The 131,144-nt window shown below is 42.2% G+C and overlaps 10 protein-coding genes, 1 long non-coding RNA gene and 1 other non-coding gene across 16 annotated transcripts in view; 9 read left to right on the top strand and 3 right to left on the bottom strand.

Moving 5' to 3' along the window:
* The window catches only part of LOC135597119 (crocetin glucosyltransferase 2-like), a 1,734-nt gene extending 442 nt beyond the window's left edge, over positions 1-1,292 (top strand). Inside the window, exons 1-2 of the mRNA XM_065089652.1 lie at positions 1-270; positions 422-1,292. The exon at positions 1-270 is cut by the window's left edge and continues 442 nt beyond it. Coding sequence (XP_064945724.1) covers positions 1-270; positions 422-1,147 — 996 coding nt within the window. The 3' untranslated portion in view covers positions 1,148-1,292. The remainder of the gene's footprint in view (positions 271-421) is intronic.
* Positions 1,293-1,435: 143 nt separating this feature from the next.
* On the top strand, positions 1,436-4,044 carry LOC103970746 (rhodanese-like domain-containing protein 4, chloroplastic). Its single transcript, XM_009384657.3, has 4 exons — positions 1,436-2,348; positions 3,068-3,170; positions 3,316-3,546; positions 3,834-4,044. Exons 1-4 carry the CDS (start codon positions 1,516-1,518, stop codon positions 3,885-3,887), a joined length of 1,221 nt encoding a protein of 406 aa, XP_009382932.2. The 5' UTR covers positions 1,436-1,515; the 3' UTR covers positions 3,888-4,044.
* Positions 4,045-6,393: 2,349 nt separating this feature from the next.
* LOC135597120 (uncharacterized) lies at positions 6,394-14,835 on the top strand. The gene is made up of 3 exons (XM_065089653.1): positions 6,394-6,551; positions 13,582-13,686; positions 14,596-14,835. Exons 1-3 carry the CDS (start codon positions 6,483-6,485, stop codon positions 14,635-14,637), a joined length of 216 nt encoding a protein of 71 aa, XP_064945725.1. The 5' UTR covers positions 6,394-6,482; the 3' UTR covers positions 14,638-14,835.
* A 4,429-nt stretch (positions 14,836-19,264) lies between these two features.
* On the bottom strand, positions 19,265-20,865 carry LOC135596581 (NAC domain-containing protein 35-like). The gene is made up of 3 exons (XM_065088632.1): positions 20,477-20,865; positions 20,131-20,399; positions 19,265-19,843 (listed from the first exon to the last, which is right to left on the bottom strand). Exons 1-3 carry the CDS (start codon positions 20,679-20,681, stop codon positions 19,418-19,420), a joined length of 900 nt encoding a protein of 299 aa, XP_064944704.1. The 5' UTR covers positions 20,682-20,865; the 3' UTR covers positions 19,265-19,417.
* Positions 20,866-35,384: 14,519 nt separating this feature from the next.
* Positions 35,385-37,163, top strand: LOC135596582 (probable methyltransferase At1g29790). The gene has a single exon (XM_065088633.1). The coding sequence runs from the start codon at positions 35,690-35,692 to the stop codon at positions 37,001-37,003; it is 1,314 nt and encodes a 437-aa protein (XP_064944705.1). The 5' UTR covers positions 35,385-35,689; the 3' UTR covers positions 37,004-37,163.
* A 364-nt stretch (positions 37,164-37,527) lies between these two features.
* Positions 37,528-38,198, top strand: LOC103970750 (uncharacterized). Its single transcript, XR_670658.3, has 2 exons — positions 37,528-37,812; positions 37,933-38,198. It is a non-coding gene; the product is annotated as an uncharacterized LOC103970750 (long non-coding RNA).
* Positions 38,199-47,366: 9,168 nt separating this feature from the next.
* On the bottom strand, positions 47,367-47,440 carry TRNAT-AGU (transfer RNA threonine (anticodon AGU)). Its single transcript has one exon. It is a non-coding gene; the product is annotated as a tRNA-Thr (tRNA).
* A 328-nt stretch (positions 47,441-47,768) lies between these two features.
* LOC135586600 (NAC domain-containing protein 82-like) lies at positions 47,769-58,256 on the top strand. 2 transcript variants are annotated; one of them, XM_065089655.1, is made up of 6 exons: positions 47,769-47,929; positions 48,798-49,303; positions 49,549-49,826; positions 56,714-57,049; positions 57,140-57,556; positions 57,664-58,256. In XM_065089655.1, exons 2-6 carry the CDS (start codon positions 49,147-49,149, stop codon positions 57,790-57,792), a joined length of 1,317 nt encoding a protein of 438 aa, XP_064945727.1. In that variant the 5' UTR covers positions 47,769-47,929; positions 48,798-49,146; the 3' UTR covers positions 57,793-58,256. The 2 variants fall into 2 exon arrangements, with proteins under 2 accessions (XP_064945727.1, XP_064945729.1); XM_065089657.1 differs by having other exon boundaries at positions 47,776-47,915.
* Positions 58,257-58,331: 75 nt separating this feature from the next.
* Positions 58,332-60,997, top strand: LOC103970752 (putative clathrin assembly protein At1g03050). Of its 2 annotated transcripts, none has more exons than XM_065089654.1 (3): positions 58,332-58,781; positions 58,867-59,557; positions 59,658-60,997. In XM_065089654.1, exons 2-3 carry the CDS (start codon positions 58,906-58,908, stop codon positions 60,755-60,757), a joined length of 1,752 nt encoding a protein of 583 aa, XP_064945726.1. In that variant the 5' UTR covers positions 58,332-58,781; positions 58,867-58,905; the 3' UTR covers positions 60,758-60,997. The 2 variants fall into 2 exon arrangements, with proteins under 2 accessions (XP_064945726.1, XP_009382940.2); XM_009384665.3 differs by having other exon boundaries at positions 58,335-58,781; positions 58,860-59,557; positions 59,658-60,996.
* A 24,510-nt stretch (positions 60,998-85,507) lies between these two features.
* On the top strand, positions 85,508-87,597 carry LOC103970753 (bidirectional sugar transporter SWEET1a-like). Of its 3 annotated transcripts, none has more exons than XM_018820415.2 (6): positions 85,509-85,643; positions 85,727-85,763; positions 85,920-86,015; positions 86,100-86,379; positions 86,489-86,593; positions 87,134-87,544. In XM_018820415.2, the coding sequence occupies exons 1-6, from the start codon at positions 85,610-85,612 to the stop codon at positions 87,314-87,316; spliced, it is 735 nt and encodes a 244-aa protein (XP_018675960.1). In that variant the 5' UTR covers positions 85,509-85,609; the 3' UTR covers positions 87,317-87,544. The 3 variants fall into 3 exon arrangements, with proteins under 3 accessions (XP_064945730.1, XP_018675960.1, XP_009382942.1); XM_009384667.3 differs by having other exon boundaries at positions 85,513-85,643; positions 86,474-86,593; positions 87,134-87,597; XM_065089658.1 differs by having other exon boundaries at positions 85,508-85,643; positions 86,100-86,593; positions 87,134-87,597.
* A 6,779-nt stretch (positions 87,598-94,376) lies between these two features.
* On the top strand, positions 94,377-95,668 carry LOC103970755 (uncharacterized). Its single transcript, XM_009384668.3, has one exon. It carries the CDS (start codon positions 94,495-94,497, stop codon positions 95,497-95,499), a length of 1,005 nt encoding a protein of 334 aa, XP_009382943.2. The 5' UTR covers positions 94,377-94,494; the 3' UTR covers positions 95,500-95,668.
* Positions 95,669-127,441: 31,773 nt separating this feature from the next.
* On the bottom strand, positions 127,442-129,844 carry LOC135597122 (protein DETOXIFICATION 54-like). The gene is made up of 2 exons (XM_065089659.1): positions 128,831-129,844; positions 127,442-128,450 (listed from the first exon to the last, which is right to left on the bottom strand). The coding sequence occupies exons 1-2, from the start codon at positions 129,785-129,787 to the stop codon at positions 127,899-127,901; spliced, it is 1,509 nt and encodes a 502-aa protein (XP_064945731.1). The 5' UTR covers positions 129,788-129,844; the 3' UTR covers positions 127,442-127,898.
* Positions 129,845-131,144: the final 1,300 nt, after the last annotated feature.

Here is a 131,144-nt window from a genome sequence, read left to right on the forward strand (position 1 = left end):
CTGGGAGCCCCGACGGCGGCGTTCTTCACGCAGTCGTCTGCGGTCGACGCACTCTTCTACCACGTGTGGGAGAGACGGCTGTGTCCGCCGGTGCAGGCGGCGGTGGAGCTCCCGGGGTTGCCCCGCCTCGAGCCGAGGGACCTACCGTCCTACCTAGTGGAGTTGGTCACCGCCTATCCGGCGTACATGGACATGGTGATGAACCAGTTCAAGTGCTTGGAGAACGCGGATGAGATCCTCATCAACTCCTTCTATGAACTCGAACCTGAGGTACCTTCACATATGGTTCTTTTCATATCAACTACATTTTATCTTTGGTCAGACGTCAACGGGGGGAGAGAGACTCGTTGACTTGGAGAACCATGTCGTCTTTTATTCTTTGTAGCTTTTGTTGCCATGATTGGAACTAATTTGAGACCAGGAAACGGACTTCCTGAGGGTGGCATGCGGAGCGAAGACCGTCGGGCCGACGGTGCCGTCCAAGTACTTGGACGACAGGATCCCCTTCGACTCCCAATACGGCCTCAATCTCTTTACGCCGGCCGCCGCTCCATGCATGCGCTGGCTGGGCTCCAAGCGGCCCGCCTCGGTCGTGTATGTCTCCTTCGGCAGCATGGCTGTGCTCGGCCCAGAGCAGACGGCAGAGCTAGCCTTCGGCATCTCGGACAGCGGCAAGGACTTCCTGTGGGTGGTGCGGTCCTCGGAAACCGGCAAGCTGCCCCGGAACTTCGCTGAGGGGTTCGCGGAAAGAGGCCTGGTGGTGTCCTGGAGCCCGCAGACGGAGGTCCTTGCTCACCCGGCGGTCGGCTGCTTCCTGACGCACTGCGGGTGGAACTCGACCGCCGAAGGGCTGAGCCTGGGGGTGCCGATGGTGGCGATGCCTCAGTGGACGGACCAGCTGACGAACGCCAAGTACGTGGAGGACGTGTGGGGCGTCGGGGTGAGGGTGAGGGAGGACGAGAAGGGATTGGTGAGGCGGGAGGAGGTGGAGAGGTGCGTGAGGGAGGTGATGGAGGGCAGGAGGAGGGAGGAGATGAGGATGAACGCCGCCAAGTGGAGGGAGCGGGCAAAAGCGGCGGTGGGGAAGGATGGGAGCTCTGACAAGAACATAGTGGCGCTCATTGCCAAGTACTGCACGAACACGTAGCTCATGCCAAAACAATCTCGCATTGGATCCGTGGAATTAGATTCTTGCAAACAATGATTGACTTCTGGATGCTTTATCATCTCAGTTGACTATTTGTATGGACTCAAATATCATACAAACTGAAGGAAATCTTTGACCCAGTCAATGCTATATTAAGATATATATAATATTTCTGAAATTTACGTGAATGCATTCGACGATTAACTAAGCGAATCTGAGATCAGCACGACTTGGAAAGCAGCGATGGAGGGCTGCTGATGGAGAGATATCGGATGTGGATCGCACTCTCAATTACGCCACGCCTGTCAACGCAATCCATCGTCTCCTTGTTGTGAGTGCCCTGTCTCTTCTCCGAGTTGCGACTCCCGATGGCCGCTCTGCAAGACCACCGCTTCTTGCCGAAACCCCTCGTTCCTCTCTGCTTCCCTGCTTCTCATCTGCGCAGCTCTGTGCCCCTCTGCATCTCGATCCATAAGGCCAAGTCTTTGGCCCAGATTCCACCTCCTGATGCGGCAAATCCCCTCCGGAATCTGTTCTCCGCCCGAAAGATCCCAACTTTCTCCGGAAACCCTGAAGAGCAGACTCTTAGGATCCAGGTTTCATCGGAAAAGGCTTCACCTTTGTCGAGAAGTCTACGTTCCCTCATCCGTTTTCGCAAAACCGCCCATCGCCCCGTTTCCCTGTTTGATCTCTTATCTTCTATTGATCTCCAGGTCTCAACCCAAAAGATTGCTTCTTGCTCGAGAATTCCATCTTTCCGTCACAGTTTTGCATTGCTACTTTCTGCTTTTTCTTCTCCTTTCCCTGCCAACGCAGCCGACTCGGAGCAGGTCTCGCAGAAGATCAACATAGAACATATTCTTGTATCAATCGATGATTTCTTCAACCGTAATCCATTCTTCGTAGCGGGGGTTACCGTCATCTGGCTTGTCCTGATACCGCTGACACAAGAGTACCTCAAGAAATACAAGTTCATCAGCGCAATCGATGCCTTTCGGAAACTTAGGGACATGCCCAATGCCCAACTACTGGATGTGAGGAAGAGGCAGAGTGTCAAGTTCATGGATTCGCCAAATTTGAGGATTTTGAACAAGAATGTGGTTCAGGTGGAGTATTCTGATGGAAACGAAGAGGGTTTCATCAAGGAGGTTCTGCGGAATTTTGAAGATCCAGGAAAGACTGTCATCTGTGTTCTTGACAAGTGAGCTCTCAGACTATATCTATAAATTACATTTTCTAGTTTGGAAATGTTGATATCATTATTGGTTGGAAAATATAAATTTTCTACATAGAGCAGATTTCAGAACATGGAAAACAGACAAATGTCGAAGGTGTCAGCTAGTTTAGCTGACAATTGATCACCGCAAGGTCCTGGGCTCGAATCCTGCTGTCGCAGCTTATCCTTTACAAAAACGTTAAAAATGTAGATTTTGTTCATCTTATTTTGCATTTAGGAGAAATATGTAGATTTTGTTCATCTTTAGGAGAAAATATTGGACAGTTCTTGTAGATTCCAACTCCATTTTATTGCTGTCTTTATGGCCATTCGCTGAAGTGTCAATTCCCGTATTATGACTTTTACAGTTTACATGACTACATCTTTAGGAGGAATATGTAGATTTTGTTCATCTTAATTTGCATCTCCATGGAAACATTGGACAGTTCTTGTTGATTCCAACTCATTACATGTCTTTCTGCCAATTCACTGAAGTGCTAAACCCTCTATTACAAGTTTTCTTTTCTGAAAATTAAAATATATTAAGAAGCAAAATATCAGTTACAGTAATTGACAGATGCTGATTTTTCTGTGATGAAGTATCATTCGTTTTGATTTCTATATATGCTCTATATTTCTACCAAGAAAGAGTGATAACATAATTGGGATGTTCTGCTGGGTGCTTATTTTTTTGTGTAAGGTAGCTTTGATGGTGATTCTCTTAAATTGGCTGAACTGCTTTACAAGAATGGTTTCAAGGAGGCATATGCAATTAAAGGTGGACTCAGAGGGAAGGATGGATGGCAGGTTTAATTCTAATGTCTATTTGAGATGGTCCATTTTGCAAGTTGTGTTAGATACTGATGTGTTAAGAGATTCAATGGCTGAACAAAATGTGATTTTTTTAGTAGTTTTATTCATTGTATTAACAGTATAATTTCTTTTCGTGCAGGCAATTCAGGAAACCTTTCTTCCACCCTCTGTGCATGTTCATCCAAGGAAAAAGAACATGGAATCAGCAGAAACAGAGGCGAACAACCAAATGATGAATGACCAGATTGTGGCTTCTTCCAGCAATCACCATGACAAGAACTTGAACACGGACAATGGTTTTGTAGAGCCTACAGAAACTATCTCAACCGCAAAGCTTAATCCAGAAAGACCGCTGTCGCCCTATCCAAATGTAAGAATAGAAGATTTAGCTTTCCATTATTTTGATTGCACGAGCATCTGCTAACAATCGTAATTGCTTTTATAAACTCAAATCAAATTTTCAATTCAATATGATCTGCTGGTACAGATCATTCTTTGGTAATTGCTATTTTAATGATCTGTTGGTACAGATCATGATCTGTTGGTCCAGATCATTCATATCATGAAATATTGCTATTTCAATTCAATTTTAAGTCCTATTTTAATTCAATGTTGCTTTTATAACATTCATAATTGCTTTCTGATTTGTTGGTGCAGTATCCCGAGCTCAAACCGCTTTCTTCTCCGTCTCCATCAAAGCCTCAAAGTTGAAGCTGTGATGTTGCTTGCAACTCGGTACACATTCTTTGCCTTCAGTAGGCTTTTTTCTGGGTGGTTTAAAAGGATGTCTTTTTGCTGATGTGAGTAGAAGCATATTCATGAATTAGACTACTTTGTTCAATTTAATTGCCCCTTTGTACTTGTTTAATGTGATATGTGAAGTGTTTTTTTTCCTTCAGACAACATGGTAATTGTTGGACAGTACCATTAGAAAATGGATATATTCCTGCCCATCATCCGAATTAGTGATCATTAACAGAGACATTAAACCGTGCAACACATATCGGATGATCCCAAAAGCCATTCAAGTCCACTTAAGCTTCATGTAGGATGAGGATTCTCTCCCATTTACTGTGATGGGAGAGTTCTCCCAGCAAACAAAAACATACTCTCATTCACAGACATAAAGGGTAAGTGGGTAACTGATAACTAAATCAAACTAAAAATGGGTATCAGTGATGGATTATTTTTGGCAGTACATACAAAATCACCTACTACACTGGCAAACATAGTTTTGTGAACAAAATTAACATGTAATGTTAGCAGCACATTCAAGATCATGCACATAGTTTTGTGAACAAAATTAACATGTAATGTTAGCAGCACATACAAGATCATGCACACTGGCAACTGTAGTTGCGCGAAAAAAATGAACATGTAATGGTCATTGCTCCCCACTGAGTCAAAAGAACATGAGCTGCTTAGTAATTGCCTGGAGCACCGCTGTGCTTGATACGTATGACTTGGCATCGATGTGCACCGGTTGTCTCAGCTTGTAACACTGTAATCGATTTGTTTGCTTGGTGTACTGCAGTGTATTGCTTGCTACACTATGTTTTTCCTTGGGGTTTACATGTTCTTCAACATCTTTAAATGATGCATATGACTTGGCATTGTATGCAAAGTGCAGTTAGATCAAACATAATCTGCTAGTGAGACACTCTGTGTGCTTCATTCCACTTACACTTTAGCAAGTTATGATTCACCTGTGGAACAAGTCAAAATCTGAGATAGTATCAAAACACTATTAGATATGGTCAATTTTTTCTTTGAACAGAACACACAGGTATTACCTGAGCTCCAAATAATTGATTAGACAGAATCATCATAAATGCTGTTAGATATTTACGTGGCAAAATTTGACTAGGAATCCAGAGAGAGAGAGAGAGTAATCAAATGTTCTTTTAACAGAAACAGAAAACTTTTAGTTTGACATTCCAAATATATATTAACTAGAATCATCATAAATGCTGTTAGATACTTATGAAAGCTAGATGGGCACATACATTGGCCAGGTCAATGCAAAGGTTCATGAGATTATGGTTCTTCTGTAGTTCTCTTTTGCAGATTAGGCACTGGTACTTGTCATTCTCAGCACTTCTGTTGATGTAAATACAATGAATCAAATAAGCAAGCAAGCACAAGGTGGTGAAAATTGGAAGAACTTTGAAGCTACTATTTTTCCTTTTAAAGGAAGCAAATATGTCAAGGAGAAATAGATGAAGACACATTAACACTTGTCCGGAGGAGATCAAACACCTTTCACTCATCGATTGCTCCAAAATCAGTTATATTTGCTCACTCATTTACGGGAAAGCAAAGAATTTGTCTGATCACTTCAGCAACGAGGCGTTGGTGGAAATCTTGACGGTTAGCCCAATGGTAAAAAAGAAGTGATCATCCTTTGAATGGAGCTCAAGTCATGGAATTTGACTCCTGTTTGGTCCAAATCGCAGAAACTTAGAATGTGATCGAGCAACATCGACAGAAGCAGCGTGCTCAGGTTTTAAGAAAAGGTCGCGACGCCACTACTAGCCCCCCTTCCGGACAACGAAAAGCTTGGACATACATCATCGAATTCAGAAACCATTTCTCCCGGAAAACAGATCTTACTGCGATACAGCCTAACCATAAGATCGAAGCAAACCAGAATGGCGCATGATTAATCCGCAATAGAACATTATCCGAAGGATCACGAGAGCTCAAAGAGGAGATCATGAAGAAATGCGAGCAAAGAGATGGATCGAAAAATAGATCAGGGAAGGGCGTTAGCCAATGTACCTTCTCTTTCCAATTGGAGTTCAAGAACGCTCTTCTTCGCCGATCTCCGCCGCTGGATGGCGATTCCTCCGCTACTTGTAGCAATCTAACGCAGTCTTGAAATCCAAGTTCGCGAGGGGGATTAAGATCAAAGATCGGCCCCGATATCAGACCACCAGAACGGGGGTTACGAAACCGACCTAAGCTAGTATATGAACACCGTTATCAGCTTACCGTTTCGGAACTCGGCAACCCTTTTTTTCTTTTCTTTTCCTTTAGAATTTAATATTTAGTGGGAAATTTGTCGGCTCTCTATCATATTTATTTTCACTTATATTTTCTTCGACGCAATTTCTATATCTCTGTAATATAATTATTGCGAAAAATAAAAATAATTTGAAGAAAAAGAATCACAATCCACTTTAAAAGTTGAAATATCCTAAGGCGGTGACCGCACCCGTGCCTGGACTGTGCTGCCCAGATATGTAGCATGATCGGGCTTCTCTCTCTCTCTCTCTCTCTCTCTCGACAAGGAGCAAAGAGGAGATGGCCAAGTCGTGTAAAGGCCTGGCGATGGAGCTCGTCAAATGCCTCAGCGAATCCGATTGCGTGAAGGTATGTGTAATTCGAACCGAATCCTATCGTGTTTCCAGTTAGATTTAGTTTTATTTTCGTCATAGAAATGATATCTCGTTAAGAAAGATGCGATTTTGCACCTGTTTGTGGAAGGTCACGTCAAACAACAAAAAAGAGAGGTCTTTGCATGCTCTCTGCGTTTGGAATCATAGATCTTTTATCATCTTTGATGGGGATATAAACAGGAATAACCTTTGTATAGGAACAAATACTAGAAGACCAAAATACGCAGCGGAATAAAATGGAAACACAATCAAACAGAACACCAAGATATACGTGGAAAACCCCTTCAATATGAAGGGTAAAAACCACGGGGCAAACTAGAGATAATCCACTATGAGAATAATGAATATACAAATCTCAATCTCTTGCCCAAAACCCAAGCAACAACCACAAGAGAATAACTGGGATACAAGGATCACGTTACTGCCCACAATATCTAAAACCTCCCAAGTAATCACAGCAAGAGCATACTGTAGATTTGATCTAACCTGAGATGAGAACACTGCTAGATGATTGTGAACAGTCTCTCTGCGTTGTCCTTGTCTTCTTCCCTTTCTTTCTCTTCCTCTTCTACCTTGTTCTCCTTCTTCTCTTTGGAATCTCGTCGCTTCAAAGATCTGCCTCGTTGCTGCCTTTTTATAGCTTTAATCTGCCTCTAAAACGCAGCCACCACACCCCCCTAATCTTAATTAGGGTTAGGTTAAGAGGGGGTGTGAGCTGTGGGCTGATAAAGCCCACATGGGCTGAATATGGGCCATCAGCCCAACAACCTCCCCCTTCAGCCCATAAGGGAGGCTGTCCCATGACTCCTCAATGTGAAGCCATACCGACCAACTGTCGGCATATCTCCTGTCTTTCTTTTGTTAAGGTCTTCGTCAACATGTCTGCTCCGTTGTCATCTGTATGAATTTTCTGAAGCTGCAACTACTTCTCTTCAAATACATTTCGAATCCAGTGGTATCTGACATCTATATATGCTTTGACTTGGAATGAAACATTGGGTTCTTACACAAATGGATGGCACTCTGGCTGTCACAATGCATCACATAATTTTTCTGTTTCAGCCCCAATTCTTGTAAGAATTCTTTCATCCATAACATTTCTTTGCATACCTCTGTAGCAGCAATATATTCTGCTTCTGTGGTGGAGAGAGCAATACACCTTTGTAACCTGGATTGCCATGACACAGCTCCCCCTGCAAAAATAAGTACATAACCTGAAGTAGACTTCCTCGTATCTATATCTCTTGCCATATCTGCATCTGTGTAACCTGTTAACGCAGGTGGTCCACCTCCAAAGCTTAAACAAACCTTAGAGCTCCCTCTGAGATATCTAAAAATCCACTTCACTACTGCCCAGTACTCTTTGCCTGGATTTGCAAGAAATCTGCTAGTAACACCCACTGCATATGCGATGTCCGGCATCGTACATACCATTGCATACATTAAACTTCCAACTGCTGAAGCATAAGGAACCTTTTGCATTTTCTCCTTCTCCTCATCACTTGACGGACTCTGTTCTGAGCACAACTTGAAGTGACCTGCAAGAGGAGAACCAACTGGCTTAGCATTGCTCATACTAAATCTTTCCAATACCTTCTCGATGTATTTCTCCTGTGACAACCAAATCTTCTTGTTTTTCCTGTCACGAGAAATCTGCATGCCTAGTATTTGCTTTGCTGGCCCCATGTCCTTCATTGCAAAAGACTCACTCAGTTCCTTCTTCAACCTGTCAATTTTAGACATATCTTTTCCAAGAATAAGTATGTCATCAACATAAAGTAAGAGAATAATAAAATTCTCACCAAACCATTTGATGTACACACAATGATCTGAAGCCGTTCTTTTGTATCCATTTTCTGTCATAAATGAATCAAACTTTCTGTACCACTGTCTTGGAGCTTGCTTTAGCCCATACAAGCTCTTCTTCAACTTGTAGACAAAATTATCTTTACCTTTGACTTTGAAGCCTTCTGGTTGCTCCATATAAATTTCCTCCTCCAAATCACCATGAAGGAAAGCTGTCTTCACATCTAACTGCTCAACCTCCAAGTCCTGGCTAGCAGCAATACCAAGAGCAACACGAATAGAAGACATTTTAACAACAGGAGAAAATATCTCTTCAAAGTCAATACCTTTCTTTTGACCAAAGCCTTTCACAACCAATCTAGCTTTGTACTTTGGTTGAGAACAATATTCTTGAGTCTTCAACCTAAAAACCCACTTGTTCTTCAAGGCCTTCATTCCATTTGGTAACAGCACCAAATCATAAGTGTGGTTCTTCTGAAGAGCATCCATCTCTTCCTGCATAGCAACTAACCACTTCTCTTTCTGCTCACTCTCAACTGCTTCCTGGTAACTCTCTGGTTCACCTGCATCAGTAAGCATCACATACTCATCTGTAGAGTATCTTCTGGAAGGTTGACGTTGTCTAGAAGATCTTCTCAATTGAGGTTCTGCGGGAACTTGCTCTCCTACTTCTTCTTGCTCAACATGTCCTGCAGGTAAATCAATATCAGGCTCTACACTATTTTCCTGCACATCTCCCCCATCACCCTGATATACTGGAGGAATAACTGGGTCACAATCTGCTAATCCTTCTACAGAAGTCTTGGCTGGTGCCTTCTTCTTCAAATCCTCAAAGGTTTGATCCTCAAAGAAGACCACATCTCTACTCCTGAACACCTTCTGCTTTTCTGGATCCCAAAGCCTGTAACCAAACTGATCATGTGAGTAACCAAGAAAAATACATTCTTTAGACTTACCATCTAGCTTGGACCTCTCATTATCTGGAACATGTGCAAATGCACGACAACCAAACACTCTCAAATGCCTGTAGGAAACATCTTTCCCTGACCATACATGCTCTGCAACATCACCATCTAGGGCTGTACATGGTGATAAGTTGATCACATCAACTGCAGTCCTCAAAGCCTCATCCCAAAACCTTTTGGGTAGCTTGGCCTGTGAAAGCATACATCTGATCTTTTCCATGATGGTGCGGTTCATCCTCTCTGCAATTGCATTATGCTGAGGTGTACCAGGAACTGTCATCTCATGTTGGATCCCATGCGACCTGCAATAGTCATTAAACAATCCCATATACTCACCACCATTATCTGATCTTATGCATTTCAATTTCCTTTCTGTCTCCCTTTCAACCCTGGCATGAAACTCTTTGAAGACATTAATAACCTGATCTTTGGTCTTCAAAGCATAAGCCCAAACTTTCCTGGAAAAATCATCTATAAAAGTGACAAAATAAAGTGCACCACTTATACCAAGAACATCAACAGATCCACCAGGAGTTTTTGTCCTCAAAGGACCACATACATCTTTATAAACACGGTCTAAGGCATGCATTTTTCTAGACAAAGCAGCACTAGCAAATGAAACTCTATGTTGTTTACCAGCCAAACAATCAATACAAGGGTTCAGATGTATACCTCTGAGATCTGGTAATACATCTCTCTTGGAAAGAGCTTGCAGCCCCTTCTCGCTCATGTGTCCCAATCGCCTATGCCACAACTCCATACTGAAGTCTTTCTCTGTAGCATTTAACTGCTCACCATAAGCTTTAGCCTGCAACCTGTACAAAGTATGACATTTCTTTCCATTAGCTATAACAAGAGAACCCTTACTGAGCTTCCATTGCCCTCTGTGAAATCTGCTTTCATACTCTTCATCATCTAGTCTTCCAACTGAAATTAAATTTAGCCTCAAGTCAACCACATGCCTCACATCCTTAAGTACCAACTTACAGCCAAGGTTGGTCTTTAAATGGATATCACCCATGCCAATGATGTCTGCTGTGCCATAGTTGCCCATCTTGACAACACCAAAGTTTCCAGACCTGTATGCAGCAAAAAACTCCCTCCGTGGTGTAGCATGATAAGAAGCACCTGTGTCAATCACCCACTCAAGATCCTGACACACACAAGAAAAAATATCATCAGAAGGAGACAAAATCAAATAATCACCACCCTGCACTGTAGCTGTAGTATTATCCTTTGACTCTGTAGACTCCACTTCTTTTCCCTTTTTCTTGTTCTTCTTAGGTTGCTTACATTGATTCTTGTAATGTCCTTTCTCACCACAGTTATAGCAAACAATATCTTTTCTTGATCTTGACGTGCTCCTACCCATACGTGAACTGCTTCTAGACTTTGACCTTCCTCTGTTCTCTGAGATAAGTGCCTGTGAATCATTCTGAGATGTTGCCGAACTCTTTCTTCTCAACTCCTCATTCAACAAACTGCTTGTTACTTGACTCATAGTGACAATACCATCTGGCGCAGAATTACTAAGGGAAACCACCAGTGTCTCCCAACTTTCTGGTAATGAACTGAGAAGTAACAATGCCTGCAACTCATCATCAAGAGACATTCTCATAGAGGATAACTGGTTAGTAATACTCTGCATTTCATTCAAATGCTCAACAATAGAAGCACCCTCTCTATATTTTAGGTTCACAAGTTTTCTGATCAAAAAAGCTTTGTTGCCAGCTGTTTTTCTTTCATAGAGACTTTCCAATTTTTTCCAAAGAGAATATGCAGAAATTTCAGTAGAAACATGGTGAAATACACTATCATCAAGCCACTGTCTAATAAATCCAATTGTTTTTCGATCTAACCTCTTCCACTCATCATCTATCATAGTTGTAGGTTTTGCACTATCCCCTTGCAAAGGTCCATACAAATCTTTGCAATACAAGAGATCTTCCATTCTTGGTTTCCATATCATCCAATTATTTCCATTCAAACTAATCATGCGAGAAATATTACTGGCCTCCATGTTCAAATACAAAAATTAAATCACCAAAACCCCGCTCTGATACCAGTTGATGGGGATATAAACAGGAATAACCTTTGTATAGGAACAAATACTAGAAGACCAAAATACGCAGCGGAATAAAATGGAAACACAATCAAACAGAACACCAAGATATACGTGGAAAACCCCTTCAATGTGAAGGGTAAAAACCACGGGGCAAACTAGAGATAATCCACTATGAGAATAATGAATATACAAATCTCAATCTATTGCCCAAAACCCAAGCAACAACCACAAGAGAATAACTGGGATACAAGGATCACGTTACTGCCCACAATATCTAAAACCTCCCAAGTAATCACAGCAAGAGCCTACTGTAGATTTGATCTAACCTGAGATGAGAACACTGCTAGATGATTGTGAACAGTCTCTCTGCGTTGTCCTTGTCTTCTTCCCTTTCTTTCTCTTCCTCTTCTGCCTTGTTCTCCTTCTTCTCTTTGGAATCTCGTCGCTTCAAAGATCTGCCTCGTTGCTGCCTTTTTATAGCTTTAATCTGCCTCTAAAACGCAGCCACCACACCCCCCTAATCTTAATTAGGGTTAGGTTAAGAGGGGGTGTGAGCTGTGGGCTGAGAAAGCCCACATGGGCTGAATATGGGCCATCAGCCCAACAATCTTTCACCATGCTGAGGGTTCTTTGAGTTCTTGAAGGTTTGATCTTGATGAGGGGAAAAGAAAAAGCACCGAGGTGTGGAGATCAATGTGCTTGAACCCTGAAGGAAGGTTTAAGTTCTTCATAATTGGTGAAGTTTGTTCAGAGTTTCTCATCTGTGTGTTGTGTTCGCAGTAGATTATTTCAGAGGTCTATAAACAATGGTTGCCATATTTACGGTGACCCAAATGAAATTATTGGCTAAGAGCCAGCAATTATTCTTTAGATTGGGAAGGATTCAGATAGGAAGCTGTTTTGGCGACGAAAGATGCAAATTTGCATGTTTGAGGTTTCCGGGTGAGTATTTGAAAATGAATTGACAATTTTCTTGGCAGAAATCTAGAAAAGTAGACTTTTGCTAAGGAGGACAAGAATTAGTCTTGGTGGAGCTGCCCCTGCTAATCTGTTTTGTGGATTTTATTGAGGCATTCAAGATCCAGATATGAGTTGTTAATTTCAGAATAACATGGTGATCCTGTTGGTATTGAGGGGAAATTGCAGTTTGTGGTAGATATATAGGATCTAAAAATCAAAATTAACTTTGCTGTTTGAGAGGGTGTGTTCAGGAACAAGATGATTTAGTCTGTAGATCATGAAGGAACTTTATATTTTCCAGATTGCTTCTAATGCTTAAATTTACACGTTCAATAATTTCCTTTTTCATGTTAGTAATTGTGCATGTATGTGCACACACGCATGCATGTGTGTGTGCCTGTGTGCGTATGGATGTGTTCATGCGACAACTTATGAGGACTCCTGTCCCTTGCACTTATGTGCACAAAATGAGATTATGCCCTGTGCATATTGGAGGACCAGAATGACATCTCTTACCAATTCATTTATGGGATGGACATCATCAGAAACTAGTGCTCCATGAGCTTTTCCATTATAATCGATTCCACCAACTGTCTTAATGACATCTCTTGCCAATTTATTTATGGGATGGACATCATCAGAAACTAGTGCTCCATGAGCTTTTCCATTGTGATTGATTCCTCGAAGTATCTTGGATACCTGATCGTGATGAAGTAGCCTGAGTACCTGATCTCATGATAAGCTCTCGTTTTTGAGAAAACTCATGACGAACTATCTTAGATACCTGATCTACCAACACCTTTTGCTTTATGCTTGGTTGTGTATCTCTTCTTTCCACATGCATGTTTTCAGGTGAGCATGCATTCTTTCAACACAGAAACAAGGCTCTATGGTAGCTCTAATCAAGTGTTTTCACTATTTGCTTTGGTGGTATTCCAATTTAGAACCAAATAGTAGGTGAGTATGGCTAAGATCAGAGGGATTAAAATTTCAACTGCTAAAGTGGGTCTCCTATGGTGGGAAAAGCATACTGAATTCTACAGGTCGAAGAAGCTTGAAAATTCTTGAAAGAGAATCATTTAGTAGACAATCATTATCTGTATTCAAGAACTTGATTCATATCTACTCTGTTGGTTTGTTAGCTCAACTGTTAATTCTGATATCAGATTGAGATGAATATTTGTTTGCATGTGGGTTGAATTATTCAGGTTGATAAGCGATCATACAGGGAATGTGCTGGAGAAAAGGTGCCTTCCATATCAAGTGAATGTGTAGGCCTTAGGGAGACATATTTCAACTGCAAGAGAGGCCAGGCATGATATATCAGAACCCTGATACTTCTTTATTAATTCCAAAAAAAAAAAGAAAGAGAAACCCGATAGTGTCATGCTTACCGGTTCATTTTCTTGCATTACTTGGAAGCCACCAATTAGCCTTAAACTGAATTCCTCCATAACAAATAGAAGTTTACCACATTACACCACCTCTTCTTTTTACCCCATGTATGTGTCTTCCTAGATGAAGGTCATTGAAGTTGAGCTCTTTGTTTATTTGCTAAATTGTCACCTTTTCTATCCAATCTGGCACTAGGTTTTGACTGTCAGTTGTTTTATGGCGTAAAGTTGCCTTATCCAGGGCTTTTGCTTCAGAGAATTGGTTTCAGATTGACCAATAGTACTGCACTACATGCCTTAACTTAAGTTGGACTTTGTATGTTAATAGAAAGCTTGTTCGATAAATGGTTTTTCTTTTCATTCTTTTAATATACATGTAGTGATTGAGAGAATTGGTTGTTTAACTTTTTTGGCTTCAAACTCTCTTCTTTCAGATTTTGACTGTATAACGTTCGAATGTAGCAATCATATTTGATGCAGAATCCATTGCTCTAGAGCAGAAATCCACTCATGGTGTTTTTTGCTATAAAATGAAGAAAAGCCACCCCACTGTGCCCGATGACCTAGTTCAACTGCGATCTAGTCTAATCTCATGTCCACCTAATCTGTTGATCTTGCTGAATGCGAACTATTAACAACCTAGGGTTGATGAATTCAACCTAAGATAGGAGTCTGGCGGACAGTTTGTCCCTTCTCATTTGTCTTTCATGATCACAAAAATATACCCTTGAGCTGAATGATTTGCTTTGTTTGACAGGGAAGTTAACTATATAATTCTTGCCCTTCATGCTTATGAATTCTAAATGACTTGTTTCATGGAAATTTCAGGTCGACATGAGAGCACGGATACGTGGGAACAAAGGCTACTAGATAAAGTTCATTTTTACCTGATACAAGCTTTCTGCCTGGTGTCTTGAAAGCTTTCTTTGTTAGGATGAGAAGGGTTGTTTTAAGCAGCTGGAACTCAAGTTAATAAAGTCGAACAATTTAGGACAGAGCTATCTGGTTTACATGCAATCTTTCTGTGCATGTCAACCTTTGTAATGGATTGTTTTAAGTAGGGCCATAAGTACTATCTTGCTATTGACTGTGATCTCGATATTGACTGTGATCTCGAGTAGTTTATGGGGACCATTTTATGCTAATGATTCCCATGTCTCTGGTTATGTGTTTGGTATAATAATATAATATGATCTTCAAATTTGTAGGACTGAAATGGTGAAGTGTGAACTCCATTCAAAACAATTCATCTTTCTGTGGTTTGTTCTATGTGATCTATTATATCTGCATCTTAATAATAATATGCTCTTTCGAAAAATAAATAAATAATAATTTGATCTTTTCAGATCAGAGTCTTTGTTCTTTTCATTTTCATTTTTCACTTTAGGTTCCCAGCACTCATCTCCAAATCCTATCTGAATCCAATTAATTACCCAAACTCTCCAATTTAAACTTGACTTAGATATCTATTCTCCTATATGAAATATTTGAACTTTGAGTCATAGATAGATAAAAAAGAAACAATTCTTATCCTGTGATCTATGATCATAAAGATGGTGAGTACAATCATGCTTCTTATTATGATTGACCATCAGCTCTCTCAGAGGCTGTGCCAAGAAAATATCAGACCAACTTTAATTGGTTCTCATGACACAAACATATCACAAGGTAAAAGTCAAAGGCCAGGAGGAAGTCACCTCTACAAACTGAAGCCAACCTCATCTCTCTAAAAGAGAAGCTAATAGTTATCATCATGATGTTCAAACCAAGGCCAAACTTGTAGACTTAAAAAGTATCAACTGCTCCTCTGTCGCGGCGGCCAAAAAAGAAGGTGGAGGATGAACTTGAAACTGCTTCCCTTTCTCATCCTTACACGACACAAAACCCAACACAGTCTCGAGAAGTAGCATCTAAGTGAGACAACCCATCCATTTCAGCATCAAAGATTCCTCTCAGAGATGTTTTCAAGACACCAAAGACCATGAAAGCACCGAGGTATGCTTTCTTTTATGTCGTCTGCTTTAATGTCCTGTAGTCTCATGGCTATTTCCAGCTTGCTGTAATTTTGCTGCAGAACTCAAGAGCAAGGAAGGCAACAAGGGGTTGTGAACTCTGTTTGAAATTTTGCAACGACAGCTGAGTCAAATTAATCATGATTAATATATATATATATATATATATATATATATATATATATATATATATATATATATATTATATTAGTTCAATTTAAAAACTTAAATAGCTAAGTTACGAGCGAGAGCTAATATATGTAACTCGACTCTTTTCATCATTAATAATATATAATTATATAAAATTATCTTTTTGATATCTCTCTTCGTCTTATATACTTGAATATTTTTAATATCTTTTTTTATTCATATGTGGATTAGAATCTTTTTCTTACTTTTAACGGTTCAAACTTCGAGTTCGTATCTTTTTTACACTACGAGCGATTTATTCATTTGTATCTAATCCATAGCGGTATGATTCATCTTCATTTAGTTAAATCATAACTTAATTGATTCAATATTTTTTTTATCTACTTAGTGTAAATACCATATCAAGCATTTTACAATGATGAGTTTGAGTTAAATTAATTAGGATTAACATATATCAGGTCAGACACTAATTGAATCCATAAGCTGAAACTGTTAGATTATGAACTAAACCTAATATATGTAACTTGACTCTTTCAATCATCTATCTACGATGTAAGATTATTCCATCAAAATATCTTTCTTCATTTCATACATATCAAGATTACCCTATTTGAATTATGTGGTAAGGTTAAGAGCTAAGAGTCACAAGTTAACAATTAGAAAAGGATTATTTTAAGTTATTTGAATGCAAAATTATATTTGATTATGCAAACTCCAATTAGCCAACATGAAAAGATCATTTTATCGATGAGCCAAACCCACATGATTGATACACCAGTTTCACATGATCGATTCATTAATCCCACATGGAGGACACATTAGCGGTCAATATGAAGCCATATGGTCAACCACTCATCACCATCTCAACGTTGCATAGACACAGAGTAAAGTTAATTAGTTATGCCCAATAAGGAGAAAAGTTACGTTGCCATGAAATATGTAATAAAGTCAGTTAGGTATGATCGAATTCCACACCCTATTACTGTATGAACTATGTAATAAACGAGCGTAACGATCCCAAGTGCCCACTACATATGTACATCTTAACAAACTGAACAAAATTCATTTTGTTTTACTTATTTGATTTGTTAACTGACTTTGATGAGGATAGTAATTATGATAAGACTCGGCTGACGTCAGTCGACGCCTCACGCCTCGATCGACGTGACTGTACTCGGTCAACCGAACCAGAACACTGACCGAGGCACATTAACGCCTACTCAGGTTTGGTTCTTCACGCCACGTCAACCCCCATGTCAGACGCTATCAGCCTGCCTCCTGCAGGCGGGCACGTCAAGTAACATCAAACTCCCCTATAAATACTTTTACATCATAAACGGAAGGGGGGGCGAGACACTAAAACACTTTTTCATCTGAAACCCCCTCCACATCTTCTAACTTGATCGTCAGAGGGGTTGGGTCGAGCTTCTCAACCCGACCTTTGTGTAGGTGCGAAGCCGAGGGTCCATGCAGGACGCGCGGACGAGGAGTTCCTGCCCGGAGGAAACGACGACCCCGTCCCGATCGGACCATCGCACCGAACCAACCCCACAGGCTTGAGGGATGCCCCGGAGAGATCCTCGTCGTCCGGACCCGAACCGAACCGCGTCGGCCTCGAGGCCACGGCTCCCAGGTTGCTCACCGCAACAGACTTAAACCTCAAAAAAAAATATTATTAAGAGCGCCACTAGTAAAAAAAATATCAGAGTGAATCTGACTCGACTTCTAGTAACTAATCATTGATATTGGATTTACATTAAAACAAAGAAAAAAAAACATCAACTTTCAACTATAATCAAAGGAGATCATCAACAATAATTATTAATTTACTCAAAAGACATATCAAAAGACATTATTAATTTATGCATTATGTAATACATAATATTTACATAAATCCATTTTCAAATTCGTCAACTATATTAGAATACAAGTATTTAGGTGATGTCACGTCATCAAATTCCATCTCCTTGTGGCGGTGGACGTGTGAATCAACTCTACTGATTTCAGGGGTGAATCAACTATATTTAGGTGATGTCACGTCATCAAATTCCATCTCCTTGTGGCGGTGGACGTGTGAATCAACTCTACTGATTTCAGGGGTGAATCAACTCTAATGATTTCACAACTCATCATCTAATATATTATACTTAAATATATTTTAGATCCTACAAATTTTATTCGGATTTTATTTTTTTAATAAGTTGGAGAAAAAAATTAATGTAGCCCAGCCCAATTCCCAAATGGGCTCTTGCGAAGGCCCAACCCACTTGAACTCTTATTTGGAGCAGAGAGAGAAAGAAGGCAATGCTTATCCCTGTCTGCAGCCCTGTGTTTAATTTTGCCATATGGAAAGCTAAATCTTCCTTTGCAAAAGAGATCACAATCCATTTTGTTTCACTCAACACCCATTTAAGCAAGACTCCCTGAGAGACAAGAAGAATGCATCTGGCTTATGCTGTACTTTTAGTATTGATTGATCCTTGCATGACCCTCATCCATTCTTACTGTTCTCTGTTCTTTCTAGTACAGGAGTTGTATTGGTGTGACCATGCCAGCCAACGTGAGGAAGAAACAAAGTATGTGCCAGTTAAGTGGATCCAGAAGATGACATCGATGAAAGGACATTGGACCATGCAGGTGATCAATCCATTGGATGACTGCTGCTGCAAGACAGTGGACACCGCAGGGAGAAGCTGGTCCACGGGACTCACTCAGAAGACTGGGAATCTTGGTGAGTCGGACGATGACACCTGGGAATGGAAGAAGACTATGTGTGACCTGGCACCACGTGCGACGTGGGACCTCCTACCTGGACCCACCCTGCTTTGGCAAGAACTTCCCATCCCTTACATTCTCCGACCTTTGTGTCATTCTACCTTCTCTTCCGTTGTGCACAAGTAGAGTTGGCTTCATGTCTTCGAGAACAAAACGATCTCAAGCCTTCGCTGATCATTGATGATCACCGAGATGTAAATTGTGTGGTAGCACTCATGTTCATACTTCATAAAACAGGCTAGTAATGTAGCAGCTTGACATAGAGATGCATGTCCGAAGTGGACCTTATAATGATGTGCGACATGACTTTTAGTTTTAACTACCCTATGGACACATGCAGGGCTCCAAAAGAATGGACCATATAGTCTTCGATTTGTCTCTTGGTTGATATCGTAATGTGGATTCTGTGAAGAGACATTGTTGTAAACTCTCAGACAGATTAGCTATTGAAGTGGATTTTGTGAAAGGATGTATCTGAAGAAAAGACAATGGCGCAGTCACATGCCTGCAGTGGTACTGAGATTCCATGCTCAGCTCCGAGGACAATTATTCTGCGAGTCTTGTAGCAATCATGGCATCATTATTTCATGGGCAGAAGTCAAACCATGGCGAGCTAGATCTGATCAAATGAAGAAGAGGAAGAAGAAGAAGAAGAAGAAGAAGAAGGAAATCCAACACACAGCGGCAGCTGATTCGAGTTACATGCCTAATAGTCACTTGAATCCAGTAGTGGATTCCCTGCCAGTCTCGTGAAGAGAGTTCCACTCCCATAGCTTGTCTGAGACAGCGGGGACTGAGATGGGCAAGGCGGTGAAGGGAAGCAGATGGGGGTTGTAGTTGACGTAGTTCTGGCTGAAACCTACCAACCTGTTGAGTTCATCGATCATCCGAGCTGAAGTGCCGTCTTCGTCGGTCGAGGTTGTAGAGCTCAGTGAATTAGCCGTCGATAGTGCGGCCGCTGACCAAGAAGAGTCTCCTCCTAATTGGAAATCCGGCCGCTGCTGATGCCAACAGCTGTTGTGCCTTCTATCCGTTCCAGTTCCTCGAGAAGACGACCAGGACGGCTTGGAAGCAAGTGGGAGACGGTGGCGGCCTTCAACTCCAGCTCTTTTGTAGACACGGCAAATTGAGATCTCAGCCTGAGAAGGAATAAGATCGGTCGATTCGGTGGCCAAAGAGAGAAATGATTAGGATCAACGATCCAAATACTAGTCTATGCAATCTAACGCTGTGCTGGGTTAGATAATGGAACAGTGCCATGAACAAAACCCTAGCTCGGTGGACTTGACTCATGTCACAAACATCAACTGAAGACTCCAAAGATTTCTTCTCCAACCCAAAATTGATCTCGGGAAATGTATTCGTATTCATGTTCATGTAGCAGGAAGCTCTCGTCCTTTATGGTGTTTGAGTGCCTCAGGATTACCTTCTTGTGCTGGTCGGTGTCGCTCCGCGGCAAGCGGTACTCGTTCATGATCCAACTGGTGCGGATGCCTTTGGGAGCTTTGCCGGAGTAGAACACCAGCGTCTTCTTCAGACCGATCGAACGATTACCCTCGTCTCGGATCAACCGGTCTGCTCCGGTGGCCTTCCAGTATCCCGACGCCGTCACCCGGTTGGGCCGGTCGCCGTTCTTGTACTTCCGATCTCTGGGGACATAGAAGAACCATTCTTTCTCTCCCATCGCGGCGAGTGCTGTCATTTCGTCGAACACCAGCGTAGATAAGCAAGATTCATCGGTACACCTGCACCTAACAAGGGAGATTCCAGACCTGGCAGCTCCCATGGGTCGTAGTTGTAGAGATCGAGGAACGTTATGAGTTCCACGTTGAAGCGTTTCCCCTCGACCTTCCGGCGGAGGTAGAACTCGATGAGCTCCTCCTCGGTTGGATGGAAGCGGAATCCAGGCATGACGACGTCGTGCTCGTGCCCGTCGCCCCCGCCGCCGTCTCCGCTCATGGCTGCTGCGACTGCCATGAAACCAGTCTTCCCGCAGTCGTCACCTGCACTTCATCCCTGTGCTCTATCCTATAAATACTTGGTCTCAAGTGAATCGTACCTTGGATTTCGTGCAAGTGGTAGGAAGACCAAAGTAGAAACCTGACCAAAGTTCGACGGCGGAAGGTGCTGTGAACCGTAAGAACCGATAGCAAGTTACTGTCACTGCTGTCGTTGCCTTCTGGCCTTCAAACCTCTACCGATCATCCACCTCTATCCCTTGAGGATATATATATATATATATATATATATATATATATAGATATATATATATATATATATATATATATAGATATATATATATATATATATATATATATATATCCTCAAGAGTTATGTAAAGAGAGAGAGAGAGAGAGATAAGTCTTTGGTCGAATGGAGCTATCAAATTTATTACGGAGGCCATGATAGAGCACAAATGGCTTGTGCTATACTAGCCGATATTGACAAGGTGGTCCTATGTGAAATTGCCATGATAGAGCACAAATGGCAAGAGCACAAATGGCTTGTGCTATACTAGAAACATTTATATGTGTAAAATAAAAAGAGATACTCACGCATCAAATTGAAAGAGATAGACTATATATACTAAATATCATAATAAAAAAACATAAATTTTTAGATTGAATGAGTGTCAAACATGATATATATTAATTCTATATAGCTCATTGACTCGTACACATTATTATTTAAATTTTAACGTGACTTGACTTGACAAGAGGACAAGATGTTACAAAAATCACTTTCAGTCCAACTAGGAAGTAATTATGGAAGTCTTCTACTTCATTTCCATAAGAGAATCAATGTAATAGTATTAGGCAACTTTTTATTTTAAAATGTATAATATATATATATATATATATATATATATATATATATATATATATATTGATGAGGATAGTAATTATGATAAGACCCGGCTGATGTCAGACGACGCCTCACGCCTCGATCGACGCGACAGCACCCGGTCAAACGGATCGGATCACAGCCGGAGGCGCATTAACGCCCACTCAGGCTCGGCTCTTCACGCCACGCTAAACTAATGTCAAACGCAACCAGCCTGCCCCCTGCAAGCGGGCACCTCAGGAAACAGTAAGCCTCCCTATAAATACCCTCGCACTTTGAATGAGTGGAAGGGGGAGGAGAGAACACACCAGGGAGACAATTGACCCACGCGTGGTACGACGTCTCAGGACTGCAGACGGGGCCCGTGCCCAGCTAAGGAGCCCCCTCCAGCGGAGACGGTTGACCCCATCCCGATCGGACCGCCGTAGCCGACTCCCTCGGTGAGCCCAAGGGCCGCACCGGGAAGATCCCGCCTTCCGCACCCGAACCGAGCCACGTCGGCCCCGAGGCCACAGCTCCCAAGTTGTTTACCACAATATTTTGGCACTAGAAGGAGCGCCTGGAATGTCATGTGATCACCCGAGCGGCTCAGACGAGCCCACGGCTGACAGGTCTCACCCGACTGAAGCCCTAGGGGAACATCCCCGCACGGAGGCCATCGTGACGAACACCCTGCCACGACCTCCGAACGATACTGGCGAATATTCAACGACCCGGGTTTGTCGCTGCCCGACGGCGCTCCCGCTGACTCGACGCCCGTATCACCTGAGGCCTTTCAGGACCTCACCCGTCAAGTCCGAGCTCTGATGGACGTGGTGCAAACCATCAACCCGCTCGTTCCTCATCCGGCGCACCCACCCGTAGTCCAACCACTGCGATAAGGCGAACCGCCCGTTCGGGCCCACACAACACTTCCGGAGCCCCCCACTTCACCTTGGGTCCGACCGACCCCACTCGGGGATCCAGTGATGGCAAACCCGAGCGGTCGCTCGGAACCCGAGACACTCTCTTTGGACTCCCTGCGGGCCCAGTTGCGCTTCGTCAGTCAGCGACTCGACGAGGTGCAGAAAGAGGTTCGTAGGTCCAAGGGAGAGCTCGAGGTGGACGCATACCAAGGGTCTCCCTTCACGCCTGAGATACGGGATCAGACAGTCCCCCCGGACTTCTAGCTCCCCTCTCTGGACGCTTACGATGGCTCCATCGACCCGGCAGACCATGTAGCTGCTTTTTGCGCCCAGATAGCGCTATGCGGAACCTCTGATGTCTTGATGTACAGAGCGTTCCCTACCACTCTGAGAGGGCCGACCCACGCGTGGTATGACGCCTTAAAGACCGGAACGATCGCTTCCTTCAACCAGCTCATCAAGGACTTCGAGCTCCACTTCATGGCCTATGCATGGCCAAAGCCTTCTGCAGCACTGCTCCTCGGACTCAAACAAAGGGAGGACGAGCCCCTCTCCCATTTTGTTGATCGTTTTACCACGCAAATCCGGGGCCTGCCGGACACTCACCCCTCTCTGTTAGTGCAGGCGTTTATGATAGGCCTGCGACCTTCCAAATTCCTCTGATCCCTTGCGGAGCAACCTCCCACCACGGTGCCAGAGATGCTCCAACGCGCTAACTGGTACATCGCCGCGGAGGCCTGGGCGACCGTGAGGAGAAGGAATGGCCCCCGACCGTGGGCTCCATAACAGAGGTCAAGCACCCGCGATGGCTACCCAATGTAGTCCTTATGAAAAGAAATCCAAGCCCCGCCTCAGTCTCTTTCGAGCCAAGGTTCAGTATCTACCTGACCCCCTCTCGGCTCGTGGTTAGCCCCGGCTTGAAGTCTTCTGAGTCGACATGGCTCGGCCATAGACTACCGAGCCCACCTCAGGGCGGCTTACCCACTTGAGTTGCATCTCGCGGCCATAGATTGTCGAGCCCACCTCAGCGCGGCTTGCCTGCCTGAGCCGTGTCCCTCGGCCGTAGCCCGCCTACGCCGAGCTCCTCGGCCATAGACTGCCGAGCCCACCTCAGCGCGGCCTTCTCGCTTGAGTCGCACCCCCTCAGCCATAGACTGTCGAGTCCACCTCAGCGCGGCCCGCCCGCCTGAGCCATAGACAGTTCAAGCTGTTGGGAAATCATGGGGGCGACATCACATGCGCAGCGGAAGAACAAGAAAATAAAATCCCCGATTCCCAAAAAGATGTTCGTCGTCGTGCGAAGATAGGTGCGCAAAAATCCGCAAAACACAAAACTGCGTATAGAGATTGTGTTACCTAGGGAGATCGTATATCCCTGTTTCCTTGCAGATCCTTAGGAGAGGGTGAAGGAGGTCAAGCGTCCTCCTCTCTAGCGGTGATCCACACAGCAGGGTTGCGACGACGCTCCTCAAAACTCCAGGCCTGCTCTAAGGTGGAGAGGGAGAGGAGAATAGGAAAGGCAAGCAAAGACTCTAGCCTATGAGGCTGTGAATCCCTCTTATTTATAGAGATCCCGTGTCAAACCCTAATGGGTCCTTCCCTAGTGGGTATTGGATCTGCATCCAATAAGACAAGGGCTCCGTCGGATATCTCATATCCGAACCTCTACTCATCGCAATGCCTACCATATGTGTGTGACCCTCTAGGCCCAATATCGAGCTGGCCGTGAGTCATACCTGTCAGAACTCCTTCTAACTCAGTGAATTATTATCTCTGTAATAATTCACTCGACTCATCGACTACGGACGTACTAGGCCACTACGCCGTAGTCCCCAGACGATACGGGGGAATCCAATCCATTGGACCTGTTTGTCCTCATTTACCATGTACCTATAGTCCCTCATCCATCTAATATCCCAGAGACCGTATATCGAGCATGGTGCTGTCAGACCCATACGGTTTCTACTCGAGTCTCGTTCTAATCGGATTATCCCGGAGAACTCTTTCTCTCTCAACCCGAATGACCCTGGCCAGGGATTTGTTTGAGCAAGAACACATAGGATATTCCTCTCATGACGCCGAGAGTGGATGATCCTCTATTGACACTCAATAGCCCTCGTAAGGTCGACTACCACTCCCAATGACCAGCTGTACTAGATCTGGGGACAACCAAACCTATAAGTCTGGTATCAAAGAGTGGAGCACTCATACAGGACATCGTTGGTGTCTCAAGTCTAAGGACCAGATACACCACTAGGACTACGGAATCACTGTCTGACAATAAGGCATCATCAACCATCCAGCATTCCGTAAGCGGATCAATTAGTGAACTCATTCTCCAATGAGCACCTGTACTGTATCCCTAGTGTCCCTACACGAGCAGCTATGAGACCAGCTGCATCCATTATATGGACGGGTATACAACACACTAGTCTATCCGGTTATCACGATGTCCCTCTCGAGTAACCTATGACCGGGATTATTTAGGATATGTGTTTAAAGGTGAATCGATCTCATTATCGTGATCTCATCACGATCCGATTCCCATTGCACAAATCCAAGGACATCACAATATATATATATATGCATTTATGCAATAGTTATAAAGTGATATACGCCAAAATATAATAAGCAAAAAGATTCTGTATCAAGTCACACGTGCTATCACTCACGTGATTGGCTTGCTGGGCACCTATGACTAGCAATCTCCCACTTGACCTAAAGCCAATCACCTATGTGTCTGATCCCCATCAGACTCCTGTGACGCTCAAAGACAATCTGAGACAACGGCTTTGTCAGTGGATCTGCAATGTTATCTTCGGATGAAACTCTTTCCACTACTACATCTCCTCGGGTTACGATCTCTCTTATAAGCTGGAACCTCCTCAGAACACTTCTGATGAGACCCGGGTTCCCTTATTTGAGTAATCACCCCATAGTTGTCGCAATATAAGGAAGTCGACTTGTCGCTATCTGTATCGACTCCCAAATCTGTGATGAACTTCTTCACCCAGACTCCCTCCTTTGCTGCATCTAATGCAGCAATGTACTCCGCCTCTGTGGTCGAGTTAGTAGTGGTATTTTGTTTGGAACTCTTCCAGCACACTGCTCCTCCATTCAAGGTGTACACATACCCTAAATTCGACTTGCTATCATCGACATCAGACTGAAAACTTGAGTCAGTGAAGCCTTCAACCTTAAGGCTATTACCTCCATATACTAGCAAAAGATCCTTAGTCCTTCTCAAGTACATAAGGATACACTTTACTGCTTTCCAGTGCTCCAAGCCTGGATCCGCCTGATACCTGCTCGTGACACTCAGAGCATGCGCTATATCAGGCCTAGTACATAGCATGGCATACATGATAGACCCTATTGCTGAGGCATAAGGTATCATATTTATGTTTGCCCTTTGGAATTTTCTATGCCAAACCTTTTGACAATGGTTTCTATGTACCTGGACTGGGACAAGCCAAGCATCCTCTTGGATCTATCTCTATAGATTCTAATCCCCAAGATATAGGATGCTTCCCCTAAGTCCTTTATGGAGAAGTGTCTAGATAACCAAGTCTTTACTGTGGATAGCATTCCTACGTCATTCCTAATGATGAGGATGTCATCCACATATAACACCAAAAAGGTGATAGCACTCCCACTTACCTTCCTGTACACACAAGGCTCATCTTCATTCTTAACGAAGTCATAAGATCTGATTGACTCATCAAATCTTATGTTCCAACTTCGGGAAGCTTGCTTTAGTCCATAAATGGATATAAGCAACCTACACACCTTATCTGGGCAGTTCTTGGACACGAACCCCTCAGGTTGCATCATATACACTTCCTCCTCGAGGTTCCCATTGAGGAATGCAGTTTTCACATCCATCTGCCAGATCTCATAATCATAGTGTGCTGCAATAGCCAATAGAATTCTGATGGATTTTAGCATTGCTACGGGTGAGAAGGTTTCGTCGTAATCAACACATTGCCTTTGACGATACCCTTTAGCCACTAGCCTTGCTTTATAGGTCTCTACCTTTCCATCTACTCCGATCTTTTTCTTAAAGATCCACTTGCAACCGATGGGTACAATACCTTCGGGCGCATCAACTAGGTTCCAAACCTTATTGGAGTACATAGAATCCATCTCAGAATTCATGGCTTCTTGCCACTTCCCGGAGTCTATACTCATAATAGCCTCCTCGTAGGTCTGAGGATCAATATCCTCAGCATCCTCTCCTCTAATATGTCCCACATATCTTTCAGGAGGATGAGATACTCTATCAGACCTGCGTAAAGTTGAAACTTGTGTATTAGATACCTGAACAGACTCGGGCTGTAGAGTGATGCTTGAGCTTGGTTCTCTAACTTCGCTCAACTCTATCATTCTCCCACTGTCTCCGCCAAGAATGTGTTCCTTCTTAAGGAACACTGCTCTCTTAGCTACAAAGACCTTTTTGTCCTCGGGATGATAGAAGTAATACCCACAAGTTTCCTTGGGGTATCCCACAAATATGCATCGCTCTATCCTTGATTCTAACTTATCGGGGTTGTGTCTTTTAACGTGGGCAGGGCAGCCCCAAATCTTAACAACCTTAAGATCAGGCTTCTTCCCTTTCCATATCTCATATGGTGTAGACACTACCGACTTAGTTGGAACTCTGATCAGAAGGTAAGCTGCGGTTTCTAGGGCATATCCCCAGAATGAGATGGGTAGGTCAGCGAAACTCATCATGGACCGTACTATATCTAATAAAGTATGATTTCTCCTTTCAGAGACACCATTGAGCTGAGGTGTGTAAGGAGGTGTCCATTGGGATAATATCCCATGGTCCTTGAGGAACTGAGTAAACTCTGTACTTAAGTACTCACCTCCTCGATCTGATCGAAGAGTTTTGATACTCTTTCCAGTCTGGTTCTCCACCTCATTCTTATACTCTCTGAATTTCTCAAAGGCCTCGGACTTGTACTTCATTAAGTACACATATCCATACCTTGAGAAATCATCAGTAAATGTAATGAAGTAGGAGTAACCTCCAATGGCATGAGTTGACATGGGTCCACATACATCACTATGTATGAGTTCCAACAACTCAATGGCTCTCTCTCCAGTTCCACTAAATGGAGAGTTGGCCAATTTTCCACGAATGCAAGGCTCACAAGTTGCATAAGACATATAGCCGAATGGATCTAGATATCCATCATTTAGTAACTTTTGAATCCTTCTTTCATGGATGTGACCTAGCCTACAATGCCACAGGTATGCACTATTCACTTCATCTCGTTTCCTTTTGGACTCATTTACATTCATGATATGTGGAGTGGTGTCTAACATAAATAAACCATTATGCAATGTTCCTTTCGTGATGATCTTATCATCTAATAATTTTGAACAACCATTGTTCTCAAAAACAAATTTATATCCACTAACTGTTAAACATGAAATGGAGATAATGTTTTTGATAATAGAAGGAACAAAATAACATGCATCTAATGCAATAAAAGCTCCACTAGGCAGATGTAAGGCGACCTCGCCAACAGCTACTACAGCAACTTTTGCTCCATTACCCATCTTGAGGTTCATCTCGTCTCTTTTTAGTCTCCTAGGCCTTGCCAGAACTTGCAACGAATTGCATATATGATAAGCACTACCGGTATCCAATACCCATGTGTTATCATAAGAGTCTGACAAATGGAGACTGATCATGAATGTACCTGAAGCTTCATCAAGCTTTTGTTTCGCCCTTTCTGCAAGGTACTCTTTGCAGTTTCTCTTCTACTGCCCATCTTTATCACAGTGGAAGCACTGGCCTTTGTCCTTTGTTGGGTCTTTCTTAGCAACCTTTGCTTTACCTTGTTTGCCCTTGCCCTTTCCCTTCTTAAGGGACCTTTCTGCTTTCCTTTTCTTTCTGGTCTCACCAGTGTAGAGAACTGGCTTCTCTTTCTTAATAGTACTCTCTGCCTCCCTCAACATATTGAGGAGCTCTGGGAGAGTCACCTCAAGCTTGTTCATATTAAAATTCATTATGAACTATGAAAAGGAATCTGGTAGGGACTGAAGCATAATGTCCACACACAAGTTATCCTCTAGGACCATTCCTAGACCTGTGAGTTTCTCTATCCACTCAATCATCTTTAGGACATGGTTCTGAACCGGTGTCCCCTCAGTCATCCTAGCGCGGAAAAGGCTCTTGGATGTCTCATATCGTTGAGTCCTTCCCTGTTCCTCAAACAATTTGCGGACATGTAGGAGAATGGATCTGGCATCCATCTTTTCATGTTGTCTCTGTAATTCTGGAGTCATAGAGCCCAACATATAGCACTGAGCAAGAGTGGAGTCATCAATGTACTTCACGTAGCGAGCGATCTCATCCTCACTTGCCCCTTCTTCGGGCGTAGGCATCACTATATCAAGGACGTACACGATTTTCTCCGCTGTGAGAACAATTCTCAAGTTACGGAGCCAATCCGTATAATTTGGACCAGTGAGGCGGTTGACATCAAGTATGCCACGTAAGGGATTTGAAAGCGACATTTTCTAAAAATAAAGATGTAGCAGAAATGAATAACATGCAGATTTTGCAAGAAATAAACTATCAAGATATGGACTTCTATCTTAATATGCTCCCACTATTTTACTATCGAGTCACGCGACACCCTCAGCACGTAAAACGGAAGTCTCCGGCAGACTTCTAGTGGGGATCAGGATCCAATCAGCGTCTTAGTGTAACCTCGAGGGACTCGACCAATCACACTAAGCCTAAAAGGTAGGCAACTCTTGCCGATCACAACTCCTTGTGATTCCCGTCCTGTTCGGCCTCCGAATCACCATGGCCTCGAGGGACTCGACCAACCATGATGCTCGGTTAAGTCAACACCTTCGTTACAAGATGAGTCTGATTTGATAATATACCCTCGAGGGACTCGACCAAGCATACCATGCCCTCAGGTCACCGGTGACATCTCTATGTCGTAAGCAAGATAGCGAATCACGATATAGGTGAGTCTCGAGGGACTCGACCAACTCAACCTACACCGAGAATCGGTTCCTACTCATAACGATGGAAGGCCACGTTGGTCAATCTAATTGCCTCACGTTTACCGACTTAATATTATCGAGAGATGTTTCTATAATTTGGTCTCCTAATATGACATGTCACACATATACATATTTAATATATATCTACATCGCATGCAAATATATATACATATCTAGTATGTGTATAAGCAATCACACCAGATGATCATGGACCACAACCTAATATGATTAGGCCCGAGCCAGTAGGCCTAATCACTCACATCAAGATCTATGTGTGCAACGGTGCATCTCCATGCCCTGTGATCGTCCATCTCGTCCTCGTCGGTTTCGTCGACATCTTGATGCATCTCCATGCATCACGATCGTCCGTCTCGTGGGTCCCGCTATCGCATCCACGCTCCCGCTGCGCCTCCTCATGTGATTACAACTTAATCATAGGCACGCAGGCCCGACAATAAATGAGAAATATAATGGAGGTTCGCAGACCTCAATAATAATAATCACAAGTACACACATCACACGGTCCATGATCATCCGTCCACACATCATACATTACATGTATAAATAATCATCATCATGTAGGACTACTAGATAATAATAAAAATAATAATCAACTAAACCTTTTAATTAATTAATATTTTCTGAAATCAGGGACATGTAGGGAATTTCTCAATTCCTAAGGGTATTTTCGTAATTTGGACAAAAGACAGAAACTGGAATTTCTCAAATTCCGAGGGGCAAAACTATCTTTTTTCAGAAAACCCTAATGCCCTCTTACTGCTGCCGCCGCCGCCACCCTGCTGGCGGCGGCCTGTGGGGCGGGGCGAGGGCGCTGCCCTCGCCTGCAAGCGGCACGCCCGCTGGCAGCACTGCCGCTGCAGGTGGGCTCCCCCTTCGGGCGTCGCTGCCTCCGCAGGCGGTGCTGTCCCGCCGGGAGGCCGCCCCTGTGGGGGGGTTTCGCCCGCGGGAGCAGCGGCGGCAAGCGCCGCTGCCCTGCGGCGCCTCTGCCCGTGGGCTGCCAGCCCCGCCAACAGCAAGCCTACTGCAAGCAGACCGCCGGCCGTTTGCTGCAGGCACAGCGCTTGCGCATGCGCCGGCGCTGTGCTACTTGGCTGCGGTTGCCGCTGCCACTGCAGGTGGCTACAGGCATGCAGATCGAGGGCAGCAACAGTTGCTGCCCTTCCTCACTTTTGCGTCAACGAAAAAATCCGCAAAACACAAAACTGCGTATAGAGATTGTGTTACCTAGGGAGATCGTATATCCCTGTTTCCTTGCAGATCCTTAGGAGAGGGTGAAGGAGGTCAAGCGTCCTCCTCTCTAGCGGTGATCCACACAGCAGGGTTGCGACGACGCTCCTCAAAACTCCAGGCCTGCTCTGAGGTGGAGAGGGAGAGGAGAATAGGAAAGGCAAGCAAAGACTCTAGCCTATGAGGCTGTGAATCCCTCATATTTATAGAGATCCCGTGTCAAACCCTAATGGGTCCTTCCCTAGTGGGTATTGGATCTGCATCCAATAAGACAAGGGCTCCGTCGGATATCTCATATCCGAACCTCTACTCATCGCAATGCCTACCATATGTGTGTGACCCTCTAGACCCAATATCGAGCTGGCCGTGAGTCATACCTGTCAGAACTCCTTCTAACTCAGTGAATTATTATCTCTGTAATAATTCACTCGACTCATTGACTACGGACATACTAGGCCACTACGCCGTAGTCCCCAGACGATACAGGGGAATCCAATCCATTGGACCTGTCTGTCCTCAGTTACCATGTACCTATAGTCCATCATCCATCTAATATCCCAGAGACCGTATATCGAGCATGGTGCTGTCAGACCCATACAGTTTCTACTCGAGTCTCGCTCTAATCGGATTATCCCGGAGAACTCTTTCTCTCTCAACCCGAATGACCCTGGCCAGGGATTTGTCTGAGCAAGAACACATAGGATATTCCTCTCATGACGCCGAGAGTGGATGATCCTCTATTGACACTCAATAGCCCTCGTAAGGTCGACTACCACTCCCAATGACCAGCTGTACTAGATCTGGGGACAGCCAAACCTATAAGTCTGGTATCAAAGAGTGGAGCACTCATACAGGACATCCTTGGCGTCTCAAGTCTAAGGACCAGATACACCACTAGGACTACGGAATCACTGTCTGACAATAAGGCATCATCAACCATCCAGCATTCCGTAAGCGGATCAATCAGTGAACTCATTCTCCAATGAGCACCGGTAATGTATCCCTAGTGTCCCTACACGAGCAGCTATGAGACCAGCTGAATCCATCATATGGACGGGTATACAGCACACCAGTCTATCCGGTTATCACGATGTCCCTCTCGAGTAACCTATGACCGGGATTATTTAGGATATGTGTTTAAAGGTGAATCGATCTCATTATCGTGATCTCATCACGATCCGATTCCCATTGCACAAATCCAAGGACATCACAATATATATATATATGCATTTATGCAATAGTTATAAAGTGATATACGCCAAAATATAATAAGCAAAAAAGATTCTGTATCAAGTCACACGTGCCATCACTCACGTGATTGGCTTGCTGGGCACCTATGACTAGCACCTGCGTCGTGCTACTCGGCCGCATGTTGCTCGAGACCACCCCTGCACGACCTGCCCGCCTGCGTCGTGCTACTCGGCCGCATGATGCCCCGAGACCACACCTGCGCGGCCTGGCCGCCTGTGTTGTGCTCCTCGAATCATGCCCCCGAGACACACTTGTGCGGCCAACCCACCTGCGTCGTGCTCCTCGGCTTCATGCTCCCGAGACACACCTGCGCGGCCAGCCCGCTTGCGTCGTGCTCCTCGGATCATGCCCCCGGCTTCATTCCCCCGAGACACACCTGCGTGGCTAGCCCGCCTGCGTCGTGCTCCTCGGATCATCTCCTCAGCTACACGCTCCTCGAGACACACCTGCGTTGCCAGCCCGCCTGCGTCGTGCTCCTCGGATCATGTCCTCGGCTACACGTCCCCCGAGACCGCGCCTGTGTGGCCAGCCCGTCTGAAAGCTGAAGCCATGCCTCGGACTCCCGTTACAATGACCGACGCATAGCTTCTTTCCGGGGGGGAATATGATGAGGATAGTAATTATGATAAGACCCGGCTGACATCAGACGACGTCTCACGCCTCGATCGGCGCGACAGCACCCGGTCAAACGGACCGGATCACAGCCCGAGACGCATTAACGCCCACTCAGGCTCGCCTCTTCACGCCACGCTAAACCAATGTCAGACGCAACCAACCTGCCCTCTGCAAGCGGGCACCTCAGGAAACAGTAAGCCTCCCTATAAATACCCTCGCACTCTGAACGAGTGGAATGGGGAGGAGAGAATACACCAGGGAGACACCTCAAACTCTTCTTCTTTCTACCCCCTCCATCTACCGACTTGATCGTCGGAGGGGTCAGGTCGAGCCTCCCGACCCGACCTGTGTGCAGGACTGCAAACGGGGCGCATGCCCAGCTAAGGAGCCCCCTCCGGCGGAGACGGTTGACCTCGTCCCGATCGGACCGCCGTAGTCGACTCCCTCGGTGAGCTCGAGGGTCGCATTGGGAAGATCCCGCCTTCTGAACCTGAACCGAGCCACGTCGTCCCGGAGGCCATGGCTCCCAGGTTGTTTACCACAACATATATATATATATATATATATATATATATATATATATATCAGTAATTAGATATATCCTAATATAACTTAATAGAGATGATTAATTATGGATCCAATGAGAAGCAATAATACCTGCAGAGTAGTACTTGGAACCGACAACACATGCGGCTTCATTATCCTAACACTCTATTCTTGGTCAGTGATGGACAACCGTTGACTTTAATATGATTTAGACTATTTGTATATAGTCAACTCTGTACAAGAAGTATGAGATCTGATCTAAACTATAGGAGTCAGATTTGGGATTCCAAATCACTTTGCTCATTTATCTAAACAAATTGCAGTTCAAACTACTGTTCTCTGAACAAACATAAAATAGTGATTATTGATCAAACTCATGGTTGTTAAACCATGAGTTTAGTAAAATTATAGGTTTAATAAATAATATTTCCTTCTCTTTCATTTTTACAATAAACAAAGGCTTACATACTCTCAAAATATTTAAATATATTTCATAGTAAAAAGTTCCAGAACTATTGTTCATTTAATTTGAACTGTGAGCAATTGTATAAAGGCATTTTAGTATTTTTAAGATTCTAAGTTCTATTATTCACGTTATTGTATTATATCATTGGCTTAGCTTAAACATTATAAATCTATTTTTTCATCGATCAAATCCAACGATGAATTCTCTTACTAAAAATTATATTTGATAGGAAATATACTATTAGTTAATCATCATTCGTTACATAATCATAACATGAAATCATCATTTATCCACTTATCCGTTTACGTGAACAAGAGTCCAAGATAAGCGATTCGAAATCTCCCCCAATTAAACATATGAATAATAGGTTAAGAGGAGACTTTTAGGGATAGTTAGAGGAAGCTTCCCCATATAATACTCTATGAAATATTTTATCTCTTTGTGTTCATGTATAAAAGTTCATTGTCACTATGTTGAGAATGAGCTTATTTCTTTTGACTATTTACATATACATTTATATATCTCGGATTATTAATTTGGACATTAAAGGAATTGAGTTGAAAAACCTCTTTCGACCTCGATCTTCATCCAGGAGGATATTGGAAGCTCGATATTTTCATTTCAAATACACCTTGAATAACCATGTGTATACAGGTTTGACCCATGTCGAATTGATCAAGATATCAACGATAATTTTTCTTTAAAAAAATTATTTTCATTTAGTTGGAGTCTTAAGGTGGGTTCTTCGTATCCTTTTATTATACTTCATTTTTAATTTCAATGTCTTCACCATTCCATGATGAATCTTCTCCGAGATGAGATGTTATGATGTCTATCTATTTTTGTTAAAGGCTTTCTTTCCCTAAAAGTATATATCATAAATGAGTTCCATTTACCTATTTGCAAGTGTAATCCTCCTTTGGTAAAGCATTCAAGTTTGTTTCCTGTGTTCAAGAATTTGTCCCAATATCATCTTAATACTTTTCCTTGCTAATTTTCTATTTCCCTTGTTTGATCATCTATCACTAATCCTCTTCCTGCTGTCTGTGATTTCTGTGAAACATCGATTCATCACCTACATTGGAGATGTGAAGGTGAGATTTCCATGGATAATACATCATACATCAAATTATTTTCTCTTGTGTAATAATTTCTGGATAGCAGTACTTGATTTGATTCAAACATCATTTTGATGCAACTATGATGTTTATGTTGTTGAGATGCTAATCTTTCGATAATCTATACTCGTATCGATGTTAAAGGTCAAAATTCACGTTGATGCATGTGGTTTGACCATTGAACAATGAACTTAAAATCCAAACTTGTTTTGTATACCTAAGCGTGATCTCGAAATTGGTATAGATTATTTATTTATTTATTCATTGCCAATCTAATCAAAGAATAATTTAATGAGATGTAAATGGACTCAATATATCTAAATACCTAAAAAAACATGTGCAATCGTAAGTATTTATTGTGCATTGACAAATAACACAGTATTTATTGCAATAATGCAACACTGACTAAGATCTATCTACGTCAAATCCATGGCGTCCTGCGTATCTTAGGATCCAGCGTCTCCAAAATGCAGCAAACAGGAAAAGGACGAATTCACGCGATCACACGAAGTCAAGTTGCCTGCTGCCAAATTGTGGGGCCTTGTTTTTGGAGCAAGTGCAAGACAGCATCCCTGTACTGTATCTTGGCTGACTTTATGTAACAATGAAGTGAGCGGTGCCTGCTGTCGCCGCTGCTGTTGCTCACCGATCCGCCTCGGGCGGCCCAACCGCCGGATTGCAGTGCTCGAGGGAGGTGGTAAAGGCGGTGAAAGGGATTCATGCGTCTCCTATACTTATTGAACTCGACGACGTAACCAGGTCCTCGAGGCAACGACTCCTCCCTTAAGATCTCCGTCTTCTCCCTCCTCGTCACCAGCTTTGCCAGCACTTTCTGTCGAACACTTTGCGGCCAGATGCAATAGAAAGTCTCACTCTTTTGAGAAGAATTGATTGTTTATTCCGCCATATAACGCTGTTTAGAGGAGATCATCTTCATTCTTACAGACTAACGAGATGGGCAGCAAAGAGGAGTACTTGCGAAAGCCAAGCCAGAGCCAGAGTCCGATGCGGTTGAAGCTAAAGATCCTCCTGCTATTGCTCTCAACCAATCTCCTCTCCATCTACATCTTCTATGGCTCCGCCGACCACCATAGGTGGCTACCGTCCTCCGTCCACCACTGGGACTTCGCTGGGCTCCTCCGCGAGTTGAACGCCACCCAGAGTAAGCTCTCAGCCAGCCAGGCCCAGGTGGTGCTGCTCAACCAGCGGCTCGCCAGCACCAAGTCCTTGCTCGAGAGGCTCCTCGCCGACGTCGGCCAAGCCCACCGCGACGAGGCGCCGGAGCAAGGCCTGGAAGGGTGGGCGCACCAGCTCGGCGGGGAGCTGAAGCTCGCCGTGGGGCCGCACAAGCTCCCCTTGGGCTACACTCCCAACCTCGGCTCCCACGAGATGTACCCGACGCTTGGCACGGCTTGCCGGCGCTTCCAGGAGGAGTTGGTCCAGTTCATGAGCTACGACGTCGGGGGCGAGTGCCCGTCCGACGAGGTGTTCGCGCAGCGGTTGATGCTCAAGGGTTGCGAGCCTCTTCCCCGGCGCCGGTGCCACCCCAAGTCTCCCGCCGGCTACGTCGAGCCCACGCCGTTCCCGGAGAGCCTCTGGTCGATCCCGCCCGACACCAGCATCGCCTGGGATGCGTACACCTGCAAGAACTACACATGTTTAGTCAACAGGAGCAAGCAGAAGGGGTCCTACGACTGCAAGGACTGCTTCAACCTGGGTGGCCGGGAGAAGAACCGGTGGGTCTACAACGACGGGGAGCTCAACTACGGGATCGACGAGGTCCTGAGCATCAAGCGCGGCGCCATCCGCATCGGGCTAGACATAGGCGGCGGCACCGGCTCGTTCGCGGCGAGGATGAGGGAGCGCAACGTGACCATCGTCACCAGCACCATGAACTTCAACGGACCCTTCAACAACTTCATCGCCTCCCGCGGCCTCGTCCCGCTGCACATCAGCGTCGCTCACCGGCTGCCCTTCTATGACAGCACGCTCGACATCGTCCACTCCATGCATGTGCTCAGCAACTGGATCCCTGACGTCATGCTCGAGTTCGCTCTCTTCGACATCTACCGGGTGCTGCGGCCCGGCGGCCTCTTCTGGCTAGATCACTTCTTCTGCCACGGCAAGCAGCTCAACTCCACGTACGTGCCCATGTTCCAGCGCATCGGGTTCAGGCGGCTCCGGTGGCACGCAGGCCGGAAGCTCGATCGAGGCTTCGAAAAGGACGAGTGGTACGTCTCTGCACTTCTGGGGAAGCCCTTGACATAGCCTAACACCAAAGCAGGTCCATCGAGGAGACATTGAAATTATCAGCCGTAGCATGTGGTGTTATGAGTGTAATTGTTTCGTCTATTGTGACACTACTGATAAAAGAGTGAAGAAAGATCAGCTTCGGACGAACTCTACAGGAATAAACTCAGCAATCTTTTCTGTCCGTAAACAACTTACGATATGTCAAAGAAATCCTCTCTTCGATGAACATAATGCATTTAAATCAAGTTATAAATGCACTTAAAAGATGTGTTGCAGATGCAGATTTAGTTTTGGATCCCACCGACAAAAAAGACGAAGAAATAGGATCGTACACTACGTAGTTCGGCGACCACTTCCCCAAAACGATACCTCTCTTGTTTTTGTGGACCCTCACGCTACTGTGGGGGGTGGGTCCCACGAACATTGGTTGGTTGAGGGGAGTTCATGTGTAGAAGCAGGACAGAGCCGTCATTTCATCAAATATGGAGGTCACGGGTGCAACCCGGTAAACACAACCGTCGTCACCCTGAAATCAAACACGGTGAACCAACCCATCTCATTTCATATAAACACCTCCTCCGCCCACTTTCTCCGTCGCATCGACCTTCCCTCCGCGCGCCTCTTCTTTTCCTCCGCTCCCCGTTGAACCCACTGAAAACCCTAATCTGCATCCGCCGTCGGGGAACTCGACCTGTGTCCCTTTCGTTTGATGCGGTGCGCGCGATGGATGTGGGTGGGGCGCGCATCCACTCGTCGCATAGTCAAGGAGGTTTTCCGAGACTTCAGAGGCAGAAGAGCCGGCTTGAGCATGGCGCTGACAACTGGTCCATCTTCCCTCTCTCTCTCTTCTATTCGATCTGATTTCTTGGAAGTTTCTGCTGGTCTTGGGTTTGTTTTCCTGCTTCCGGATCCCCTTTGTTATGTTCTTGCTGGTGGTGTTGCAGATTTCCAGAGGTTCGACCAGCAGTGCGTTACGGGCGAGTTGAGCCCTCCATTTCTTTGCCTGCTTCTCTTTCATTAGGGTTGCGCGTTTTTGTGCATACCTCTTCGTTTCTATCATGTTCCACATAACACGATACATTAAGATTTCAGGTCGGGTATAAATCTCAACGTGTGTCCTGTGGATAATAGGATTCTGGATTCGATCCTTTTGGATATACGCATGATATATGACAATCAGCTACAATAAGTTAATTCTGTTATGTTTTCATTATGGGCAAAGTATGAGATGATTTTATAGTTGAATGCAAGTCAACATTTCACTGAATAAGCCATGTAAAATTTGTTGGGCTTGCTCATCTCCTTTTAACTTAACCATAATTCATATTAAGAGAGGTATAGTGATTATGAAAATAAGCATAAAAAGGCAACAACGAGGGTAGCAGGTACATCTTGACAGCAACAAAAAAAAAAAGAGAAAAAGACATAAATCTAAGGAGAAAGAAAGAGAAAAAAACAAGGACAATACAGAGAAATTATTCTCAATCATCTAGCAATGTTCTCATCTCGGGTTAGATCAAATCTATAGTAGATTCTTACTGTGATTACTTGGAGAGACTTGGGGAGAATTTAGTGATGTGATCCTTGTATCCTAGTTATTTTCTTATGATTGTTGCTAGGGTTTTGGGCAAGAGATTAATATTTATATATTCATTATTCTTATAGTGGATTATCGTTAGTTTGCCCCGTGGTTTTTACCCTTCACATTAGAGGGGTTTTCCACGTATATCTTGGTGTTATATTTGATTATGATTTTATTTAATTCCGCTGTGTGTTATAACCTGCTAGTATTTGTTCATATGCAAAAGTTTATTTTACTTTATATCCCATAAATTGGTATTAGGGCAAGGTTGTGGTGATTTAATTTTTGTATTTGAACATGAAGGCCAGTAGTGTTTCTCGCATGATTAGTTTGAAGGGAAACAATTGGATGATATGAAAACCAAGAATGAAATATTTCTTGTATTACAAAGATTTATATGGACCTTTGCAAGGGGATAGTGCAAAACCTATAACTAGAGTAGAAGAGGTTAGATCGAAAAACAATTAGGTTTATTTGACAATAGCTTGATGATAGTGTCTTTCACCATGTTTCTATTGAAATTTCTGCATATTCGCTTTGAAAAAAGTTGGAAAGTCTCTATGAAAGAAAAACAGTAGGCAACAAAGCTTTTTTTATCAGAAAACTTGTGAACCTAAAATATAGAGAGGGTGCTTCTATTGCCGACATTTAAATGAAATGTAGAGTATCATTAGTCAATTATCCTCTATGAAAATGTCTCTTGATGTTGAGTTGCATGCATTGTTACTTCTCAGTTCATTACCAGAAAGTTGGGAGACACTAGTGATTTCCCTCAGTAATTTTGCACCAGATGGTGTTGTGACTATGAGTCAAGTAACAAGTAGTTTGTTGAATGAGAAGTTGAGAAGAAATAATTTAGCAACATCTCAGAATGATTTATAAGCATTTATATCAGAGAACAGAGGAAGGTCAAAGTCTAGAAGCATCCTTCTGATGATATTTTTTTTTTGTGTCAGGATCTTGAGTGGGTGATTGACACAGGTGCTTCTTATCATGCTACACTACGGAGGAAGTTTTTTGCTACCTATAGGTCTGAAAATTTTGGTGTTATCAAGATGGGCAACTATGGCATAGTAGATATCATTGGCATAAGTGATATCCATTTAAAGACCAACCTTGGCTGCAAGTTGGTGCTTATGGATGTGAGGCATGTGGTTGACTTGAGGCTAAATTTAATTTCAGTTGGAAGGCTAAATGATGAAGATTATGATAGCAGATTTCACAGTGAACAATGAAAGCTTAGTAATGTTTCTCTTATTGTGGCTAGTGGAAAGAAATATATACTTTATACAGATTGCAGGTCAAAGTTTGTGGTGAATAGTTAAATGCTACAGAGAAACACTTCAGTATTAAGTTGTGGCATAGGCGACTACGACACATGAGCGAGAAGGGGCTACAAGCTCTTTCCAAGAGAGAGGTATTGCCAGATCTCGGAGGTATATATCTAAACACTTGTATTGATTGTTTGACTGGTAAATAACACAGAGTTTCATTTGCTAGTCCTGCTTTGTCTAAAAAAATACATGCCTTAGACCGTGTTTATACAGATGTATGTGGTTTTTGAGGACAAAAACTCCTGGTGGATCTGTTGATGTTCCTGGTATTAGTGGTGTACTTTATTTTGTCACTTTTATAGATGATTTTTCCAAGAAAGTTTGGGCCTATGCTTTGAAGACCAAAGATCAAGTTATTAATATCTTCAAAAAGTTTCATACAAGAGTTAAAAGGGAGACAGAAAGATAATTGAAATGTATAAGATTAGATAATAGTGGTGAGTACACAGGATTATTTAATGATTATTGTAGGTCACATGAAATCCAATATGAGATGACAGTTTCTGGTACACCTCAGCATAATGCTATTGTAGAGAGGCTGAACTGCATCATTATGTAAAAGATCAGATGTATACTTTTACAGGCCAAGCTACCCAAAGAGTTTTGGGATGAGGTTTTGAGGATTGTAGTTGATGTGATCAACTTATCACCATGTTCAGCCTTATATGGTGATGTTGCAGAGCATATAAGATCAGGGAAAGATGTTTCCTACGAGCATTTGAGAGTGTTTGGTTGTTGTGCATTTACACATGTTCTAAACAATGAGAGTTCCAAGCTGGATGGTAAGACTAAAGAATATATTTTTCTTGGTTACTCACATGATCATTTTGGTTACAGGCTTTGGGATCCAGAAAAGCAGAAGGTGTTAAGAAGCAAAGATGTAGTCTTCTATGAGGATCAAACCTTTGTGGATTTAAAGAAGAAGACACAAACCAAGACTTCTGCAGAAGGATTAGCAGATTATGACCCAGTTACTCCTCCAGTATATCAGGGTGATAGGGGAGATGTATAGGAAAATGGTATAGAGCCTAATGTTAATCTACCTACAGGACATGTTGAGCAAGAAGAAGTTAGAGAGCAACTTCCCATAGAACCTCAATTAAGAAGATCTTCTAGATAACGTCAACCTTCCAAAAGATTCTCTATAGATGAGTATGTGATGCTTACCGATGCAAGTGAACCAGAGAGTTGCTAAGAGCAGAAAGAGAAGTTGTTAGTTACTATGCAGGAAGAGATGAATGCTCTTCAGAAGAACCACACTTATGATTTGGTACTGCTACCAAATGGAATGAAGGCATTGAAGAACAAGTAGGTTTTTAAGTTAAAGATTCAAGAATATTGTTCACAACCAAAGTACAAAGCTAGATTGGTTGTGAAAGGCTTTGGTAAAAAAAAGGTATTAACTTTGAAGAGATTTTTTCTCCTATTGTTAAAATGTCTTCTATTTGTATTGCTCTTAGTATTGCTGCTAGTTAGGATTGGAGGTTGAACAGTTAGATGTGAAGATAGCTTTCCTTCATGGTGATTTAGAGGAGGAAATTTATATGGAGCAACTAGAAGGCTTCAAAGTCAAAGGTAAAGATAATTTTGTTGGTAAGTTGAAGAAGAGCTTGTATGGGCTAAAGCAAGCTCCAAAACAATGATACAAAAAGTTTGATTCATTTATGACAAAAAATAGATACAAAAGAACGGTTTTAGATTATTGTGTGTACATTAAATGGTTTGGTGAGAATTTTATTATTCTCTTACTTTATGTTAATGACATGTTTATTCTTGGGAAAGATATGTCTATAATTGACAGGTTGAAGAAGGAAATGAGTGAGTTTTTTGCAATAAAGAACATGGGGCCAACAAAGCAAATACTGTGTATGCAGATTTCCCGTGACAAGAAAAATAAGAAGATTTGGTTGTCACAGGAGAAATACATCAAGAAGGTATTGGAAAGATTCAGTATGAGTAATGCAAAACCAGTTGGTTCTCCACTTGCAAGTCACTTCAAATTATGCTCAGAACAGAGTCCATCAAGTGATGAAGAGAAGGAGAAAATGCAAAAGGTTCCTTATGCTTCAGCAGTTGGAATTTTAATATATGCAATGATATGTATGATGTCGGACATCGCATATGCAATTGGTGTTACTAGCATATTTCTTGCAAATCCACTAGGCAGTAGTGAAGTGGATTTTTAGATATCTCAGAGGGAGCTCTAAAGTTTGTTTAAACTTTGGAGGTGGACCACATGTGTTGACAGGTTACACAGATGTAGATATGACAAGAGATATAGATACGAGGAAGTCCACTTCAGGTTATGTACTTACTTTTGCAGGGGGAGCTGTGTCATGACAATCCAAGTTGCAAAGGTATATTGCTCTCTCAACTACAGAAGCAGAATATATTGCTGTTACAGAGATATGCAAAGAAATATTATGGATGAAAGAATTCTTACAAGAATTAGGGCTGAAATAGGAAAATTATGTGGTGCATAGTGACATTCAGAGTGTCATCTATTTGTGTAAGAACCCAATGTTTCATTCCAAGTCAAAGCATATAGATGTCAGATACCACTATATTTGAAATGTATTTGAATAGAAGCAGTTGCAGCTTCAGAAAATTCACACAGATGACAAAGTGCAGATATGTTGACAAATACTTTACCAAAAGAAAGACATGAGATATGCCGACAGCTGGTCAACATAGCTTCACACTGAGGAGTCTTCGGACAGCCTCCCTTATAGGCTGAAAGGGAAGGTTGTTGGGTTGACAGCCCGCATTCAGTCCAAGGTGGGCTTTATCAACTCACAGCTCACCCCCTCTTAACCTAACCCTAATTCATATTAAGGGGGTGGGGTGGGGGGTGGTGGCTACAAAAATAAGTATAAAAGGGCAGCAACGAGGGCAACATGGTACATCTTGGTAGCAGCAAAAATGAGGAGAAAAAGACAGAAATCGAAGGAGAAAGAAAGGGAAGAAAACAAGGACAACGCAGAGAGACTATTCTCAATCATCTAGTAGTATTCTCATCTCAAGTTAGATCAAATCTACAGTAGATTCTTACTGTGATTACTTGGGGAGAATTAGAGAAAATTTAGAATTTTGTGCACAGTGACATGATCCTTGTATTCCAGTTATTCTCTTATGATTGTTGCTAGGGTTTTGGGCAAGGAAATTGATATTTGTATATTCATTATTCTTATAGTGAATTATTTCTAGTTTGTTATGTGGTTTTTACCCTTCACATTGGATGGAAAAGTTTTCCACGTATATCTTGGTGTTCTATTTGATTGTGATTTCATTTAATTCCACTACGTGTTAGTATATACAAAAGTTAATATTTATTCATATATAAAAGTTTATTTCACTTTATATCGCATCAAAATTAATATGCAATCTTGCATGTTAAACGTAAGCCAAATAATTTTCCAAATCGATATTCCACTCACTGTCGATTGCATATGGTGTATGGTGTACGGATTTGGATTCAGGTTTGGACCCTTGCGTATTTGTCGAACTTCAACTCTTAATCTAAAATTTCCTACTATGATGTGTCAAAACCTTTTCTGATTTGAAGTGTTTGTAATTAGTATAATTTTGTATGACGATGTGTTTTCCTTTCTGATTTTGAAAAATAAAAATTTCAAGATGTATATCTGTGCTTTTCATTTTGCATGTAAACTATTTCAAGCTTGACCAACAAATTTATGATCTCAAGAACTGGATCATGATGGATGTGTGACCTATGAGAGATTCAGGGTTCTCTTCCTTGGTGAATAATATGCCTTCTCTCATTATGAACACCAAGCTTTATTTTTGATGTAGAGAAAAAAAAAAGTTTGTTTTTCTTCTATTTAGGAACTAAAAAATACATGTATACCAAATTTCTACAGTGTTAGTGTGAAAATGAACTTAGACCTTGTATGTCATTTAACAAAATTCGCAGCTTACATTCATGGGATTTTTGTAGAATTGGCAAACATTGCATTTCCTCTACTACATGCAGTAGAGTTTTCTCAGAGGTCTTTGAGTTTTATCTTACCATGTTTATAAATATTAGCTTGTAATTCTTGTTTGCCACAGTTTCAAAAATTAAATGAAGGCTTATGCCTTCTAAATATATTGTCAGTCACTTACCATGGAGAGTCCTGAATATTATTCCTGAGAATAAGGTTGTTTTGCAAGAAACACATCTTATGTTTTTGTGGGCATCCGAATGGGACTTGGGAAGTTAAGCTTCCTGCTGAGGAAGTTTCCCGGTACCTCCCATACAACTTTTCCACGGATGCAATTGCAAAAGAGGACTGGCTTACACTTATTGCATCCCACTGTCATGCATGGTTGCTCTCAGTTTCCTTCTATTTTGCAGCATGCTATGGCTTTGATACGGAGACCAGGTAACATCTGTATGGTTGGATCTATTGATGCATGAAGGATGCACATATAGATGTGTGACATGATTGATGTTTTAGTTAGTTTTGATATATTGATGCATTCCTTTACTAAATATTCGAAAACTTGATTGTTAAGTTGGTGGCTATGGTTCTAAAATTTGTGTTAAAGATCAGCTCATCACATGAAATGTTTGTACTTTGTGTCAGTCCATGTGATGTGTGTGTTTTATGTTGCTGTCTGTGTCAGCATGCATCAGTGTGACCATATTTGTTTTTTTTTAGATTTCTTAAGGCTCGTGGATATAGGGGAATGTTAAAAGCTCTGTCTCCAATGCATAAGATGAACTTGCATAAATCAATGAAGTCTAATTTGTTTTTGATGCACTTTAAATGCAGAACTCAAAATTCAGCCTTTATTAAAATTTGTCAGGTTTCAAGTCTCAATGTTGTATTCTTTAGTCATGCAATATGAATTATCAGTAGTAGTTATAAGTTATAACCTTTTGTTCATGCACTTTCAAGCAGTGGTTTGTTATAGTTAAAACTATGTCTTTTTTTTTAAATACTATAAAGTCATTAAAATTATGTTTGTTATAGTTAAAATTATGTCTTTTTTAAATCCTATGAAGTCATTAAATATTTTATTCTCAACGAGGTAAATTGTATGTTACTGAAGACATAAACATACACAGTTATATACTAATATTTCAACTTTATTCTCAACGAGGTAAATTGTATGTCAAATGCGTTGTTTCACATGCTTGAGTATGTCAGAAGACTTGAGTCATGATTATTTTAATATTATTTGATGAACAATTTTTGTTTACGAATTATTTATCATTTCTGATAATTCTTTAGAAGAAATAGAAGGCTAAATAGTAAAGAGTTCTTAGGTTGAGCTTCTAGATAGACATTCTAACTCAATATATTACGGCGGTCTCCTGTTATTAGGCTTGGCTTTCTTTGTCAAGTCTATTTAGAGTATCTTTGATTGAGCCAATTTCCTCGTAAGCTAAAATAAAAGAGGAAGCACAGCGGTACCAACTTTGATGTCTTTAGCATTAATCATGCTCAATAATGAAAGGCAAATTAGTAATTGATCGGTTTTTCTTAGCAAAATTGATGGAATAAACTGAATTTAGGTGTAAACATAAATTCAGTCATAAATCTCCCAAGGATATATGGGGTATGTACCTCTGCTTTATGCCCATATCAAATGATTTGGCACAAAATGGGCAAATTTTTTATGCATGTGGCGGAGTAGAGAATTATTTTGTCAAGGAATAAGTTCTACATATTTCTGAGACTGCATGATAAGTTTGTCTACATATTTAATGTAATGAAAATATCTTTTGAAAAAAATAAATAAATTTGAGAAATGAGACCCATATCAAAGAAATGACAGCAACACACGCATCATTCAGGTCAGAGGCAGCCCCCTAAAAGAGGATGACAGTGAGCGGAAGAACGCCGGCGGAGGCGAGGACGAGGAAAGCACGTGTGGTGCATTTGGGAGGTCGTATTGCGAGTGCCTACAATACTTTCAATCACAAGAGAGTCAGTATGGCCTGAAACAACGTGGTCTGTCATGGGTCTTGTGTTAGATACCGGCCTCGCAAACACCAGAAAAAACAATGGCGCAAGCATCCGTCAGCAGCATCACGCTGTGTCCGATCTTTAGAGACTACGATTGGTTAGGTTCCTTTGTTCAGTACATTGTTGTCCGCGAACCAGGATCTCTTTCCTGTTAGTAGTAATCTCTTTCATTTCGATCGTGGTGTATCTGCTATTCTGAATCTTGTGCTGATGGCAACAATAGATCAGAAGCATAAGATGCTCAAGACTAGTGACCTACATGATACAACAAGTACATTGAAACGAGAGTATAATAACAGTGCAAGAAGGATGACACCACTAGAATTTAAAGAGCTTCTTCCATGCTCTTAGGAACTTCCCTTTCTTCTCCTTCTTGGAGCACTTCTGCTCCTCCTCGTTGAAGTCCTTATCACCACCGTCTTCATCAGCGGTGTCATGGATCCTCCAGTAGAGCTCTCTAACCGAGGAGGACTTCCTCATGGAGAACGTCCTCCTCATAGCTGCCCGAGGGGCGGCGGAGGAGCTATCGGCAGCCCGCAACCTGTGCGAAGCAGAGGAACGGGTCCTGCTGAGTGCCACCCTGGGCCCTTGCACACCCCCCTCCTGCTGACACGAGAAGTGGTCATGGAGCATGGCTTCGGTTTCTTTTTGTTGAGTCCCTTTTGCAGGACCCGAGGGCTCAGCGGCTGCTTCAGGGTGGGGAGAACATCCACTCATAGTGCTCGCTCTGTTTCACAAACGGGCTAAAACCAGGATGGAGATGATCGTAGGCGGCTGACCGAGTGGCTTTAAACTGTGGCGGAAGAAGGTAAAAACATTGAAAATTAACAAGATACGGTAGTCATAGATCTGGACGCTGCAGGTAGTGGCGGAAGTATCTGGATGCACCAAGATATTATATTGAGAAACGCGAGAGAGAGAGAGAGAGAGAGAGAGAGAGGCAACACCCCTGGTGATCGTCACTAGGGGAGGAAGAGGAGAAGCCACGGTAGGAAAAGTTCGCTGTGGTCATGCACCAAAGGAGAGGAGGAGAGGTCAAAAGGTCCTCCTTCGCGGCCGCTGTGGACAACAGGGGAGTTGGCGAGTCTGCCTAGCTTGGCGCGTCGAGAAAAGGCGGAGGAGATGATGGTTGCGGAGAGAGGGGAACGCGCATCTCTCTTCTAGTTCATGGCCTCCCTTCGGTAGGCATCGATACTGGTGGTGTGGCGGAGTCGTCGCGGCGAGGAAGAAGGTGGCCCCTCCCCCCTCCCTCGTCGTGCGGCGGGCTGTTCACCATGTTCAACGCCAAATTCTGCATAGGGTACATGTATCACAACCGTCTATCTGATCAGATATTTTAATCTTGTCCGTTCATTTATTTGTAAAACATAATTGATAACTAATATTGAATAATTCTTCTTCTTATAATAACAAAATGTTTAAGTATTTTATCATTTATGCTCTATTTTTCTCTGATTAATTATTAAAAATGACAAGTCCTCGAATGCTTTCATTGAGATTCGAACTCAAGACCTCCCGCTTACTAAACGGGTGCTCTAACCAACTGAGCTATGAAAGCTGACGGTAATTTTATGACTTTTTCTTTATGAACCTGAAGTTATCATCGCTCGCACGCCACGAAGCTGTAACGGGTGGTATGCAGAACTCCCCTGACATCTACGACTTACATCGAGCTCACTCACCTTACGGTTGCCGTGTTGTAAGTGGAGACGGCGTCAAGTGAGTGGCTAATCTCACCTCCGGGTCACGTTCAAATCGATTTGAATTGGATTAGGTCAGACCTGAACCACTCGGTTCGCCATCGACAGACGATTCTTGGTGGATTCTGTTGACTAACACCCTCGGCAATCCCTATTCTAATTGGCCAATAGTGAGACAAGGAGTGCGCAGGAAGCTTCCACCAAATCACACGCGTCGGCGCCGGGTACCACCGATTAACCCTCCACTTCCTCCCCCCTTCCCCTCCTGCTTCCATTATACCCCTTTGTTCGAGAGCGGCGCTTTGCTCTTCGCGTCCATCGGATCCCTCAGGCGTAAGTTTGTCCCGGTGAATCTCTTATCCTGCTATTGCCCTTTTATTCTTCGATCGATCGATCGATCTTCGTTCCATCTTTGATTTGTGCTGTTTCTCGCACTTCCTTAGTGGATATCTAGGGTTTTTTTCTTTGTCCAGCTAATGCGATCGTTGTCTTTTGCGTTGATTGGATCTATTTTTTCCTGCAAAAGTTTTGCGTGTATGTGGATCTATGATCGAGGTGGATGGTTGTGAGGCTTTCTTACTGTGCGTGTATGTGGATCTTTGATCGAAGTGGATGATCTACCAATCCCGTAGATCGAAGTCAACGACTTGATGATTTAGAATTCCTTACCGTGGTCTTGTTATGATACCTGTTTCTGCCATCAATTGCTCAGATCTATAATCTAATGGGTGTAGTATTCTTCCCACTTGTGTCTAATTGTCTATGGAACGTCGCCTGTAGATCTCCTTGGATATAAATGGTTATGACCTGTTGCTTGACTTTACTCCCGGATGTTAGAACAACTATATGCATGGTCGCTTTTATTTCTTTTTTCCCATTCCCTTTTTGGAATTCAGATTTTATGCTTTCTAAATATGGTATTTGACTAGATTTCTATGACTACGAGCTAGGTTCTTGCGATCTAGTGATGTGGATGTGAACTTCAATTTCTTTTTGTGTTTTCAATCTCCTGTTGCAAGCATCTCGTTGCTTTGAGCATGATTTTTTGCTCCTTTCTTGTATTATAAGATCTTGTTTTCTGGTTCTGTGTTGTTTCACCTGATATTAATGTCATGTCTACAATCATACCAAATGAGTTTGGCCTTTGCCGTGTTACTTACTGCTAACTTAGTAAAATGTATGTCTGGTTTGGTAACATTAAGTTTCTTCTTACAGGATTCTGCTTGCACAACAAATGTCTTTTGACATCAGAAAGGACTGTTCCTGGTTTCTTTGCTGTGACTTTTGGTTCATATGTCGTAGTCGGTTGTGGTGTTCTTATCGAGTATCATTTCGGCACTGGACTTGATAAATATTAGGAGGTTTTGGCTTGGAACTGGACTTTAATCTATACACAAAGGATTTACATAATTTTTGGTTGAAGCTTTCTTGTTCCAAGTTTACGGAGATTATCACTGCTATCAAATCCAGGATAGTATTGATAAGTGCATATATCTTCTTTTGCTGCTGGACTAAATCACATTTCAAATTTCATTTTAGCATAGACAGGAAACTCTTCATCTTGATGGCTATGACCTCGCTTCCACCGGGCTTTCGTTTTCACCCAACTGATGTTGAACTTGTTTCGTTCTACTTGAAGAGAAAAGTAATGGGGAAGCCTTTCAGGTTTGAAGCTATTGCTGAAGTCGAATTGTACAAATTTGCCCCTTGGGATCTTCGAGGTACCCCATCTTCTCTACTATTACTTTCATACCTGATCTGTCTTGATAGACAGATACCATTTCAGTTCAAATAATTTTTGTAATTGAAGATGCCTAAAATTTCATCATGTTATTATTTATTTATGATCGTCAATGAACACCTAGTCAGCCACCTTTATTTCTTCTTTCCTGATGCAGTACTTTTTTTCTCTTTTTTTTTTCCTAAGTCAGCAGTTTTTCTTATCTGGTTAAATTTATCTGTGCAGAAAAATCGCAATTGCGTAGTAAAGATCTCGAATGGTATTTCTTCTGCCCTCGAGATAAAAAATATCCTAGTGGCTCTAGGTCAAATCGGGCAACTGATATTGGTTACTGGAAGGCTACTGGAAAGGATAGGCCTATCATTCATAACACTAGTACAGTTGGGATGAAGAAGACTCTAATTTTCCATGAAGGGAAGCCTCGAAAAGGCAGTAGGACTGATTGGGTGATGTATGAGTACAGACTAGAGAACAGAGAAATGGCTGATGCTGGATTGGTGCAGGTTAGGCTTATTTCTTATACTTATGAAATGAATCTAGTTATGATTTTTTAATCATTTTTGTGTTCTCAGCAGATAATATAATATGCATCTAGTGTTTATATAGTTACCGACTAACATTTGCTTTGCTTTTGTTCAAACTTACATTTTCTTGCTCTCTCAGTATTTTGTATCAATTGTCGTACATAAAAGGAGCTGGTTAGTTTGACACACACACCAACACAAGGACTACAAATTATTAATTTACATACTCTTACTCGTCGTAAGTAAAGAGGTTTCAATGACTTGAACATTGGTCATCCAAGTCAAAATTGAGCAACCTTTAATGTGGTGCCAAGTCTAGCCACTATTAATTGTCAAATGTCCATAACATATATTCATGTTTATGTACTTTGTCTAAATAGTCTTGTGATCTACTATCTTATGAGCATTTTATTTTCCGGAAGCAACAAGAGTTACCGGGTAAAAGTAAATGCCAAATAGGAGTACCTGCATTCTAAACTTAATCAGTGCAAGCGGAACATGGTTGTACTGATGCAGTCAATTAGTCAGCCATGCTCTGTTGTCACGAACGGTCATCGTGCACCCGCAACAACTCCGTTTAACGAACCATTTATCGCTCTCATCTACATGTACAGTTGCTTGGCAGCATGTTTTGTCTTGGTTTTAAGTTATTTTGCTTGTAAAAAAGTAAGTACGAATAAGTTGCAGCGCTACAGTGCGATCGCTCACTGAACCGAGCAAAACAGTCCCAAAACAACTCTGTTTTCGTGTGCCACGGGCTGTTTTCTGTAGTCCGTTGCTGCACGCGGAACGTTAGCCATCTCAGCACCCTGGAATCACTCGGGTGGCACCATAGGGGATGGGGCTTCGGTATAGTGTCGGGCGTTAAACACTCTTTCGCAAGTTCGCACGTTACCTTGACGGGAACTTGTTGTCGTGCCCGGCACTCTGTGAGCAGCTGTTTGTGGACTTGCAGTTGTTCGTTCAACCTTCTAAAGTCCTTGTTTTTCCCCTCCCTCTTTTCTCTTGTGCACGCAAGGTGCTCGCTGAATTGCTTGTAAAGCTTCCCCTTTTCGCAAGACGTCGGGACTTGTCCGTCGCTCGTTCTTTGAACTAATCAACTTTCTTTGTTACAGGTCCTTCGGGACCTGCGAGAGGTTGCAAGTGGGCTGATCTTTGCGAACGCAAATCGCAAAGGCGAAACGAGACTTAAGCAACGCAAGCTAAGTTCGTGTCTTTGCCGCAAGGGTGCCTCATGCCTTAGGCAATTCTAGCTAAGGCCGTGACATTGTGGTATCAGAGCGGGCAAGCACTTCGAGCGAGCAGCGAAGGAACTTCGCAACTTCGCCATGGCAAAGCATCGTGGCGAATCAAGCAAGACGGGGCAAGTCGGACCCTTGCCCCAAGCAGCCGCAGGTGGGCTGCAAGTGCACATTCGCTCGTATGCTGTTGGAACCACTCAGGAGGAGCGCGACAGCGAACATGATGAGCGAGAAGTTGGCTACTCTCCCGAGCGAAGGAGGCGCAATCTGGAGCGTTAATCGGGAAAAAGAGTCATAAGGAGAGACTCACAACGGCGGAAACCCGCTTGGATGTTCTCGAAGCGAGCTTGGAGGAACTCTACCATGGCCAACGAAGGCTTGTTGGGGTAGCGTAAGAAGAAGCGGAGTCCAGGATCGACAAGGTTGAGGCCCTAGTCGACCGATTGTCAGATGACACAAAAGACTCCGTGAAACACCTGCAAGAAGTTGTGGTGGAACTCACTTCGAGGGTGATCATGCTTACAAGGGCACTAAATGCGAGAGGAAGCAACACTCGCGTTGCGCCGCCACAAAACTTGAGGGCACCCGAGCCTCATGGTTATGGAGGGGCCAGAGATGCAAAAGAGCTCGAGAATTTCCTTTTCGATATGGAACAATACTTTCGAGCTACGAGGCCTAATTCTGAAGAAACCAAAGTTTTTATAACGACCATGTATATGAACGGAGATGTAAAACTTTGGTGGCGAACCCGTTGGGAGGAGATCCAACAAGGTCGGTGTCGAGTTGACACATGGGAGGACTTGAAGCGGGAGTTGAGAACTCAGTTCCTACCGAAGAACATCGAGTTCGTCGCAAGAAGGAAATTGAGACAACTCCGCCAAAATGCTTCCATTCGAGACTACGTGAAGCAATTTTCTGCGCGAATGCTGGACATCCAGGACATGTCCGAGAAGGATAAGCTGTTCAGCTTCCTCGATGGTTTGAAGCCATGGACGCAACAAGAACTATATCGAAGGAATGTCGCCGATTTGATCAGGGCAATTGCTGTCGCAGAAAGGTTCACCGACTTCGTTTCCTCTGAAGACCCGGGAAGAAGGAAACAATCTTCAAGCAATCGCCCTCCAAAATATTCTCGAGGGAAGGAGCTCGGGGGCGAATAAAAGAAGAAGAGTTCTTCCCACAAAGGGCCAAGCCCGAAAGACAAGGCCCCGAAACCTGGCGGATGTTTCTTATGCGAAGGGCCGCACATGGTGAGGGAGTGCCCATAAAAACAAGCACTCAATGCTTTAACAGTTTCCATCCATCCCCTCAAATCGGACAAGGGCAAGACTGTCGCTCTTAGTTCGAGTAGTTCTGAATCCAGCAGCGACGACGAGGAGTCGCAAGGACCCCGGATGGGAGCAATGCATTTGTTGAACGCCATGCGGGGTCAAGTGGGGGAGAACACGAAGACAAAGCTACAAAAAACAGTCTTGGAGGTGGTCTGATAAATGTGAAATTGCATTCCAAGATCTGAAGGTTGTCGTTTTGGAAGAACCGGTGCTCAAATTGCCGGACAATAGGGAGCCCTTTGAAGTCCATACAGATGCTTCAGACTTCGCTATTGGGAGAGTACTCATGTAGGAGGGTCATCCGGTGGCCTACGAGAGCCGCAAGCTCAACGAGACCGAGCAGCGGTATCCAGTGCATGAGAAGGAGATGACAGCGGTGATCCATTGTCTACGAGTTTGGCGACACTACCTTCTCGGATCGTGATTTGTGCTAAGGATAGACAACATCGCTCTGAGCTATTTCCTAACTCAGAAGAAACTTTTCCCAAAGCAAGCACGATGGCAAGACTTCCTGGCTGAATTTGATATGGCAATGGAGTACAAGCCTGGAAAGACAAATGTCGTGGCCGATGCATTGAGTCGGAAAGTGGAGCGTGTGAATGCCGTACAATTAGAGGGCAGAGGCCAAGCAAGTCAGTTGCATTCCAACTTCCTTTCCAGGATCAAGGATGGATTGTATAGTGATCCCCAGGCAGTTATCCTGATGCAGCTCATCAAAGAAGGCAAGGCACGATGATTTTGGGTCCATGAGGGACTTGTTTACACAAAAGGGAATAGGGTTTATGTTCCTCGAGTGGATAATTTAAGGTGTGAACTCTTAAGAGAGTGTCATGATTCCCTTTGGGCTGGACACCCAGGCATTCACAGAATGTTGGCTCTCGTGGAGAGGGTCTTCTACTAGCCGATGATGGGGATTGATGTGGAGGAATATGTTCGAACGTGCCTTACTTGCCAACAAGACAAGGCGGAGCAACGGAAGCCGGTAGGACTGTTGGAGCCGTTGCCCGTACCAAAAAGATCGTGGGAGAGCATTTCATTGGATTTCATATCAAGCTTGCCACTAGTAGGGAGACTCGGATCGATACTCGTGGTGGTCGATCGATTTTCAAAGTATGCAACTTTCATTGTTGCTCCCCTACACTGTTCAGTAGAGGAAGTGACTAAGCTGATGATGAAGGATGTGGTGAAGTATTGGGGAGCCCCACATAATATCATCAGTGATCGAGACGCTCAGTTCCTGGGACGATTTTGGATCGAGCTATTCAAATTGTTGGGGTCCAAGTTATGCTTCTCCATAAGTCTCCACCCCCAGACGGATGGCTTGCCCAATTCTCCTACAACTTGTAGCGGAGCTCTGCGTCCAACAAGAGCCCCTTCGAGATCATTACAGGACAACAACCGTCAACTCCTCACACCATGGCAATCGGGTATACTGAGAGTAGTCCGTCAGCCTATCACTTCGCAAAGGAGTGACATCGAAATGCAGATATTGCGCGGGCTTACTTGGAGAAGGCGACAAAAAGGATGAAGAAGTGGGCAGACTTGGGAAGGCGACCGCAAGAGTTCAAGGTCGGCGATTTGGTGTTGGTAAAGCTCCAACCAGCATCACTCCAATTCTTTAGTAACAAAGTATATAAAGGATTAGTGCGAAAGTATGAAGGGCCCTTCCTAATTATCAGCAGGGTAGGCAACATCTCTTACAAGTTGCAACTGCCGGCGTGGTTCAAAAATCACAATGTTCTTCACGCTAGCAACCTAAAAGCCTACCACTCGGATCCGTAAGATGCTTCCCGAAGTGTTCCAACTCGGCTACCCCTCACCAGAGTTTCCTACGAGAAACGAGTTGAAACCATTTTAGCAGATCGCAAGATAAAGCTACCCAATGGAGCTGAGCAGATCGAGTACTTGGTGAAGTGGCGAAAGCTTCCTCGAACTGAAGCAAGTTGGGAGCCCGAAGACGCCCTGCGACATGAAGAAAAAATTATCAACAACTACCAACAAGCGTCAACGAGGGCGTCGACAGTTTAAGTGGGGGAGAATGTCACGAACGGTCGTCGCGCACCCGCAACAACTCCGTTCAACGATTCGTCACTCTCATCTACATGTACAGTTGCTTGGCAGCATGTTTTGTCTTGGTTTTGAGTCATTTTGCTTGTAAAAATATAAGTTCGAACAAGTTGCAGCGCTACAGTGCGACCGCTCACCGAACCGAGCAAAACAGTCCCAAAACAACCCAAAACAGCTTCGCTTTCACGTGCCACTGACTGTTTTCTGCAGCCCGTTGCTGCACGCGAAACGTCAGCCATCTTAGCACCCTGGAACCACCCAGGTGGCACCATGGGGGATGGGGCTTCGGTATAGTGTCGGGCGTTGAACACGCGAAACGTCAGCCATCTTTTGCAAGTTCGCATGTTACCTTGACGGAAACTTGTTGTCGCGCCCGGCACTCGGTGAGCAATTGTTTGTGAACTTGCAGCTGTTCGTTCAACCTTCTAAAGTCCTTGTTTTCCCTCTCTCCCTCTTTTTTCTTGTGCACGCAAGGTGCTCGCTGAATTGCTTGTAAAGCTTCCCCTTTTCGTGAGACGTCGGGACTTGTCCGTCGCTCGTTCTTCGAACTAATCAACTTTCTCTTTTACAGGTCCTTTGGGACCTGCGAGAGGTTGCAAGTGGGTTGATCTTTGCGGACGCAAATCTCAAGGGCGAAGCGTGACTTAGGCAACGCAAGCTAAGTTCGCGTTTTTGCCGCAAGGGTGCCTCACGCCCTAGGCAATTCTAGCTAAGGCTGTGACACTGTGTTAGAGTTGATATGAGTTTTAGACGAATTAATCTAAATTTTAGTCTTATTTTGGTCATTTTTATACGTTTCCTGTCTCTAGGTTGTTTTCATACAATTTATGTTATTTTCGGTTTAATGGCCTCCGGTTTTGTTGTAGTCTTGCTATTTCATTTTGGATTGATTTCTTTTCTTATTTTGGTTTTGGTATAATTTCTGTTTATACTTGATGGACATTTTTTTTCACTTTTGGAAGAATTCAAAAACCGAGAAATCCAAAAATTGTATAAGAGGAATTCATGCATTAGAAAGATTTAACATGCCTAATTCTCTTCTAATTAAATCAAATTGTTCTTTATTCAATGGTTTTGTAAAAAATCAGCTAATTGATATTTTGTATCAATAAATTCTATAGATATATTATGATTATTAACATGATCTCTAATAAAATGATTTCTAATGTCAATATGTTTAGTTTTAGAGTGTTGAATGATATTCCTTGTTAAACATATTACACTAGTGTTATCAAATTTTATAGAAATATTTTTCAAATAAATTGCGTAGTTTTCTAAAATATTTTTTATCCAAATAACTTGTGCATAATATGCACCTACTACTATATATTCAACTTCAACTATAGATAATGCAACAGAATTTTGTTTCTTGGAAGACCAAGAAACAAGTGCATGACCTAAGAGTTGATATATTCCATATGTGTTTTTTCTATCTATTCTACATTTAACAAAATCAGCATCGGCATAAGCAATTAATTAAAATTTTTTTGATTTTGGATATCATAATCTTAGATTAGGAGTTCCTTACTTGAGTTTTATTTTTAAATCGAGATTGTTTCCTTCATTCCTTCTTCTTGCAATTCACCAAAGAAGAGATTTGATTCATGGATTTTTGGCATACTTGATCTTTTATGTGATTGTCATGTCCTTGAATCCTTCCTCCTTACGAAAGTAAAAATTTATTCATTGACTTTTGGTATACTTGATATTTTATGAGATGATCATTTCCATATGAATCCTTCCTCTTTCTATTTACAAAAGTAGAACTTTGATTCATGGACTTTCGGAACTTATGACTTGATTCTTTTCTTCATGTGATGAATGAATTCTTCCTTTCTTCTTCTTCTTCTTCTTCTTCTTCTTCTTCTTCTTCCTTTTACAAAGGGGAGAAAGAAACTAGCTAGCGTCTTAAGAAAAGCAAAATAATTGGGCATCTGCTCATCGTGGTAGTGAATTAATTTTTGAGAATAAGGTTTCTGATGGCTGTGATTTTTCTAGGTTGGTTAGCCACTTCTCCATGTCCAGTAATGCCCATGCCTGTATTTCTCCTCCCTTTTCATTTGTCTCCTCCGCCACTCTATCTATCTCTTTTAAACAACCCTATCTCTATCATAATCTGTGCAAACAAAATTCTAATGCAGAATAACATTCTATTAATAATTCTGTTATACTTATTTTACATTTTTTTATCAAGTATTAAACTCATCTTTCTCATTTTACATCACAGGACACATTTGTACTCTGCAAGATCTTCCAAAAAAGTGGTGCAGGTCCTAAAATCGGGGAGCAATATGGTGCACCCTTTAATGAAGAGGATTGGGAGGATGAAGCATCTACTGAGAATCCTTTTCCTCTTCCTTGTGTGTCTTGCCCAAGTCAGTTACCATTAGATAATCAGACAATACAATTGGAACCTGTTAGTCAGCAACCTGCGGCTTCTAGTCACATTGAGGTGTCTTCTGATCCTGATCTTCTTGTTGCTGATGGAATATTTCAGGAGGAGCTTGCAGAGGTTTTTAATAGCTCTCCGCGCGTAGAGAATGCTAATGCCACAGCATTCATGGTTTGATTTTCTTTTTTTTTTTTGCAACTTTTGATGCAAATGCATGATTAAATACGTTGTTTGTGATCATCTTTATCGGCTTCCTTGCAGATGCCTGATTCAGCCATTCTTGACATGAATGTTAATGAAACCTCTGCACTGGATGCTGAAGGAATGTATAATGAATTAGAAAACCTCTCAGATCAGGCAATCATTTCTGGCAGTACCAATCACCCTGAAAACATTTCCAGTGAAACTGCCTTGTATCCTATGCTTTCAGAACTTGATAGTGAACAGTATGTGGAGCTGAATGATATTCTTTTTACTGGGATTAGTAACCTCCCTGATACCATCATGCCAAATGATCCATTTGCTTGGAATCCATCAGCTCATTTTCCCAATTTTCAGGATCCGACTCACATACCTGATCCAATCTCATACTTAAATAAAGAAGCTATCACTGCTATATATGATCCTCTTCAAGCAGGACCTTGTATCACGGGGGAACAACCTTCATTGAATATGCAGGTGTGTATTTAGTTTATACTTTTTGTTGCTGCTGTCAATGAAATTGTTTTCTTATCAGTTCTGGTTGTGGTTCTGATTAGTGTCATTTACATTTATTTATCCATCAGATTGAAGATTGTTGGGAAATTATATCTCATCTGAATGCACCTGTTTCTGAACATGAACACTATCATCCTTTGCAAGAATTCCTCCATACAGCGTCTGTAGCCCATTCTGGTGATCTGTCTCAACCATAGAAAATCATATCTTGTCAAAGTCACGTGCCTATAGTTGCCGAGATAGCTTACGTAGAAAAGGAAAGAAAAGAGTGTTCCGTGTTCTGCCTATAAGAGATGATCATTACAATATTTCTGTGTGTTTCTAGATGCATTTGAACACTTGGACAGAGAAGGAACTGGTTGCTTGCCTCTGCAGAAACTGACCTAGGACACCTTCGGAATCCGGTGGAAGTTGATCCATGCCATTGTGGATTCAGTTCTTTGCAATCTATTTGTTTGTGATGGTCGTGTATTCCTTCAAGATGTCACTTCATGATCTTCTTATGGTGATCGACCGGAGTGTCGCTCACTGCATTTGTTGTATGTATCAGGCCTCTGCACTTGCAAGACGCAGGCCTTGGAAACGAGGCCTTGAACTGAAGTGTATCACTGCTAGGTTCTGTTATTTAATGATAAAAAGACGTCTCTAACTTTTGAATCAATGCTTTATCTTCCTGCCTACGGTATCTGAGTTCGCTGTTATGGTTGCATGGATGTACTAAATTTTCGTTTCGTCTTGAAAGTTTAGCATCGAGCAATGTATTTTTCAGTTACTATATGCTGCAGGTAGAAGCAATTTAGATCTTTCCCGCATGGCGTTCCGACGCCTGCATCCGCAAAGGCGACTTTGCCGTCCTCCCAAGTCAGACAATTGGGCCGTCGTCCTCCTTCCGGTGTTCGATCAAATGCCAATTGACTGGTGGCCCGACACAACGACCCGTCAAAGACCAAAAGATAATTAAAGACGTACCAAGCAACGGTCCTCCCCGTCCCCGATCCCGGCTCCTACTTTGGTGCGGCTTCCACGGCTCACAGCTCTCATACAAATCCTTAGTAATGGCTACCGCGATGAAGAGCCCGAGGCAGAAGAAGGGAGGCGAGATCAGCCAACTCAAGCCAATCTCTCTCCCTCATCTCTGCTGATCTCGTCTCCTCCCTTCTCCCAGGCGTCTCCCAGCCCCGGCAAAGTACGCAAATCTCATCTCTCATCTCTGCTTATCTATAGATATATATTTGATTTGATTTGATTTGTTCGACCTACGTAGTCTGTAGGTTACAAGTGGTGGGAACATATCCAGGGAGAAGCTACAAATGGCGCCGAGCACCATCCGCAAGGCACTAGGGGCGGTGAAGGACCAGACGAGCATCGGGTTGGCGAAAGTGAGCAACAGCACCATGTTGTCGGAATTGGACGTGGCCATCGTGAAGGCGACGCGGCACGACGAGTTCCCGGCGGAGGAGAAGCACATCCGCGAGATCCTGAGCCTGACGTGCTACTCCCGGGCGTACGTGGGCGCGTGCGTGTCGTCGCTGTCGCGGCGGCTGGGCAAGACCCAGAGCTGGACGGTGGCCCTCAAGACCCTCATCCTCATCCACCGCCTGCTCACGGAGGGCGACCCCGCCTACGAGCAGGAGATCTTCTTCGCCACGCGCCGCGGCACGCGGATGCTCAACATGTCCGACTTCAGGGACAACTCCGGCGCCGACGCCTGGGACTTCTCCTCCTTCGTGAGGACCTACGCGCTCTACTTGGACGAGCGGCTGGACTACAGGATGCACGGCCGCCGCAAGCGCCGCGGCAGCAGGAGCAACATCAACGACGATGAGGAGGAGGAGGCGGCTGCCGCTGCGGCGACATCATCCAAGGCCACGCCGGTGAGGGAGATGACGACCGACCGTATCTTTGCCCGGACGCGGCACCTGCAGCACATGCTGGAGCGGTTCCTCGCTTGTCGACCTACAGGTGATGGCATCTTAATCACACAGGCCGATCGATGAAGGGAGAATTGAATCGAGTCGTATATGCATATCGTGTGAGTGTTAAGCGGAATACATGCATACAGGTGCAGCGAAGCACGACCGCATCGTGGCCGTAGCTCTTTACCCCCTGGTGAAAGAGAGCTTCCAAATCTACTACGACCTTACCGAGATCATGAACATCTTCATCGACCGCTTCATGGACCTCGAGGTCCCCGAGTGCGTCTGCATCCACGAAATTTTCTCCCGCCTCGCCAAGCAGTTCGACGAGCTCGACCTCTTCTACGGCTGGTCCAAGTCCGCCGGCGTCTGCCGCTCCTCCGAGTACCCCGAGGTCGAGCGCATCAGCCCCAAAAAGCTGGACGTCATGGACGAGTTCATCCGCGACAAGGCCGCCCTCGCCCACGCTAAGGAGCAGCGCAGCCTCGAGGCGGAGCGCGACCCCCCCGACCACGAGGACGCGCCGCCCGAGGACGACGAACCCGAGTACGAGATGAACAGCATCAAAACTTTACCCGCACCGGAGGCCGACGCGGAGGCTACGCAGCAGGAGCAAGCGGTCGCGGAGGTCAAGGTAGACAAGGAGGAGGAAAAGGAAGAAGAGGAGGAGGTGGACTTGTTGAACCTGAAGGAAGACGCGATGACCGGGGAAGAACACGGGAATATGCTGGCGCTGGCATTGTTCGACCAGCACATGTCATCCGACGCAGCGCCTAAATGCGAGGCGTTCCCGAACGGCGACTCGTCCAACTGGGAGATGGCGTTGGTGGAAACGGCGAGCAACCTATCGGGCCAGAAGGCCTCGCTCGGCGGTGGCTTCGACATGATGTTGCTCGACGGAATGTACACCAAGGCGCAGGCCACCGCGGGGTACGGATACGCTAGCAGCGGGAGCGCGAGTAGCGTGGTGGTCCACGCGCCGCCAGCGAAGCCGATGCTGGCTTTGCCTGCGCCGGCGGTGGATGGTGCGACATACGGCGGCGGGGGCGACCCCTTCGCGGCCTCGTTGATGGTGCCGCCGCCGTCTTATGTTCAGATGTCGGACATGGAGAAGAAGCAGCATCTGCTGACGGAGGAGCAGCGGGTGTGGCAGCAGTATGCGAAGGATGGGATGCAAGGGCAGCTTGCGTTGGCCAAGCTGCAGCAGCAGCAGTATCAGTATCATCCCGGCGCTCGTATGTACTGAGGGAAACAAGTGTCTTGAGCGTGCTTGTGACAATGGCCTGTATGATTTTGTCGATGCATGTTGAGGTGTTGGTGTGATTGGTGTTGTCTTAGAATATTTAGTAACTTGGTAATGGTTACGAGACAACATTTTATAATCGGCCATAATAGTTTTAAAATAAATTATGAACAAATTTATAGGTTTACAAACATCAATATAGGCAACAAATTTATAGGTCATAATAGTGTTTCATCTCTTTTACTCGTTTAGTTTCTTTCCATCTACTTCATATCACTTTAGTATGTATATAATTGAACTCTTTCGATTCCTAGATTATATATTTGATTTGGAGTTAAAAGTAATCCCATTGTGATAGGGGCAAAAATGGCGATGTGACACGTCATGACAGCATCCCCCTGAGCGACACACTGTCCGAGGCTCGCCATACCTTGCAGTAGCTCAGCCTCCCACGCAACCCCAGTGGCAATGTCAGGTAACATCAAACCTCCTCTATAAATACCCCTAAGTCCTAAGTAAAAGGGGGAGGAACTCACTCAGACACAGAACACTCAGAGGCTCTTCTTCTGCCTCATCCACAATCCCCTCCACATCTTCTTCTAACTTGATCGTCGGAGGGGTCGGGTCGAGCACCCCGACCCGACCTTTGTGCAGGTGCGAAGCCTTCGGAGATCACCGCCTTCGGAGACCTAGCGGGCTCGAGGAGCGCCCCCACGGAGACCACCGCCTTCCGGACCCGGACCAAGCCACGACGGCCCCAAGGCCACGGCCGAACAGTTACTGACCGTAACATTTTGGCGCTAGAAGGAGGGCCTGGAATGATGGTACGTTAGCCTTCTCCTTGGTTGCTCCGCTGTAGCCGACCTGCACCAGCAGCAGCGACTTATGGGGCCGGTCTCGGCTCCTCGGCCCCGCGCGCCTCGGCTCCTCGGCCCCGCGCGCCTCGGCCCCTCGGCCAAGCGCGCGGCTCGGCCTCACACGCGCGGCCAACCCGCCCGCGTCGGCCTCACGCGCGCGACCAGCCCGCGCGTCTCAGCCGCTCGGCCACGCGCGCGGCTCGGCCCCACGCGCCTCGACCCCTCGGCCCCGCGCGCCTGGGCCCCTCGGTCCCACGCGCGCGGCCAACCCGCGCGCCCCACGCGCGCGGCCAAACCACCCGCGTCCCACGCGCGCGGCCAAACCGCCCGCGTCCCACGCGCGCGGCCAAACCGCCCGCGTCCCATGCGCGCGGCCAGCACGACCGCGCCGAGCGTCTCGGCCACTCGGCCCCACGCGCGCGGCCAACCCGCGCGCCTGAGCCCCTCGGTCCCACGCACGCGACCAGCCTGCCGGCGCCGAACACCTCGGCCACAGCCTACCCGAGACCTCCTCGGCCATGGCACGCCCGAGAGCTCCTCGGCCACGGCTTGCCCGAGACTTCCTCTACGCGGCCTAAGTAGCTCCTCGGCCACAGCATGCATAAGGAGAGATATGGCGTCGCTTGAGAGACTTTGCTCAGGCGCAGCCTCGCTGCCTCGGCCACTCGGCCTCGTGCGCAGCCAATAGGCAACCTCGCTGCCTCGGCCACTCGGCCTCGTGCGCAGCCGGCACGCAGCATCGCTGCCTCGGCCACTCGGCCTCGTGCGCAGCCAACACGCTGCCTCGGCCACTCGGCCTCATGCGCAGCAAGCACTACGCTGCCTCGGCTCCTCAGCCTCATGCGCAGCCAACACGCTGCCTCGGCCACTCGGCCTCATGCGCAGCAAGCACTACGCTGCCTCGGCTCCTCAGCCTCATGCGCAGCCAGCACGCTGCCTCGGCCACTCGGCCTCATGCGCAGCCAACACGCTGCTGCCGCGGCCTCATGCGCAGCCAACACGCTGCTGCCGCGGCCTCATGCGCAGCAAGCACTACGCTGCCTCGGCTCCTCAGCCTCATGCGCAGCCAACACGCTGCCTCGGCCACTCGGCCTCATGCGCAGCAAGCAACACGCTGCCTCGGCCACTCGGCCTCATGCGCAGCAAGCACTACGCTGCCTCGGCTCCTCAGCCTCATGCGCAGCAGGCAACACGCTGCCTCGGCTCCTCGGCCTCACGCGCAGCCAGCAAGCAGCCTCGCTGCCTCGGCCACTCGGCCTCATGCGCAGCAAACACGCTGCTGCCGCGGCCTCATGCGCAGCCAACACGCTGCCTCGGCCACTCGGCCTCATGCGCAGCAAGCACTACGCTGCCTCGGCTCCTCAGCCTCATGCGCAGCAGGCAACACGCTGCCTCGGCTCCTCGGCCTCACGCGCAGCCAGCAAGCAGCCTCGCTGCCTCGGCCACTCGGCCTCATGCGCAGCCAGCACGCTGCCTTACCGCCTTGCTGCCTCGCTGCCTCGGCTCTTAGGCCTCATGTGCAGCCTCGGCCCCTCGGCCCTCGGCCACTCGGCCTCATGCGCAGCAAGCAGCCTCGCTGCCTCGGCCACTCGGCCTCATGCGCAGCAAACACGCTGCTGCCGCGGCCTCATGCGCAGCCAACGCGCTGCTGCCGCGGCCTCATGCGCAGCCAACACGCTGCCTCGGCCACTCGGCCTCATGCGCAGCAAGCACTACGCTGCCTCGGCTCCTCAGCCTCATGCGCAGCAGGCAACACGCTGCCTCGGCTCCTCGGCCTCACGCGCAGCCAGCAAGCAGCCTCGCTGCCGCGGCCACTCGGCCTCGTGCGCAGCCAGCAAGCTGCCTCGCTGCCTCGGTCACTCGGCCTCATGCGCAGCAAGTAGCACGCTGCCTCGGCTCTTAGGCCTCATGTGCAGCCTCGGCCCCTCGGCCCTCGGCCACTCGGCCTCATGCGCAGCAAGCAGCCTCGCTGCCGCGGCCACTCGGCCTCGTGCGTAGCCAGCAAGCTGCCTCGCTGCCTCGGTCACTCGGCCTCATGCGCAGCCAGCACACTGCCTTGCTGCCTCGCTGCCTCAGCCACTCAGCCCCATGCGCAGCAAGCGGCCCGCTGCCTCGGCCCCTCGGCCTCATGTGCAGCAAGCAGCCCGCTGCCTCGGCTCCTCGGCCTCATGTGCGACCAACCTGCCTGCGCCGAGCCACTCGGCCATATTCACTGCCGAGTCTGTCTCAGGGCGGCTTACCGACCAGGGTCTCGCCCCTCGGTCACAGCTTGCCTGCGCCGAGCCTACCTCAGCACGGTCTGCCCGCCTGAGCAGTGCCCGCAGCCTGCCTGCGCCGAACCCACCTCGGCGCGGCCCGACCGCCTGTCGTGTTCCTCGGCCGCGTGGTGCCCGAGGCCACGTCCTCGCGTCCTGCCCGCCTGATCGTGCTACTCGGTCGCATGGCCCTTGCGACCACGCCTGCGCGGTCTGCCCGCCTGCGTCGTGCTCCTCGGTCGCGTAATGCCCGAGACCACACCTGCGCCGCCAGCCGCCTGCGTCGTGCTCCTTGGCTCCATGTTCCCGAGACAGACCAGTGCCGCCAGTACGCCCGTGTCGTGCCCCTCGGCTCCATAAACCCCGAGACACGTCTACACGGCCAGCCTGCCCGCGCCGAACTCCTCGGCCCTCTAGCTTTACACCACCCGGGACACGCCTGCGCGGTCACCCCGCTTGTGTTGTGCTCCTCGGCCCTCGGCTCTACGCCATCCCGGGTCCACACCAGAGCGGTCAGCCCGCCTGCGTCATACTCCTCGGTCGCGTAATGCTCGAGGCACACCAGAGCGGTCAGCCCGCCTGCGTCATACTCCTCGGTCGCGTAATGCTCGAGGCACACCAAAGCGGTCAGCCCGCCTGCGTCATCCTCCTCGGTCACTTAATGCCTGAGGCCCCCTCGGTCGCTTAATGCCCGAGGCCCCCTCGGTCGCGTAATGCCCGAGGCCTCCTCGGTCGCGTAATGCCCGAGGCCCCCTCGGTCGCTTAATGCCCGAGGCCCCCTCGGTCGCTTAATGCCCGAGGCCCCCTCGGTCGCGTAATGCCCGAGGCCCCCTCGGTCGCGTAATGCCCGAGGCCCCCTCGGTCGCTTAATGCCCGAGGCCCCCTCGGTCGCTTAATGCCCGAGGCCCCCTCGGTCGCTTAATGCCCGAGGCCCCCTCGGTCGCGTAATGCCCGAGGCGCACCAGAGAGGTCAACCCACCTGTGTCATGCTCCTCGATCGCGCCACGACCGAGGCCCCGCCTACATAAGACAAGCTTGACCTCCTGCCGCCCAAGACCGCTTCGACACCAAGAGACGCAGCTATGCCTCGGACTCCCTCCCCCGCCCGTCACGACCGATGCATAGCTCCTTTCGGGGGGGGCATATGATAGGGGCAAAAATGGCGATGTGACACGTCATGACAGCATCCCCCTGAGCGACACACTGTCCGAGGCTCGCCATACCCTGTAGCAGCTCAGCCTCCCACGCAACCCCAGTGGCAATGTCAGGTAACATCAAACCTCCTCTATAAATACCCCTAAGTCCTAAGCAAAAGGGGGAGGAACTCACTCAGACACAGAACACTCAGAGGCTCTTCTTCTGCCTCATCCACAATCCCCTCCACATCTTCTTCTAACTTGATCGTCGGAGGGGTCGGGTCGAGCACCCCGACCCGACCTTTGTGCAGGTGCGAAGCCTTCGGAGATCACCGCCTTCGGAGACCCAGCGGGCTCGAGGAGCGCCCCCACGGAGACCACCGCCTTCCGGACCCGGACCAAGCCACGACGGCCCCAAGGCCACGGCTGAACAGTTACTGACCGTAACACATTGCATCTCATCCCAAAACAAACATTAATAAAACTTAATCAGTCGTGACAGACTTATTCTCGTATGACAGGTTTTTTGGACCCATGTACCTTAAACATATCTTTCCTTGTGTCTTTCGCCTTAGTAGGTTTCTTCTTATCGGGATCAAAATTTTCCAACTTATATAGCTTAGACATATTTTGTTTTGTGCCTCTCTGTCACGGACTTAGCTGGTTTTGCTTAAGTCGTGCAGCACCCTTGCGTGTCCGTCTGCAAAGGTCAACCTCTCCGAAGCCTCCCATGGTCCATAAGGACCCACAAAAGAGAAAACGAGTTAGAGAAAACGCCTCACTCGGGATCCACAAGCAAACATTTTCGAAAACACTTCATAAACAATGCAAATTACAAACAGACTTTACAAGCTCTGAATAGTTGCACAACAAAGGGTCAAAATGGTCCATTACAGACTGAGAATCTCTCACACGTGGCCACATGATACAACCTTTATTTACAAGCCTAAAGCGACCACCAACCTAACTAAAATAGGACTATTAAGCCTTCAGCCGTCCCTCTACATGCTGTGCAGAGCATGAACATACCAAAAAACACGGATATACATAAGCATTACATCAAACATCCTATTTAGAAGTTTGTCTATGACATTCTCCCCAACTTATTCCTTCGACATCCTCGTCGAAGCCTTTGTCGACACTACAACTCCTCGCCTTTGTTGAGTCTTCAATCTTCTGCTTCAGCTACAATGCGCCTCTTGGCTCGCAGCTGCTCTCCGCTGCTATTTTTGAGTAGTCGAACCTTTGATCCGCCATGATGCTTGAACTCGCCAATGACTCTGACTCTAGTGTGCGGTTGGCTGAGTTGTGTTGATCCCTGTTGGTTTCTGCGGATCCTCCAGATGAAGGAAAAGACCATCCTTACTATGCGCCAGTCTCTAATGCCTCATTGACACAGACTTAGCTGGTTTTGCCTAAGTCGTGCGGCACCCTTGCGTGTCCGTCCGCAAAGGTCAGCCTCCCCGAAGCCTCCCATTGTCCCTTAGGACCACCAAAAGAGAGAACGGGTTAGAGAGAACGCCTCAATCGGGATCCACAAGCAAACATCTCCGAAAAACACTTCATAAACAATGCAAATTACAAACAGACTTTACAAGCTCTGAACTGTGGCACAACAAAGGGTAAAATGATCCATTACAGACCAAAAAGCTCTCGAGCGTGTCCACATGACACAACCTTTATTTACAAGCCTAAAGAGGCCACCAACCCAACTAAAATGGGACTATTAAGCCTTCGGCCGCCCCTCTACATTTTGTACAAGGCAAGAACATGCCAAGAGACACGGACATACATGAGCATTACATCAAACATCTTGTTTAGAAGTTTGTCCGTGACATTCTCCCCCACTTATCCCTTCGACGTCCTCGTCGAAGCCTTTGTGAACACTGCAACTCTTCGCCTTTGCTGAGTCTTCAATCTTCCGCTCCAGCTGCAATGCGCCTCCTGGCTCCCAGCTGCTCTCCGCTGCTATTTTTTTTTAGTAGTCGAACCTTTGATTCGCCATGCTGCTTCAACTCGCCAATGACTCTGACTCTGGTGTGGGGTTGGCTGAGTTATGTTGATCCTTGTTGATTCCTGCGGATCTCCCAGATGAAGGAAAAGACCATCCTTACTGCGCCAGTCTCTCAGAAATTCCACATGCTGCTTGAACTGGGTGGATGCTTGTTGGAGCTTTAACGAGCATCTTCTCGCAAACTTCTGAAGTTTTGGGTCCTTCCTCCACAAAATCTGCTCATTGACTCTTCTTTCAGTTAGTTGTCACATCCAAGTAGGTTCGCATCACTTCCGCTTTCGATTGCCATTTCGTTGGGAAATGAAGCGGACAATATACTCTCAGTAGCACTGATCACCATTGGTGAGGATTTGACAACTGTTGTCTTCCATTCTCTTCGAAGGGTCTTTGAACTTGTGCAGAGCTCCTCTGCTGGATAGATAAGAGAATTGGGGTACTCGGTTTCGCCCATTCTCTTAAGAGTTGAGAAGGCAAAGGTTACTTGACTTCGCCCGCCTCCTCGAGTTTGTACTTCATGCATCGAGCTGGTTACTGGCCTTCGCCTGCTCTTTGCTCACACTTTTGAAGCACTTGAAGTGTTTGTACTCCTTGCGTTGAGTTAGCTACTGTGATTCACCTTCTCAATGCCATCGAACTTCTGGAATGCAGGAAGTTTTCACCCCAACTTGGAGTAATTCTCTGATAGATGAGGTCGCCTCTGGGATTGTACCGTCTTCTCCATCAACCCTGCCGCCTACTCCACTGAGTAGCAAAGGTACAGCACCGCGTACTGCCTGCTTCGTTCCTTGGTCGTGCACTCTTGCATGACCCGAAGTCCTTCACTTACGGCTATCTTGATGAGAAACTTGTTGACACCGGTCTTACGAAGTTTCTTGGCCTCTGCCCTTCAGCCTTGTCTCGGTACTTGGATATTGCCTCTGCATTCTCCACCTCCTCGGCCCCTTTCACGACCAAGCGCTCTCCCTCCATGAGAGCAAGGGATCAATGACTTTGACGGAAGTCCCGCCTCTGCGGTACCATGGCGCTGCCATGCCCATGGCCCTACTATCCATCGCCTCGCATCTGCATCCCTTTTCTTCACGATCAGTAGATATGTCTCCGTGGCACTCCTCTGAGTCCACCTCCATTCTAATAGATGCTTGATTTTGGGTAGCTAAGTCCCTCTGGACTCGTCGTCGCTTCCTCGCCCCTTTCGACCCCCTGCTTCAACACCTCTGTGTTCTCCAAGCATACTGTTTGGTCGATGGAAAGACAGATTGCAACTCCCATGCATGGCCTCTGCCATCACGTTGTAGGGTTTGCACCGATTCTGTTCTCCTTAGCTTCCTTGGTAGCAATGTCCGCTTACTCGGCCTTGTCCTCTGACTTGCCGGGCTCCCTTAAGCGAATATGAGCTCTGGAGCAGTCCAACTCTCCAGCTGCTTCGATCATACCTCTGCATGATCAAGTCCCTCCCATGGAACTCACTGATACTTGCATTCGAACTTTTCCCTTGGTGGAACACAACCCCCATATGCTGATGACCAAGGTTTTCATCCGATGCAAAATTCGATACACGCCCGGAAGACCCGCCTCTGCGGTACCATGGCCTTCACTCCTTGAACCCATAGCCCTTCTTGCCGTCGTGTTGTTCACTAAAGCGGAGCTCCCAGTAGCTCCCGATCATACCTCTATATGATCTCATCCCTCATGGGACTGTCGTGTGTATCGCATTGCCACGAACTGTTCCACCATGATCCGCTGCACCATGTCGCCTCCTGGTGACATCTCTGTTGCATTCTGATCCTTGTGGGATAAACTCGAATTGTGAACCCTCCATGTGTGGCCTCTGCCAATACATCGCAGGGTCTCCTCCACCTTCGATTTTGTTCGCTCCTTTGACAATCGACCTTCATCCACCCACTCTTGGGTCACACCTAGATGAAGCACCGCTCTAGGACAGTCCGTCGCCTAGTAGCTCCCGAAGTCCACCGACTTCACTATAAATTGTGCACCATTGCCTGGATCTTGGGCCTCTGCCCCTACCAGTACAATCTCCGCTGCACACTGCTTCCTTCATAGCAACTCGAATGGCAACACTGTGGCATATTCTTCAAGAGTACCCGCCTCTGCGTCCTCTTGCCCCGTGCTAAGGCCTTCTGAACCCAACTTCGCCTCCGCAAATTGAGTCGCCTTAGTTCCTCCATCAAATGCTCCTCCGAGATAAGGTGCATGTGCCCAGAAGCTCCCTTCGTCTTTGGCACCATGCAAGATGAGTCCGCTCCGTCAGAATGAAGGACCCATGGAACAACATGATCCTACCCTTGCCTCTGCAGGGGTTCATGTCTTTGACCTTTGTCTAAGGAAAGCACTGTGCTTCTGCTCCATGTTCCAACTTCTCTGCTGGCTCCCTTCATGCAGCTTGGGTACTTCGCCAAGTTACACCCAAGTTGCTCTGCTCCTCGTTTTTGCATTGAGTCGATGGTGGCCCTCATGCCCACCATTCCACGGGTCAGCCCTCCCTTGAGTCCGATCTCTACATCGACTCCAAGTGTGCCTTCATTTAAGTTGCTTTAGGTCGCTCCCCCACTTGATCTCGCAATGCATCCACCAATGCATTCTCTTGAGCGAGATCATGCGACAACTCCTCGCTGCTTGCTCGGTCCATTGAGCTTCGTGGAGTTGTTGTTTGTGAGGTACTCCTCCTCAACATGTGAAGTCCATCTCACATGATTCTCCCTCTGGAGAGCCGAGACTTATCCCTCCTGGATAACTGTCCCGTTGGAGCAACATCTCTCTTCGTTTCGGAGACCACCATCCCCTTGGACTACTCCGATCTGCTGAACAAACTGTGCATTGTTCTGCCTCTTGCAAACGCACTTGCTAGATTGCGCCTCCACGTCAATACAGCCACCGCTGCACCCCTCAAGGCCTAGCAACATGCTGAACTCGTTGCACACTTCAGCCTCCTCCGGACGTATCCTTTGCATGCCGAAGAGAAAGTTTCAATGCTCCATGGCGCCGAGTCTCGACCGCCTTGGGATGGCCACGAACATTCCATCGTCCGCATACAAGCCCATGCATGAGTACCGAATTCTTCGAGTTAGCAATTCCCCTCACCTCTGTGAGCTTTGCACAACTCTTTCGGTCGCTGAGCAACTCATTCCACTTTGCATGGTCTCGTCCTTTGCCAAGCGCCTCGCTTGCCTTGAGCACCATCAAGTAAAGTTGTCAACGTTGAGCCGTAGCTCAAACTCAGCCATCCCAACCTTTGTGCGCTCCGCATTCTTCCAAGCTTGCCTGTTCTCGTGGTGCCTCTTGCGCGAAGGGTTGGCCATTCCTCTGAATGCCAATGTTAGATGCCCGCTCCTCTGAGCGACTCTTTTCCCTACATCTCCATGCCCGTTTTCCCTCAAACGGTCGCGCGTTGCTGACTGCCCTCCATGCAGCCCCGCTAGGTCCCCCACGTTTGCATGTCAAGTGTTTCTATGAGTGCTTGTCCCACTCTGATACCATATGACACGGACTTAGCTGGTTTTGCCTAAGTCGTGCGGCACCCTTGCGTGTCCGTCCGCAAAGGTCAGCCTCCTCGAAGCCTCCCATTGTCCCTTAGGACCACCAAAAGAGAGAACGGGTTAGAGAGAACGCCTCAATCGGGATCCACAAGCAAACATCTCCGGAAAACACTTCATAGACAATGCAAATTACAAACAGACTTTACAAGCTCTGAACAGTGGCACAACAAAGGGTAAAATGGTCCATTATAGATCGAAAAGCTCTCGAGCGTGTCCACATGACACAACCTTTATTTACAAGCCTAAAGAGGCCACTAACCCAACTAAAATGAGACTATTAAGCCTTCGGCCGCCCCTCTACATTCTGTACAAGGCAAGAACATGCCAAGAGACACGGACATACATGAGCATTACATCAAACATCTTGTTTAGAAGTTTGTCCGTGACATCATGTTGCTTGAACTAGGTGGATGCTTGTTGGAGCTTTAACGAGCATCGTCTCCCAAACTTCTGAAGTTTTGAGTCCTTCCTCCACAAAATTTGCTCATTGACTTTTCTTTCACTTAGTTGTCACATCCAAGTATGTTCGTATCACTTCCGCTTTCGATTGGCATTTCGTTGGGAAATGAAGCGGACAATCTACTCTCAGTAACATTGATCACCGTTGGTGAGGATTTGACAACTATTATCTTCCATTATCTTCGAAGGGTCTTTTGAACATATGCAGAGCTCCTCTGCTGAATAGATAAGAGAATTGGGGTACTCGGTTTCGCTCATTCTCTTAAGAGTTGAGAAGACAAAGGTTACTTGACTTCGCCCGCCTCCTCGAGGTTGTACTCCATGCATCGAGCTGGTTACTGGCCTTCGCCTACTCTTTACTCACACTTCTGAAGCACTTGAAGTGTTTGCACTCCTTGCGTTGAGTTAGTTACTGTGATTCACCTTCTCAATGCCATCGAACTTCTGGAATGCAGGAAGTTTTCACCCTAACTTGGCGTAATTATCTAATAGATTTGGTCGCCTTTGGGATTGTATTGTCTTCTCCATCAACCCTGTCGCCTACTCCCTTAAGTAGCAAAGGTACAGCACCGCGTATTGCCTACTTCGTTCCTTGGTCGTGCACTCTTGCATGACCCGAAGTCCTTCACTTTCGGCTATCTTGATGAGAAGCTCATTGACACCGGTCTTACGAAGTTCCTTGGCCTCTGCCCTTCAGCCTTGTCTCGGTACTTGGAGTTTGCCTCTGTATACTCTACCTCCTCGGTCCCTTTCACGACCAAGCACTCTCCCTCCATGAGAGTAAGGGATCAATGACTTTCACGGAAGTCCCACCTCTATAGTACCGTAGCGCTGCCATGCTCATGGCCCTTCTATCCATCGCCTCGCATCTGCATCCCTTTTCTTCACAATCAGTAGATATGTCTCTATGACACTCTTCCGAGTCCATCTCCATTCTAACTAATGCTTGATTTTGGGTAGCTAAGTCCCTCTGGACTCTTCGTCGCTTCCTCACCCCTTTCGACCCCTTGCTTCAACACCTCTATGTTCTCCAAGCAGCTCCCTTTGGTCGATGGAAAGACAGACTGCAACTCTCATGCATGGCCTCTGCCATCACGTTGTAGGATTTGCACCGATTATGTTCTTCTTAGTTTCCTTGGTAGCAACGTTCGCTTACTCGGCCTTGTCCTTTGACTTGCCGGGCTCCCTTAAGTGAATATGGGCTCTGGAGCAGTCCAACTCTCTAATTGCTTCGATCATACCTCTGCATGATCAAGTCCCTTCCATGGGACTCACTGGTACTTGCATTCGAACTTTTCCCTTGGTAGAACACAGCCCCTATATGCTGATGACCAAGGCTTTCATCCGATGCAAAATTCGATGCACGCACGGAAGACCCTGTTAGTTTGGCAAGTCCCATAGTCTCATATCAGGAAAATCAAGTTTGGTATCTCCTGTTTAACCTATAAATAAGGGCTTGAGCTTTGAAGTCAGATGCACCACAAGTGGCACCACAAGAAAAACCTAAGTGTTTGCTTTGGGTTTAAGTCCACACTCAGTTAAATAGTTTGGGCTTATACTTTGGGTTTTCTCTTGTTTAGTAGTTTGGGTGTTTTATAGCCTAGGAACATCTTCCTAAGGCATTTGTAATTGTCCCTTTTATAGTAGTGATTTGCTCCTCTTTCGTCCGTGGATGTAGGTCAAAGTTAATTGACCGAACCACGTAAATCCGGTGTTCTTGTCGCTTTTATCTTTCCGCTTTATTATCTTTGTTGGATTGCCAAAATTATCCTTTGGTAAATTTCCTGGGGCTAGCTCTAACAAACTGGTATCAAAGCCTGGTTTCGGGATCTTTAGGCAACGATGACAATAACAAAGATCATTGTCGAGAAATTCGACAGAAATGTCAACTTCGGCATGTGGCAACTCAAGATGGAGGCCATTCTGGTTCAAGACGGAGTTGATTTGGCACTATAGGGAGCTGAGAACATTCCAGATGATACATCAAAGGAAGATCTTGCAGCAATGGATAAGAAGGCTCAATCAACCATCATTCTAAATCTCTCTGGCGAGGTTTTATGGGAGGTAGCTACGGAGATTACAGCTAAGAGTATGTGGGACAAGCTTAAAGCCTTGTATATGAAGAGGACAGTGGAGAATCGTCTCTACTTGAAGCAGAGTCTGTATATGCTTCGGATGACTGAAGGTACATCTATACTCTCACATATTAATAAATTTGATTCTTTGGTTATGGATTTGGTGAATATAGATGCAAAACTTGATGACGAGGATAAGGCCCTATTACTCTTATGTTCTCTTCCCCAATCTTTTAAGCATTTCCGTGATACTTTGATTTATGGAAAAGAAACAGTTTTGTATCAAGAAATTAAATCTGCACTGAAATCTAAGGAGCAGATAGACAGAAATATCACTGGGGAAAGTAGAGGGAATCAAGCTGAAGGTCTGGTTATTAGGGGGAGAATAGATAAAAGAGAATTTGACAGTAGTAGATCTAAATCTAGACATAGAAATTTGGAATGCAGATATTGTCATAAAATGAGGCACATTAAAACTGATTGCTTTAAATTTAAAAATAAATTAAAGCAAAAAGAAAAACTTATTGAGAAAACTACTGAGTCCGCTGAAGCTAGTGTAGCATCTGATGAGAATGTTGAAAATATTTTCTTTGCTACTGATGACAGGATGATGTCTAAAAATGAATGGATTTTAGATTCGGGTTGTTCTTATCACATGTGTCCCAATAGGGATTTGTTTTCCACATATGAATCTTGTAATGGTGGAATTGTTTTGATGGGCAATAATGCAGCATGTGATGTTGTTGGTAGAGGAACAATCCGAATTAAAATGCATGATGGTATTGTGAGGACGCTCACTAATGTTAGACATATTCCTGATTTAAAAAAGAATCTCATCTCTTTAGGCACCCTAGAGGCCCTTGGGTGTAAATACACAGCTGAAAGTAGAGTTATGAAAGTTTCTAGAAGTGCTCTTGTTGTTATGAAAGCTTGTAGGTCTGGTAGCTTATATATTCTGCAGGGAACTACTGTCACAGGCTCGGTTGCAGTCTCGTCATCATCATTGTCTGATTCTAACATCACCAAATTATAACATATGCGTTTGGGTCATATGAGTGAAAAATGTTTGAGCATATTGAGCAAAAGGGGTTACTTTATGGACAGAGTACTAGGCCATTGGATTTTTGTGAACACTGCATTTTTGGAAAGCAGAAAAGAGTCAGCTTCAATTCTCCGGCAGTTCATAAAACAAAAGGTACTTTTGACTATATTCATACAAACATTTGGGATCCAGCTCATGTTCAGTCTAAGGGTGGTGCTAGGTATATGTTGACTTTCATTGATGATTATTCTAGGAAAGTTTGGGTTTATTTTCTAAAGCATAAAAATGATGTTTTTCTAACCTTTAAACAATGGAAGGCTTTGATCGAGAAACAAACATGTAAACAGATTAAGCGGCTTCGAACAGATAATGGCATGGAATTTTGTGAAGGTGACTTTAATGAATTTTACAAAAATGAAGAAATCGTTCGGCATCGCACTGTTAGGATAACGCCTCAGCAAAATGGTTTGGCCGAACATATGAACAGAACACTCTTGGAGAGAGCAAGGTGTATGATCTCAAATGTAGGGTTGATAAAGGACTTTTGGGTAGAGGCAATTAATATGGCCTGTTACGTTGTCAACCACGCTCCTTCAGCAGCACTTAACTTTAAAACTCCGGAGGAAGTTTGGTCAGGTACTCCTGCTGATTACTCTAATTTAAAATTTTTTGGGTGTCCAGCATACATACATTTAAATGAAGGAAAATTAGAGCCTCGAGCGAAAAAGTACATTTTCCTTGGGTATACTTCTAGGGTGAAAGGATACAGATTATGGTGTTCTAATCCCAAATCCCCAAAATTTGTAATCAGTAGAGATGTTACTTTTGATGAATTATCTATGTTATCTTCTAAAGAGGATTCTACTAGTTGTACAAATGATAGTGCGCAGAAGCAGGTGGAGCTTGAGATTGGTAGTTTAGATTCTTTTAAGTTGAACTCTTCTACTCAAAGAATGCCAGTAGATGGTCCCAAGTCTACTGACGCAGATGATTAAAAGGAAGAGCAATATTCCATAGCGAAGGATAGACCACGGAGAAATATTCGACCACCACAAAGATATGCAAATTTGGTTGCATATGCTTTGTTTGTTGCAGAAGAAACAAGTGAAGTTGGTGAGCCTACTTCCTACTCAGATGCAGTTTCTTATGATAATTCCGCTAAGTGGTTGATTGCGATGAATGAAGAAATAGAATCTCTCTATCAGAATAGAACTTGGGATCTTGTGAAGCCGCCTTCGGGTAAGAAAATTGTTGGATGCAAATGGGTTACCATTGCTGAGGGGAAAGTCCTTGTTCAGAAAAGTTATACGAAAGACAATCCAGCTGATATGCTTACGAAGCCTCTTCCGGTTTACAAGTTCAAGCAGTGCTTGGACTTAGTTGCTGTTCATTATTAGTGATTGCCCGTTGGGGCTTTTATGAAGAAGGTGAAGCAAGTTTTGTTGGGACATGCCAAGGTGGAGATTTATTAGTTTGGCAAGTCCCATAGTCCCACATCGGGAAAATCAAGTTTGGTATCTCCTGTTTAACCTATAAATAAGGGTCTGGGCTTTGAAGTCAGATGCACCACAAGTGGCACCACAAGAGGCACCACAAGAAAAACCTAAGTGTTTGCTTTGGGTTTAAGTCCACACTCAGTTAAATAGTTTGGGCTTATACTTTGGGTTTTTTCTTGTTTAGTAGTTTGGGTGTTTTATGGCCTAGGAACATCTTTCTAAGGCATTTGTAATTGTCCCTTTTATAGTAGTGATTTGCTCATCTTTCGTCCGTGGATGTAGGTCAAAGTTAATTGACCGAACCACGTAAATCTGGTGTTTTTGTCGCTTTTATCTTTCCGCTTTATTATCTTTGTTGGGTTGCCATGCCAAAATTATCCTTTGGTAAATTTCCTAGGGCTAGCTCTAACAAACCCGCCTCTGTGGTACCATGGCCTTCACTCCTTGAATCCATAGCCCTTCTTGTCGTCGTGTTGTTTATTAAAGTGGAGCTTCTAGTAGCTCCCAATCATACCTCTATATGATCTAGTCTCTTACGGGACTATATCGTGTGTATCGCATTGCCACGAACTGTTCCACCATGATCCACTGTACCATGTCGCCTCCTGGTGACATCTCTATTGCATTCAGATCCTTGTGGGATGAACTCAAATTGTGATCCCTTCATATGTGGCCTCTGCCAATACATCGCAGGGTCTCTTTTACATTCGATTTTGTTCGCTCCTTTGGCAATCGATATTCATTCACCGACTCTTGGGTCACACCTAGATGAAGCACCGCTCTAGGACAGTCTATCACCTAGTAGCTCCCGAAGTCCACCGACTTCGCTGAAAATGGTGCACCATTGTCTGGATCCTAGGCCTCTGCCCCTACCAGCACAATCTCCACTACGCACTACTTCCTGCCTAGTAACTTAACTAGCAACATTGTGTTATATTCTTCAAGAGTACCTGCCTCCGTGTCCTCTTGCCCCGTGCTTGGCCTTCTGAACCCAACTTCGCCTCCATAAGTTGAGTCGCCTTAGTTCCTCTATCAAATGCTTCCCCGAGATAAAGTGTATGTGCCTAGAAGCTCCCTTCGTCTTTGGCACCATGCAAGATGAGTCCGCTCCGTCAGAATAAAGGACCCATGGAACAACATGATCCTGCTTTTGCCTCTGCAAGAATTCATGTCCTTGACCTCTGTCCAAGGAAAGCACTATGCCTCTGCTCCATGTTTCATCTTCTATGCTGGCTTCCTTCATGCAGCTTGGGTACTTCGCCAAGTTACACCCAAGTTGCTCTGCTCCTCGTTTTGCATTGAGTTGATGGTGGCCCTCGTGCCCACCATTCCACGGGTCAGCCCTCCCTTGAGTTCGATCTTCATATCGACTCTAAGTGTGCCTTCATTTGTATTGCTTTGGGTCGCTCCCCCACTTGATCTCGCAATGCATCTACTAATGCATTCTCTCAAGCGAGATCATACGATGACTCCTCGCTGCTTTCTCAGTCCATTGAGCTTCGTGGAGTTGTTGTTTGTTGAGGTACTCCTCCTCAACATGTGAGGTCCGTCCCACATGATTCCTCCTTTGGAGAGCCGGGACTTATCCCTCCTGGATAACTGTCCCGTTGGAGCAACATCTCTCTTTGTTTCGGAGACCACCATCCCCTTGGACCACTTCGATTTGCTAAACAAACTATGCATTGTTTTGCCTACTGCAAACGCACTTGCTAGATTATGACTCTACGTCAATACAGCTCCCACTGCACCACTCAAGGCCTAGCAACATGCTGAACTCGTTGCACACTTCAGCCTCCTACGGACGTATCCTTCACATGCCGAAGAGAAAGTTTCAATGCTCCATGGCGCCGAGTTTCGATCGCTTTGGGATGGCCGCGAACATTCCATCGTCCGCATACAAGCTCATGCATAAGTATCAAATTCTTCGAGTTAGTAATTCCCCTCACCTCTGTGAGCTTTGCACAACTCTTTCGGTCGTTGAGCAACTCATTCCACCTTGCATGGTCTCATTCTTTACCAAGCGCCTCGCTTGCCTTAAGCACCATCAAGTATAGTTGTCAACGTCGAGCCGCAACTCAAACTCAGCCATCCCAACCTTTATGCACTCCACATTCTTCCAAGCTTGCCTGTTCTCATGGTGCCTCTTGTGCGAAGGGTTGGTCATTCCTCTGAATGCCAATCTCAGATACCCGCTCCTCCGAGCGACTCCTTTTCCCTACATCTCCATGCTCGTTTTCCCCTAAACGGTCGCGCGTGTGCTGACTGCCCTCAACGCAGCCCCGCTAGGTCCCCCACGTTTGCATGCTAAGTGTTTCTATAAGTGCTTGTCCCGCTCTAATACCATCTGTCACAAACTTAGCTGGTTTTGCCTAAGTCGTGCGGCACCCTTGCGTGTCCGTCCGCAAAGGTTAGCCTCCCTGAAGCCTCCCATGATCCCTAAGGACCCACAAAAGAGAAAATGGGTTAGAGAAATGCCTCACTCGAGATCCACAAGCAAACATTTCCGAAAACATTTCATAGACAATGCAAATTATAAACATACTTTACAAGCTCTTAACAGTTGCACAATAAAGGGTCAAAATGGTCCATTATAAGCCGAGAATCTTTCACACGTGTCCACATGACACAACCTTTATTTACAAGCCTAAAGTGGCCACCAACCTAACTAAAATGAGACTATTAAGTCTTCAGTCGTCCCTCTATATGTTGTGCAGAGCATGAACATACCAAAAGACACGGACATACATAAGCATTACATCAAACATCCTGTTTAGAAGTTTGTTTGTGATATCACGTCACGCACCTCGGACACATTTTGTCTTATACTATCACGGATTTCTTATTACGTGAGTCTGGTTTTTCTGACTCATGTGCCTTAGGCACATTTTTTTTTATGCCTCTCGTTATGACGAGTTTCTTCTTACGCGGATCAGGTTTTCTCGATTCATATGCCTCGAGCATATTTTGTCTTGTGCCTCCTGCCGTGACGAGTTTATTCTTACATGAGTCTAGTTTTCCCCAACTCATACGCCTTAGACATATTTTATCTTGTGTCTTCCACTATAACAAGTTTATTATTACGAGGGTCAAATTTTTCGATTGACGTGCATCAGACATATTTTATCTTGTACCTCATATTGTGGTGAATTTCTTCTTAGTGGGTTAGGTTTTATCGACTCTCATGCCTCATGTATATTTTGTCTTATGATTTTTGTCATAATGGGTTTCTTATTACGTAGGTCAGGTTTTTATTAACTCACGTGCCTCAAATATATTTTGTCTTATCCTATCGTAGCGGATTTCTACTTACACGAGCTAAGTTTTCCTATGTCATACACTTTGAGTGTATTTTGCATTATGCATCCCATTGTAGTGGATCTCTTTCTTGCTTTTCTAAGTGGTCTTTGCACATTAATCACTTCTGTACTTTCTAAGGTGGTCTTTGTACATTAGTCACTTTTACGCTTTCAAAGGTGGTCCTCATTTATTTATCACTTTTACGTTTTCTGATGTGCCCTTTTCTCTTTGACTTATAGCATCACTATTATGTCAAAGCCCTTCTTAATCACGTATGGGAGACGATTGACTCTGTTATTCATCAGTAGTCCCTCATGATTGATAATCTCCACGATAAGGTGGAGGGGTTGAAGAGGAAAAGGGGAGAATCAGCACTTGTTGCTGAGGTAAATGCTCAAAGAGTTTAACTGGCAAGGCAACTAGAAGAGGCCAAGCAGTATCTTGATAAGAGCTAGGTGGGTTTGATGAGGGCATACAACTTTGAGCTTGTCGAGTAAGTTGCAAAGTTTTTGGAGGAGGCAATTATTATCTTATCTTATGAGGTGTTGCAAGGTTTTTGGAGGAGGCACTTAATCCCTGTGTCTTTTACTTGCTGCAACATCAAGCTTGTCTTATTTTGGATAGAAAGGCTCGTCTAACTTGGTGGTATTTTCAAGTAATAATTTTTTTTTTCTCAACTTGCAACACCTATACCCTAAAGATATATTTTTTAAACTTGCGCCAAAGACATGGCCTAACTAAGGCTGGATGATCGAGGCATAGTCACCCCAACCTAATCTCGAGATATGCCTTAAAGATAGAATCTCTTTGAGTTTACAATGTGTCATGTCCTTGGAGGCACCATTCATTTTGTTGTCACAAGGTGAAAGGTTCCATCTTGAATGACCTTGATGACTCGATATGAGACTTTTCAATTTGGTGCTAACTTATTGTAGGGTCTAGTTAGGTCGTTGATTTAAACTTTTCGAAGCACTAAGTCTTGTCTAGGGTGCTTCAATCAGTGGCTCCATCAGCTCAGGACATGGGATGTGATAAATTGGAAAATGATTACAAAGCTTGATCAAAATTTATTGACATGATCACTATTTATACAGGTTAGAGGAGAAGATTTCTCTTAATAGATCAGCAAGATTTCCTACTGCAGTTGGAAAAATCTTATTTGCTATCATACCCCTACAAGATTGAGCTTCTATTAAGGACGTTGAACTTGGAATGACGTAATGAAAATAATTTATGGGCGAGAGGATTCTTGAGTGAGTTTGCTAGTTGATCAGTCGTATATACATGAGAAAAACATAGTAGATGTCTGACCACTTGATCTCACATAAAGTGAAAGTCGATGACAATGTGTTTTATGCATGAGTGGAACATTAGATTGATGCATAGGGAGGTGGATCCAACATTATCACAATATATTATAAGAGTAAGGGTGGAGTTGATGTCAGGTTCCTTAAGTAGATTTATGACCCAATTGAGTAAAATCTTTACCAAGAGCTTTGAGTCCATTGATGACATCCGTAAACCGGGTGTACATGTCTCCGATGGACTCACTTGGTTTCACTCGGAAAAGTTCGTAAGAGTACACAAGGATGTTGATTTTGGACTCTTTCACTCGGCTAGTGCCTTCATGAGTGACCTCAAGAGTTCTCCAAATATCAAAAGCCGAATCACACATTGAAACACGATTAAATTCGTTTTTGTCTAGTGCACAAAACAAGGCATTCATAGCCTTTGCATTTAAAGCAAAAACATTCTTCTCTGATTCATCCCATTCGCTCATCGGAAGAGAAGATTTTTGAAATCCATTCTCAACAATAGACCAAAGCTCAAAGTCCATAGAAATGAGGAAGATCCTCATGCGAGTCTTCCAATATGTGTAATCCGACCCATTAAACAAAGGTGGTCGTGCAATAGAATGGCCCTCTTGCATGCCGGAGTAAGCCATCTCTCTTAGGTATTAAACCAAATATGAGAGATAACCTCGCTCTAATACCATTTGTTAGGATCGGAGCGGCACTAAGAGGGGGGGGTGAATTAGTGCAGCGGATTAAAACTTCGATTTTAGAAAAATCTTTCGTACGATAAGAACGGAACTTGAAAATTTTAACTTGAAAGCGTATTCTTAAAGCTGCGCAGCAAGGGTAATAAGGAACTAAAGCAGTAAGAAGATTTGCAGTAATGTAAATGACAATAATAAAATGCAAACCAGAGATTACGCCGATTTTAGAGTGGTTCGGTCAAATGACCTACTCCACTTGCGATGCCCCTCTTCGATGAGGCTCCCACCTTCCACTAGCAAATCTCTTGAAATGGAAGGGTAAACACCCCTCTTACAACCCTTTACAAGCAGTTCAACCTCTTACAAATTTTCAATAAGAAAGAAGGAGGAGAACTCTCTAGCAAATTGAAAACAAGACTTGCTAAGACTTTCTAAGACTTTTCTCTCAATCAAAAAGCTTCTCAAAAGTTGTTATCTCAGCTGAGATTTGAGGGGTATTTATAGGCCTCAAGAGGATTCAAATTTGGGCTCCAAAATTTGAATTCTCTTAGGGTTCCCGGTGCTGGAGGTGCCACCGCCCAGCCAAGCGGTGCCACCGCCCAGCGCTCGGGTGCTGGACGGTGCAACCGCCCAGCCAAGGAGGTGTCACCGCCCAGCTCTCGGGTGCTGGGCGGTGCCACCGCCTGGCTCTTCGATTTCACTGGTTTGGCTTAATTTTAGCCCAAACCAAATCTTACTTTGGGCCCAGTTGGCCCCTAACCAGGATATAGGATTATCTCTTAATCCTAATCCTAATTACAAGTGAACTACATAACACAAAAACATCCTAAGCAAGTTTTCAACCGCGAACGTCGAGTCTTGTTCCGGCGAGCTTTCCGACGAATTCCTTCCGACGGACTCCCTGCAAGCTCCCAATCTTTGTGATGACTTTAACGAGTAGCCGAGCCTTCTCGGTGATCTCCGCGAGCCTCCGACGATTTCTTCGGGGAACTTCCGACACGTTCCCGATTTCTTCTCGGTTGGTTCCGGCAGCATCTCCGATGATTCTTCGGTCTCTTAAACGTCCATCGAGCTCGACTCCGGTATCCTTGCTTTATGTTTTCTGGTTATCGTAGTTAATCCTGCACACTTAACTCAATAATATGGATTAGATCAATTAACCCACCAATTGATTATATCATCAAAATCCGAGATTCAACATTATCATTAAAGTTTCCTACCCAATCAATATCGACAAAGGCATAGAGATATAGTGGGGAGTGTTTGTGAAGAAAGAGTCAATGATTTAGGATTCCTTTAAGATATCGTAAGATTCATTTGATTGCAGACAAATGCATAGTAGATGGTTGATGCATGAATTATGATTATTTGTTGACTATAAATGAGATGTCTGGATGGGTAAAAACTAAGTACTGTAAGGAGTCATGTACTTATCGGTATTGAGTAGGGTCTATGGTAGGACTTTCATCATATAATTTGAGTGATTCACTAGTTGAGAGGGGAGTTGTAGCCTCTTTCGTATCCCACATGTTCGTTTTTGATAATAAATCTTGGATATATTTTCTTTGTGATGGGAAGAGTCCTGAAGATGTATATGTTGCATCAACTCCTAGAAAGTAGTTAAGGTTCCTAGATTTTTTAGAAAGAATCGATCTGCTAATTGTTGGAGGATGAGTCGATATTAACATAACTATAGCTTGTGGGTCGGATGAGCAATTGGAGTAGAAGATGGAGTCGTCGCAAAGCAATTAAGGTTCTTTGTCGGGAGGTTGCAGGACAAGGTGAGGAGCGATTACTATCGTCGGACACCAAGAAGAGAGGTTACTCTAGGCAAGAAGCTTTGATACCATGATAAATTGGAACGTGATTTCAAAGCTTGATTAAACTTCATCACAACGTGATAGGTTAACACCACCACCCTTAGTCTATTTAATATCGGTCGGTCTATAATAACGTTGTATACCAAGGGGATATCCACCATCATGAATTTAGCCGATATTATTTTGGAGCATGCCTCATCTCTGAACGTGACATGGAAGTTCACGGTCCTAAGAGATAAGATAGAGGCTAGTGAATCCCGTTAGCGAAGAAATCATAGGGGTAAGGTCATTAGTTTACAATACTAGTTTTTTGAAAGCATCAAAATAAAAGATATCGAAATAGTTACTTATGTCAATCATGACCTTTTTCACTCATGTATTGATCACTCACGTAGAAACTATTAAGGCAGCATCATAATTCAAGTTAAGGTATTCTGTCTCTTCCTCCTTAAAGGTTATCTTCAGATCGTCCTCCATCCTCGGATACATTTCAATAGTAGCTTGGCCATAAGCCTTATGAATTAATCAGTTATCTTTCCTCAAGATGAGAGGACTTTAGCCCCATCATTAATGTATGTATTATAAGTGACGAATGAGCATCTAACATACCTTGGATCTCGATCGTGATTAAGTGATGAAATCTATGAACATTCCTTCCTCCCCTTGTCTGAGTTTGAAAAGCATTATCGTCAATGTCCTCGAGCGAAAATTCCCAAGAAAGTGAAGCTTAAACTCTCTCGTGAGCTAGGTAAAAGAAATGATAAAAAAACGACTTCAAAATGGCATATCATTCTTATGCTGGGCCTCTTAGTATGGTTGAGAAGGTGCGATACATCAGTACATTCGAAATGTCATACAATGATATTTGGGCATAAAAAGCTGCATAAAAAGTTCGCTAAAATTAATTTTTTTTAGGTTTTTAGGATAAATGACGATCAATCCAAGATGAGATTGACCGATGAACTTTATCCGTGACACTCTCCTTAATCAGCATTTTGTCGATGGCTACTTGCACATGGCTTTAGTACCTCCAATCTCGGATATCTATTATGCTAGCGTGTAAAGATGACTATCGATATCACTGGATGTCATCGTTGGAAGCATCATTCCTCATGAAAACTACGTCACGAAGGATTAATGTGACCCCTCCTCCTCTGAAATTAGATTTAGAGTATAATCTATCCTTCCTTAATCATTAACGTTCTTTTGAAAATTTTTTAACCATATAGCTTATGTTTATATTTCACCTCTGTTTTGTTGTTTACTTAAATTCAAGTTAATATTTCATAGATCCATCTAATATATCATTTTATCATGAACCAATTATAATTAATACATCAAGTTGATGAATTTGGATCATACTAACTTAAAATAATTTAATATAGCAAAACCCAGTGCGACCCAATTCAATTCTTCTCTCTTACACGTAGTGCATAGAACTGCCTTGCTAACACGGCACATCTCATGTTGAGATCAAAGTTTCTAAATTGAAAGGGATTGGATATTGTGCATTCTATAGCAACCTTACGAAGGATCCATAAATAAAAGTTGATTTATATTTTAGAAAATGAGTGATGAACGAGTTTGCTATTTGGTGTGCAAATAAAATATGATAATTTACAAATGAAATACTACGTTTCACAAAAGATGATAAATACTTGGTGTGCAAATAAAAGAATGAGATGTAAGAACTTTAGAGGACAAAAACAATTTCAAATCCTGCTTAACAAGTATAAAAACAAGTCAACACACATTATGAAAATTTGTTTATCCAAAGCTCCTTTCCTACTACTGTGAAATTTGAAATGATTGATATTTCGCATCACACTTTGAGATAATACAATAGTTACATAAATCAAATAAAAAAATAAAAAAAAATTGATAAAATATATATAAGCGATGAACGATCCGATCCGATCCGTTAATAAAGATATTACGGGCGCACGAGGCCGGACCGTCGCCCTTTGTGCGTTCTCGAGAGCTGATGGGGGCAATTAATAGGAGAGATGTCATTTGCTGGTCTGGTCCTTTTCTTTGGCGGATCTTAACACATACCGTCTTCCACAGGGTGGCATAAAAGTTGCAGAGACGTATGACATCGGAGACTCGTGACCTATATTTGATTTGTTTTCCTTGGACCGCAGGGCATTTCATCCATCTTAATGATCACGGAGTTATGAAGGTAGCATTTGTCCTATCGTTTCATCATTCGCTACAGTTCTGATCATTTATTTTTGGCCTCTGTTGATGATTAGTATTCAAATGGTTCCACGGCAGCGCGTGCACTATCCATCCTACTACTTCCCAAAGGAAAACCTATTCCCACGCATCCAGAGACTGCTTCTTGTGCATGTAATGAGCTCAATACAGCTCCTCCAAGTGGTATTATTATGTGCATGCCCACGTACAAAGGGCAGAGCTGAAACCTCGCGTGTTAATTGGGATGACAAATGAAGAAGCATGAGGAAACTGTTCCTTCTTTTTTCTTTGTCGTCCTTCAAATTAATTGGAGGCTTCTTCCAGCCACCGCTAGTTCTTCCCTTCCACGTCTCATTGAGAGCTTAGTGCAACTAACTGGTATTGACCGAGTGATTGGAATGAGATTGAAGCAAGAACAGAACGGATTTGGGAGTCGCTGCCATAGCACGAGTTGCAGTAAAGAGCTAAAAGGGTGTCGACGTACGAATGATCTCAGATAAAAAGGGGCTGCTACAGGACGAGAGAGAGAGAGAGAAATAAATGTGAAACTTGCTATATATACCACTCGAAGAACACCCTTAAAGCTGCAACTTTACGGGGACAATCTTTGTCTTGGATCTCTTAAACCTGCTGTTTGGTTTCTCTTCCGAAGATGGAAGTTGTGCGCTTCGTATTTGGCATCTTCGGTGGGTGGAATCTCATCCCTGCGCTCGTTCTCCTTTGTATTTTGTTTGTGTATCCGTGTCATCTCTTTGTGATTTCTGAGCAGGTAACGCCACTGCTCTCTTCCTCTTCCTGTCTCCACTGTGAGTCCTTCCTCCCGTGGCTTCTCTCTCTCTCTCTCTCTCTCTCTCTCTCTCTCTCTCACTCTCTCTCTCTCTCTCTCTCTCTCTCTCATCTTTTTCTCTTTTGATGGTAAATTCTATGACGAAAGCCTTGTCCTGTTGATTCTGCTATATCAGCGTCACGTTTCAGCGGATCATCCGGAAGAGATCGACCGAGGATTTCTCAGGCGTTCCCTACACCATGACCCTTCTCAACTGCCTCCTCTCCGCTTGGTACGCACGCACGCATGCATTATCCGTGTCACCACAATCAAATCATACAGAGCATGCAAACATACTTACATGTTACCGGTGAAGGTACGGTTTGCCGTTTGTGTCGCCGAACAACCTCCTGGTGTCGACGATCAACGGCGCCGGCTCAGTCATAGAGGCGGTGTACGTGTTGATCTTCCTCGTATTTGCGCCGAAGAAGGAGAGGGCTCGCGTGGCGGCATTGTTCACGTTCGTGCTCTCCGTCTTCGCCGTCATTGCCCTCGTCTCCCTGCTTGCTCTCCGAGGCCAGCGCCGTAAGATCTTCTGCGGCTTCGCCGCTGCCATCTTCTCCATATGCATGTACGCCTCGCCTCTTTCCATCATGGTAAGAAGCCTGGATCATCTGCCACTGCTCGGGTTACACGAAGTTCCCGTACGTGATGGTTCCATTTGGGCATCTCAATCTAATTTACGTGCAGAGATTGGTGATCAAGACCAAAAGCGTGGAGTACATGCCGTTTCTGCTGTCCTTGTTCGTGTTCTTGTGCGGGACATCATGGTTCGTCTATGGCTTATTGGGTGGGGATCCATTCGTCACGGTACTTTTCCCGTTCATATCCTCCAAACATGACTTCTTATTCCTCACGTGGTCAACCTTTTGGGCATTTTGTAATTTTCTGAGAAAAAGTTGGGGCATCGGTGGAAATTTAGAACCGTCAGACGCTCGGTTCGGTCAACCTTCTTCTCAGATGAATGTTATCCTTTCGAGAAGTACTTAGTCTATACCATTTGCTTTCACCTGTTTGGTTTACCTGCCATTTTATTGCATGAATCGGTGAGGTCCTGTGATTTGTCACCAATAATGGAGCTGGTAAGAGAGTGGGTAGAAATTAAATATATTGGTCGTGGATTCCTTCGAGGAGTGGGTGCACGAAGCGGCCCGGGAAGGTGGCGGCGGTGGAAACTGGAAGGTTGGCCGGGGCTATCCCTACTGTCAGATCAAACGCAGCTAACACAAAGAAATGGATTGCAGTGAATCTTGCTTGTCATCCACAGCACAGTTACTACTTTTTAGGTCCGCCTATCAAGTAAGAGAATGATACTTCATGGAACGTTGATGAGGATGATGGATTGTGCAGGTGCCGAATGGGTGTGGGAGCGCGCTGGGAGCCATCCAGCTGATCCTGTATGCAATCTACAGGAATCACACCACCACCGACGGGGGCTCGGAGATGAACGGCCAGGGACACAAGCGGCTGGAGGATGACTCTCGAGCAACGGAGAAGAAGCCTGATCACCAACCGATAGCAGACAAGGTGTAGAGTGCAGAAGCAGTGGACTAGGCAACAGCTGACAGCATTGCAGTCTCTGCGAGCTATCCTTGTGCCTTCTATCTGCTGCCACGGTTCTTATCTTCTTACCTTCGTTGCCACCTGCAGCAGTTGTTCCAGGATGCCAAGTTGAGACGGAACCGACGGTGTTTTAGCTTCCTTGCGAGTTCAGATTTGGCCAATAACTGTTACAATGTGAATCTTACACTTGTTTGTGAATCTTGCGTGAGTAATAAGCAATGGTGATATAAATCTGATGTGAGTTGCTTTAAGATCCGCATCGGGACATATCAACGATACGATCTCCATCCCTTTGTGTTGTGATATGTTAAGGATGTATGGACGGGTAATCGAAGTTCTTGTTCGGCTTTGTATCCGATTTAAGTGCTATCTTAACTCATCTCAATCTAATTAAAATATACTCGAGACATGAAATTAGGGAATTCTGAACTCAGATCCTATTAACCAAGCAAAATATTAACTCGAATTTGAGTCCGATATCTATTTGCCCTCAATAGCAGCACCAACTTTAGTCTTTTGTGTCGTCACTATTTGCCAAAGCACAGGCAGAGAGCCGCTACTTTTACCCGCCGGAGATGCCTGAAGATGAACAACGCGCGGCGGCTCTGCAGACCGCAGGCCGCCATGTGCCGTCGCAAGGCCCTGCGACGCAGATCGCGCCTGGCCAGTCGCCGCTGCCCCTCGTCGGCAGCTTGCACCACCTCCTCAGCGCCTTCCCTCCAAGGCAAGGTTGGCGACCTCGCGCACGTCGACGGCCCGCTGATGCTTCTGCGCCTCGGTGTGGTCGATCTAGTCGTGGTGTCCTCCCGCGAGGGGGCGCTGAGGAGGTCATGCGCTGACGTCAACTTCGTCTCCCGCCCTGAGCTGGCCGTGCCCAAGATCGTCTGATACCGGCCAGGACGTTCATCTTCGCACCTCCTTGTCCGGCGAACTCCTTGAGTTGCTCCACCGCCATGCGACATGCTCCGGTATTTGACGTCGCGCCGTCGCAAATGCCGCCGAATTGCACTATGGACGAAACCACCCTCCTCGGCAGGCCGGGGCGGTAGAAACTCAACGCAGCTTTTTGTCCCCTTCGCGGTAAAATTAAGAACATTAATAAAATATTTTTAAACGTACATATTTTATTTTATCAATCATGATTCAATTTATAAAATGTAATGATAATTATCCTCCATGATTAAGTTTATAAGAACTACCCTTGATAATAATTTCTTTGATCATGTGCATTAGGATAGAAATACTTATAATATAATTAGAATTATATAAAATATGTTAGACTATGTTACTATCAATTAATTCTCAGCGCTATTCTTTCACTAAAAATTATATATAATAATTTGAGATATGAAATAAATATATTTTTAAAATTAAAGTAACTTGATGAGAATATTTATCGTTTCTTCATCTATGTTATAATATTTTATTATTATAACTCCACTTATATAAGATATTGGATGAAATGATAGTATATCTCTATATACTTCGTTCTTATATGAAATATTAGATTCTTCGTTATTATAATTATAAATTTTTTTATCATAAATTATTTTAATTATTTTTTTATTCTTAATGAAGATATATGAGAAGTCTTCCAAATTATATTGTTTGGTAAACTAATGATGTTACAATTACATGCTCATGGTGTTGACAATATAATTTAAAAAATATAATTTAAAAATATAATTTAAAAATGTAATGATGTTACAATTACATGCTCTTGCGTGAAATTAAATAATTTATATTTAAAATCATGAGAATACTAAATATCATAAGTAGTTCTAACAATATAATACATAATTCCTTTAACAAATATGATGTTTACTAAAATTATGCATAAACCTAGAAACTATATCAATAGAGAATATAATATATGGTTGAGTTTGAGTTAGATTAACCAAACCTCCGACCAAGCTTTTATAGTATTTTATATTTATTAGACATATATCTTTAAATTTTAATTATACATTTACATGGGTATTACTTAGCTTTATAATTAATCATATTAAATTTTTTGAATATATCTATTTAATATTTTCTTTATAAATTTTTTTTTCATTTGATATTTGCTTCATCTCCGACCTAAGAAAAGAGTATAATAGATTGAGATCTAATATTTTAAATTTATTTATCTTATATTTTTTAAATTCTATCGTAAGAGAGACGTACACACACATATATATAAAATATCATCAATATAAAAGAAAATCATAAAACAATTATATTTACCTTTCTTTTTTAGATAAAAAAATAAATTTACTATTGCTCCTCTTAAATCTATTTTGATGAAAATAAAAACTAATTTTAAACTTGGAGCTTGTTTAAGCGTATAAAGAATTTTCTTTTACCTTCAATAAGTGAGCAATTAAAGCCAAGAACAAGGTCTGCCATACCGAAGCGTACCGCTCGTACCGGGCGGTATATACCGGTCCGATAGATTACCGGTACGTGGACCGCCTGGTATTACTACAGTGCTACAATACTATACTGTAGCACTGCTACAGTATGAAAAAAAAATTAAAATTATTCTGTACATCAGGGTGTACCGCTCAGTACACCCTGATGTAGTGCCCAGTACACCGGTACTGTACCATACCGAGCTCGGGTCGAAACACCGATACAGTACGGTACGACGAACCTTGGCCAAAAATATCCGTTATTTAAAAATACATATTTTATATCAAATTGATAAATAAGTTAACTTAAGTGAGTAGCTAAAATCAAAAAAGTTCTTAGGGTTTTAAATCTATCAATTAAAAAAAATTATCATCAAAATCAATATATTATTGTTGTGAATATCTTTTTGCTACAAACCTCTCCTATTTCATTCTTCTGACTTAAATTTTTATTTTCATTATTTTTCAGTAAAATCTGAAATAAATAAAATAAATATTGAATCATAAAATGATGCTAGTAATATGAATTTTTTTTTTGAGGGTTTCATCTGAGAATCATATGATAAATCTAAAATGCTATGAGGCTGACATTAAACTTGCTAAATCTATATCTATTACTTGATTTTGTGAAGTGTATAATTTTATTAGAATATAAATTTATTTTTTACTATTCTTCTAATTTCAACTTTCTCTTCAATCAAATATAGCATATAATAACTTTACTAATAATAGGATTATATAATTAATATGCTTTGGATTATAAAAAATAACCAATTAAAATATATTTTTTAGATGTTTTATCAAGCTTATGATGGTTTTGTAAATTTAACAAAGCATAAGTAATATAATCAAAAAAATTTAAATGACTATACTATATCAGCTTTGATTCATAACCACTTTTATTGATAAAATATTTAACAAATAAACTATTATTATAATTGTTTGTATCTAAAACTAACTTAGAAAATACTTTTTCTTAAACAAATTCTTATTATTTCAACAATAGTATGATTCTTCTGCTATCAATTCCCTAAGAATATTATCTTCATCAAAAAATTGAACTCATTATATAAGAATTCATAACCTTAGTTTATTTGAAGTGTCCTTATGTATCTACTATTTTATCTTTTCAAAAGTACCTTAAATTTTAAAAAATTATCAAATATTTTAGATTTTAATTCTAAAAAAATATCTAATTTATGAGTTTATAATAATCAATAAATAATAAAAATTATTAGATTTTATTAAATAATTTTAAATTTATAGATCCACATAGATCAACATAAATTAATTATCGACAAGTAGATGCTATTTATGCTTTTTCAATAGGAAATAGTTTTTTTATCTTATTTGTCATAAATGCATCTTTTACATATATCAAGTGTATTAATTTTAGATAATTTAAAATTTATTTTTTTTGGCTTAACAATCTTAAACCTATAATATTAAGATATTCATATCTTAAATATCATAAATTAGATTTATTCATTTAAGTTGCACTAAGAGTATACTTTTTAATATTTGAAACATTAGATTAAAATATCTAGTTTTGAGTTATGCAAATATTTACTATAATCAAATTAGATTTCTTATCTTTAATAGTATATGAATCATCCTCAATACTCATTATTCATTAATTATCCAACACTCAACAAGTTATGTTATAAATTAGGAATAAAAAAATATATTATTAAGATGTTTTACCTTCTCTCGACTTGTCTTCGTCTCAATTATTTTATTTCCTTCTACATATATTTGATTGTTATCTAAAAGTATAACTTTTACATTTCATTAGGATCTCTAAACATTGATCTTATGTCTGATATATAATTAAAATATTTATTATTTAAAAATTAAATATCATCTGAGATTTTATTAACTTATGAATGAGTTATAACTTACTACTTTCTTTATTTTTCTTCACATAGCTTATTTGTTTTTCTTTTTTCTAACAACTTCATGTGATCAAACTATTTATAATATTTTTTTAGTAATGTGACTTTATGTGATCAAATTGTTTATAAAAGTGGCATTAGATTTCAATCTTATATATATATATATTTTTTTTTATCATAATTTGATTACTTTTATTAATAATGCTAATTAATATGTCATCTTTCTCTTTTTCTTCTATTCTCTTTCCTAATCTTTATTTTTCTATTCTTTTTTCTAATCTTGTTTATTTTTCTATTTCTTCTTTTCAAGTCGAAGACACCCTCTTAACTTAAATTTTTTTTTTTTACTTTTCTCAAGTTATATTTTCAACCTTATTTTATGTGCTTACAAGAAACCTATTAGTTTATCAAATAAAAAAAATAAATCTTTTAACTTCTCAATTATAGTGGTAAAATGATCAAATTTCGAAGTTAAAATTTTTAAAACTTTTATAACAATAATGTGATCATGAAGATGTTCATCATAAAATTTTATTTGACTAATTAGTTCAATCACTCAAGAAAGAAATTCTTGCACTGATTAATTACTTTTCATAAATAAAATTTGAAATTCATAATAAAGAGTTTAAAATTTTATCATAATTATTTTGGATAAGACTTAAAATTTATTTTGAAATATCAACCAAACTTATTTTAAGATTATAGTTACTGTAATTCTTGAGATAGTTTATCTCATGTACAACTTACTAAATAAAGAACAATATTTTCAAGTCATTCTTTTTATTTTCTCTCAACCTAATTTCTTGTCTATATATCCATTTTCTATCAAATCATGAATATCCTGAGATTTAAGTAAGTTTTCATCTTAATATTTTAAAATTTATATTATTTGCTCGAAAAGATGAGAATAATGGATTAAAATAATTCGAAATCATAATACTTAATTCAGATTGAACTTGACTCTCATATCATAAATATTGAGGATGAAAATATAAAAAAATAATAAAAGTATAATACAAATTAAAAAAATATTTTTAATCAATAAAATTAAAATAATATTAATTAAGTGGTAAAATTAAGAACACTTATAATATATTCCAATGCATACACTTTATTTCATAAACGATGATCATATTTATAGAACATAATGATAATTACCTCATATCTCATATCATTTATGATTAAGTATAATAACTAACTTCTCATATCGTAAACCACCTAGATAAATTACTCAAAATATAATTAAAAATATTTAAAATATGATGACTATCTAGGATAATTATCTATAGATCAATTATTAATTATTCCTACGACATGGTCATCGATATATGATTGCACCTGTGGTGATCGCTGCCCGATCGACGGCCCGTGAAGGTCTTGTTGGGCCCACCAATGGCTACTTGCTCAGAAGGCATGACGGTGATCTCTTAGGAAAGTCTTCGTCCCATATGTCTAAGATCCTTATGCCAACCCAATAAGTACCTAAGAGCAACTTCAACCCTTCTCTCTCTCTCTCTCTCTCTCTCTCTCTCTCGGGGACAAAAACTTCGGTTTAGATTTCCTCGGTTAGAAGAACTTAGGCAGATTAATCTATTGGTCTTTGCTTTGTGTTTATCAATGGCTTAATTAATGACGGTGAGATGGACTGTAGTTATCTTAATACATACATACATCATATAATATATTGGGTGGCAATCGGAGGGGGGATTTGGGGAAGGCGTGATCCGTTACGTTCGGTGGATGAATCGGGCAGCATTGGGAGTCGCGGCTTAGCTTGCGGAGACTTGTTCGCCTCCTTCCTTCGATTAAGATCTTGGATTCTGGACCGTTTGATTTGTCCGCTGGAGATGTGGACCGTCGTTAAGACCGTCTTTTTGCTTGAATTTTCGTGTGCCGGACTTGCACGCAACTCTCAGCCTATGTGACGTTGGTCCACAAAATTGCAGACGCCGCTGTTTCCGTTGACTGAAGGTTCAAAAATAATAATAATCGAGTGACGTGGTCTCTCAGGCGCCTGACACGTGGGATCAATATGCGGGTCCCCAGGTGGATATTTTTAGGGTCCAGAAGTTTGGAATGCCGTTTGGGTCCGGCGAAGAGAGGTTGAAATGTCAAATAAGAAGGGTGCAATAGCGGAACGGAGACCACACATCTATGAATAGACAACTTGACGGGCCAACTAATTTGTTGGGAAGAAAGTAATAAATAATTGAATTCAAGAAATTATCCAAAAATCAATCAACTCACGGCACATATCTCAAAGTGCGACGGGGACGATCCCGATCGGAGACAGAAGCAGTAGCGGATGCAGGCAATTAGAAACACGAGGTCTGATCCGGATCCGAACTAGTCTTGTTGTGATGGCGCGTGGACTCGGTCTCTACGGACGAAACGTCCAGGTAAGATCGCAGGTGGACAGCTTCATCCCCCCGGTTCGATGGACGGAAATCCCTTTACTAAAATGCCCTTAATGCTGTGATTTAACTACTGAAATGCCGCTTCAGGCTTACCTGCTAGTCAAATTAGCTTACGTCAACAAATCAATCATAATTGTCTCCTTAATCATATTCTTTATCATATTTATCTAACTCTTGTGTGTATCATTAATTTTTTCATAATACAATGAGCTACAAAAGGTTTATAATTATTATAAGTGGATATACGTGTTGTTTTGTAAATATTAACAACGTTAAGTCCGTTTTATAGACCACAAAGTCTTCTTCCGAGACCTCTTTATCCTCTTTCCTTCTTCCCCAATTCCTCCTCTTCGTCCAATCCCCCAAATTGACCTCCTTTTCTTCTTCTTCACCTGAATTCCAATTCGATTCGAGGGGGCGAATCCGTAGCGGCAGCACCAATGGATTGCGAGCCGGAGGAGCTCCAGTTCCTGGGCGTCGTCGGCATCTACAGGGAGGCGGCCAAGATCCTGGCGGGGTGGCGCCGCCTCTTCGTCAAGATCGCCGGCGCCCTCGTCCTCCCTCTTTCCATCCTATTCTTCGTCCACATCGCTATTTCCCACCGCCTCTTCTCCACCATCGACTCCGACGAGTCCGCCCTTGATGACGCCCCCCCGGGATCCACCTCCGAGTCCTCCGCCCTCCAGCGGCTCGTCTCCGACTGGTCCGCCTTCCTCCTTTTTAAGGGTTTCTACCTCGTCGCCCTCCTCGTCCTCGCCCTCCTCTCCACCGCCGCTGTCGTCTACTCCGTCGCCTCCATCTACACCGCCCGGGGCGATCTCCCCTTCCGCAAGGTGCTCACCGTCGTCCCCCGCGTCTGGCGCCGCCTGATGGTCACCTTCCTCTGGGCCTTCCTCGTCCTCCTCGCCCTCAACTCCGCCACCATCGCGCTCCTCGTCTTCATCCTCCTCATGGGTGGCAACTCCTCCACGGGCCCCGTCCTCACCATCTTAGTCGTCATCCCGCTCTACCTAGTTGCCCTCGTCTACGTCAGCGTCGTCTGGCACCTGGCCAGCGTGGTCTCCGTGCTGGAAGACGCCCGCGGGCTGGAGGCGATGCGGCGGAGTCGACGGCTGATCCAAGGCAAGCTCTTGACGGCGTCGGTCATCTTCGTGATGCTCAACCTCGGCTTCGGGCTCGTGGAGTGGGCCTTCCGGGGGCTGTTAGTGAGGGGGAGGGGCGGGGGCCCGGGGCTTAGCCTGGGGCTGGGGCTGCTTCTGCTGCTGCTGTTGTGCCTGGTCATCCTCTTCGCTCTGGCGGTGCAGACGGTCGTCTACTTCGTGTGCAAGTCGTACCACCACGAGAGCATCGACAAGTCGAACCTGGCGGACCATTTGGAGGCCTACTTGGGGGAGTACGTGCCATTGAAGTCCCAGGACGTGCAGATGGAGCAGCTCCGTGTTTGATGCAGAGCTCCGGGGAACGTCTCTCCCTTCCTCTTATCTCTCTCCCTCGTGTTACAGCTTCACAGCGCATTCACAGTAGCAAACAGATTTGCATTACTCACATTTATATTTTGTGCTTTGAGGTTCCATAATCGTGTGATGAAAGGTCTTTAAATATTTTTTGCTATTATTCTGCAATGTGGATTAAACCTTGTGCAACAATGCGGATACCATGTCTTCATTGCCCGTGAAATAATGGGTGGCCGGGCCAAGATTTGGTGCCCATAAACCTGTATATGGACCGGACCGGACCGGCTCGGCCCCATATAAGAAAAAAGATGCTATATATATCACATGGGAAGCACGTGCAAGTATATGAACTGATGGATTTTTTGTTTCTTTAGGGTAGTTCTTTTAATTAATGGAGAATTGGTTGTGAAGAAACGAATAATAGTCGGGAAGTAACAATCAATTTTAATTAGAAAATTTTCTTAAAGTGTAATTTCTTAGATAAGCACGAATTTTCGAGAAATAAAATTACCATTCCCAGAGTAGGATGAGACACTGAGACAGAGTAGACATTTTATAAATACCCCAGAACTCACCCGGCACGAGGTGGTGTTTTGTGGTGGGACCGACCGTCCGCCCGCTTCCTCTCTCTCTCTCCCCCCAAATTCAAATTCCCCTACCTGACGAGTTAGTAGGGTTGTTGGCTTAGCACGATCCGATTTTTTCCGTTGCGTCCGTCGTCTTACGCTTATGATTGTCTCCAAATTTCGTTGTGCGATCTGTTGCGGTGTTCATATGTGGATTGGGAGCTGAGGAACTCGTCCGAAACCCTTCTTTCGACGAAGGAAAATATTAGGGTTCGGTGGTGGCTGTTGAGAACAGGAACTGTAATGGGTTTTTGAAGCCGCAAGAATCTCCTTGCCAAGGTTTGATCACTTACAGGAGGCGGAAGCGTGCAAGGTCCGGGACGGATGCGGCTAAGGTGAGGTGGCTTTTGTTCATTCTTTCGTTTCTTCAACATAAAGATCACCACATCGTTTTCCTGCGTATTTTTAGTAATTCCATAAAACATAATCACAGGGTGGGCCTTTGATTTCTTTGCTCCTGTATACATTTGTTCTGATGCATTGGAAGACACGACATGTCCATGCGATGCTCTAATTTCCGTTGTTTATATATTTTGTCATTGTATTTTTTTTCACTGTTTTGATTTTATTTTCGACGTGACAGGAGGTACCACCCGGCGCTAACGGTTTGCAGCCACAACAGTGAAAACGTGGAGCCTCAGGGATGACATGGTGCACTCAACATGACACCTCGGACTCGGATGGGACGACTATCTGCTCCCACGTTGTCCGAGACAGTACATGACGATATCGTATAGTACAAAAAGTACGAACTAACCATCCGAGGAGTCGGTGGCCATTAACAGACCATGTATGCATGTATAAAAACTAATCTCCTGACTAGCGTTAAGGGTTGAATTTCGAACACTCAAACTCCCCATAACACCACCTAACACTGACTTAAGGGTCGAGTCGAAAAATTCCCCTCTTGACTTCGGTTTCTGTGTAGGAACTCGACGAGGAAAGAGCGATAACCTGACGAGGGAGGAAGAACAATTTCTTGCTTTACCTTGGATCGATTCTAGAGGCAAAGCCTGGACCCAACCTAACGTCGACCACCCTCGTTTGAGCAGTCACATGGGTTCACACTCGGGATCGAACTAAGCCATGCTGATCCATCAGCTATGACATAAAGTTACTCAACACGTTGCTTTGCAATAATACATTAATATAAAGGTGAAATAGCATGGGTGGTTTTAATCATGATAGGATGAAGAGATCTATTCAAGAAGTGGAAACCTATGAGTCATTCTTAAAAAGGCATAGCATTTTAGTTCTTACTCTAAACATTGAAGGATGATGTAATCACGCAATGACCTGCATGTTAGAATTTTAAGAGTCACACATGTATAATTAAATGTGTTAAGTCATTATTTTGATTAGCCAAAATTAAAGTGATCTAATTAAAGTAAAGTTATTTGGCTAAGGGACATAATTGTTATGAAAATTAATTGTGTGGATACCATCAGTCATATTCCTAACTTAATGACGAGATAAGTTAGGAATATAAAACTCTTGAGACATAATTGTAGATTCATCAATTATGAATACAATCATAATTGTAGATTCATCGGTTATGACTATAAATAAGGTTATGGTCCCCGGTTATAGTATCGAATGAAGTTTCTCTTCACCCGTCAAAGAGAAATCTAAAGTTCAAAAGATACTCTGCAATTAGAAGACCAAATCACTAATCAATTCAGAAAATATTCTAATGGATTCATCAGGTACGCTTCCGTGTTAATATGTTTATTAATTGTTGTAGGATTTCATACATATTATAGTGGATTAAATAAGTTTTATGTAAATATTCTTAATCCATTATTTTGGATCTATAAAGTATGTTTTTGAATCAAGATGAAGGTTTTGATTCTATAAAACAATTGTTTGATCCATATTTGATATGTTAAAAGAACCCTAACAAGTGGAATCAGAGCCATCCTACGATGATTGATGAACATTTAAGCTTTTTTCTCATAAATTTTAATGATATTTTCATCAATATTTTAAAGTAATTTGGTTCTATCATCGTTGGGAAAGATGATAGTTTTATGTAATCATGCTGTTTTGAAGTGATTTGGTTCTATTATCGTTAGAAAAGATTATGGTTTTATGTAATCATGCTACAATATGCTTCACATTCAATTCAGTGCCTTTTATGATGTGATATCAGTTTAATTTTGGATTATCATTTCGTGTCTTTTCCTATTCATCAATATGTAAAAATTTATTTTGGCACTACAAAGCATAAATTTCTCAAATTCTTTTTGGATTTTATCTAATTAATATGAATTTAATTAATTAGATATTATTGCAATATTATGTTGGTTTAATAATATTGTTGTAATATTATGTTGGATTAAACATAATATTGGTTCTATAAAGTTGTTTGTTGACATAAATTAAATGATTTACATGCTTTAAATATTTTAGTCAACAAATTAAGATCAAGTCAATTTGACTAATATGGTCCAAATTCAATCAGTGATTGTTTAATATTAGATTGAGTAATTTAATATATGAAGTCGCCAAAGTGACCTCTCATATATAACATTTCTCATGAAAATATTAAATGTAGTGTGTATTTACATCCATGCGGTAATTATCCGGCCCAAAGGAAGGTTAATGACTGGCAGGATTTTATACATACCTGTGTTGGTAAATACGTGATAATTATAAAGTTATACATGTAAATGATAAATCAATCCAAAGATGAGTTTTTCATTTAACATGCCTTATTATCAGTATTTGATCATTACAATAAGACTACCAATAGCAATTAATATTGAAGTCCAAAGACAAGATATTAATGTTGCACTTGTTATCTTGAGATGTGTTATATCATTATTTGAATTTACTTAAGTTTATGGTAATAAATATGAGTATAATTTCTGATTATCTATTGTTCTCTTGCAACAATATCTGCTAACCTCAGTTCTGTATCAGTTCTAAACGGAACCAACTTTAAAGATTGGAAAGAAAATATTCTAATCGTTTTGGGCTGCATGGATCTGGACCTTGCACTAAGAGAAGACCAACCTGCTTCTCTTACAGAAAATAGTACTCATGATGATAAGAGACTATATGAGAAGTGGGATAGGTCTAATCGCACGAGTCTCATGATCATTAAGCGCGGTATTCCAGAAGCCTTCAGGGGTGCGGTGTCCGAAAGGATTACCAAGGCCAAAGATTTTCTTACCGAAATAGAAAAGCATTTTCTTAAAAATGATAACGCAGAAACAAGCACTCTACTTCAAAGATTGTTTACCATGAGATACAACGGCAAAGGAAATATAAGGGAATACATCATGGAAATGTCTAATCTTGCTTCTAAGCTTAAAGCATTAAAGCTTAACCTATCAGAGGACTTACTTGTCCATTTGGTTCTGATATCTCTCCCTACACAATTCAATCAGTTTAAGGTCAGTTATAACTGCCAAAAGAATAAATGGTCTCTTAATGAGCTCATTTCATATTGTGTGCAAGAAGAAGAAAGATTAAATCAAGAAAAGATTGAAAGTGCAAACTTGGTCAACACCTCTAAGGATAAGGGCAAGAAAAGAAAATATAAATATAGAAAGAATGAGGCTGATAAGGGTCCAGTACAGAAGAAACAAAACAAGGATGATACTTGTTTCTTCTGCAAAAAAAATATGGGCATTTGAAGAAGGACTGTGCCAAATATCACGCTTAGCGTGCTAAAAAAGGGTTATCTAAGCTACCGAAGGCCCAATAATGCTGAGAGATGCATTTATGTGGGAGACGAAAAATCGATAGATGTGGAAGCTATAGGCACATTTAGATTGTTATTGTGTACCAGACATTATTTGAATTTGAAAAATACTTTTGTTATACCGTCGTTTAAACGAAACCTAATTTTTGTTTCTTATTTGAACAAATTTGGTTATTCTTGTTCATTCGGAAACAATCAGTTTACTTTGTCTTTAAATTCAAATATGATTGGAACTAGTTCACTTATGACTTATGACAATCTATATTTACTTGATACTATAGCTTCCTATCATGAATCCATGAATGCGGAATTGCGAGGTACCAAATATGGTTGTGAAATAAAGGGTACAAAGTAAATAAATTTCTACCGAACACTTAGGAACAAACTTTTTGTTGAAAGATCCTCTCACAAAAGATGTACCACTCATATGGGTATATCAGAATTTAAGGAAACTTCAGTTTAGTGGGAGCTTGTCATATGTTTGTTATATGTTCTATGCCAGTTTATGTATTTGTACAGACATTTTCTGATCAGAAATAAAGCTTCAGTTTATTATACTTTGTACATTATGGCTATTAAAGTTATTAATGATCTCATAAATATAAAGTTGGACCAGTTGAAAATTGACATGTATAGATCACATTCATGTAATTTTAATGCTACACATTTCATAATTAATCTATGTCATTTGGTTATGTTAATATTAGTGATCATTGATAGGTTTAGCTATGATTGATATAGCGAAATTCGCTTTGGTCCTATATTAATGTGGTCAATGGACGAGATTATTTTGTATGTCCTATTTAATAATGGCAATAGTTTTGAGCTCATAAAGAATATCACATTTATAAGGATACATATGTGACTCAGTGGGAGATTGTTAGAATTTTAAGAGTCACACATGTATAATTAAATGTGTTAAGCCATTATTTTGATTAGTCAAAATTAAAGTGATCTAATTAAAGTAAAGTTATTTGGCTAAGGGACATAATTGTTATGAAAATTAATTATGTGGATACCATCAGTCATATTCCTAACTTAATGACGAGATAAGTTAGGAATATAAAACTCTTGAGACATAATTGTAGATTCATCAATTATGAATACAATCATAATTGTAGATTCATCAGTTATGACTATAAATAAGGTTATGGTCCTCGGTTGTAGTATCGAATGAAGTTTCGCTTCACCCGTCAAAGAGAAATCTAAAGTTCAAAAGATACTCTGCAATTGGAATACCAAATCACTAATCAATTCAGAAAATACTCTAATAGATTCATCAGGTACGCTTCCGTGTTAATATGTTTATTAATTGTTGTAGGATTTCATACATATTATAGTGGATTAAATAAGTTTTATGTAAATATTCTTAATCTATTATTTTGGATCTATAAAGTATGTTTTTGAATCAAGATGAAGGTTTTGATTCTATAAAACAATTGTTTGATCCATATTTGATATGTTAAAAGAACCCTAACAAGTGGAATCAGAGCCATCCTACAATGATTGATGAACATTTAAGCTTTTTTCTCATAAATTTTAATGATATTTTCATCAATATTTTAAAGTAATTTGGTTCTATCATCGTTAGGAAAGATGATAGTTTTATGTAATCATGCTGTTTTGAAGTGATTTGGTTCTATTATCGTTAGAAAAGATTATGGTTTTATGTAATCATTCTACAATATGCTTCACATTCAATTCAGTGCCTTTTATGATGTGATATTAGTTTAATTTTGGATTATCATTTCCACTTCGTGTCTTTTCCTATTCATCAATATGTAAAAATTCATTTTTGCACTACAAAGCATAAATTTCTCAAATTCTTTTTGGATTTTATCTAATTAATATGAATTTAATTAATTAGATATTATTGCAATATTATGTTGGTTTAATAATATTATTGTAATATTATGTTGGATTAAACATAATATTGGTTCTATAAAGTTGTTTGTTGACATAAATTAAATGATTTACATGCTTTAAATATTTTAGTCAACAAATTAAGATCAAGTCCATTTGACTAATATGGTCCAAATTCAATCAGTGATTGTTTAATATTAGATTGAGTAATTTAATATATGAAGTCGCCAAAGTGACCTCTCATATATAACATTTCTCATGAAAATATTAAATGTAGTGTGTATTTACATCCATGCGGTAATTATCCGGCCCAAAGGAAGGTTAATGACTGGCAGGATTTTATACATACCTGTACTGGTAAATACGTGATAATTATAAAATTATACGTGTAAATGATAAATCAATCCAAAGATGGGTTTTTCATTTGACATGCCTTATTATCAGTATTTGATCATTACAACAAGACTACCACTAGCAATTAATATTGAAGTCCAAAGACAATATATTAATGTTGCACTTGTTATCTTGAGATAGGTTATATCATTATTTGAATTTACTTAAGTTTATGGTAATAAATATGAGTATAATTTCTGATTATCTATTGTTCTCTTGCAACAATATCTGCTAACCTCAGTTCTGTACCAGTTCTAAACGGAACCAACTTTAAAGATTGGAAAGAAAATATTCTAATCGTTTTGGGCTGCATGGATCTGGACCTTGCACTAAGAGAAGACCAACCTGCTTCTCTTACAGAAAATAGTACTCATGATGATAAGAGACTATATGAGAAGTGGGACAGGTCTAATCGCACGAGTCTCATGATCATTAAGCGCGGTATTCCAGAAGCCTTCAGGGGTGCGGTGTCCGAAAGGATTACCAAGGCCAAAGATTTTCTTACCGAAATAGAAAAGCATTTTCTTAAAAATGATAACGCAGAAACAAGCACTCTACTTCAAAGATTGTTTACCATGAGATACAACGGCAAAGGAAATATAAGGGAATACATCATGGAAATGTCTAATCTTGCTTCTAAGCTTAAAGCATTAAAGCTTAACCTATCAGAGGACTTACTTGTCCATTTGGTTCTGATATCTCTCCCTACACAATTCAATCAGTTTAAGGTCAGTTATAACTGCCAAAAGAATAAATGGTCTCTTAATGAGCTCATTTCATATTGTGTGCAAGAAGAAGAAAGATTAAATCAAGAAAAGATTGAAAGTGCAAACTTGGTCAACACCTCTAAGGATAAGGGCAAGAAAAGAAAATATAAATATAGAAAGAATGAGGCTGATAAGGGTCCAGTACAGAAGAAACAAAACAAGGATGATACTTGTTTCTTCTGCAAAAAAATTATGGGCATTTGAAGAAGGACTGTGCCAAATATCACGCTTAGCGTGCTAAAAAAGGGTTATCTAAGCTACCGAAGGCCCAATAATGCTGAGAGATGCATTTATGTGGGAGACGAAAAATCGATAGATGTGGAAGCTATAGGCACATTTAGATTGTTATTGTGTACCAGACATTATTTGAATTTGAAAAATACTTTTGTTATACCGTCGTTTAAACGAAACCTAATTTTTGTTTCTTATTTGAACAAATTTGGTTATTCTTGTTCATTCGGAAACAATCAGTTTACTTTGTCTTTAAATTCAAATATGATTGGAACTAGTTCACTTATGACTTATGACAATCTATATTTACTTGATACTATAGCTTCCTATCATGAATCCATGAATGCGGAATTGCGAGGTACCAAATATGGTTGTGAAATAAAGGGTACAAAGTAAATAAATTTCTACAGAACACTTAGGAACAAACTTTTTGTTGAAAGATCCTCTCACAAAAGATGTACCACTCATATGGGTATATCAGAATTTGAGGAAACTTCAGTTTAGTGGGAGCCTGTCACATGTTTGTTGTATGTTCTATGCCAGATTATGTATTTGTACAGACATTTTCTGATCAGAAATAAAGCTTCAGTTTATTATACTTTGTACATTATGGCTATTAAAGTTATTAATGATCTCATAAAGATAAAGTTGGACCAATTGAAAATTGACATGTACAGATCACATTCATGTAATTTTAATGCTACACATTTCATAATTGATCTATGTCAGTTGGTTATGTTAATATTAGTGATCATTGATAGGTTTAGCTATGATTTATATAGCGAAAATCGCTTTGGTCCTATATTAATATGGTCAATGGACAAGATTATTTTGTATGTCTTGTTTAATAATGACAATAGTTTTGAGCTCATAAAAAATATCACATTTATAAGGATACATATGTGACTCAGTGGGAGATTGTTAGAATTTTAAATGTCACACATGTATAATTAAATGTGTTAAGCCATTATTTTGATTAGTCAAAATTAAAGTGATCTAATTAAAGTAAAGTTATTTGGCTAAGGGACATAATTGTTATGAAAATTAATTATGTGGATACCATCAGTCATATTCCTAACTTAATGACGAGATAAGTTAGGAATATAAAACTCTTGAGACATAATTGTAGATTCATCAATTATGAATACAATCATAATTGTAGATTCATCAGTTATGACTATAAATATGGTTATGGTCCTCGGTTGTAGTATCGAATGAAGTTTCTCTTCACCCGTCAAAGAGAAATCTAAAGTTCAAAAGATACTCTGCAATTGGAATACCAAATCACTAATCAATTCAGAAAATACTCTAATGGATTCATCAGGTACGCTTCCGTGTTAATATGTTTATTAATTGTTATCGGATTTCATACATATTATAGTGGATTAAATAAGTTTTATGTAAATATTCTTAATCCATTATTTTGGATCTATAAAGTATGTTTTTGAATTAAGATGAAGGTTTTGATTCTATAAAACAATTGTTTGATCCATATTTGATATGTTAAAAGAACCCCAACACTATACGCTAAAGGGGCTGACTAATGTTCATTAGGGTTCATTGGTGAACTTTCATTCTATAGTAATTCATCTGTCTCTATATTTCATCGTAAAAATAGCACAAGAGAAAATATGCTATTAGCATGCATGCTTTATCTTAGCTTTTGCTGATTAAGTGATCTGTTAACAGTGTACATGGATATGTAGATCTTGGACGTCCCTTCTTGTGTAAATAGGGATATTGAGTGGAACCATGGGGAGATAGTTGACGGTAAAATGCAGAGACATCTATAATATATATATATATATATAGATTGTGTGTGTAATATGTATATGTATATATATACATATATGTATATATACACATATATGTATGTATGTATTATTGACTTAACGTTACATTTTTGCTTTCCCATCAGATGATGCATTGTGAAGAAGAGACCGACACTATAACACTTAGAGAACAAATTTTATTTACACATCCAGGAGCTGATTACAATATTTTGAATCAGCTTTAGTAAAAAAATCAATATCAAAAGCCAAGTTGTTTTTAGACAGCTAATGAACAAAGTGTGGTGGAATCAAAGCTGCCTCTTCTCCATCTATAGCCAACCTATTGTGAAGAAGATACCAACACCATTAAGTGTGAAAGAGCTTTCGTTGACGTTTTGATTTCAGAAAACTTTGCATTATTGTGTGATTTTTTTTAAATGTTTGAAGAGATAAAGGATTTTTTTTGTTTTTTTGTTTTTACTCTAGCCTTATTGACTCGAAACTGAAAAGTGGAGATTATGAACAGTCACCAGAATTTTTTAACCAAGATGTTCGACTGGTAATAATGCTTACATATTTGTATTTCTGCATCCGCTTTGCTTTCATAGACATTGTAGATAGCCATGTTGATTTTTCACTTGTTTTTGGTTTGCATCAGCATTTGTAATCACTTCCTCACTTGCTTAGGCATCCTGATTTCCGAAGTCTGCTGTTAGTTTCAATTTGTTGAAGCTCTATTTATTCTCATATCATTCAAGCTCAGGCATCCTGATACCATGTCATGTTTCTCTACATCTAGTGTCTTCTCTACATATTTGGATTTCTGGATCCATCTTGGATCTATCTTGCTTTTATCGACCTTGTAGTTAACCATGTCAATTTTACATTTTGGTTTTGTATCAGCTTTTGTAATCACACCGTCACATGCTTAGAGCATCCTGATCGTCAAAATGTTCAATCTTTTCGGCTACTTGCATCAGTATTATGTTTCTCTACATCTAAAAGTGTCTTCTCTCTTCTGAGAGGGTTTGATCTGTCACTCAATCTCCACGAGTACCAGAATGTCTCATGGCATTTAAAATAATGCAAAACAGTAGTATTGTAAGAGATGTATATCATGTGTGTAGGCAATTCGTGTATGTGATTACAATGCATGCTGGTTCCTGTGCCTCGGGATGACAAGCACCGATTCACACTTACAACTACTAACTTTGGAAAACTTAGCCCATTCACACTACATGGGATCTTGCGTGTCAACCTGTAAATGCGAGAGGCTTATTACCGGATTTAACTTAAAAACATATAAAAACGTAATAAGAAGGTCGAGAATAAAAAATCAGTTTATAATATAAATAAAAAAATATAAAGTAAATAAAAACCAAATTTTATAGTTATTCGGTCGTCTCGACTTATATCCACTCCCGATTCGAGATCACGAAGAGACTTACTAACTTTAGAGAAATTATAACACTTTTTTCTCAAGTATATTTTTCTTATTTCTACTCAATTTTGTGTTCTATCAAGCACAAATAACTAGTGTATTTATAGACTCCAAATGACTTCAAAAATGAAGTAAAAAAAAGTCTCAAGTTTCTTGGATCCTAGTAGTATCACTGCCTGCAACATTGACACTGGACGGTACCATCGCCCAGACTGACGGTATCATCGCCTGACACAGTCTGAGAAACTATATCTGGACGGTACCATCGCTTGACAATCTAAAAAAATATTTTTTTAACTTTTCCAACTCATAAGTGGTTTCACCTAACCTTGGGTGACTGAATGGGCCTTTCACTTGGCCCAAAACAGTTCCAACTTAGGCCCAATGAGCCCCTAATTGAGTTAGCATGATAACACCAAAAACTAACCCAATTACGACCTAACTATGACCAATTAAGACAACCGATTATTGTTGAATCTCATATTTTGATGATGAAGTCAATTGTAATTTGTTTGATCTAAGATATATGTTGAGAAAAGTGTGCAGGATTAACTACAATGGCAGTAAGACATAAAGTAGGTGTTGTGCCGGAGTCAAGATCGAGATCTCATTGAGAGTTCGAGAGTTCGATGGAAGTCCAGACGTTTGTTGAAAGTTCTAGGGGAACCATCCGAGAAGTCTAGGAGCTTGCCATAGAAGCTTGTCGGAACTCGCCAAGAAGATCATCGCAAATTCCAGGAGCTTGTTGAGAGTCCGCCGATGCATTACCGAGAGTTTGTCGGATATTCGTCGGAAGTACATTGGAAGCTCGCCGGAAGAGCAATAGACGCATCGGAACAAGAAGTACAGTAAACATTTCTTAATTGTCATAGTTAGAGCATAAATTAAGTTAAGATTAGGAGATAATCCCACTAACTTAATTAAGGATCAATTGGGCCCTTAACAAGGTTGAATTAGGCCGAATTGAGCACCCAATTCAGCCCCTGAATTCTTAGCCGACGGTGGCACCGCCTAGAAAGCAATGCCCTAGGAAATCTGGACGGTGGTACCATCGTCAGTTATTACTGCCAACGGTGGTACTGCCCCTGTCAGGTGGTAGTACCACCCAGACTGAGCGGTAGTATCGCTTAGTGTCAAGTGTCAAGCGGTGGTACTACCCAGTAATGACGGTGGTACCGCCAGGACCCCGGAAATCCGGGATTAAATACTTTTTTACTCCATTTTTTGAAGCCATTTGACCTATAAAAATTTCACCATTTTTCTGCATGAAAGAGCACGAAAGTATTGGCTTAATCTTGTATTCTTGAGTTTTAAAGTGTTATAAAAGTTAGAGTTCTCCTCCTTCATCTTAGCCTTGTAACCATCCAAGAAAGAGGAGTGAGACTTGTAAGGGTTCATCTCCTAAACCCGGGAAAAGGAGAAAGTGCTGTAAAGAAGTGTTCGGTCTTCACCTATTGAAGGAAGACCTTTTAGTGGATGCTAGTAATCTCGTTGGAGTAGGAATCCAAAAGTGGATGCAGGTCACATTGACCGAACCACTCTAAAACTCGGTTTGCATTTACTTTGAGCAATTTACTTTTATAGCAAACTACCTCTCCTCCTTACTGTGCTTTTACTACGCCTACATACGCTTTCAAGTAAACACCTTTCGAGATCGGCTTTAATTTTACAAAAGCTTTCAAGTTCAAATTCTCTTCGAAACGGATTGAATCAAAACCATTTTCGTCGGAATCAGTTTTAATCGAAACAAGTCTTTTGAAATCATGAAAGTTTTTCGCTGCACTAATTCACCCCCCCCTCTCTTAGTGCCGCTTTTGATCCTAACAATTAGTAAGTAAGGTTCACTCTCATTTGGTTTTAAACTCAAGAGAGATGGCATTTGCCGGCAACATAGAGGGCCATTCAATTACACATCCGCCCATGTTCAATGGGACGGATTACACATATTGAAAGATTAGAATAAGGATCTTCCTAATTTCAATGGATTTTGAATTATGAAATATTATAGAAAATGACTTTCAAAAGTCTTCTCTTCCAATGAACGATTGGAATGAATTAGAGAAAAAGACTTTCGCTTTAAATGCAAAGGCTATGAATGTCTTATTTTGTGCATTAGATAAAAATGAGTTTAATCGAGTATCAATTTGTGAAACGGCTTTTGACATTTGGTACACACTCGAAGTGACTCATGAAGACACTAGTAGAGTGAATGAGTCAAAAATTAATCTTTTAGTGCATTCTTATGAGTTGTTTCGAATGAAACCGAGTGAGACTATTGGAGACATGTACACTCGATTTACGGATGTTATCAATAGTTTAAAAGGACTTGGTAAAGGTTTCTCGGATTTTGAACTGGTTAATAAAATTTTAAGATCCCTTCAAAAAAGTTGGGATCCTAAAATAACGGTCATTCAAGAGGCCAAAGATCTAAATAATTTTCTTCTTGAAGAACTAATTGGGTCACTAATGACCTATGAAATGATATGTAAAGCTCATGAAGAGCTTGAGGACACCCTTCCAAAGAACAGGAAGAACATAGCACTGAGAACACAAGAAGATCACTTGAAAGAAAACTCAGGTGATGGGGACTTTGATAATGACTTGACACTCTTAACAAAGAAGTTCAAAAGATTTATAAAAATAAATAAATTTAAAAATGATACTAGAAATAAATTTGAACGAACAAGTGATATGTTATGAATGCAAGAAGCCAGGACACTTCAAGAGTGAATATCCCCAAGCAAAGAGTAAGCAACCAAAGAAGAAGACTCTCAAAACTATATGGGACGACTCAAGTGTTGAATCTCGTATTTTGATGATGAAACCACTTGACATGTGTTTATAATTTAAACTGCATTTTGAGTGATGCAGGTCTACTCGATCAGGATTAGACAAGTTAACGCAGGAAGAATTGACGTTGCGCCGGAGGAGATCACGTTAGGATATTGGATGGCAGAAGGCTTCAGACGTCGGGCATCGGGCCAAGAGCGGAATTGCGCCAAGGATATCGGGGTTGCGGAGGTCAACCGCCGATTGGGCAACAAGCCGCAAGAGAGGATGATGCGCTGAAGAATCGAACGAAGCGCCAACCAATGACGTGCCGGGCAACAGAATGTCAATTTGCTTTGTAATAATTGTCTAGATCGAAGTAGAGTTTTGGCTTATGTGTGCAGGGTTAACTACGATAACGATGAAGACATAAAGCGAAATAAAGTATCGGAGTCAAGTGCGAAGGATTCGTTGGGAGTTCGAGAGTTCGACGGAAGTCCGAAGGTTCGTCGGGAATGCTGCCGGAACTAGCCGAGAATGAGTAGGGAGCTTGCCGAAGGGTTTTTCGGAAGCTCGCCGGAAGGTTCGTTGGAAGTTCGCGGAGCTCTCCGAGAAAGATCGGAGCTTGCTGAAGAAGCTCATTGGAACTCGCCAAGATCAAATCGTAAAGTCTAGGAGCTTGTTGGGAGTCCGTAGAATGGTTTCCGAGAGTTTATCGGAAAACCGTCGGAAGTTCGCCGGAAGCTCGCCGGAAGAAGTCTTGACTTACGGACTTTGTAATAGCTTAGAAAATGTCTTTAAATTCATAGTTAGCACGTTAATTAGGGTTAGGATTAGGTGTTAATCCTATAACCCAAGAGCCCAACCAGTGAGCTGAATTGGACTAGGTGGTGGCACCGCCCAGCACCCGAGAGCTGGGCGGTGGCACCGCTTGGCTGGGCGGTGGCACCGCTAATCCACTATCAGTGTCTGACACTAACAGGCGGTGGCACCGCCAGCCTCGGAAACCCAAGAGAATTCAAATTTTGGAGCTAAATTTGAATCCTCTTGGGGCCTATAAATACCCCTCAATTCTCAGCAGAGAACACAACCTTTTGAGAAGCTAGAAGTTGAGAAAAGCTTTAGGAAAAGTCTTGTTTTCAATAGCTTGAGTGTTCACCTCCTTTCTTTTCATTGAAATCTTTGTAAAAGGGTGAACCACTTGTAAGAGGTTGTAAGAGGTTGTAAGAGGGGTGTAAGAAGGAGGTTGATCTTCGCATAGTAAAGGAAGATCATTAGTGGATGCCGGTGGCTTCGACGGAAGATGAATCGGAGGAGTGGATGTAGGTCACGATTGACCCAACCACTATAAACTACCGTCTTCTCTGGTTTGCATTTATCTTATTGTCATTTATATTACTGCAGACCATCTTCACTTTGATGCTCTACTTCTTTGTCTCCTTCTTACATATGCCTTTAAGTTAAAACGCAATCGAAACGATTTCAAACGAAATATTGCTTTTATCGTACGATGTTTCCGTAAGTGTTTAAATCATCAAAAGTTTATCATACTTTACCGTTGCACTAATTCACCCCCCCTCTTAGTGCCGCTCCGGTCCTAACAATTGGTATCAGAGCCACGTTTTTCTACCTTGGTTTAACACCCAAATAGAAATGGCTCTTTACGGCTTTCAAGAGGGTCACTCTCTCATTTGTCCTCCCTTTTTCAATGGGACGGACTACACTTATTGGAAAACTCGAATGAGAGTTTTCTTACTTTCTTTGGATTTGAATTTATGGCACATAGTCGAAAATGGATTTGAAATATCTTCTCTTCCAATGAACCATTGGAATGATTTGGAGAAGAAGATGTTTTCTTTAAACGCAAAGGCTATGAATGCCTTATTTTGTGCTTTGGACAAAAATGAGTTCAATCGGATTTCAACGTGCGAAACGGCTTTTGATATTTGGCGAACACTTGAAATCATGCACGAGGGAACTAGTAGAGTCAAAGACTCGAAAGTTGAACATTTTAATACATGATTTCGAGCTTTTTCGAATGAAGCCGAGCGAAACCATTGTTGACATGTACACCCGTTTTACGGATGTCGTCAATGGTTTACAAGCTCTTGACAAATGTTTCTCGAATTTTGAACTTGTTAGTAAAGTTTTACGATCACTTTCTAAAGCTTGGGAATCAAAAGTAATGGCAATACAAGAAACAAAAGATTTAAATATTTTTTCACTTGAAGAACTTATCAGCTCATTGATGACATATGAAATGGTGCGCAATGCACATGATGAACACAATGAACACTTGAACCACCTTCCAAAGAACAGGAAGGATTTGGAACTTTGGACAAATGAATATCACTTGAGCGATGACTCAAGTGATGAGGACAATGATGAACTTGAACTTCGAACACTAAATCTTAATAAGTTTATTAAACAAAAATCTAAAATAAACAATGAACTTGAACGGAGGAAGAGGCTAAAGAAAAGAAAGGCACCCAAGGATGAATCAAGAACTTCCAAAGGTGAAACGACGAATTGGGATTTGACGAGCTTCGACTACAAGGTAAGTAACTCAACTCTCTTGAATTATTTTGAAATTACATAATACTTTTTATGAGTTATTTTTAATTTAATTTAGGATTAATTACATGAAAATAAAAAATTAGAAATCATGCTTATCGTTCTAATAATTTTAAAAATAATCATGAAAATTGTGTGTTTATGATAAACAAAATGATCTTGATTAAAAATGCCTTATGAAATGTGATATCATGCCTAATAAATTTATTTTTTGAAGCTATGCATGATGATGATGAGTTTTGGGTAATTTATAGTTTATTGATTATTGATGATTTCCATAATAATCTTTTACGATTTATGGATTATCGATTTATACCATGATGAAAGTTGCTTTCGAAAATGATGCACGACCTTTGTATGCAAACTAAGCATGAAAAGATAGATTCACCTAAAAAGAAAAATGTATGACTACAACAAATAACAAATGATTTTGGTTGAAAATACTTTATACTCAATTAAACCATCATTAATGAATATACTTTATGTTTAATAGTTTCTTTGGCTTATATGCTCTATCGTGATAAATATTTTGAAAATAAAGGAAATCATGTTTGATTTGAAGTAACGCATAATGATCATGCTTAATAAATTTCGAAATTATGCTTGATGAATCTTGTGATTTATGGATTATTGATTTTTACCAAAATGAAAGTGCCTTATTAATCTTTATTGTAATAAATCTTACACTTTCGTTTTTAAACATGATACATGTTTTTATTTGGTATAAGTAAAATAAAATCATATGAATTGAAACAACTAAAAAGAGGAAAATATTTTTTCCTTGAAAATTTATTTTTCTCTATCCTATTGATCTTGATGTTTATTATGATAAATCTATGTATACCGTTTTGAATCTCTTGAAAGTAATGTTGAGATTTTGATGAATTTGACGATTTGAATTTAAATGAGATTGTATTCAAATTATGATCTTGATTTCTTGGATTTACTACTTGAGATTTTTTTTAATCACAATCTCTTCTTTGTACACCTACAATTTTTGTTATTTATAAAAAGAAGTGATTTGATAAAATGAATCATGTCTTTTGTAATTCAAGAGGTCTTATCCTTCATGACATGATGCCATTGGATTTATGGCTTGTATGCCTTGAAATAATTGAAATATTATGCACTATTTTGTTCTTCCCTTATTCTTTCTTGTTTACAATGATAAAATGGGAAAAAGTTATGATCATGGCATGATGCAATTTGACAGATTAATACCATGATGATTTGAAATGTTTATGATTTGCAATAATGCATACAATACTTGTGCTTTCTAATTATGATGTGATGTATTACATATGATGTAAATCATGATTTAAAATACTATGAGTTGTTGCTAAAATGATGTATTATAAATATTGATTTAATGTTTTGTATCATGAATACTCTAAATGATGAATGTTTGGTATCATGATCAAAATGTTGATAAATAGTTAAAAATTTTAGTATCATGTATGATATCCTCATAATGTTGATCGATTTATTCAATATCGTGCATGAATGAATATAAGATTTTAAAAAAATGTGCATATTCTAATTTGAAAATATGATGATGCACAAATAAGATTTATACTTACCTTTGTCATAATTGATGTAAAGGGTCTTTCCTTCTTTTTGACAATGACAAAGGGGGAGATAGCTAGCTTGCATAAGTCAAGAAGATGCAAAAACTTGATTGCTAGCTTGCCTATCTTAAATAGCAAAAATTGCTAACTTGCTTATTTCAAGAAGCAAATGTTGTCTTCTTGAACATCACTATCTTGTCTATCTCAAGAAGCAAGACTTGCAACCTGCACATTACAATAGGAATCAAGAATCGATAGCTTACACACTTCAACAAGAAAGCTATCTTATATTTGCTTTCGAGATTTTTGCTAGCTTGTATGTGGCAAAACTTGCTTACTTTTTCAAACACTTTGCTAGCTTGCACTTTGTAAAGGAAGTGAAAAATAGCACTTCTCAAAAGAGAAGAAAGAACTTACTATCTTGAACATCACAAAAATTGCTACCTTGCATGATGTAAAATTTACTAAGATCACTATCTCAAAAGAGTTGCTATCTCAAAAGAAGCAAATGTGCTATCTTGCCTATCTCAAAATATAAAACATGCTAACTTGTTACGGAAGCAAAATTGCTAGCTCAAACATTGTAAAGGAAGCAAAAATTTGCTAGCTTGTAACTTGCATATCATGAAAATTGCTAGCTTGTAGTCTAAAGAGAATCAATTAGTTGTTATCTCAAGAAAAGCAAACATGCTAAACTTACACATCTTTAATTGCTAGATTGCATGATGATAAAATTTGATACTATGTTTTTCATGCAATGTATGAAACTTTTTATCTCTAAACACATAAGAGTAGGAACTTCTCCTTTTTGTTAATGACAAAGGGGGAGAAGTATGATGACATGACATTTTATGCATAAGTTTATGATGACATGTTGCTTGGATTCTTGAATCCAAGAGTTTCTATCAATAAGCCATATTGATAGGGGGAGTTTGCTTAAACTCCGGGAGTTAAGGTTAACTCCGTCATCAAGTGGTTGTCATCATCAAAAAGGGAGAGATTGTTGAATCTCGTATTTTGATGATGAAACCACTTGACATGTGTTTATAATTTAAACTGCATTTTGAGTGATGCAGGTCAACTCGATCAGGATTAGACAAGTTAACGCAGGAAGAATTGACGTTGCGCCAGAGGAGATCACATTAGGATATTGGATGGCAGAAGGCTTCGGACGTCGGGCATCGGGCCAAGAGCGGAATTGCGCCAAGGATATCGGGGTTGCGGAGGTCAACCGCCGATTGGGCAACAAGCCGCAAGAGAGGATGATGCGCTGAAGAATCGGACGAAGCACCAACCAATGACGTGCCGGGCAACAGAATGTCAATTCGCTTTGTAATAATTGTCTAGATCGGAGTAGAGTTTTGGCTTGTGTGTGCAGGATTAACTACGATAACGATGAAGACATAAAGAGAAATAAAGTATCAGAGTCAAGCGCGAAGGATTCGTTGGGAGTTCGAGAGTTCGACGAAAGTCCGAAGGTTCGTCGGGAATGCTGTCGGAACTAGCCGAGAATGAGTAGGGAGCTTGCCGAAGGGTTTTTCGGAAGCTCGTCGGAAGGTTCGTTGGAAGTTCGCGGAGCTCTTCGAGAAAGATTGGAGCTTGCTGAAGAAGCTCATTGGAACTCGCCAAGATCAAATCGTGAAGTCTAGGAGCTTGCCGGGAGTCCGTAGAATGGTTTCCGAGAGTTTATCGGAAAACCGTCGGAAGTTCGCCGGAAGCTCGCCGGAAGAAGTCTTGACTTACGGACTTTGTAATAGCTTAGAAAATGTCTTTAAATTCGTAGTTAGCACATTAATTAGGGTTAGGATTAGGTGTTAATCCTATAACCCAAGTAGGGGCCAATTGGGCCCGAGTTCGGATTGGTTTGGGCCAAGTTTGGAGCCCAACCAGTGAGCTGAATTGGCCTAGGCGGTGGCACCGCCCAGCACCCGAGAGCTGGGCGGTGGCACCGCTTAGCTGGGCGGTGGCACCGCCAGTCCACTGTCAGTGTCTGACATTGACAAGCGATGGCACCGCCAAGAGGATTCAAAGTTTGGAGCCCAAATTTGAATCCTCTTGGGGCCTATAAATACCCATCAATTCTCAGCAGAGAACACAACCTTTTGAGAAGCTAGAAGTTGAGAAAAGCTTTAGGAAAAGTCTTGTTTTCAATAGCTTGAGTGTTCACCTCCTTTCTTTTCATTGAAATCTTTGTAAAAGGGTGAACCACTTATAAGAGGTTGTAAGAGGGGTGTAAGAAGGAGGTTGATCTTCGCATAGTAAAGGAAGATCATTAGTGGATGCCGGTGGCTTCGACGGAAGATGAATCGGAGGAGTGGATGTAGGTCACGATTGACCAAACCACTATAAACTACCGTCTTCTCTGGTTTGCATTTATCTTATTGTCATTTATATTACTGCAGACCATCTTCACTTTGATGCTCTACTTCTTTGTCTCCTTCTTACATATGCCTTTAAGTTAAAACGCAATCGAAACGATTTCAAACGAAATATTGCTTTTATCGTACGATGTTTCCGTAAGTGTTTAAATCGTCAAAAGTTTATCATACTTTACCGTTACACTAATTCACCCCCCCCTCTTAGTGCCGCTCCGGTCCTAACATCAAGTGCATCCGAAGAAGAGGAGCCTACCATCACCGAGCAAGTTACTCACTATACACTAATGACTATTGGAGATGAGGTAATAAGTTCATTTGATGTAAATTTATTTTTTGATGAATTATTAAATACTTTTCATAACTTATTTGATGAATATAAATTAATTAGTAAAAAATATAAATTATTAAAAAAGGAACATGCCTCTCTTGTTAATGATTTCGATAGTTTAAGGGTTTTATGATTTCATCAATTCGAAGTGATCACGGTGGTGAATTTCAAAACCATGATTTTCAAGAATTTTGTGAATCTAATGGATACAACCACAACTTCTCTACTCCAAGAAATCCTCAACAAAATGGAGTAGTAGAAAGAAAGAATAGAAACTTATAAGAAATGACAAGAACCATGTTAAACGAATATAGCCTACCTAAATATTTTTGAGCCGAAACCGTAAATACGACATGCTATGTTATGAATATGGTTCTAGTAAGATCACTACTTTCCAAGACTCCTTATGAGTTGTGGAACAACAAAAGCCCAACGTTTCATATTTTAAAGTTTTCGAATGTAAATGTTTTATTTTGAATGAAAAAGATACCTTAAGTAAATTTAATGCAAAATCCGATGAAAGAATTTTTTGTGGCCATTCCTTTGTTTCTAAAGCATTTCGTATCTTTATCAAAAGAACTTTGATTATATAAGAATCCATTCATGTTGTTTTTAATAAAATTTCTGAAGTTAAGAAAAATGAACTTGATGATGATGTTGATTTTGATACTTTGAATTTAAATGAAACCCCTTCTCCAAATATAGCAATCTAGATGCATCTTCTTCTAAACCTTCTTTACTGAATGAATAGAAGTATGTAGATGCTCATCCTAAGGAGCTAATTATAGGAGAAATATCGAAAGGGGTTCAAACTCGTTCTTCTATTAAAAATTTTTTTGCAAACACCACTTTTCTCTCCCAAATTAAACCTAAATGCATTGACGAGGCCATAAAAGATGATTCATGGGTCATTGCAATGCAAAAAGAGTTAAATCAATTTGAGAAAAATGAGGTGTGGAAGTTTGTTCCTAGACCAAATGACCATTTAGTTATTAGTACTAAATGGGTCTTTAGAAATAAGCAAGATGAATTCAGTATGGTGGTTCAAAACAAGGCTAGATTAGTAGCCAAAGGTTTCAACCAAGAAGAAGGTATCGATTATGAAAAGACCTTCGCTCTTGTGACTCGATTAGAAGCCATAAGGATGCTCCTTGCCTATTTTAGTAGTAATAATTTTAAATTATTTCAAATGGATATTAAAAGTGCTTTTCTTAATAGCTTTATTTCTGAAGAAGTTTATGTTGAACAACCTCCCAGATTTGAGAACGATAGTCTTCCTAATCATGTGTTTAAATTGACTAAAGCTCTCTATGGTTTAAAATAAGCCCCAAGGGCTTGGTATGAGAGACTAAGTTCATTTCTTATTGAAAATAATTTCTCTAAAGGCAAGGTCAATACTATATTATTTATCAAAAATTTTAAAAATAATTTTCTTATTGTTCAAATTTATGTTGATGATATTATTTTCGATTCCACGAATGAATCTCTTTGTGAATCATTTGCTAAAAGTATGAGTCTTGAATTTGAAATGAGTTTGATGGAGGAATTAACTTTCTTTTTAGGTTTACAAATTAAACAACTAAGTAATGATATTTTTCTTAGTCAAACAAAATATGCTTTCGATTTGTTAAAAATGTTTAATATTGATAGCTCAAAGACTATCAATACTCCCATGAGTACCTCCACTAAGTTAGACATTGATGAAAGTGGAGAAAGCTTTGATAAAAAAACTTATAGGGGTATGATAGGAAGTTTACTATACCTCACCGCAACTAGATCATATATCATGTTTAGTGTAGGTCTTTGTGTTAGGTTTCAATCTAATCCTAAGATATCTTATCTTAAAGTAGTTAAGAGAATTCTTAGATATCTTAAAGGTACCACTAATATAGGATTATAGTATCCAAAATCCAAGAACTTTGAACTAATTACATATGCTGATGCGGATTTTGTTGGATGTAGATTAAATAGAAAAAACACATCCAGAACATGTCAGTTTTTAGGACATGCACTTATTTCTTGGTCATCCAAGAAACAAAACTCAGTTAAACTATCTACAACCAAAGCTAAGTATATTGCAGCTAGTGCATGTTGTGCACAAGTTGTGTAGATGAAAAACACTTTAGAAGATTATAAGATTCATCTAAAAAATATCCCCGTAAAATGTGATAACATAAGTGTAATATGTTTAACAAAGAATCTCATTCAACACTCTAGAACAAAATATATTGATATTAGGCATCACTTTATACGAGATCATATCACTAATCATGATGTAATCTTAGAGTTTATTGATATGAAATATCAATTAGCCGATATCTTTACAAAACCTTTAAGTGAAGAACAATATGATTTTATTAGAAGAGAATTAGGAATGTTAATTTGTCCGAATGCATGAGTTGGTATATTTCTTTTTCGGACTATCTTCTTGAATGGAGCTTTTATGAGTTTATGTCATATTAAGTTCACTTCATACCCTTGCTCTATCACTTAATGATTTTTGACACATGAAATTAATTGACAAAAGTATCTCTCATGGATTTCACTCTTATGAATTTTTAATGAGAAATGGATTTGATATGATGCTCCTCTCGTTATGAAGGTTTATTCATGGAATTTCTTTTATCCTTCATATGATGATTCTTTCATATGAATTCTTTCTTAATAAAATAAGAATTTTTATGAATTTTTTAGTGAGGATTTGATTTCACATGAATATAGCATAATTTAATGAAACTCTTTTATCATTTTTTACTTGATTCAAATCATTTCACAAAGTTGGTTCTCAATGGATTTTCCTCCTTACTCTCCTTTTTCATGCGAAGTTTTGATGAAAAATAAAAAGGGAGAAGTTGATGAAAGCTATCTCTTTAATATTTATAACTTTAAATGTGAGAATTTTTAAATGATACCATGTCATGAATACTTGAATATGATTAGTACACAAATTGAAATGTGGCATAAATTTTAACCACACTTGCATTATTGAAATATTCTTCTTTTTGTTGATGACAAAGGGGGAGAAATAATACCAAAATGTGGTAAATTGATGACAAGTGTATGCAATGCATTTCATCATAGATACTTGAAATGTTTGCTTGATAAATTTCTTTCATAAAATATCTAGAGCTTAACTTGCTATTTTTATAAATTGATATATTGCCATAGAATGATGAATTGCTATCTTTGTCATCTTTCATATTTGAAATATCATACTTGAAAATGGATGTCATGCCTTGATATTATTTTGAGAATGTTAGATTATGATAGGAATCATGATGTATATATTGATAAGTTTAAATGAACTTAACTTATCAATATGTCTCTTGAATTCAAAGGCCTTGAATTCAAAATTTCTTTTCTCAAGTATGACATATAGAAAGGGGGAGTTAAGGTTAACTCTGTCATTAATTGATTGTCATCATAAAAAAGAGAGAGATTGTTGCATCTTGGATTTTGATGATAAAGTCAATTATAATTTGTTTGATCCAATCTATATGTTAAGAAAAGTATACAGGATTAACTATGATGGCAGTAAGACATAAAGCATGTGTTATGCCGGAGTCAAGATCAAGATCTCATTGGGAGTTCGAGAGTTCGACGGAAGTCCGGACGTTCATCGGAAGTTCTACGGGAACCAACCGAGAAGTCCAGGAGCTTGCCATAGAAGCTCGTCAGAACTCGCCAAGAAGATCGTCGCAAAGTCTAGAAGCATGCCGGGAGTCCGTCGGAGCATTGCTGAGAGTTCGTCAGATGTTTGCCGGAAGTACGTCGGAAGCTCGGCGGAAGAGCAATTGACGCACCAGAACAAGAAGTGCAGTAAACATGTCTTAATTATTGTAGTTAGAGCGTAAATTAAGTTAGGATTGAGAGGTAATCTCACTAACTTAATTAGGGGCCAATTGGGCCCTTGACAAGGCTGAATTGGGCTGAATTGAGCACCCAATTCAGCCCTTGAATTCTTGGCCGATGGTGGCACCGCTTGGAAAGCAATGCCCCAGGAAATCTGGAAGGTGGTACTGTCGACAGTTATTACTACCAGCAGTAGTACCGTCGACAGTTATTGCTGCCAGCGGTGGTATCGCCCCTGTCAAGCGGTGGTACCGCCCAGTAATTGCGGTGGTACCGCCCAGTAATTGCGGTGGTACTGCCAGGACCTCGGAAATCCAGGATTAGATACTTTTTGGCTCCATTTTTTAAGCCATTGGGGTCTATAAAAATCCCAACCTTTTTTGCATGAAAGGACACGAAAGTATTGGCTTCATCTTATATTCTTGAGTCTTAAAGTGTTGTAAAAGTTAGAGTTCTCCTCCTTCATCTCTTAGCCTTGTAACTATCCAAGAAAGAGGAGTGAGACTTATAAGGGTTCATCTCCTAAACTCGGAAAAAGGAGAAAGTGCTGTAAAGAGGTGTTCGGTCTTCATCTATTGAAGGCTTTTAGTGGATACCGGTGACCTCGTCGGAGGAGGAATCCGAAAGTGAATGTAGGTCACATTGACTAAACTACTCTAAAACTTGGTTTGCATTTATTTTCAGCAATTTACTTTTATAGCAAACTACCTCTCCTCCTTACTATGCTTTTACTATGTCTACATACACTTTCAAGTAAACACCTTCCGAGATCGGCTTTAATTTTATGAAAGCTTTCAAGTTTAAATTCTCTTCAAAATGATTTGAATCGAAACCATTTTCGTCGGAATCATTTTTAATCGAAATGAGTCTTTTGAAATCGTGAAAGTTTTTCACTACACTAATTCACCCCCCCTCTTAGTGCCGCTCTGGATCCTAACAATTATAAGACTATAATTCTATATTATCTGATATGCCATTGGTTCATCCGACGCTTCGTCTGATCCTTTAGTGCATCGTCCTCTCTTTCGACGTATTGCCTAATCGACATATGGACCTTCTATAACTTCTGATCTCCTTGGCGAAATGTCCAATCCTTCGGCCCGATGCTTGAACTCATGGCATGAAGTCATTCTGCCGACATGTCATTTGATCTTTCGGCTCAATGTCCAATCTCTTGACATGTTTTACTTCGGCCTAACTTTCGATTCTTCCTGCTTTAATCGAATTGTCTTTCCTTGATCGAAGTTAGTTCTACGTCACTCAAATGTATATTAGATCTTAACTTCATCAATTGATTTTATCATCAAAATCCGAGATTCAACAATCTTTTTATTTTTTGATAATGACAACTAATTGATGATGGAGTTTAAACTAAACTTCCCCTGTCAATATGACATATTGAAATAAAGTATCATTCAAATAAATGATAACCTTCAAATCTAAGTTGAAACTATTTTAATCATGAATCACATCATATACATCATCATAATAAAATCATGAGTATTGCATACATAATCATAATTTCAAAAACATCAAAGTGCATCATATCATAATCATCATCATAACTTCTTTCCCTTTGTCATAAAAAAGAAGTGTAACTATCAAGTTTTTTGAAATATGTAAGTTTTATATTATTTTAAAATATGCAAGCTAGCAAGTTTTAGAGATATGCAAGTTTAGCAATTTTTGCTTCTCTTGAGATGTGCAAGCTAGTAATTCTTGATTCTCTTTTGAGATGTGTAAGCTAGCAATTCTTTACTGAGATGTGCAAGTTTAACAAAGTTTTTTTCTCTTTGAAATATGCAAGCTAGTAAGTTTTCTTCTCTTTGAAGTGTGCAAGCTAGCAATACTTTCTCCCTCTTTGTTATTATAAAAAAGAAGGGAAGAATATAATATTATAATTTTTTTTTTCTTAAATCAATTTTCAAATCATGACAAAGATAAATAATAAAGATAAATTTACATTAATATTTTAATTATAAAAAAAAATCAAGTCATGAATACTAAAAAATCCATGTATCATTTTTAACAAATCTCTTCTTTTGTAAATAAAAGGAATGATAGAAATAATTTTGATTCAAAAAGAAAACTCAAGTCATAAAAATCAAGAAATCAAAATCATGATCTGTATAAGAAAAGTTTATGCATTGAAATTTAATAATTGAGAAATCTTCTTTTGGAAGATTTAAAAATTTACCTAAATTTAATATTCAAGTTAGTACTTTTGGTTTTCTTGAGATGCTAGTAATAGTAAGAAAGAAAAAGAGAAGAATAATACAATGATGCAATTCATTTCTTTCTTACATCAATGCTCTAAGCATCATATAAGATATATAACCATAAACACAAGGGAAGTATACAAAAATTTACATCAATGATTATCACATGAAAGATATAAAAGATTATGAAAGATCAATACAAAAGATCATCAGTCTTTTGTATTTATCAAGAAAAACTTCAAAACATAAGAGACCAATTTGATGATCAATACAAAGTAGTCCTAATGAATTTCAAATTAAGAAATTAAGATTATAATTTATATAAATCTCCTCTTAAATAATAAGAAGGAATGATATAAGAATATAAGAGATCTTGATTCATAAAAAAATTTAAGTTATAATTCTGAGAAATCAAGAGAAAAAGCATCATTCATTTAGATAATACTCCTCTTTAATAAATAACGAAAAGAAATCTTGGGAGATCTAATTAAAAAAACCTTAAGTATCAAGATGATATTGTAAAAATGTTGGTTTTGAAAACTTTCGCTCAATGTAAAAAAACCATTTTGTTAAAAGTCGGTATCGGAAATAAGCTTAACTTAGAGTGCACGTTCGTTCGTCGGCATAGTGAAATCAATTTGTAATGAAAGTAAAGAGCTTAAAGTAAATGCAAACCAAGTTTTACGGTGGTTTGGTCGTCATAACCTATATTCACTCTCAATTCCTCTTCCGTCGAGGCCATCGGTGTCCACTAACGATCTTCCTTTAATGGACGAAGACCAACTACCCTTTTACAGTCTTTCTCCTTTTCACAGATTCAGGAGAGAACATTTACACCCATCTTTTATAAGTGTTTCTTCACACGCCTCTCTTTGAACTATCACTAAGCTCTTGGATGAGGGACTCTATACTTAAAAGGGTTTACAACCTTGGAATCATAGAGTTTTTGCTCTCTTTTCATGTGTTCCAAGCAAGAATTTGTGGGGTATTTATAGACCTGAAATGATTTTAAAACTTGGAGTCAAAATTCAAATCCCCAAGTTTTCGAGATACTAGTGGTACCACCGCTTGCTAGTCTGACACTGGGTAATACCATCACCTAGTCTGGTGGTACCATCGCCCAATCTGGCGGTACTATCGCTTGACAGCATGAAAAAGTGTGCTCTTTACTTTTCTAACTCATGGGTGGTTTCACTTAACCTTGGTGACCGAATGAGCCATCCACTTGGCCTAAAACAGTCCTAACTCAGGCCCAATGGGTCCCTAATTGAGTTAGAATGGTTACACCCGAAACCAACTCAATTACGACCTAAACTAACTCGATCTAGACAAATTATCACGAATCATCTATTGTCCGACATGTCATTGGTTCTTCCAGCGCTTCGTCCGATCCTTCGGCGCATCGTTCTCTCTTTCGACGAATTGCCCAATCGGTATGTTGACACCCGCAACTTTCGATCTCCTCGGCGCAATGTTTGATCTTTTAGCCTGATACCTGAATTCACGGCACGAAGCCTTCTGTCGATATGTCGACTGATCCTTCGGCCCGACATCCAATTTTCTAACATGTTCACTCCGACCCAGCATCCAATTCCTCCTGCTTTAATCAATTTGTCTCTCATTGATCAAAGCTAGTGCTGTGTTACTTAAAATGCAGATTAGATCACAAACTCATCAATTGATTTTATTATCAAAATCTGAGATTTAACAAATTAGTACTTTCGTAAAACTTATGTCGATTCGGAAACTTCATTCAATAAAGTTATATCGAAAAGATATTTAACTTTAAAACATACGAAAGCGTAATGAGCATAGTGAGAGTAAGAAATCAGTTTGCAATATAAATAAAAAGCATAAAGTAAATGCAAGTTAGATTTTACAGTGATTTGATCGTCTCGAACTACGTCCACACCCGATTCCTCTTCACTCAATGTCATTAGCTTTCACTACCGATCTTCTTTCCAACAGGCGAAGATCAATTACCCTTACAACTCTTTCTCCTTTTCACAGGCTAAGGTAGAAACCTTCTAACTAACTCTAGGAGGAAGAGACTCACTAACTTTAGAGATACTACAACACATTTTTCTCAAGTATATTTTTTTCTATTTTTTACTCAATTTCATGCTCTTCCAGACAGAAATAACTGGGGTATTTATAGACTCTAAATGACTTCAAAAATGAAGCAAAAAAAGGTCTCATCTCGGGTTTTCCAAGTCCTGGCGGTATCATCGCCTGCAGCATTGACACTGGGCAGTACTATCACCCAAACTGACAATACCACTACTTGACACATTGACACTGGGCGATACCATCGCCCAGTCTGGCGGTATCACTGTCTGACAGCCTGGAAAAGTATGCTCTTGACTTTTCCAGCTCATATGTGGTTCCACTTAACCTTGGGTGACTGAATGTATATACCTTTCACTTGGCCCAAAACAGTCCCAACTCAGGCCCATTTGGTACCTAATTGAGTTAACATGGTAACACAAAAAACTAACTCAATTACGACCTAACTACGGTCAATTAAGATATAACCGATTACAAGACTAGAATTCTATGTTGTTTCGCATGTCATTGGTTTATCCGGTGCTTTGTCCGATCATTCGGCGTATCGTCCTCCCCTTCGACATATTGCTCAATCGGTATGTTAATCTCCCGTAACTTCTGATCTCATTGGCATAATGTCTGATCCTTCGGCCCGATGCCCGAACTCATGACACAAAGTCCTTCTGTCGACACGTCGATCGATCCTTCGGCTCGATATTCAATCTCCTGACATGTTCCACTCCGACCTAATTCTTTCTGCTTTAATCAAATTATCTTTCCTTAATCGAAATTAGTCCTATATCACTCAAACATACATTAGATCTTAACTTCACTAATTAATTTCATCATTAAAATTTAAGATTTAACACCAGATATTGTTTGAGTGTGACATCCTTCGTTATCTTTGCTTCAAATTGTAATTTGTAATTTGTAACTTCACCATTTGCTTCAAACGTTCTTATCTTGCAGAGACTCGTCAAATGGATGTTTGTAAGAATAAGTCTGTGAGAGCATATCCCCACAACACAGTCCAACTGTTGTGGATCAGATTGTTCCACAAAACCTGCTCGAACAGAGGCATCCAATCTATACAAAAGTGTGGCACTGAAGCAAATGGTGAATGCAGCATCATTTGCATTTGATGAAAGGCCACTTGCCGTTTCTCCTGCTATCAAAGATATTCCGACTCGGATACTCATGTAGTACAAATGGTAAGAACTCTCCTGATCCAGCCTCCAATTGTTCTAAGAAAGGTGGCTTCCTCCAAAACCGCATAGTCTGTGAAAGACTTGAAGTTTCTTAGACACCGGTTGACCTTGATGAGAACCGCAGTAGGATCATACAGCCACCGAGTCTGGAGAAAGCTTGATGTCAAGCATGCAGTCCGAAGAGAGGCCACCAGAATTGTGGAGCACTGACTGCCATGTCATTCTTGTGCAAGATATGTGGAACATGTGAAGACCAGGATAAAAGATTCTTAGTATGTGGTCACACTTGCTGCCCTTAAGTGCTACTACCATAGCTAGTCCACAACGACAGAACAAACCATGTTGGTATTGCTCGTCTTGCCTCTGCAGGATTTGCCTTTGTGATAAGGATGATGACAAGATTGTTCTTTGCGATGCATGTGATGAGGCCCATCATACTTATCGCAGGAAACCACGACTTGCATCCGTATTGTGCTCCTTGCAATGTTACTAGAGCAAGGGAAGGGAGGAGAAGATGGGAGCAGTGGAGCATGCGGCAGCATAGGAAGAACAATGAAGGCTAGCACAGTCTAATGGGACCATTGGGTCAATGAAGTTACTACCGAGTGCTGCTAAAAAGCTGATCCCAGAGGAGAAATTGGCTACACGGCGATGACTCCGATGGAACTGTTGATTGTTCGATGTGAGGAGAAAGGCCAGCTTAGCGGCGGCTTTTCAGTATCCTTTGCATGGCATCAATAATGGCAGGAAATTTCTCCAAGATTTCTCTATTATCTCTTTATATTCTCTATCTATCTTTAGGTTATTTGTCAATCTTCGTCGAATGATTAAGGGAAAAAAAAAAAAAGAGGAATATAACAAAAATAATATATATTATGTTATATTTGTTCAAGTTCACGGCAGTACCGAAAGCATGTTCCCTCCCGTGCGGGAGTACACAAGTCCTTGCTCGTTCGGGTGCTGTGGACACAATCATTGGTGTGATGGAGCCATCACTCTCTTCGACGGTGATTCAACGCTTGGGAGCATGTGCTTGCACTGTACACTTGCTTTTACTTGAGGGCAATAAACAATAAATATATTACAAGTCCGGTCAGCAAAATATTGAATACCGATAATGATCTGATTCAAAACATAATAAGTTTAAATTTAAATTAAAAAAATCTTAACATCATAGGATCGAATACCGATAATGAAAGATGTTAATGCCTAAATCTTTATGCTCATAATTAAATAAACTTCAATGCATAAGGATCAGCTCATGCCCTATCTTACATGTCTGTGTGCAGAGAACAGCAATAATTTTCTGGGACTATTAATGTTGGCTTGTCATGTCAGGAAGAGCCCCCCGAAGCCCTCCTTGCTTTCTGCCTCGTATGTCTGTTGGTGATGATCCTCAGGAAGGACAACCCAGGCAAGGGTGAGTAAAAGGATCACTCTTTCCTCTGCCTGTTGGCATCCCGCAGCACAAAACCAATGGGTTTGGGGTGGTGCAGAAGAGATGTGAGAGAGAGAGAGAGAGAGATGCAAAAGCTGCATCATCCACACTTGGTTCAGTCATTATTCTTTTGTATACATGTATTATTATTCCCTGTGGGAGATGGTGGGCTTGTTCTGTATTCACCGGTGGGTAGGTCCTTTCGTGCAAACACACAGGGTGGTCAGAGGGGACAAAAAGGTGCCCGCCCTGTGAAGTGGCCCTCCACTCCCAGTCCCACAGCATGAGGCCGCAGCCCCACTGATCCCTGGGGATGGCCATGTATGGACTAGTCGCTTGTGTGTGTGTGTGTGTGTGTACTTTGATTGTCTGTGTGCTCCCTTCTTCGCTCACAAGCACCACGAAGAGAGCAGCATTACCCCCTTCGCCAAGTGATCCAGATGCAATGTTTTCTATGGCGAAACAGACAGCACTTTTGTTAGAGAAAGGTGTGCCATGCAGTCAACACATTCATCGGATTTGTAATGCAAGTGTCAATATAATATGTCAATCAAGCATGGCTTGCAAAGGGGGTAAATAACAGTAAGGTTGCTTTTCCTGCTCATTCACTGCTGCACTTTACTGTTGACACTAATGCATGTCTGCCTGCTATGGTTAATTATCCAAGCAAATTTAGCATATGGATATTCGAGCTTGTTTATACACACAGCATATGAACAGAATGCTTTGTGCAGGAAAGATAGGGTCATTCAAAAAAGAGAAAGGAGAGGTGCTGATGCCCTCCATTTCCTGGATTCCAACTTCGAGAGGATAAAAGTGATATGCCATATGCCACTTTGAAGGCATCGTTTGATTCAAAATCTGATCCCTGGCAAAGCTGAAACAAGCTACCTACAAACCTATCCATTGCAGGCTTGCTCTAAAGTTATTGACCCATCCAACAGTCAGAGAGGGAGAGAGAAAGAGAGAGAGAGAGAGAGAGAGAGAGAGAGAGACCCAAACACCTGTACGACAGAACCAACCCAAAAGGAACAGTCATCCTCACTTCCAAAAAGCTTCATTGATAAGCCTCCATCCCCATCCCACTTCCCCTTCCAACCACCACCTTCTAACTCCCTAAAAGCCACAGAATCCGAGCTGATAGAACCAAGGTGTTCCTTGGCCCTTGGTTGGTCCACTCGTGGAGCCACTTCTGTCCTCGGTATCTATACTCCAACAACAGCTCCATCATCATCTCTGTCACTGGCTATGAGTCCCTTCTTCTCTTCCGATATGACTGCCACCTCCAAGGTTGTCAGCTTCTTCGCCCTCAATGCCTCCACCTCCCAGTCCGTCTTCAGCAGCACCACCGCCAGCACCAGCACGACGCAGACCGCCTGCGCCGTGAAGAGCCCGTACCATAGCCCGCCGAAGCCGACGCGGAGCTGGAACGCCAGGCCGACCGCCACCGGCGTGCCCACCAGGTAGAAGGAAAGCAGGTTGATTCGTGCCCCGACGGCCGGCCTCGCGGTCCCGCGCAGCACGCCGCACCCGGTGGTCTGCGGGCAGTTGCCGAGCTCGCACAGGCCCACCAGCGGCAGCGCAGTCGCCGCGAGGCGCAAGACCGACGCATCCGCCGTGAACAGCTTCGCCCACTGCTCCCGGAAGGCGGTCGTCCAGACGACGTTGATCACGCCGATCACGGCCGCGCAGCCGAGCGCCACGAGTGCCGCCGTCTTCGCCCGCTTCGGCCGCCCCGCCCCGAGCTCATTGCCCACCTGCATCGAGCGAAACAAAAACAGAACTTGACGGCATTAGCAGGCAGAAATCCGAGCATCAATCTGAAAACACGTATCAAAAAAGCTTGGGATTTGATGTATGACAAGTGATAAAGGTGGCCAATAGAACAGTGTCGGGGAGGCGAGGGGGAGAGAACGAACTCGAAAGTCCACACGTGGGCGAGCGAGCTGACCACACTACAAGTCCTCTCTTTCATGGTGATTAGAGACGGCCAACACGATGTTGCCCGATATAGTAAAGGGAAAGGGCAACACTGGCGGTCCGGTGCCCGCCGGAACAAGCTAAAGTTAAAAAGCCAACAGGTACCGAGCACGACTTCCGAGGGGAAACGGAAGGAAGGAGGTGGGGGCGGACTTACCCTGGTGGAGACGCAGGCGGCGAGAGACATGGGGACGGTGTACATAAGGCTGGTGGTCTGGATGAGAACGGCGGTGGCCGCCACGGAGGACGTGGGGTCGGGCAGGTAGCCCGCAAGCACTGTCATGATCTCGTACCACCACCACTCGAGGCAGACACCGACGCAGCTGGGAAGGGCGAGGCGGAGAACAGGGGAGAGGCCGCGGAGCGCCAAGCGCGACCATCCCCCCCAGCTGAGCTCGCAAGCGCGCGACAGACGGAGGTAGGCGAGCAGGAAGAGGGCCATGTTGAGGTTGGTGACGACGGCGGCGAGCGCCACACCGGGGACGCCGAGGCGGAGGACGAAAACGAGGAGGATGTTGAGGGGGATGTGGAGGAGGACGGCGGCGGCGGTGCAGGCGGCCATGGGGCGGGTGATGCCCTGGGAGCGGAGGAAGACGCGGAGGGGCTGGAGGAGGGCGTTGGTGAGGAGATCCGGGAGGGAATGGAGGCAGTACGTGGCTGCGGCGGCAGTGATGGCCGGGTCCTGCCCCAGGGCGACGAGGATGGGGCCGAGGTTGACCCAGAGGACGGCGATGGGGACGGCGGCTAGCAGGAGGAGAAGGATCGTGCGCTGCAGAGAAAGCGAAATAAGCTCCCAGTTGCGGGAGCCATAGGCCTGCGAACAGAGCGGCTCGAGTCCGGACGCGAGGCCGAAGAGCACCGAGTAACCCGTGATGTTGGTGAACCCTATAGAGAGAGCGCCGCCGGCGAGCTCCAGAGGGCCGAGTCTTCCCAGGCACACCACCGACACCATGGCCCGCAGGTAAACCAGGCAGTTCATGGCGGTGATCGGGGCCGCCATGGCCCACAGCTCCCGGAGCTCCAACGCCACCAGCCTCCACATCCCTCCTCCTCCTCCTCCTCTACCGCCTCCCCCTCCTTCCTCGACCTGGTCCTGTTCTCTCCCCTTCGCCATGACAGAGCACAAAAAGGGTCGAGAGAGAGAGAGAGGAACGGAGGGGGGTTGTATCGGTTCCGTCCGTTGCTTTGAACGGACGCCAACAGCGTTTGGTCGTTTAAATAGACGAGGGGTCGCAAAAAAGAGCGGTCACGTTAACTCTAACATCTTAGGATCACCAACGATGACGCGACGGGACGCACGGGATCTTAACCAACCAATTGCTTTACGATTCGTTTTGATGTTTATGTCAGAAGGATTGGTTTCGCTATCTATCATCATAATAGTCAGTCATGCAGATATTTTGATGTTTATGTCCTGCACGGAAACATTTATTCGACTACGAGCGCATAATACGCATGAAGATAATATTTTGTTTAGGAAGTTGGAGTGAAACCTGCGACGAGTGGTGACTTTAATTTACGTAAAGAAACAATAAATAGATTATGCAGCTCGTCATGCCTTCATTTTGTAATCAATCTATTAGACCTCATTTGTTGTTCGGAAGTTTTGGTTGTCTTGCGATCGATCTATTCAACCGTCGTCTTGTGAATGGTACATCGGGAGTTGTTCCCCCGCTCTCACAAAGAACCGCATAAGACGGTGAATCTTCAAGCATCCGTCTCTGTGTGGTTGGTGGTGGCCATGGCAGGATCACCGCCCACTGCGGCTACACCAAAGAATGTGAGTTGTTGCAGGTGGCCGGTCATCGACAGCTGTGGCAGGTCAGGCAAGCAGGCAGTCCGTCGCTGTGGCAGATGGCAACAGCCGCCTGTGCCGTTGCCAGGCCGGCAAGTAGCAGACAGGACCGGCGCTGCTCCTCGCCGGTTGGAGAACACCACGAGGATGTTGCTGCTCTGATGCGGCGGTGGAAGGTGGTGGTCCCATGTCTTGTTTGTCTCCGTTGAAAGAAGATAGATGCTTAATAAAAGAGGTGATATATATATATATAAATATAAATATAATATATATATATATATATATATATATATATATATATATTCAAATTCCTTCTTTCCGCCACTGAGCAATGCGTCATGGCAGAATGGTCCATCAGCCTTCTCCCTTCACAGGAGACGATCATCATCGCATTGCCCTCAAAACATCACTTCAAGCTTGGGAGCTTCCGCCTAAAATCACCAACTAACCGTCCACTTTCCACCCGCATCAGGCCTTGGTGAAGCCCTCTTCCAACTACGTGACCACCTTCTTCTCACCCATGGCCTCGACGACCTCGAGGGTTCCTCTACGTCAAACACCTTCATGTCCCTCCAGCTCCTGCAGCGCGCTGTGGCCCTCTTCCGCTCCCTCCACCTCCCGGACGACGAGAAATGGCAGGATGAGTGCATGGACGAAAGCTCGCGACTTTCGAATG

Source organism: Musa acuminata, chromosome BXJ1-11 (genome assembly GCF_036884655.1).
Source record: "Musa acuminata AAA Group cultivar baxijiao chromosome BXJ1-11, Cavendish_Baxijiao_AAA, whole genome shotgun sequence".
NCBI lineage: Eukaryota > Viridiplantae > Streptophyta > Magnoliopsida > Zingiberales > Musaceae > Musa > Musa acuminata.

Excerpts from the sequence above, each read along its gene's own strand:
- LOC103970746 (XM_009384657.3), top strand. The coding sequence starts at position 1,516 with ATGGCCGCTCTGCAAGACCACCGCTTCTTGCCGAAACCCCTCGTTCCT. Across the intron at positions 3,171-3,315 it reads GAGGGAAGGATGGATGGCAG|GCAATTCAGGAAACCTTTCT; the intron begins GTTTAATTCTAA and ends CTTTTCGTGCAG. Across the intron at positions 3,547-3,833 it reads CGCTGTCGCCCTATCCAAAT|TATCCCGAGCTCAAACCGCT; the intron begins GTAAGAATAGAA and ends TTGTTGGTGCAG.
- LOC135597120 (XM_065089653.1), top strand. The coding sequence starts at position 6,483 with ATGGCCAAGTCGTGTAAAGGCCTGGCGATGGAGCTCGTCAAATGCCTC. Across the intron at positions 6,552-13,581 it reads GCGAATCCGATTGCGTGAAG|GTTGATAAGCGATCATACAG; the intron begins GTATGTGTAATT and ends TGAATTATTCAG. Across the intron at positions 13,687-14,595 it reads TCAACTGCAAGAGAGGCCAG|GTCGACATGAGAGCACGGAT; the intron begins GCATGATATATC and ends TGGAAATTTCAG.
- LOC135596581 (XM_065088632.1), bottom strand. The coding sequence starts at position 20,681 with ATGGCAGTCGCAGCAGCCATGAGCGGAGACGGCGGCGGGGGCGACGGG. Across the intron at positions 20,400-20,476 it reads CGACCCATGGGAGCTGCCAG|CACTCGCCGCGATGGGAGAG; the intron begins GTCTGGAATCTC and ends ACGAAATGACAG. Across the intron at positions 19,844-20,130 it reads ACACCGACCAGCACAAGAAG|GCTGAGATCTCAATTTGCCG; the intron begins GTAATCCTGAGG and ends ATTCCTTCTCAG.
- LOC135596582 (XM_065088633.1), top strand. The coding sequence starts at position 35,690 with ATGGGCAGCAAAGAGGAGTACTTGCGAAAGCCAAGCCAGAGCCAGAGT.
- LOC135586600 (XM_065089655.1), top strand. The coding sequence starts at position 49,147 with ATGGCTATGACCTCGCTTCCACCGGGCTTTCGTTTTCACCCAACTGAT. Across the intron at positions 57,050-57,139 it reads CTAATGCCACAGCATTCATG|ATGCCTGATTCAGCCATTCT; the intron begins GTTTGATTTTCT and ends GCTTCCTTGCAG. Across the intron at positions 57,557-57,663 it reads AACCTTCATTGAATATGCAG|ATTGAAGATTGTTGGGAAAT; the intron begins GTGTGTATTTAG and ends TTTATCCATCAG.
- LOC103970752 (XM_065089654.1), top strand. The coding sequence starts at position 58,906 with ATGGCGCCGAGCACCATCCGCAAGGCACTAGGGGCGGTGAAGGACCAG. Across the intron at positions 59,558-59,657 it reads CCTCGCTTGTCGACCTACAG|GTGCAGCGAAGCACGACCGC; the intron begins GTGATGGCATCT and ends ACATGCATACAG.
- LOC103970753 (XM_065089658.1), top strand. The coding sequence starts at position 85,610 with ATGGAAGTTGTGCGCTTCGTATTTGGCATCTTCG. Across the intron at positions 85,764-85,919 it reads TTCCTCTTCCTGTCTCCACT|CGTCACGTTTCAGCGGATCA; the intron begins GTGAGTCCTTCC and ends CTGCTATATCAG. Across the intron at positions 86,594-87,133 it reads GTGGGGATCCATTCGTCACG|GTGCCGAATGGGTGTGGGAG; the intron begins GTACTTTTCCCG and ends TGGATTGTGCAG.
- LOC103970755 (XM_009384668.3), top strand. The coding sequence starts at position 94,495 with ATGGATTGCGAGCCGGAGGAGCTCCAGTTCCTGGGCGTCGTCGGCATC.
- LOC135597122 (XM_065089659.1), bottom strand. The coding sequence starts at position 129,787 with ATGGCGAAGGGGAGAGAACAGGACCAGGTCGAGGAAGGAGGGGGAGGC. Across the intron at positions 128,451-128,830 it reads CCGCCTGCGTCTCCACCAGG|GTGGGCAATGAGCTCGGGGC; the intron begins GTAAGTCCGCCC and ends CGCTCGATGCAG.